Source organism: Crocodylus siamensis, chromosome 5 (assembly GCF_052110815.1).
Source record: "Crocodylus siamensis isolate JL-2025a chromosome 5, ASM5211081v1, whole genome shotgun sequence".
NCBI classification, from domain to species: Eukaryota; Metazoa; Chordata; order Crocodylia; family Crocodylidae; genus Crocodylus; species Crocodylus siamensis.
In genome coordinates, this window is record NC_143399.1 from 9,341,886 (window position 1) to 9,482,678 (window position 140,793).

The 140,793-nt window shown below is 45.8% G+C and overlaps 5 protein-coding genes and 1 long non-coding RNA gene across 14 annotated transcripts in view; 4 read left to right on the forward strand and 2 right to left on the reverse strand.

The window, feature by feature from the left end:
• Positions 1-520: 520 nt before the first annotated feature.
• LOC149863452 (protein zyg-11 homolog B-like) lies at positions 521-20,585 on the forward strand. 5 transcript variants are annotated; one of them, XM_090049664.1, is made up of 15 exons: positions 521-731; positions 1,397-1,558; positions 2,175-2,340; positions 6,083-6,837; positions 9,732-9,872; positions 11,013-11,189; positions 13,264-13,328; positions 14,247-14,346; positions 14,441-14,494; positions 14,666-14,827; positions 14,908-14,955; positions 15,530-15,727; positions 15,820-15,881; positions 16,793-16,890; positions 19,198-20,585. In XM_090049664.1, the coding sequence occupies exons 3-15, from the start codon at positions 2,328-2,330 to the stop codon at positions 19,377-19,379; spliced, it is 2,055 nt and encodes a 684-aa protein (XP_089905790.1). In that variant the 5' UTR covers positions 521-731; positions 1,397-1,558; positions 2,175-2,327; the 3' UTR covers positions 19,380-20,585. The 5 variants fall into 5 exon arrangements, with proteins under 5 accessions (XP_089905790.1, XP_089905789.1, XP_089905791.1 ...); XM_090049663.1 differs by lacking the exon at positions 1,397-1,558; XM_090049665.1 differs by lacking the exons at positions 521-731; positions 1,397-1,558 and adding an exon at positions 778-1,192 and having other exon boundaries at positions 6,083-6,258.
• A 1,703-nt stretch (positions 20,586-22,288) lies between these two features.
• Positions 22,289-37,114, reverse strand: ECHDC2 (enoyl-CoA hydratase domain containing 2). Of its 5 annotated transcripts, XM_090049670.1 has the most exons (11): positions 36,554-36,684; positions 35,732-36,137; positions 35,491-35,558; positions 33,981-34,068; positions 32,194-32,280; positions 30,536-30,628; positions 27,213-27,269; positions 26,529-26,716; positions 25,414-25,464; positions 25,009-25,056; positions 22,289-22,961 (listed from the first exon to the last, which is right to left on the reverse strand). In XM_090049670.1, exons 2-11 carry the CDS (start codon positions 35,757-35,759, stop codon positions 22,884-22,886), a joined length of 786 nt encoding a protein of 261 aa, XP_089905796.1. In that variant the 5' UTR covers positions 35,760-36,137; positions 36,554-36,684; the 3' UTR covers positions 22,289-22,883. The 5 variants fall into 5 exon arrangements, with proteins under 5 accessions (XP_089905796.1, XP_089905793.1, XP_089905795.1 ...); XM_090049667.1 differs by lacking the exon at positions 35,732-36,137 and having other exon boundaries at positions 36,554-37,114; XM_090049669.1 differs by lacking the exon at positions 36,554-36,684 and having other exon boundaries at positions 35,732-36,547.
• Positions 37,077-37,726, forward strand: LOC149863454 (uncharacterized). The gene is made up of 2 exons (XR_016442673.1): positions 37,077-37,208; positions 37,337-37,726. It is a non-coding gene; the product is annotated as an uncharacterized LOC149863454 (long non-coding RNA).
• Positions 37,727-40,943: 3,217 nt separating this feature from the next.
• SCP2 (sterol carrier protein 2) lies at positions 40,944-89,510 on the forward strand. Its single transcript, XM_090047650.1, has 16 exons — positions 40,944-41,102; positions 42,162-42,219; positions 45,616-45,687; positions 46,645-46,776; positions 47,424-47,488; positions 55,016-55,142; positions 56,258-56,321; positions 56,590-56,676; positions 57,420-57,570; positions 58,401-58,548; positions 63,884-63,991; positions 73,941-74,094; positions 79,356-79,449; positions 81,507-81,636; positions 86,794-86,873; positions 88,509-89,510. The coding sequence occupies exons 1-16, from the start codon at positions 40,959-40,961 to the stop codon at positions 88,602-88,604; spliced, it is 1,710 nt and encodes a 569-aa protein (XP_089903776.1). The 5' UTR covers positions 40,944-40,958; the 3' UTR covers positions 88,605-89,510.
• A 6,421-nt stretch (positions 89,511-95,931) lies between these two features.
• PODN (podocan) lies at positions 95,932-129,960 on the forward strand. The gene is made up of 11 exons (XM_090048841.1): positions 95,932-96,557; positions 100,134-100,396; positions 103,382-103,475; positions 106,677-106,741; positions 113,008-113,117; positions 115,234-115,390; positions 117,290-117,405; positions 119,283-119,940; positions 124,102-124,250; positions 127,528-127,717; positions 129,229-129,960. The coding sequence occupies exons 1-10, from the start codon at positions 96,521-96,523 to the stop codon at positions 127,679-127,681; spliced, it is 1,803 nt and encodes a 600-aa protein (XP_089904967.1). The 5' UTR covers positions 95,932-96,520; the 3' UTR covers positions 127,682-127,717; positions 129,229-129,960.
• Positions 129,961-140,400: 10,440 nt separating this feature from the next.
• Positions 140,401-140,793, reverse strand: part of SLC1A7 (solute carrier family 1 member 7) — a 102,122-nt gene continuing 101,729 nt past the window's right edge. Inside the window, exon 11 of the mRNA XM_090050291.1 lies at positions 140,401-140,793. This exon is cut by the window's right edge and continues 1,489 nt beyond it. The gene's annotated coding sequence lies outside the window, so the exon portion shown is untranslated.

Here is a 140,793-nt window from a genome sequence, read left to right on the forward strand (position 1 = left end):
CTTGGCCGTCTACTGGAGATTTATATTTAACTAGCCAATTGCCTGTCAAGAATGATGGGGGGGAGTGAGCAGGGATGGAGCCCCACGTCCCCCATCTCCCACCCTGTCCAGGCCCATTCCCCACTTCCCTCCTGCTGCTTGGGGTCCAGGCCCCCTCCCTGCTGCAGTGGGGGAGGGGAGGAGTGAGCCTGAAGATGGGGAGAAGCAGGGCCAGCGTGCGGGGTGGGGGGAGCATCGGGCCCAGGCCGGCCTGGTGGCTGCCGGGGGATGGGAGTAGCGGGCTCCGGGCTGACAAAGGGGAGGAGGAGTGGTTTTGGACTCCGGACCTTGCTTCCCCCCTCCGCGTGGCTGCCATCATCACCAGGGAGGAAGATGGGGGGGAGGGGAAGGCTACCCGCGTCCCCCTCCTCACGGCAGCACGCTGCCACTTGCCTGAATGCTTCTCCGCACGCTGATTGGCTGTTTGCCAGCCAATCGGAACGCAACTAAAGCAGTACGTAGAGACAGACAGAAAGGCTGGTCCAATATTCGAATTCCTGGAGCGTTGGCAGCCCCAGGCTTAGGCGAAGGTCTTGCCAAACCCTCCTCTGTTCTTGCATCGCATCCCCGCGGCGAGCAGGCACCGTCCGCTGGACTGAGGGTCATGCCAGCGTCGCCCCCTTGCCTGCGGCGGAGGGAACGTCTCCCGAAACGCTGTCGCACGCATTCCCCTCCCGTTGGCCCGGGGGCAGGCGCGTAACTATGGGGGCAGCTAGCACCATGAGGGGGAAGGAAGAGCGGCGGGGGGGGAGTGCTTGGCGTGCACACGGAGGGGTTGCGGGTAGAGATGAGGCTCGTGTGGCTGGCGGCTGGTTGACTCTAGAGGCGAACCTGCTCCTCCCCCAGTCCCGGCCGCTAACGGCCGTTGGGGGCTGCCCCTGCGCCTGCGCGTCGGGCTCAGTGACTCACTTCCCCGGGGGGGGGGGGGTGCGTGGAATTGAGGCCCATCCATGGCTTCAGTCTCGCCCCTGCGGCCTACTGACGTCACGCACAGCCGGAAGTGGCCTGGGGGCGCCTGCGCAGTGGGCGCGCTGCGCCGGGGCCGCGGGCGGGAGGGAGGCGCAGTGCCGGACCCGCCATGGTTCGCTTCCTGCACGTCCAGAGCCGACAGCGCGCGCCGCCGCCCATCTGCAGCGACTGTCCCGCCGTCCAGGTGTGCGGGGTGCGGGCCGGGCAGCTGCCGCCTACCGTAATATCTCTCATAGACGCGCGTCCCGCCCGGAGGGATCCTCCCTCCTTTTGGAGGCTCTTGATGTTCTTCCCAGCGCTCCTTAGAGTCATTTGGCTGCCTGCCAGCTGCTCCTGGCCTCTCCCCGCCAATTTCACAGGAGTTTTTAATGATTTTTTTAAATCCTAGCTCTGCCCATGGAGCCCCATTGCCAGCAGCGTTTAGGGTTTCAGCTTTTGTTAAGCAGGAAGGGGCAGCGGGTGTGTCAGCTGAGGGTTTGGTTCGCTCCACGCTGTACGCAAGCATAGCTGGAAGAGAGAGATTGCTCCACGTCTGCCTTCCCCAAACAAGGCATGTGGTATATTTGGGGATGTACAGGAGAAAATGTGGTGACGTCTGCTTTTCATCAGGCATCCTGATGTTTTTCTCATAAAATGTTGGGCAAGTTTGTTGGGAATGTGGCTACCTTCAGTCAGCCTCTTTCTTTCGCCTTTCTCTTTCTTGTGCGATTTCGCATGCTGATGTTAAACTGAGCTAACTAACTTTAACTGTGGTGTTTAGAGCTGGAGCTTGGTGCTGTACACCTGAGATTTAAAATGGGCACAGTGAGGAGAATCATTGACCTGTATTAATACAAATGGGCACCTCCATAATCATAAGCTGTCTTCGGAAGAGGCTTTTGGCCATGCAGCAAAATAATTTTCAATCTGTTTCTTAAAATAGTTGTTGATTTTACTTGCCATGAACATCTTGCAGGTTTAGTTGCCTGTAACCGGAGGCCTGCCTGGGTAGGGTTCTGTCTCAGAAACATCTATATTGCTGTCTGGTGGCTGTTTTTCCCCCTATGTCAAGGTATTGGTGAGGCTGGGATGAATTGTTTTAATCTCATTGAATTATCCTGCGTTCTGGTTCACTGTAGCTCTCTAATATCTTGCTAATACATGAATGTTTTATTTCCTAATAACAGGCTGAAGCATCTCCATACTCTTTACTTGACATCTGTCTGAGTGCTCTGACTGCTGACTTGGAGAAGTTTTGTACAGAAAGACGAGATGGGACACTCTGCTTGAAAGAGTCTGAAAGGCTCCCTCAAGAAGTAGCTGATCGATTATTGCAGACCATGGCATGTCATGGTAAGATGGTTGTTTAGGCCCAGCAGTTGTAGATCTGGTGGCAAATCTGATGTTGGTATTTAAGTTGTTGCACTGTCACAACTAAGACTCCCTGGTATTAATTTAGAGGTGCACTGATATGTCAGTCCTATTTTGGATTGGCACCAATATAAGGAATCGGCAGTTGGCTTTTTTTGGTTGATATGGCTGATAATGCCACCGAAAAATGCTGCATGTATGAGCGCAGCCACAGCGCAGCACACAGGTGGCCAGGAGCGCAGCCTGGCATTGTGGAGAGCAGCCAGGTCCAGCTGGTAAGTCTGTTGTTGGGGGGCAGACTGAGGTCCCTGTGGTGAGTGGGACGCGGCAGAGGCAAGGGCAGGCACTGCCCAGTGCAGGCTGGGGACAGGGCAGTGCCCGGCTCTTTCCCCTGGCGGTGTTGGGCCAGGCTGTGGTGTGCACGGGGTGGGTGGCAGCGGTGCTGAGAGGGGATTTGGGGGGTTACGGTGAATTTTGGAATAGCTACAGCCTCTTCCGTAGTCCCCCTCCCAGTGCTGCCACTGCCCGCCGAGAGTACAGCCTGGCCCAACCCGACCGGGAAGAGTCCAGTCTGCCCCCCATGCCACTTCCACCCCCACCTCCTTCCACCCCTCCCCTCCCCTCCCCCCAACAGATTTACCAGCTGGATGCTGCTCTCCAAGCTGCTCGGCTGCATATTGGCAATCAGATTGACTGAATGGCTCATTAAGAATCAGGTATTGGTATCGGCCCAAAAAATCTATTGGTGCACCCTTAGTATTAATGCCCTGCAAGAAGTTCTTTGTCTAGATACTAAGTCTTTTGCTCTGTATTTCAGCACCTGTTCTAACTCTTAAGTTTAGATGTAAACTTTCTTTCAAGCCCCAAAATGTATGATTAATCCCAATTCAGTGCTCCTTTTCCATCCCAGATCTATTACCATCACCTTCAGAAAGTAGTTCTTGTTTATATCTTAAAAGTTGGGGCTTTTTTCCTTTCAATTACTTTCTGTTTTTACCATAACATTTCTAGTCTGTTTTTCTTAACCCTGTTTTCCAAACTTAAAGGAAACCAAAATGTTGTTTTATTGGTTTGGGTTGTTTTCCTCCCAAATTTTAATTGACTTATGTCAGCGTTGTCCTCTGTCACCCAAAGAGGTGGGGAAAAGTTGGAAACTTTATTTAAATTGATAGCTTACGAAGTTTGTTTTAATAGTATCTTGGACTTTGGTTTTGTTTTGGGCAAGGAAAGGAGTGGAGGACACTAAAAGAAAACGCTTGTCACTGCTACTACAATTTAGTTATCTCTAATCCAGGAATCGCCTCTTAGACAGCCTTGAAGGCTGCAAGATGCAGTAGAGACAGGGAGGGCCCAACCCTCATGGCTTGGGTTCATTAAGGGTGACCTCAGGTGACTCTAAATATTGGTGTAGACCTATCCTAGTGCCTTGCTAACTTGATGTGTTCTTAAAACTGTATTGTGGTATGTTGTGGGATAGTTTGTCTGTACTATCTTATGCTGTACAGCAGTGCTGGCAGCCCACCAACATACTTAACTGATGCACTTTTGGTTTTCTTCTGCTCCAGCTGGCACCAAGGCATGGAAAAAAAATCTATGGTGCATCCTGTACAAAATGCTCAAGCTTGGCAGCTGGGAGTTGAGGGGATGGAGAAAATTCAAGTGGATAAGCAAGATGTTGAACAAAGATTCAGAGGCTGATTCCTACCAGAACTAGCCCCTGCTTCCAACAGCAAACTGGGAACAGAGAACACCAGGAGGCAAAGTATTGCTGTCAATTAATGCAGCTACTGGGATTTATAATTCAGGCAGCCTGGAACAATTCTAGTAGTAATGATAGACTTGTGTCAGTCTGTTGATGTGACAGTTACAAGGAGAGCAGTCTGGGGCTTTATTCCTTCTCCTGATTCTTTTCTGGTAATTGGTTCAAACTGAATGAGAATAAATTGTTAGCTGCATGTTTAAACTGCCACAGCCCTGTTTCCCGCCTTGCCCCACTTGAATCTATCACAGTGCTGGATAACGAGTGGGGGCAGTGGAAATGGTATAGTTTTCATTCTCAGCAAAAACGGTAGTCATTCCATTGTATGTAATAATTACATTGGTAATAGTACAGAAATCCCTGGGATTTCAGTTTTACTGGTGACAAAGATGATGGAGATCACTTACCTGGCTTCTGCTCTGGCTCTGATCTTACTACACTTCATCTCTGGGCTTTACCCCAGGCCTGGTCCTGAACAGGTCCTTTGGAACTTGCCTTAGGTATCCATTAACGCATCCAGCAGTGGGGTCTGTGTTTGACTGAATAGGAACAGTTTGGTGCTGGAACATGTGGACCCCTTTGTACTGCTGAGGTCCCCTCTCTCTGCCTGTGTCTAAATGTCTGTCTCCAAATCCTGTTTGACATGGCTGCTGGCTCCATTCAGTGCAGTGGAGGCACCTAGTCAGACTGCTCATAGGGAGAGAGGTTGCTGGACTCACAAACTTCAGTAGATGTTGTTTGGCTCCACTGTTAGGCTGGTAATATTTCAGTCAAGATGAGGGTTTATACAGCAAACTCATGCCTTAAAAAATAAACTCTTTTTCCCAAATTAATCGACAGAATTCAGTCTACCTCATCTTTGATTTTTCTCAGGGTGGACAGTTGTTTTTTCTTCTTGCTGTTATGCAGTACTTCCCAATTTAGGGAAGAATTACTTTATTAAAACTGACTCGCTTAGCCTCCTACATATAACCAAGGCAGTTTTATTTTAAAACAGGCTGCTTTCAATTTAGCGTATTTAAAAATATGCAGCATGTGCCATAATTCTGAATTTTTCTCATGTAGTACTGAGTCTGTATTCATCATCTGAAAAACTTCAGTTATAGCTTTCCCTGACTTTCTTTACAGAAGCACAGTTGAAAAGCTAGCCACCAATGGTTGCTTGAATTTAGGAGCAATCGAGGAGCACTTGTTTAATTTATTTTTGTGTATTCTCTCTTAGGTTATGACCTTTCATATGGAATTCTTGTGGATGTGTTAAGTCTAACTAGATAAAATATCATTATGTAGGAATATAGAAAGTCTGGGAGATTGTATCTGTAGTTATGCTGTGGATTTTCAGTCATAAATATTTACAGTGTATCATGATCAGTACAAATCAAAATTGGGAGCTGCTTTTACAGAATAGAGAATTTGTCCAAATATTATTTTTAACAATGGTGCTGCTCCTCAGTAAATAAAGATGAAATGTTCCTCATCGAGCTGAAAAGAATATTTTCTTAGGCTATATCCTAGATGTATGGGGCATTCTCATGATAAATATCTTGTAACATTTGACCTCTTATAAGTTATCACACCTTATTTGAAGATTATCCAAAACGTGGGAGAGGAAAGGTTCTTTCTGTGTTAGGGTTTTGAAATTAGTTCGCTAACAGGAAATATTAGTGGCAGCCCACAGATTTACATTCATGAAGAAATGGTTTGTTTTCAGTGGTGTCCTGGGAGGGGGAAAAAGGAAATTGCTCTCTAATTTTAAATAGAGATTTGTACATATGTGGTAACACCAGAATTCTTTTATGACCTCCGTTTTTGTTTTTTTTTTGGTTTATCCTTCTATTTGTAATTTGCCTATGGTCACACCCCACGGTTGAGATGCACTGAGCTTGAGGAGTGAAATAATTTGCCTTTTCTTTGTACTGTTAAGTGTGTGCCTGCTCTGACAAACTCACTGCTGTTTCCCAACAGAGCTGTTGAATGACGGAACTGTCGGGATTTTCCGAGGGAACCAAATGCGCTTGAAACAAGCCTGCATCAGGAAAGCAAAAATTTCTGCCTTGTCTTTCCGGAAAGCATTCTGCCATCACAAGCTAGTGGAACTTGATGCTGCAGGGATGAACGCGAATGTTACTATTGCAGATATTGTAAGTGGACTTGGGAGTAATAAGTGGATCCGGCAAAACCTTCAGTGCCTTGTTTTGGACTCGTTGACGCTTTCTCTGACAAATCCCTGTAAAGGGTGCTTCAAGCAGTTGTCTGGTCTTCGTGTTTTGAGCATTACCAATGTTCTTTTCCACAATGAGGACTTGATAGAGGTTGCTTCTCTTCCGAGGCTGGAAAGTTTGGATATATCCAATACCTCGGTTACTGACATAACTGCACTTCTTGCCTGCAAGGATCGACTTAAGTCTCTTTCCATGCACTACTTGAAGTACTTATCAATGTCTACGCAACAAGTCTTAGATATCCTACGAGAACTCAAGTACTTGAACCACTTGGACATTTCAGATGATCAGCAGTTTACATCTGATATACCTGTTAGTTTGCTAGAGCAAAAAGACATCCTACCTCACCTTGAGTCATTGGACATTTCTGGCAGTAAATTCATTACTGATGAAGCTGTAGAAGCATTTGTCAAACAGCGACCTACAATGCAGTTTATGGGACTGCTGGCAACTGATGCTGGCTACTCTGAATTCCTTTCAGGAGAAAGAAGTTTGAAGGTTTGAATTTAAAAATAACCTGTTATAGCTACACTGGGATTGCAAACAAGGATGTAGTGTGATCAGCTGGATTGAGTATGTGGCTTAGGGCTAGGAACAAAGTCTGAATCCCAGTTCATCCATTGGCTTGCCTTACAGTTTTTGTCAAATCACTGAACTACTCTGAGTTTTTCATCATAGGCCAAGTGAAAACTCCTGCTTACCTCATTGTGCTGAAGACTAATTCACGTCTTCATAGTTTTTTTTATATAGGCATTAAGTTTTATGTGAAGTGCTGTTTGATAGCAGCATGTTTCCCTGAATCTGGTATCCAGATGCAATATGACTATGAAAGCAGATAACTTGGCATTAATTTAACGTCATTTTTTGAATGAGCAGTAATTTAAACAATAGATGATTGTTGCCTGAGAGCCCTTTGGGTCCTGCCTGGCGTGTTTCATCCTCTGCATAAGTGAGAGTGTTCTGCTTTGTTTTGTCTGGTGTACTTGCCTAGACAACTTTGTTAGACACATTCAGATAATCTTGGAGAATTTTCCCAGGTTTATTCTCCTGGTAAAGAAACCTGCCCAGAGCCGTCTGTACAGATATTTGAATGATGAAATGTCTCTACTCTGAATAGTAGCTTGCAATGCCAACACTGTGCAGCGGGGGTACTATGCACTTCTCAGTGTGCTCTGCAAGCTCCCTTAATCTGCCTGGTGACACATGGTAGCAGTGCCTAGGGCAGCCTTGACTGGCTACCCATGATCAGCCTGTGTTTCCCTGCAGCACATGTAGGGTTACAAAGTGGATGTGTTTTGCTCCCTGTTGGAATAGCAGAGTCCAGCAAGTGATACGCTGTCTCTGAATGGGAGGTGTGGGGAGGAGGGGATACTGGAGGACCTTGTTCTCTTCTGAGAGAATCCATAGCATGTTAGGCATTTGCTTACTCTGGAGAAACTCTGCTGGGAGGGATTTAACCTTGGCTGTTCCCAGGTTATTTTTCTATTTGCCCCCATGGCACTGCGCTTCAGGCTGAGCCCCACCTGCTCCCATTGGGGCAGCCCGCATTGTGCTCCAGCCTTGGCCCACTGGCCCAGGCCCTGACTAGTGTGCGCAGCTTCTAGTGGGGCTGTTCCAGGTGCTGCTCTGCTCTCCTCGCTTCTAGTGGGAGCTGCCTAATGGAAGCTCCCCACCATCTGCGCACCCAGAGCAGCACAGCAGGGGCAGGACTTGGGAGGAGGAGCCACTGCTGGAAGTGTGGGGAGCAGAGCAGCAGCCGGACCATGAACACCCATGCTGGACGCTGTACATGCTGGCCGGGGGAGCTGTTCTGCTCCCCTTGCCTCCAACTCCATCTCTTCCTCCTGTTCCTGGTGCATCACTTCAGCTGGGCAGCTCTTGCCCCTGTATGCAGGGCTTTGGCTTCAGCTCCTGGTTGTCTTCCACCTGTTCCCTTTGCCCACTGCCATGAGCAGCCACCTGTGGGCGGGCGGAGCAGGTGGAAAGTGCAACCGGGAGCTGGAGACGGAGCCCTGTGTGCTGGGGCAGGAGCTGCCTGGGTGAAGTCCGTGTCGTGTCCCGTTCCCCCCCCCCCCCCGAGCATTGCAGCAGGAGGAGGAGCCACTGCTAGAGGTGAGGGGAGCAGAACAGCCCTGCTGTCCCGGCCCTGGCCGGCTCTCGTGGCTTCCAGCGGGGCTGTGCCCAGTTTGGCTGCAGCTGATCTCCCCTCGCCTCCAGCAGCAGCTCCTCCTCCTGCTTCTCCTCCTCTTGCACCACTCTGGGCGGAGTGGGGGGAAGCTTCAGCTGGGTGGCTCCCGCTGGAGGCAAGAGCAGCTGTGCTGGGAACAACCCCATAAGAAGCTGTGAGCTGGCCAGTGGGCATGGGTGGGCTGGCCTGGGCAGGGCTCTGCCCCATGTGGAACTCTGTGGGGCCAGCTGTGGACTTCACTGACTGAGCAAGCTCTGCCGCATGTACCCCCCGCCTCCTCCCTCCCCATAGCCCCAGCTGGCCCCCTGGACCTAATGCCCAGGCCCCCCCTGCACCCTCCCCCCACAGGGCAGGGCATGCAGGCTGTGGATTGACCTTGTCCACCCACCGTGCTCCTGAATGCTCTTCCCCACCTGTCTAAAACTCCACAGTGTTTTGGTGAGTAGTGGGGGATGTGGGGAGGGTGCTTACCCGGCTTGCAATAATAGCTCATCAAAACTCCCTATGTGGTTTTTGGGCCCAAATAATTGCCCACCCCTACCTTGCACAGTGTCTCTGCTGTCTTGTGGGAGTAATGAATATGAAGCTTAATTACAGTTAAAGAAATTATTTTCCTGGGCTGTATTTTGCCAAATAAAGTCTGTCTGGTTCTTATTTTAGTGCTCTTCTTTGCCCCACTTCTGTCTAAGTCTGTCCTCACAAAGTACCTTCTGGCACAAAAATTAAAGGCTGTGTCCGGTTCTCGTACTCTTGTCCTGAATCCATCTGTTGAACTTGCTGAATATAGAGGACAAGCAGAATCACGAAATAAAATAGTCACTGACAAATTATAACCGTTGTAGCATGGCTAACAATGTAATGCCCAGCTCTTGGTTGAATTGAGGTAGTCCTGGTTCCAGTTGGAGTACAATAGAACTAGTTCTTGAGTCTGAACTACTACTTGTGGGTCTAGGCCTGGATAGAGCTTGGGTTTCAAATACTAGAATGGAAGACACCAACAGTTCAAAGTGCTGGGAGAACTTCTAGCATACAAGTATTTTGGGGTTTTATACTAGTTTGATGAGATTGCTTGTAATTCCATATTTTGTGGGGTTTGGGTTCTCACTTTGCCTCTGACAAATTGGGGTGTTCTACAAGTGTATTGTGCAGAGAAGCCAAACTTTTAAAGAACTAAACTAAATATGAACTAAATGTGTTTTCCAAGGTATCGGGAGGAGCGAATGAGATCCAGATTTCTGAAGCTTTGAAGCGTTACAGCGAACGATCGTACTTTGTGAAGGAAGCATTCTTCCGGCTCTTCACCCAAACTTGTTTTATGAAAGTAACAAAGCCTGAAATCTTAAAGGTAAAGATGGTTGAGAGATTTTTCAAAGACAGCCTTTAATATGAAGGCTTTAACAAGGTCACTTGAACTGACATTTAAGTGTCTGTTCTTGTAATATTTAAAGATATCTAAATCAGGCCCTTGGGTTTTTGCACTTACGAAATAGATATAGACTTTCCCCTTCTCTTCCCTCTTCTCTACTGCCTAAGGGTAATATCAGCAGTGCAGTTGCAGAAGTACCCCTAACAGAGAGAGCAGCATGGGCAAGTCCAGTGTGGGGAGGAGAGGCTCTAGTCCATGTTCAAAACGTAATTAGGTGCTAAGGCTAACTTCTGGAGGTGCAGAATTCAACAGCAGGGGCCAGGGGTGTTGCTGAATGTACCTCCTTCTAAGAGGAGGGCTAGTAAGCTCTTCTGAGGGCTAGTTAGTCTCTGTTTCTGTTGACTGTAGCTTGCAGTAGGTAATGAAGGGAGGGGTGAATCTATACAGACTTGGGCGTATCCCTTCCCAATCTCTAGAGATTCTGACCGGTACCCTTTGAAAGTAACTTAGATGTAGATGGAGAACAAGTTCAGTGTGTCGAACAGAGAGGGAAATGTACTTTCTTGGTATCTTCCAATTGCAAGTCTGACTACAGCATGATGGACTGGCTGCAGCCTTTGCAGCTGGTTCTGAGAAGAATGTATTCAGTGGTCCTGCCTATTTTGGGAAGCATGGGAGGCTCTGATTTGTTCCCATTGGCTGAAAACATTAGTAATTAAAACAGGAAATAATCATTAAAGGATGAAGAGTTCTCAGATATTGGCCAATGAGCAAGTGTTGGAAAGAGATGGCCATGATGAAATAGGCTAGGCTTATTTCTGAGCACTTGATCACATCATTGGAACACTTTGTGTGGATGACCTTTTTTGTGCAACTGAATGGGAGATGCTATAAACCCTTTTCAAGACAGGAGGGCTACAAAGTAAAATCACTGGTTGTTGCACTGATTCTTCTGTGCCAGTAAGAGGCAAAGTTATCTTTTGATGATTTCTGTTTAAAAAGTGTTTCAAGGATTCAGTAGTGACAAGGTCAGTTTAACTCATAGAAAGCAGCATTGCAACTAAATTGCAAAATAATAAATGTAAAACTGTTCATGCAATACATTCTCTTATATTTCAGCTTGTGATTATTGGAATGAGAAATCACCCCTTGGACTTGGCAGTGCAGCTAACTGCCAGCGCATGCTGTCTCAACTTAACTAGACAGGGCCTCGCAACTGGCATGCCTGTTCGTCTGCTCTCTGATGTGATCCATTTACTACTCAAAGCTGTGGAAAACTTTCCTGAGCAGCAACAGGTAAAGATGGCCAAGGGCATAATTCTGATTCACTTTTCCTGACAGGGAGGGCCTTGACAGAAACAGGGATAGAGAGGTAGATAGGAACAGTCATTTAATGGGCACTTTGGTAACAGAGGGATTGGACAAATTCTTGGACAGATCTCTTAAAAAAGAGATGGGAAACATTCTTGGAGGAAAGGGGCAACAGTAGCTGTTGAGCAGGGGAATTAGAGGCATGGTCTCTGAATTGGAGCTTCTTAGATCTTAAATACTGGAGTCTGCAAATGAAAGAGGAACAGTGGAAAAATCTCTGGTCAGACCCAGTTCACTCTGCCTTTTCAGCATCTGCTCTCTGCCCCTGTGACCCACAAGACTGGGCAAGATGGGCCTACAGTTTGATCCAGTAAATGGGAGTTCTAGAGCAGGGAATGCTCAGCCTTTGACCAGCTGGCCAAACGTAGTCCTAGCTGTGGGGCTCCCTTTGTGTTGGTAATTTGGCAGTAGGGGAGCAGTGGCCATAAATATGGCCATCCTCCCCCCTGCCATGTTCACAAGCCCCACATGGCTGGTTGGAGCTAAGCTATATCCCTTTTCCCCCACAGGACTGCCCATGCCCCCTCTCTGCATCTGCATTGGGGTGGGGCCACGCTCCTCCCCCTCTTGCAGGCTGGGTCATCTCTCCCCCCCTCCCCCCCCCCGGGCCAAGCCACGTCTCTTTCCCCTACAAGGCCATGTTGGGGCTGTGCTGCCCCTTACTCCCCTCCCCATGACTGGTTGGTTCCCACTGTGCCTGCCCTGGGTGCTGTATCAGGACCACTGGCCAGATTCAGCCTTCACATGGATGGGGCACTGCCCGTCTGGCCTATTGTGGGGAAAAGGTTTAGCACCACTGTTCTAGAGAGCTTCAACAGCCTTAATCATAGAAAATTAGCACTGGAGTGAACCTCAAGAGGTCACATCTAGTTCAACCTCTGGCTTGAAGTAGGACTATTCCCAACTATATCATCCCAACCTAGGCTTTGTCTAGCGTGGTCTAAAAACCTCCAAGGATGCAGATTCCACAACCGCTCTGGGTAACCTGTTCTAGTGTTTTACTACCTACCCCCTTAGTGAGAAGATTTTTTTCTAATATGTAACCTCAACTTCCCTTGCTGCAACTGGAGCCCATTGCTCCTTGTTCTGTCATCTGCCACCACTAAGAACAGTCCAGCTCCAGTGTCTTTGGAACCACCCTTAATGTACTGATGAAAAGATCAACTATTATCTCAGCCAGCAGAAGTCAATTAGATTACAACTGAAATTAACAATTCTCTACCACTCTCTCCTCCCCAGCTTTTCTTAGTTGAGGATGGTAGCAATAGCAATTCTGACCTCAGTCAGATGAACTGTTTTGTAAAAACACAAATTGCTGGGTGCTGCCTATTCTGATTGCACATTGAGTAGTTTAGTGCTGTCTCTGTAGGTAGTACGTATGGTCCCAGCTGGCTGAAGATGTTGGACTTGCTCTTTTGTCTTCCCCTTCATGTGAGCTGTCTCTGTTGCAGAACTGTTTTGTGGTGGCAGTAGACATGTGCCTTCCTTTTAATCTAATCCTTATTTATAGCAAAGGCTGGGAAATATGTCCTTTCACTCTGAAGCTGAGAAAGAGAAACTGTTTCCTTGTAAGAGGGTCATAGTGCCCAAGATGAGCCTCGAAGAGAGCACAGTGCTAGTATCAGCTCTCACTTGAACTCAGAGAGCCCAGCTCTCTTGGCTTACTTGGAATGTGAATTACAAAATTAGATTCAATTTGACAGTTTCCTGATTTGAAAGACTCCTTTAAGTTATGAAATCAAGTATAAAGACCTCATTTCATAAATAAAGTGTGTTCTGTAAGGTCATTGCTTTATCTCCTACTGAAGCTTTATAGTGAGAGGAATTGTTCGTGGTATCTTAGACCAACCATTCTTTACTTGCATGAGTTGCATGTCATGGTCATACTTCCCAGATGTTGAGTGAACTGCAAAATTCTTGTATTTTTCTCTCTTGTAAGAGAAGGCTTCTGGAACTTTATGCAAATGCTTTTTTTTTTTTTCTCTTTCTCTACCCACAGCTGCAGAAGAACTGCCTCCTTTTATTATCAAGTGTCAGGATCCTTCAAGATGTTCCATTTAACAGGCAGGTTGAAATGAGGTTTTGAGTAGCAGGGCAAAATGTAATACTTATCGTGTTGGTCATAAAACTTTGCCTTTAATTAGTTGACCCCAAAAGACTGTTTAGACTTCTGTGCTGTCATAGAGAAACCTTACATGTGCTTTCGAGGGCCTGATTCTGATCTCATGGCTTCAGCATTGGGCAGCTGAATCCGTTAATACTACAGTTGTTCTGCTCTCATACCAGTTTTTGACCTAGGAATAAATCCTGGCCCTTTGAAGTAATTGGTAATTGCACTGGGTTCAACAGGGACTGGATCTCATGCTGGGGATTGAGTTGCTAGCTTCCTAGTCGTGCTCAGCTCCTGCATGAAGGGCACCCATTTACCTTATTTTATTCCAGTGATCCTTTTTTATCTAAGCTTGGTGTTGATGGATGATCCTTTTTTATCTAAGCTTGGTGTTGATGGACAGCAGTGGCAGTTGGCTGCCTGGTGGGAGGCGGTGATGAAGGAAGAAACAGCAGAACCAAGGGATGGATTCCTCGGGCTCTAATAGGAACAAGGGGAAACACTATCAACCCCAGTCTCACCCTGTTTCTGTGGTGAGAGTAGGGTTGATTGTGGTTCTCCTGTTAAATTAAAGGCATTGCTCATACTTGCTAGAGAGTTATTTACTATTGCTCATTTTGTCAGTTGCAAGATTGATCCGAGTGTGTTGTAAAAGGTACTTTTTTAGTATCTTCCTTCTGGCCTGAACTAAGGGTTCCATTAATTATAATTCAAATGACCATGTTGCATACATGCTGAAAAAAAGGCGTGTCCTTTTCTACCCTCTAGAAACCATAAGCCCATTTCCTTTGGTTTCCAGGAATAGTTGGAATCTGAGGTGTGAAGTGTAATTTAAGCCTTGTGTAATTTATTATCGTGTTGTCACACTTTAGGTTTGAAGCTGCCAAACTTGTTATGCAGTGGCTGTGTAACCATGAAAATCAAAATATGCAAAGAATGGCAGTCAATATAAGTTCAATTTTAGCCCTGAAGGTATGTGCCGTGACTTTGGAAGTGTTGAAACTTTTTGTTTTTTGATTTCAAACAGACTTTTTTCCAGGTACTTATGTAATATGTTTCCTTGCAGCTTTCATCTGAGCAAACAGCCCAACTTAGTGCGGAACTTTACATTGTTGTTGGGGTGAGTTGCCTACCTTGACTATAGATTAATCTGCGATGTTAAGTGAGATAGAAACCAGTGCACATAGCAGCATGGGGCCTCAGGTGTTTGGGTGCTATTATAATACAGGTATTATTAATTTGGGTAGCTAATGTCAAAGCCAGAATTAAAACTTTTCTTTTTCTTCGACAGGAGCTTCTTGAAATAGTTGAACAAAAAACAAATCTGAACGAAGTGGATACGACTTTCATGTTTACGCTGAGTGCACTGTGGAATCTGACTGATGAATCCCCTACCACGTGTCGGCATTTCATTGACAATCAAGGGCTAGAACTCTTCATGAGGGTTTTAGAGGTGAGGATAACTATGTTTGTGCCAGGTTGTTAGTGTACACTGAAACCATATCTAACTGGTCTCTTTGTTTCTCTTAACAGTTTTTTCCCTCTGATTCCTCAATACAACATAAAGTTCTTGGCCTTCTGGTAAGATCAGAATTGGGTTCTACTTTAAAAAGAAAAAAATTTTTCTTGGCTTTTTCTGTTAAATTTTCTGGATAATGTGTGGACTGTAAAAGAGCTATTCCTTCTTAATTCTTACAAATATATACATGTGATGCACAAAGCTTGTCAGCATTTTTCTCTGAAAACAAATTAATGGTGTGTGGTATCAAATAGAACTGGGCCTTCACGGGTGGGGAGGGATTTCCCTCATTACTTCAACAGAGGATAGAGCTGCAAGTTAAATGAGCAGAAATCTCCAAAAGAAGTTGATGGGTACAAGTTTGCTACTGCTCAACTCCGTGGTAAATCTGTCAGTGAAGTCTGATAAGAATTTCAAACTATGTAATAAAACATGGCACAGCTCCAGCTCTTGGTTTCAGTTAGGGTTTTGGTTCTTGTAATGGGCTATAGGAAAGTTTCAGAGATTTGATTTGCATGTGAGAACATGGGACCCATTTATTCTCTATGAAAATGTATTAGCTTTTATTAACATCTGTAAGTTGTGTTTATATGTGTTGTTAGTCTTAAGCAATAAACTTTGTGCATGTTTTTACAGAACAACGTAGCAGAAGTGAGAGAGCTGCATTCTAAGCTAATGTGGAAGGACTTCATAGACACCATTGGTGAATTGTTGTGCAGCACTGAAATAGAAGTCAGCTATTTTTCAGCTGGAATTATTGCTCATTTAATATCTAGAGGGGAGCAGGCCTGGACACTAAGTCCAGCCCAGAGAAAATCTCTTATGGAACAGCTGGTATGCTAACTTAAATGGATATCCTTGTTTTACTGTAGTATAATTATGCTGTTTACTGTAAGTACTACAGTATTTGATTCTATATTTTGCAGCACTCAGCCATTTTGAAGTGGCCGACTCCAAGATGCAAGATGGTGGCTTTGGTAGCCTACAGGTAATGAATTCTGAATACCAGCATAAAAGCGTTAACATTAGCATATTGTTTCTAGAGTTGTGTTCCTACTGCTTTTCTGCTGCCATCAGCCTCTTCATGCTAAATATCCTCCCTGATGAAAGGATATGCTTTTATAGCATATGTATTTCCTTAACTGGGTTTGAGAATGGAGAAAAACCATTTCCAAGCCAGTTGAAATGTTATTCTAAATGATAATAAAAGATTAAATCAGAAAATGATGTCCTCTGGAACCAGAATTTGGCTCTGTGCTTATGACTATTTAAGTTTCCTGCTAACCACAACAGAATTTGAATTTCTTAAAGAGTAACACAGAACCCCACTGTGGGGTACAAATGTTCCTGTTAAGCTTTGAGAGATCTAAAACTTTTTTGTAATATTGTTCAGCTTTAATTGGTGAGTTCAGTTGGTTAATTGGTGTTGGTGGTGTTAAAGAAAGAAAAGAAAAGGATCACTATGAAACTTGCCACTCTTCTGTGTGCTCAAAATAGTCCCAGCATTTTCAGTCTGTCTTCCTATGGAAGACTTCCCAGGCCTCTAATCATTCATCATCACCTATTCATCAAACCCCATCTTTCTTCTGTTCTCAGAGTTACTAGAACTGGCCATGGTGTCCCAGAGGAGGAAGCACACTGCATATAATGGCATTGTGATTGTGTTCAGCGTTACTTATTTGATATGTAGCCTGGATTTTTGCACTGCTAGCACACAGTGAATAATAAGTATTTACTGATCTGGTCACAGTTGTGCCTGTGGAGTTTCCTTACTGTTTACACTTATAATACAGCAATGTTGTATGAGAATGCCTAAAGCTTAATGTGTAGGGACTGCTTAGCTAATGATGGGATCCTATATCGGTACAACTTTACTGAACTTCTTTCTCTAACCCATAGATCCTTCAGTCCTTTTTATCCATTACTTGATTGCTTCACGATACCTGGTGTTCAGCTCTGGGCAGTATGGGCTATTCAACATGTCTGCTGCAAAACACGTATGTATTGGACTAGTGCAGCTCAGCTTTGTAGAGTGGCAGGTCAGATGCTTGTGACGTGGCTGCACTGTGAGCCACCAGCCCCCTCCAGTAGGGGAAGGGAGCAGGGAGAGAGGGAGGTGGCTGCCAGTGTGGAGTGCAGAGGAAAAGAGTTTACCTCTGGGTGTGGAAGGGATCAGCAGCGTGGTGCAGGGCAGGGAAGGGGATACACCAGGACAAGCTGCTTGCTGTTAATTCCCCATGCTGCAAGCCAGATCCAGTCATTTCAGGAGCCAGATCCAGCCTCTGGGCCTTAGGTGCAGCACCACTGTATTAGATTGTAGAGCTTAACCTTTTTATATGAAATTAGATGGTTCTTATGGTTGGTCATAAGCCTTCTGGAGAAGTATACCAAAGTTTAATTCTTTAGTCTCTGCTGTAGTGGTTTATTTAGGCCTTAATTTGAACATTAATCCCTAGTTTTATTGCAGGTACTGTGAGATGTTCCAAGTGACAGGCAGGGCTATGCCATGTCTTGATGACTTCTTTTAAATGCTTGTTCTTGTATGTACTTTGCTGAGTCTGAGTGTGCCCCATGTATCTGAAAGCAGGCACTTGGTTAGGAGTGCCCCTTGTGTCTGTTCATGTGCATTAGCTAATCTTATGTGCACAAACAAATATGTAGGGTGGTGTAGGACCAGGTGCTGTTCCAGTTCCTTTTTGCTGCTTGCGCTTTGGGATGGAGCCTGAATGTCTCAGTCTAGTCTGGCCTACTTATTTATCCTTTTAGTGTCTGTAGTTAGAGTATAGACACAACGATCCATTATCTGGAGGACCTGGGGAGACTTACTTTAGTTCCTCTCATACCCTTTTTACGCCCATCCTCAGCTACTAGACCAAAAAACTCCAGGATGCAAGAACTATGTGATTTGTCTATGAACTTTCCTCCCCCAACAATATCTGCCATTTGTTTAGAGAAGACTTATGTTCTTCTGAAATGCAGTATCTGCAGATCCTTCTCTTGAAGAAATCAAGTCAGTTTGCCTCAAAATGTTCCTTACAGACATACTTGTGAGGCCCAAATCTGATCAGAGACGCCCAGACCCTTAATTCCAGAGTCTAGGAGCTTTCCCTTGGCTTCAGTTCTGGGACCTTCCAGAAATAGTTCCCTGAAAATGATCTCATAGGAAGAATGAGGAGGAAGGGGAAAAGGAGCATAAATTATCCCCCAAATTCTTCAAGAGGCTGGTTTCATCTTCTTGTTATGAAAGCTAGGAGTTCTCATGTCTCTGGCTTACGGCTAGGGCGCCTATGGACCATCTGGATACTATATTGATCTTTTGTTCCTGCTCTGAACCATTATGTAGCCTAGTTGTGTGCTACACCTCAGAGGCAGCTCTAACAGTAAAGTGTTCTCTCCTCATCTATAGTAGTCTCTAAATTTGCAAAAGTTTTATGAAATAAAAAAAACAGGCTTTGTGTATATTATTCATTAGGATAATCAAGTAGCGTTAGATGGTAGAGCATGTAATCTTAATAACCTGCATAAACATGTGCCCTGAAGTCAATGTATGAGTGTAGCAAGCTTACAGTGTGGTTCTTAACAAGTTTGATTCAGATATACATTTCATGGACTGCAATTGCAATCTGAGAAATGCTTTCCTCTTTGCTATGTAAACTTTTGACATCAGGGTGAAGTTTACAGCAGCACTCGGTGTTTGCCTTATTTTGCCGTCATCAATGTTGTTGCATTGAAGTTGCTGAAGGAACAAAATAGAGAGCATCTGAATGTCTTGCCATAGAATAATAGGGGTCAGAGGCCAAAGAGTTAACTACGGAATAGAGAGAGGCCAGAAATGACCTTAATCTCCATTGAAATTTCAACAGAATTTGAAAATCTCCACACTGGGACGAGCATGCAGCCTTCGGGAGCTTTGTGGAAAAACAGAACAGTTCTCTGTAAAATAATCACTTGCTTGATGTTGACCGGAAACACAGGGTCAGGTCCTTGGCCTAAATCGGATAGACTGGGTCTTTCAGACTCTGGTCTCTGACCTTCCAGCTGAATTTATGACTGCCAGCCTAATGTCTGTTCTGGATGGGAATTTTGGGGCTTTAACCCAAGTGCCACGATTACCTGGGAACATCAAGACCTTAAAGTTTTCACAAAGAACATGTTGGGAAAGTTTTCTTGGGATTTTGCCAAATTGACATTTTCCAGCAAGACTTTTTTTTAATTTTCCATGTGTTCTTCTCCAGTACTTTACTCCATCTAGGATCTCATGTAGTGAGGTTCCTGACGATGAACTTTCTTCTCTTTGGTTTCAGCTGCCAGGTACTGCAGCATGCTAATTGAAGAAAGTGGACTGCAGCATTTACATGACATCAAGGAAAATGAGCAGACTGATCCGGACGTCCTACAAATCACTGTTGAGATACTAGATAGTGTAGATACACACACAAGGTACTATGGGAGACCTAAATCTTTACAGAAACCGGAAGCCAAATGAAATGGATAGCTGCAGGTATAGCTTAACTATCCTTTGCATCTCTTCACAGACTAATGGGAATGAAAATCGCATATTGTGCTCTTTTAGGGGGTGTAGGATCACTTCTTAAGAGGGTCATTCCTGTAAGGTTACTGCTGACTGCGTTGAGGGCCTGTAAAGTGTGCACAGCCTGAGTCCCTTAGGAATCCTCATGTCCTAAGGGAGGAAATGAAGCTTTGAACCAGATTTTTAGATGCATTAGATGCCTAGCGCCTACATACCTCTAAAAATCTGTCCCATTACCTCTTCCATTACTGTCTGGAAACGGCTTCTATTGCTTAGGCAAGCAGGGCTGGAAACAGAGCTTTACATGCTTGCAGACCAGCATTTTTGCACTCGTATATGTGCACTTACTTACCACTGTGACCGAAGTGTCAGTTGCAAGGCCATCCCCAGCCAAACCTGTAAAATCACTCAAGTTCCCTGTAAGCCATGCTCCTGGTCTAATTTTTCTAATATTGGGCCATTATCACATGCCACTTGCTAACTTTTCTCCTTCCTGTGCTGAATCAACCATGTTGGAATTAGGCTTGTGTAAAAAGGAGTGATTGGATTGGTTCTACTGGAGTTGCAATAGGACAAGTCAGGAGAAATTTGTGAGGGCAAGAATCCAAAGGTGAGCATAGAATTGTACCTAGAAACTTGGTGAACAACAGAACACCTGAGACTGTACCCACGTAGTACATGGAACATAAGTCGTCACCATATGTGGAAGCTACCTGTTGCTTTAGTGTTTCCAAGTTCTCCCTTAGCAGTGCGCACATGTTCCCCATTTGACACTAGTGGGCGTGAAATACATGTCCGTGGAAATGCGTGATACATGTTGTGCAGTGAATTATATTTCCAAAGACTTCTAGTGCAAAGTATCACCATCATTGTGTAAATCCCTGTGTAAATCTCATTGCTATGGAACTGTAAATTTTAAAAGTTTATTTTTAACAAGTGAGTTTTTTCCAAAGGCTTTTTTTAGTTTTCATATAATAAGATAAAACAGCAAATCAAGGACTAGTACTCAGATATGTATCATGTATGGACATCTTCATTCTTAGACTTGGTTGGTTGTGACATTACTTGAATTATGCAGAAAGAAATGGATTGCATCAACATACCAGTGTGTTGGTTAAAGTGTAACTGTTGATGGAATAAAGTGGGTGCCATGAAACCAGATTGCTCGTTTCGAAGTGTTCCATTTCTGTAAACATGCTGGGCTGACTTCGTAGGCAAAGGGGTTGCTAGCACGTTGTTCTGCACTGTTGGCAGGCTGGGAAAAAGCCAGTATTTGCCCTTCCTTTACTGAGATTTAAACAAATTAAAGAGGTTAAAGACATGGGGTAACAAACATCTTGAATATTTACCTATTTTACTCAAGGTAGTAACAACATGCTTTTTTGTCTCCTGATCTGCTTGACACTCTTTGTGGCTGCTGCTTGCATCGTTCAGACTGGCCAGTTACTTCTGTTAGTTTTATTTTCAGAGTCCTAGAAACCCAAATATGCACTGCTAGTAGGGCAGGAAATGGGTGGGTGTGTGTTTGGTAAAATCAGTTTGGGGCCAGACTTCTCTTCAGATTCTACAAGTTCCTTATGGCAGATTCAGCCACCTATTTAGGAAGCTGGTAGCCATCTAGTTGCAGACTCTTTTTACCTGTTCTCTAAACCTTCCTGTTTGGCCAGTTGCTTGCTATAAACTCTGCATTCCAGTTTGTAATGCTAGAATTAACATGGATTAGCTCTCTAGTTGACACCTTGCTGCTGCCATGTGTGTGTTTGGTTTTTTTCCTCAGCACTTGCAAAGTCAAGAAGTTTCTCCTTCGTCTTATGAAAAAACCCCAGAAAGTGTGAAGTGCAGACATAGCAATTAGCTTAGTTCAGTGATATATTTTTTTTTTTTGTTAGGGTTTACCTGGAAAGGTTGAGGAAATCCAAGTGGAGAATGTATTAAAAATGTCTAAAGGACACAAACACAGTATGTGGCAAATCTAGTTGCAATAGCTTGGAAAGTTCCCTTTATAAAAATGATACTTTGGGGAACAGTAGCAAAATTGAGTGTAAAAAAATCCAGCTACATGCATACAGGGTGTGGAGGGTGAATTAATATTAATGCATGTGACTTATGAACATGATCAAAAACAAGTATGTAGTAGTTCCAGGCTCTAGACTTGCACAGCAGCCTTACCAGAGGATGACTCTAGACAGGACTGGGCTGCAGAAATTTCCTATTTTGGCAGCCTCATGCCTTGTTTGCTCATAGACTAAGTGTATATTCATGGTGCCTTAAAGGCTGGTGCAGTGCAATTGGCTCTCTGGAAGTCTCGATGATGGCTGCTATAAAATGGCTGAAGATGATGTATTTTCAGTAGCTTACAGTGAGAAGGCAGAAAGAACAAAAGAGCTGCCCTTAAGAGCTTCAGCATCCTCACTCAGCCTCTTACAGTGCATCTGACTTGACCCCGGTACCCTTAAATACTCCTCATCTTCTTAAATATCAGTCTTCTTCCTCCCCCACTCCCCTTTTTTTGGTTTGTGTACTGATTTTGCGATTAAGGATGTTTAACTGCTTCAGCTTTCAGGATAACACAGGCTAGGTTCATAAAAGCAACTTGCAAAGCCTTTAAATTTCAGGTAGGAAGAAGTAGCTAAACCAGTGCCCTCCTCTAGAACCCCATAATCCAGCTTGGGCCAGCTGTAGAGAAGCAGCATAATTTGGTTGCCTTGTTACAGTGCAGAAGCTAAGAAAAACTGGCTGTGGTCAAGCAAGCAGCAGCTGTTCTAGTCGCCAGGACTGAATATGCCAAAGAACTAGTGGCCTGCTTACAGGGCAGCAAGGCACGTTTCCTTCTGAGATGTTCTTAATGAGCACATCACAACCAGTTCTGCAAAGAATAAGGCACTGACCTTTATTGGGAGTCTGTACAGTACAAAAAGCAAGCATGGAAAACTAGTTAAAAACTGGTATCAAAGAGTTCTGGTCCAGCATTGCCACTAGTTACCTTAAGCCAGCAGGCACAAAGAGAAGTGAATGCTTTCCCTGTTGTGCCTGAAGACAAAACTCTTCTAGTCCCAGAAGGCCAGTTCTGGGCATGGGTTTGTTTTTGGTTAAATTTGCCACCAGTTTGAAATGCTCACTTGATAGAAGGAGTTGGGCTCCATTTTTTTTTATCTGATGTTCACTGCGAGCCCGTTTCAGAGTCAGATTACTAGGGAAATGCTCAATCAATATCTTGTAGTCATTCATCATTTTACATATCTAAGCCTTTTAACGTATTCAGCTAATTACAGTGAACACATTAGAATTATCCTTTAAAAAAGCTGGCTCTTCTGGACTGTCCAGGAATGTCACCTGTGCTAGAGTTTATGAACTTAGTCATAGCAATTTAACCATTCCAATACACTTCAGGTTCTGCATCTTGGCCCTTTTATTTCCTAAGGAATCCTGCCACCAAGGAAGGGGGAAAGCTTTGAATCATCATTCCCCAGTGAAGTGAGGTGGACGTTTCTCCTTGAAAGCAGCCATTCCTTCCTGCCGGTCTCTTGTAGGAATGTTCTGCATTTAAAAGAAAGGAAGCTGTTTGTTTCCCTTGTGAAATAAGACACAAGTTTCAAGTGATCCTAAGTGAGTCATACATTAGCCCTACAACTCCTACAGATATTCAGGGGATACCACTGCTGGTAGGCAAGTCTTGGCCTGTACATGACAAGCAGGAAAATGGAAAGGTGATAGGTAACATGTCTTATAAGTAGAAACCTACCAAAATCATGGTTGTGCTATTTTCCCTGAAACTATGACTTTGGGCAGGCTCTGCAAAAAAAAAAAAAAAAAAAAAAAAGCATGGGCTCTGTGCTTTTGGCAGGTTCATTGCCAAAACCACCCCTGACTTTCCAGCAAGCAGAGAAGCCCTGCAGTCTTGGTGCAGGGAAGACCACAGACAAAGTATAGAGCATTTGCTATGATGATCCCAGTAAAGTTATGAGGGGTTGGCAATTCACAGGTTGTACTTGACTTGCTGCCCTCCTCTTTCTTCCCTTCTCAGGTGGTGATGGCCTTTTGCCCTGTGACAGGTTTTATTCAACAATGTGCTGCAGGTTCATTATAGCGAATGCTCTGTACATGGTTGGTGGCTCCAGTGTGGGGTTGCTCATCCTGCTTCAGCCCTGCCATACCTCCCTTCCCAACCCCCTGTGCTCCAAGACTGCAGGGCTTCTCTGCTTCATAGGTTTCATAGACATTAGGGCTGGAAGGGACCTCGGGAGATCATCGAGTCCAGCTTGCTAGTAAGTTTGCTTTTTTTGTTGGGTTTTTGTTTTGTTTTGTTTTTTTTTGATAGTGAGCTGCTACTTGGGGATGACCAGAAACTGTGACTTAATTACAGGCAGTCCTCCACTTAAGATGTTTTGAGTTGCAGTGAATGGCACTTACAACATTTATAAATTGAACACCCAGTTTTGACTTTCTGATGTCAGTTTCGACTTTATGACACTTGATCCGACGCCATGCCAGCAAACAAGTTCACTGCGTCGCCCATCTCCCAGGAGAACGTCTGTCCAAACTTCCTTGGACACTTTCTTTAAGAAACCAGAGAAGACTCCAGAAAAACCTGCAGCTAAGACTCCTGAGAGACTCCTTCAAAAAGTCCAACCAGGAGCCCTTCAAAAAGTCCAGCAAAGTCACCTCCAAGAAGTCCTTCTAAATCAATATATTGCTATTTACAATATACATACGTTAATATAGCTGTATCACTCATCTATAATTAATCGAGTAGAAAATTCTGGGGTATTTTTGGTGAAAATAGGGAACCAATCCCCCATTTATAACATTGTTCCTATGGGAAAATCGGTTCCGAGTAACAACGTTTCGACTCAAGATGTGGTTTTCAGGAATCGACTGTAGTGTAAGTCCGAGGACTGCCTGTACCCTGAGTAAGCCCAAGGAAGCTATTCATCCATGCTTAATAACACATGGATTAATGGCTTCACCAGGTTTAATCAGGGTAATTAAGCCACAGTTTTGGGCCATCTGGCAACCTGTGGGGAGAGGCAGGACTGCCAGGCCCCCTCACTCAATCAGAGGCATAGGGGGGGCCCTATTGCACCCCACTTATGAAAATGGCAGCTGGCCCCAGGGTATGCCCACGAAGTCGGCCAGCCACCACTTCGAGTTCAGTAGACACCCTACTTATAAGACATAGAACTTGACTGCCTGGAATTAAGTTACATGACCCACACTACATCTAAAATAAATAAATCCCACAATCAATTAAAGTTTTAAAGGCCATCACCAGCTGAGAAGGGTGCATGTTTGTAACATGAATGGTGCACCAGAACTTGACTGACACCCAAACCAAAGTGAGATCCCATTGCTCAATCTGGTAAAATGCCCTTTGTTGAAAAGATGGTCAGGGTTAGGGCCTTCAGAAAGCCAGTCTGGTCTGAGTAACATACAGGAATGCTAGTCTGCAGGAGCCTTGTTTGTTTGGCGGGTGAAACTTGGAAACATGTTTGTGACTTGAGTCAAGTTTTCAAAACTTTGGCCATGAAACCTCATGGTTATTGCAGGGCCATGGTGTCACTTTGTAAAATAATAGATACTATACCTGAGCATAGCACATTCCCTCAATAGCCATCCCTGAAGCAATATCCACCTGAAAGAAGGGAGACTTGTCTGAAATACACAGCACTCAAAGCAGTGAACATTTTAATAAGTAACTTCCATTAAGTTTCAGTGACTATTGTTCTAGCTCTTCATGTAGGATTGCAATGTGAACTTGGAGTTAAAATTCTGCCCTGACAAGTTAACTTCATCTTTCAAGAGATCTTGCCACAATCTTACAAGGGATCTAAATGCCTAGTTTAAGGCAAGAATCAGAATCTGGCTCTGAAGAAGCTTTATAGTAGTTCTAATAAATGACCTGCAAGAAGTCATTTTTTGCCCCTCAGAATACTTCAAAACCTTTTTTCCTCTTTCAAAAAAAATAAAAGCCCTTAATTAAAACAATTACCTCTATTCCTCTGTTTATTGCCAGTTTCCCCATTTTCACAGCAATTGGAGCCTTTATTAAAATGAAAGAGATGTGTAAGTAACTGAAGTTATCAGAATGTGCAGTAGTGCAGTAATTTCATTATGTCTTGTTTCCAAATGAGCTTCCTGTCTTTAGGACTTTACAGGTAAGTCAGTGCTATGTTATATTTTACAAAGCAAAGATCACCTAGAATTCATACAAGTGCTTGATGTGGCAGAATCTGCAGATTTGGGCGCTTAAAGCTTTGATTCTCAATTGGGGTGCTGTAACACTTTTGGGTGCCATGTAATATTAGCACTGTTATGTGTAGATATTTGTACCCCTGATTCACAAGATAAACCTAGAGATTTCAAATAGGAATCCATAGTGTCAAAAGCATTCTGCCCTGCTGTGGTTTTTCTTGAGTTCTTTGCAACAACAATATTGCTCTATTTTTCCATAATCAAGAAATGAGTGAATGCTAAGGAGTTGGCATTTTCTTGAGTTTCAAAAGGTTCAGAACCACTGGCTTAAATCCAAAGCCTGATTCTCAGAGGTGCTATCTGCCTGCAACTCCCAGTAAAAAAAAAAACAGCTGCCTGTGCTCAGTGCCTTTACAAGTCAGGTTACAGCAAACTTAGGTCAGGGTAGACTGGGACTGTCAGCGTTGGATGTGCAGAATGCCAATACCCACTAGCGTGACTTGAAATGTCTTGTGATGCTTGTGCTGACCTGCTGACCACAGAGCATTGTCCTGACCTTTTAACTCTCTAAGGGGCTGGTTAAGTGTCTCAGCATTACTGACAGTTAGACACAAGAGGAAATGCAGTGGAGGAAGGGGAAGATTGTTCTGAGTCATCCAGACTCGCTCAGGAATCTGAACCCAAAGTAAGTTCTCTTTCTCCTGCTGAATCTCAAGGGTCTGGGTTTCAAAATTTGCCTCCTTTTGGAATAATGGAAGCTCAGCGTGCCCACAAATCAGATAGCTACTTTGCATCTTCAACTACTTGAATTTACCAAGATTTTACTGTTTCCTGGAGGAAGTGGGGAGCTATTTAAGTCTCATCAAGCACACAAGCCCCCTCTTCATGAAGTGAGCCAAACTATATACTGACCCGAGGAACGATTTCTTTAGCCAGAGCTAATGCTTTCTGGTAAGCGGCGTCCTCCTGCTCATTCTGTGGTACTGCATGGTTTACCAGTCCGATTGAGAAGGCCTGCTGTCCATCAATCTGTCTGCCAGTGAAAATGAGCTCCTTTGCAAGACCTATTCCAATGCAGCGGGGCAGGCGCTGGGTTCCCCCTTAAGATAACAATCACAACACCATGTTAGGTCTCTGTGACTCAAATGCTAAAAAGGTTTTGGTCCCCTGCCATGTAAAATACACCACTGAAGACTAGCAGCAGGTACCTCTATTGCATCTGCCACCTTGGTTTTCTACCAAAAAACATTCAGTAATGGCAGTGCCCTCTGGGGTATTGGTGTAAATCCACTATAAATGTGGAAGGCTAGGGCAGAGGTGACTTGTCCTAGATTACAGCAATCAATAGCTTTGCACAAAATCCTGGATGCCAACTCCTGCCTCTGTTCTGAGTGCTCAATACCTTTCCCTTGTAAAGCTCTTCCTCAAATGCCAATGAAAGGTTTTTGAACCCGAAAGCTTGCTTAAAAATTGTTCTCCAACTATTTAAGTTGGTCTAATAAAATATATCAGATTCACCCAAAGAACCTTGTCTGCCACAGTAAAATCTACTTCCCCAGCTGTAGTATGTAACACAACTGAATGAAGCAAGGTTACCTGCACCAGGAAGAAGCCCTCTGGTGGTCTCAATCAGACCCATTTTGGCTGAAGAAGCTATTAAAAAAATAAAAGGTGGGGAAGGGTGATGCATTATTTTCATACAGGAGGAATCTGTTAACATAAATAGGAATTTTCACCCAGAGAAAGCAACTCTTATTAAACCCCAAAGGAGCACTGACAACACAGCAGTCATTCTGGTAGTTGATTTCTGCTAACAACTCAGCTACGGTCTGCTGTTTTTACAGACTTGTGTATGACTAGAACATATTTGCTAAGCCGACTAGAGCTGTGAGTCTTGATAGAGCCTTACCGGACAAACTTAGCGTGTTGCACAAAAAGAGGGTAAATTTCCTGATGTCAGCTTAAGCTGACAGTTTTGCTGCTTAAACTCACTGCTCTAACCCTCGTCCACCTTGAACTTCCTGCAGCATGTATTTGTACAGACTCCATTCTGGACCATCCTCAAATACTGGTGCTTGCTACGTTGATTAAGACTGGCTGTAGACAGAGCTGCCTGTTGTATTTGAATTTTTCTCTTAAGCCAACATTAAGTCATGCAAACTGTTGTCTCAACCAGATGTGTGAGGTTACTACTGTTTGTTTAAGTAGCCAGAAAGAGGATGCGATGATTAGAGTCCTAATCAACCTCAGCTACAGATGAGGCAGAAGTGACTGAAATATCCTTCCTGGCTGCTTGCAAGTAGTTTAGCAAGCTTACTGGGGGAAAAAATTAGGGATACATGTACAAGAGATGAGACTAAAGGGCTGTGTGCAGGGGAACTGGAATCAAAAGTGTACTCTGCTAGCATTTTTTAAAACTTCCACCACTCATTCACATGGCACGCTCACTAAAGGTAAATCCTCTTCATGCTGAGGTCCGGCAGTCTGATGAGAGCATGCACGCACTAGAGGTAGGGTTGTTGCAAGACTTCATGGGACTGGGAAATGTGCTGAAAGACTCTGCTATCCCTGAAATGAATGCCGGGGGGAAGAGACTGTTTGGTTAGTCTTAGCACTATCCTGAATTCCAGCTAGGACAAACCAGACAGTTTGACTCTACTGCGTAACATGGCTTTGGTGCAAAACTGATTGATGCTCAAATAGAATATATCTGTTTTGAAAGCAGCTCGCTGGTGTTATGCAAGTTAGGTGGCCAGGTCCCGTTGCTGACTGACTTTCCACAGGTCTCTTCTCTCCCACCAACCTGCAGGGCCCTCACTTCTAACATAAGCAGCTAGATCATGCTACGGTTGTTTCACAGAATTAATTTTCTGGTGGATGTTCCCATATCACCTCAGCATACAGGAGATTAGCCCCTGAAAATTACATTGCTACCCCAAATGAATACTATGTTTTACCTTTTAAAAAAAAATGAAAGGTGTTTCCTGATAATCAGGGATCCTGGTTTTCTCTAATTAAAAAAACACACACACCACCCTCCTCCCCTCACAATTTTCGGATTTAAAAAAGTAACTCGAAATCCATACTTATATATAGGTATCCAGGCTGTAGCTGTATTGGTCTAGAGAGAAAGGCGATCAGGATTTGTAGTAGAGATGGTATCTTTTATTAGACCAACAAGAGTTTTGCAAAAAATAAGTTTGCAGATTTTTTTGCAAAAAATTTTTTCTGGACTTCAGCAAGGCCTTTGACAGCATCTCCCACCCCATCCTCATTAAAAAACTAGGCGACTGTGGCATTGGTGCCTACAGTCAGATGGATTGCAGATTGGCTGAAGGGTCGTATGCAGAGGGTGGTGGTGGACGGGTCATATTCGACCTGGGGGAAGTGGGCAGCGGAGTCCCCCAGGGCTCGGTCTTTGGGCCCGCGCTGTTCAATCTCTTTATCAGCGATTTGGATGACGGGGTGAAAAACACCCTCTTTAAATTTGCTGGTGATACCAAAATTTGGGGTGAGATGAGCATGCTAGTAGGGAGGGAAAGACTGCAGCAAGACCTGGATAGGTTACATGGGTGGGCTAGCAAATAGAGGATGCGCTTCAATACTGACAAGTGCAGGGTGCTGTACTTGGGCAGTAGTAACCAGCAGCACATTTATAAGATGGGAAACTCCCTTCTTGAGAGCACGGAGGTAGAAAGGGATCTTGGAGTCATTATTGACTCCAAGATGAACATGGGCCGACAATGCGAGGTCACGGTTGGCAGGGCTAACCGGACCTTGTCATGCATCCACAGGTGCATCTCACGCAGGTCCAAGGTGATCCTCCCCCTCTATGCAACACTGGTCAGGGCACAGCTGGAGTACTGCGTCCAGTTCTGTGTGCCCCATTTCAGGAGGGATGTGGACAGCATGGAGAGGGTCCAGAGGAGGGCCACCCGCATGATACGGGGACAAGAGGGCAGACCCTACAATGTAAGACTGTGGAACCTGAACCTGTTCAGCCTTCACAAAAGAAGGCTAAGCAGGGACCTGGTGACCATCTATAAACTCACTGGGGGGACCAGAAGTGTTTGGGAGAGACCTTGTTTCCCTGAGTGCCGCCCCGCATAACAAGGAATAACGGCCATAAGTTGTTGGAGAGGAGGTTTAGATTAGACATCCGTAAGAACTACTTCACAGTCAGGGCTGCTAGGATCCGGAACCAACTTCCAAGGGACGTGGTGCTGGCTCCTACCCTGGGGGTCTTTAAGAAGAGGCTTGATGCCTACCTGGCTGGAGTCATCTGAGTCCAGTTTTTCTCCTGCCCAGGCAGGGGGTCAGACTTGAAGATCTACAAGGTCCCTTCTGACCTGACTTCTATGATTCTATGATATTATATATATATATATATTAGTGGTGTTCATTTTAATCACAGAAAAATGTAGATTTTTGTTTTTTTATATATATATATATATACACACACACACACACAAAATCAGGACTTGTAGTAGACATGATATCTTTTATTAGACCAACAAGATTTTTGCAAAAATCACATTTTTCTGTGATTAAAGTGAAATGCCACTTATATATAAAATTATATAATATATATATTATATCATATAATACCAATATAGCCACTAATATATATATAAAACACCACTTATATATTAGTGGTGTTTCATTTTAAGCACAGAAAAACGTAGATTTTTGGGTTTTTTAATCTGAAAAATTGCAGATTTTTTTTATCAGAGAAAACCAGGATCCCTGCTGATAATAGGTAAGTGTCACCCAAATTCTGTCTAGATTGATGCCTTTTCATTTCCTCCATGACTGAAGTCTAGGTTCAGAGAATGCAGAAGTCCCTTTCACTTCCCTGTTCACTTATCTGTAGCAAGAGAAAGGTGACATGAGGGTGTCCGTGCTTGCTGCACACATACCTGCTACTCGAAGATCACAAGCTAAGGCCAGCTCCAGTCCCCCGCCTAGTGCATAACCTTCGATTGCAGCTATAGTGGGCACAGGCAGTGCAGCTGGGGAAGGTCAAAGTCATTTGAAGTTTACATTCCAGAATCAGGTTTCTCAGCGAACATTTTAGATTTCTTCATTTCAAATGTACAAGGTTTCTATGGCTATGGCATAATGCCTAGCAAGTTACCAGAGGTAGAGGAAAACCATCATCAGATAGTGAAAATCTGCAAGTTTTTATTTCCTTCTTTAAAAACAATCCCAGAAAAGCCTGACAGAAACACTGTGATACTGGAAGAAAGAACAAATTGTGTTAACTTCATACTGGGATTGGCTTCCTCGAAAATGTGAAATGTGAACACTTGGGACAGCAATGCTACCAAAGAACAGCTCCCACCATGAGGCATCTCCCCATTCAGCATTATGTGACCACCGCAGTCCTGGACAGGCTTTCCTCCAAGTGCCTTGATGAACATGTGTATCCCAGCACTGAGGGGAGCTAGGCAAGGCACTTTCCCATTTTAAATTTCAGAGAACCCACCCTGTCTCCGTACTTGTAGTTTTCAATCTTTTCAGACTCTAGGCACCCTGCAGAAAATCTCAGCTCTTAATTTTTTGCTCATTTTTGATTATGCACAAATAATGGAGCAATTTTCCTGGTCAAAAACCAGTCAACAACTTCTGGGTTTATCTTCTGAATCATGTTTGCACACCTGACAGGCCTAATATTGCATGGTACCTCACGACACCATTGAAAGTATCTCAGGCCACCCCGGGTGTCACAGCCCCCTGGTTGATAGTTGCTGCTCTATACAGTAAATCTGGTGTCCCTTGGTGAAACCTCATGCGTGCTGTGCTGCTCTGAGCAGGCTGTCTTCTAAACTGGACTCAGGGTGGCCACCCCTGCATGGCGCTAGCATTGTTGGGCAACGGGACCAAGTAGCTTGTTCCCAAGTTCATAAGGCTACCCCAAAGACTGCTTTAGGAGGCAGCTAGCCTAGCACTGTGCAGCGTGCTTGACGGTGGCACTATCAGGAATGGCAGGTTTCCTGTGTAGACATGGTCTAGGGCATAGCAGGTAAATCACTTACAACAAGGTGCAGTGAGACAGCAGCAAAACTGGGAACAGAATCCAAAGTGCAGTCTCAGGGGCTCTCTGCCTGCAAGGCAGCCTTCCCCAGCCATGCCATAGTGCTTTACTGTATCGCTGGTTGGATGTACACGTTAGATACTGCTTGAATTTTTTTAATTAAAATTTTAATCAACTTTGGTCGTGTTTCAAACATCTTGTGCATCTCCCTCCAGGGACAGGCACAGTCAATATGGGAACAGCATTGTTTGTACAAGTCCACATTCCTTTCCTAAAAAGGGTGTTAAATATTGATTTAGCAAGTTCAGCTTGTGAATGCGCCAATGTGCCAAGATCCTTTTCTGTTCTACCGAGCTGCTTGTGCTACTCTCAAATGAGCCCCTTGCAGCCATGTGCCAAGGATGAAAGGAATAACATCTGTCACAGGTGATTCATTCTTTTGCATCCTCCCCCCAGGATAAGGACACTAAGAAGCAGGGACCTTTGTCTGCCCCCCCTGTATGCACAAGTATGCAAACAATGTAACAAGAAACCATTTACCAATTTCATCCATTAGACTTCTCAGCCTATGAACAAAATGTCCCACTTCAGCATCACTCATTTGTGCACGCTCCTTTAAGTCAGCACCTAAAGTAGGGAGAAGATAGGAGTTGTGACAGCGGACAGGCAGCAGAGCTAGGTAGACAGCAGCGCTGCATTGCCGGGGCACGAAGAGTTATGTTCCAGAGCAGTGTAGGGATGCCAGCTCTCTGGTCTGGTTGCATTCAGATGCTTTAAGGATGGTCGTAGAGCATCCTGCCCCATTGCTGCCTATGGCAGCCAATTTCAGAGAGCAACCTAAGCACTGTTTTACATGAACTGCCTTCTACTAGGTTAGACCAGAGGTCCATTTTGACCTGTTACAAAGTGGCAAAGACCAAATGGTGAAAGGACCATGGATGACCAGGGTTTTTCCACTGGTCCTCTCCCCACTTTCAGTCTCTAGCACTTCAGGTTTAGGAAGTTCTGGTTCACTGCCATGCTCAATAGCTACTAACGTGATTTTCCTCGATTTGTCCAGTCTCTTTTTGAATCTGGCTAAACTGTCAGCTTCCACAAAATATTGTGGCAATGAGTTACACACTTTAATCACACACCGCGTAAAAACCTTCCTTTTTCTAGCTTTAAACTTACTACCAGTTTCATTTTGTGACCCCTGGTTCTTGTATTGTGAGAGGTGGTAAATCATAAATCCCTATTTACTTTCTCTTCACCGTTTAGTATTTTGTAAACCCTTATCATGTCTGCCCCAAAGTATTTTTTTAAACTTGAACAGGCCTACCCTTTTTAGTGTCTCTTCATGCAGAAGCCCCTCCATACTACTTACTATCGTTATTGACCGTCTCTGGACCTTCTCTTGAGGTATGGGGACCAAAATTGGGCACAGTATTCAAGTTGTGGACACACCATGGATTTATAAAGAGCATAATGATACTTTCTGTTTTGCTTACAAGTCCCTTAATAATTCCTAACATTTTACTTGCCTTTTGAGAGCCGCTGACCACTGAGCTAGTGTTTTTAGCAAACTGTCCACAATGACTCCTAGTGTGGTAACAGCTCATGTTGAGCCAAATGTTTTTGTCCATATGCATCACTTTACACTTTATCTACGTGTCACCTGCCATTTATTGTCCCACCCTCTCAGTAGTGCAAGATCTTTCTTTCTGTAGTCTCTCGCAGTCTGCCTTGGACTTCATCACTCTGAGTAATGTTGTGTCATTCACAAATTTAGCCATTTCACTACTCACTCCTTTTTCCAGATCATAATTTATGCATATGTTAAACAGCACCGGTCCCAATATAGATCCCTGGAAGACCCTGTGGTTTGATTTTTTCCATCCCAAAAACTGTGTGTACTCATTCTTTGTTTTTTATCCTTAAACCAATTTCTAATCAACAAGTGAGCCTCCTCTATAATCCCATGACTACCTAACTTCATGAAGAGCCTTTGATTAATTCTCAGAATCAGAGGCAAGGGGGCAGCAGTACTGTGCTCTAAGGATGGAGCTTGGAAAGCAAGAGAGCATATAAATGAAAGAGCTAGTCTTTAGGTTGTAGCCACTGAAGCTGGGTGCAGCTGCTGAGGTCACTGTTGCTAAGGCAGAGGTTGATATGCCGAGATGGGACCACATGCCAAGGTTTGTTCCTTATTATTGCACAACACTAAGCTGGCTATTTAATTAAGTGTATGTTTCCAGCTGCTACTCAGCACTGCCTGCCCTGTGCAACAGCACATGGACCCATCAGCTTTTAACATCAAGTCAAGTCACAGAGAATTGGTTACCTACCTGCACAAAACACGCCTTTTACTTCACTTTTAAACACTACTACACGGATCTTGTCATCGTAACGGAGACTTTCTAATGCACGAAACAACTGAGGGGAGAGAGTTTACGTGAGAGAAGTTAAGCATGGCTTTGAGCCTGTCTTCCTTGTGAACCCCTATGCCTAGATCACTGACAGGAGGCTCCTACACTGCAGTAAGCTTCTTGACTGTCTTTGCTGCGCGGGGAGGGAACCTTGCAGAAAGCCAGTGTCAGGGATCCTGCTGCTCTGCATGTGGTCTCTGGCCAGATTGCTCTTGCTTTTCTTCCCATCTTTTCAATATCCCAAATGGACCCTGCTGTTCAGGGCAGAGCCTGGTTCTCTGGACCCCTTGTGCCCACAATAACTAGTGATTTTTTTTTCAATTAACTTGTATCCAAGGCCAAATGAGCAAGACTAATTCCAAATCCAAGAGTCTAGAACCATGAGTGGCCCTACTGCCACCTGCATCTGGGGCTTCAGATGTTTCCAAATCCTTTGGCGGGCATCCTACCTGCAGGCCCAAGCCTGGAGGCTTGGGGTTCGGATGCCAGCGAGTTTTGCTTGCCCTTATCCATAGGAGCTAAGGAGGAGACTCCCATTTCCATAAACTGGGCTTAAAGCTGCTACACCTCGGCAGGTACTGAACCACGCCAGAAGAGCAGTTCTCCCACCGTGCGGTTCAGGAAAACTGCCTTCACGGACACAGATGCCTGGTATTTCCCCTGCCAGGTTAAGAAGCCACCACGCTTGATCTGAGCCCACAAGAGGCCCAGAAGCGGGATGTAATTAGTGATCAACATCTTCTGGTACATCTACACTGCAGTCCCAGAAATGAAGCAGGGTCAATTAGCCCATGCTGAGCTGGGCTCCATCCCGCCACAGTTAGACTGGTACTGGTATTCAAGCTACCTAGCGTAAAGCAGGCTAGTGTATCTGTAGGCTGTACTGCAGCGTGGGCATTCCCAAAGCCTCCCCGCCCCCTTGAGTTAGCCTATCTTGCTTTTATTCACAAGCTCTACTGGCCTGGTAGCAAATGACTAAGCTTTACTCTTAGTTTCGGACCACACAGATCTCATGCTCTACTAGGCCTAGACCCTAGACCATCAAGCTGCAGGTTGTCCAGCCACAAGCAACAGGCCCACAGTAAGAGACACTGAAAGCCTTATACTTTTCCTCCAGTAACTTTTGAACCCCAGTGCTTCTGCAATGCAAGCGCTGAATAAACCCAAGAGGTAACTTGTTAGTTGACCAATGGATTTACACAGGCCCATTCACTAACAGGAACTTACTTCATGGAGCTTGTGAGGATTAGGAGATCCGAAGTGTTGTGCATATTATAAAAAATTGGCTTATATATTGATAGACACAAAGGGACCGGACGCTCACTGGTTTCCTCTCCTGTCATTGCTATGGCAAGTCTTTCTCTAAATCCCAATCTTTGCAGTCACAAACATGTTTACTGTCAACAGTCACAGACAGCGCAATACTCACTTCATTAACAAATACCTTCCCCAGTGAATTTTTAGCATGGGGTCTGTTCATCTGGATTTCAGCAATTCCTTCAGTAAAAAAAAAAAGACACTGTTAATTATAAGTTGTTGAAACAAAATCCTGCTGAGAAGCCCTATATATTGTCGCTTCTTGCTTGGAAATCTGTATAAAGGCTGTAAAAACCTGGCACAGAGCCTGCTTGAACAAATGAGCTGAAAAGCCAACCTGCCCATGCACGTGCCATGAATTGCAGAACCACTACATATCATTGCCAAATGGAAACAGAGACTCTCGAGTTTAAAAGGGGCGTCTCGTTCTATCTGGTGTTTTCAGGGAACCGCGTCACAAAGCCCAAGGAACAGCGTGAAGTTCGGTTTCCCACGCTCGTGAGCTCGCACTGTGCCGTCATCCTGCCTTCATCGAGCCTTCAGCTGCGTATTCCCTAAGGGAGAAACCCTCTTCTTCCAGTTGTGCCGTGCCCGTGAGGACAGCACGAACGACCAGCGTCTCGAAAGGCCCGCGTGCCACGGCTGTCTGGAAAACGAAGACCCACTTCTCGTTCACAGCTCTGCCAGCTCATCTCAGGGACTTGACGCAATGTTTTTAGGGCCAGCGGACTGGAAACATCTGCTTCCTCCTCCCTCCCCCTGCAAAATATGAACACGCAGGTTCTGCCTGTCTGGGAGCGATACGTGCCCAAAGCAACCGGCTGCCGCGTGAGGGAGAGGAGCGGCCTGCTCTGTCTCGGGTCCTTCCTTCTGCGGCCGCCGCGCTCCCCGGGGCCTCCCTCATCAGATTCACGGGGACAGGGAGACGGGGAGGTGAGGCGCCCTTGCCAAGGTTATGCAGGACGCGTCCCCGAGCAACCCATTTCCTGCCTCCCAGGGACCAGGCCAGCCCTTCATGGGACGCAACCGCCAGCCTCGGGGCTGCCAAGGGGCTCGTCCTCCCGCGCAGCAGAGCCTCTTGTTCCTCCAGGGACAACTGTAGCGGCGGGGCAGGCCCCGGCCCGGGGGAGCTGTCGCAGTCCTGCCCGCAGGCGGGCCCCCGGCCCGGGACTCACCGCTGCGCTCCCCGCCGGGCCGGGCCAGCGCCACCTCCGCCCGGCCGCACAGCCCGCGCCGCAGCGCCGCGCAGCCCGCGGCCGCCCGGCCCAGCCGCTGCATGGCCGCCGCGCCCGCCTCTCCCGGGCCGCCCGCGCGGGGCGGGGCAAGGCGCCGCGGGAAGAGGGAGGACGAGGGGCGGAGTCTGACGGGGCTGTAGCCTGGATACATTGACCCGAGCCCAAGACCTTGACCTGAGGTAAATGAGACCTGAATCGCCGCGAGAGCGGGAGAGACCAGCGTGACGCTAACCGCGCCGTGTGGTGCAGCAGCAGGTCCGCGGAGGTGATGCTCCCCTCTGTGCGGCGTTGGGCAGTAGTGCGTCCAGTTCGCGAAGGATGTTGACAGACCCGAGAGGGTCCAGAGGAGGCCACTCATATGGGTAGGGGCCTACAGGGCAGGCCCTCCAGGGAGAGGCTGAGGGACCTGGACCGCTTCAGCCGCCACAAGAGAAGGCTGAGGGGGGATCTCGTGGCCGTCTACAAATTCATTAGGGGGATGCAGCGAGGGATCGGAGATGCTCTGGTCACCGGGGCGCCTCTTGGGGTAACAAGGAACAATGGTCACAAACTGACAGAGCAAATTTAGGCTGGATATCAGGAAAACGTCTTCACGGTAGGGGTGGCCAAAATTTGGACTGGGCTCCCAAGGGAAGTGGTGTCCCCTCCCTTGGGGGTCTTGAAGAGAAGGCTGGATGGACATCTGGCTGGGATCATCTGACCCCAGCGCTCTTTCCTGCCCAGGCAAGGGGTCAGACTCGATGATCTGCTGAGGTCCCTTCCGACCCATCATCTATGACTCTATGAATCTCTACCATGAGTCCTGATGCCTTTCCTCCAGACCAATATGGCTGCAACCTGAATACCTTGAAGCATCCGGGCTTGAGTTCCCCATCTGCAAAGCCCAAAGAATGAGTTTCCTGCCAGGCAGTGTTGGTTTTGGAGATGTTTTCATTGGCATTTGTGCGGTGCTCAGATGGGCAGCGATGGAGGCCATGTGGGAGCACAGGTGGGGTTGCCAGCCCTCCAGGCTTGCCCTGGAGTCGAGAGACAAATCTCCAGGAGATGCTGAGAGTCACCCGGGAGATTAATGCTAGGGCATTCATTAAAATAAATATTAAATGTTGACTCTGATTGATACAGTGGTCCAGTGGGTTTTTTAAAACACCATAGTCATGTTGCATTTGCTGTCCTGACATAGTCGTGAATGTCATTACATCATGCGATGAATCTTCCCCAGATAGATTCAAGCAGAGTTGGCGATCCCAAGCACAGGGCTGGGAGGAGGAACTTCTGTCGCAGGGCAGGACGAGGCCAGCAATTCTGACTCCTCCTGTGGCTTTGGATAATTCAAGTCTCTGCCTGTTCACTCATAAAATAGAGGCGATATTTAGCTACCCAACCAGGATTTTGTGAGGATCAGTAAAGTAATGGTGGCTAAGTGCTAGTTATGATGCTCCTATTATTAAGCTGTACCCACACATCCAAACAATGTAATTAACCTAAGGGGGGTTTTTTTGGAGCAGCAGAGTGTATACTGATAGCTCGATATGCTGCCAAAAGATATTTCTAGATCCACTTGCTGGTTGAATTTCACAACAGCTGCCATTTGCAACAGCTGACTTTTAATTTCCTTGTTTGTGGTTAGAGGCATTTAGCAGACCTCCAGAGGGAAGCAGGCCCCTGAGCAGGAATTTAAAGTTGACTAGTAAGAACAAGTCATATAAATGACACAGGTGAAAAGCTGCCTGAAAGTCAACCTTGTGACTCTTTATCCAGCTGAAAGTCCAGTAGTTTTCTTCTCTGTGGCAAGGAGATGTTTGTCATGCACTTAAGGAAACACTCAGCCCACGTGGGGTAAGTTGCATTTAAGTGACTGTTGCAACAGCTAAATGTACAGAGAGGTTCATGTAACACGTTTCTGATTAAAATTGAGGGCATGTCTGTACTTTTTATGGTGCCAGGTAGGCGCCATGCCATTCTGCTCTGCTCCCTCCCACCTGGACTCGTGTAGCTGCCTTTGTTGCATGCTGCAAGCTGACTAATTGGTTGTACCTCCCAACAGAGGTAATTAAATAGTTCAGGCACCCTTAAAACATAGCAGTGCTGCTTCTGGGCCAGGAGCAGCACACCCAGAGTAGCGTGGCATTTTCCACGGTGCTGCTTGGCTATGAGAGGTGCAGACAGACCTCGGGATGCTGAGTGAAGCAGACATCTGCCAGACTCCTTGGTCTGAGTGTTTTTTGAACAACACACAATACTGAAAATAAAATGAACTAAGAAACTACCTGGAGTGGGAAAATGGAGCAGTGAAAAGCCTCGCTGAAATTGAAGCTCTCTGGAAATGTGTAGGACAAATGAACAAGGTTTAAACATCACTTCACATTGTATGTGCAAATGCTCAGGGACCAGTGGCAGACCCAGAACTAGCCCTGGATGAAGCAAGTGGAATTTGCCAAGCAAATGAGCACCTGGGGAATTTGCATAGGGCCCGACTTCTAGGGGAGAAGCAGCACCGAATGAATAGCCCCACCACATTGCCACCAAGCCCTCCAGTCAGATGCAGTTTAGGGTCAGACCCAGGACCTAAGCAAAGATTCAGATGGAATATAATACGCAATTTGTTTTGATCCCGGTATAAAAAGAGGGTTGGAAAGTATGGGAACTTTGTAGAGCCCTAAGGGAGCTCTCATGGTGCTGTGCCAACTTCCTTGTCACAAGTACAAATACCTTAACTCCTGGCCTGATGTATTTGTTGGGCCAAAATGTGGTAGGGCTGTGCTTATAGATGAGAAACCTGCCAAAGCTTTGCCACTGAACTGAGCCTGTAGTCATTCTTTACAACAGGATTAGTGTTGGGATCTCCTGGCTGTGACTTTTGCAACAGTTCCAGAGACTTCAGTACTTACAACACATCTAAAACACCCAACAAGGATGATGCAATTCTTTTAACTGTTAGAATAAATTAATAACCCCAGACCAAAGTCTCCTCTCAATGCTGCCTTGTTTGCTCAATCTTTGGCCAGTTTTCTGTAGCATAAAACGTTCTCCTTTGACCCAGGGAACCTTCAGGAATAAATAAACCCAAATTGAAATTAGCTATCCTACTAGCTTGGTCGTTATTTAAAAAATTAAATGGAACTCTTAGGAACAATCCTGCAGGATCAGGTGGATGTTCTGGTTGACAGAATAGACCTTTCCACTCAAACGAATTTGTTATGTATTAAGCGCAAACAGTGAGCTCTGTGCTGTACAAGCCATGCATTTAAGGTAGTCCCTTCCCCAGAGTTTACTGCTAAAGCAGGGGTGGGCAATTATTTCCGCTGGTGGGCCACTTAATGAGTTTTGCTGCACTGTCAAGGCCACACACACAAAATCTGTCAGAAGATATCATTTGAACAAATTATAGGTAAAAAACAAATCATACACTAAAATTGAACTTCTACTATATTTTAATTTTATTTCAAAGAATAATTTTTGTCCTGATTTATGTTTTCATGAGTAGTGTCTATAGAGGTGACGGCATAATAGCTCAAAATAAAAGTTTTACTCTTGTATATTGTGTGTGCGGGGGGGAGTATTTATGGGGATGTGTATGGGCGGGGAGGAGGGGGCTGCCCACTCACTAGGTCGGGGAGCTGGCTGGGGATGCAGGGAGGGAGGGGATGGCCAGGGGACACGTACAGCAGAGTTCACCCAGGCAGTGCGGTGCAAGTGAGGTCTGTCCCCTGCCGCACATGGACACTGCAGCAGGAGCTGCTCTGCATGTTGGCTGGGACCGGGCTGGGGCCTGGGCCATGATGGTGGCAGGCATGGGGCAGGTGTGGGCAGAAGTGTGGGGTGGGCTGCCCCAGGAGCAGTGGGCAGGGCTCAGCTCTATGCAAGCCTGAGGACTTGGAGCTCAGATGCCCCTGAGTCTCCCTTGCCCTTAGCCCATGGCCCAAAGGAGCAAGCAGGGGAGAAATCCCGGCAGGCATGGACACCCCAGCAGTGGGTCTGCATGCCCTGACCCTGGTGATGGAAAGACCCGGGTGGGTTTGGCGCTGTAATCCCAGGGTAACGCTGCTCCTTATTTGGTGCCGGGCACCTGGGGGCAGCCAGAGGGTGCTTGGGGAGGAAGGCGGGGGGCTTTGCACTTGATACGTGACGTCATACTATACATCTATTAGCCAATGCCCATGCCTGGTGACGTGTGAGGAAGGAGAAAAAAAAAAGACCCCTCAACTCCCACGACCCCGCACGGGGTGTCCCCGCAGGGACCATACTGGCTCCGCCGCGCTTGGCCCCGCCCCCGGCCTCCCTTTAAAGGGGCAGCTCCCACTTAGATTGCCTTCCAACGGGGGGGGGGGGGCAGCGCGGCGTGCACATGCGCAGGAGGCTGCTTGAATCCTTCACCTTGAGGGCGCCGCCAGTCGCGCGGGGACCGTTCGAGCTGGCAGAGCGCGCACTCGCCGCCGCAGCTGCTATCATGTCGCGGCGGGTCTTCGTGGTGGGCGTCGGCATGACCAAGGTACGGGCCGGCGGCGGTGCGGCCCCCTCAGGCGGAAGCCCGCGGCCTGTCCGAAGGAGCTGCCGTTAGGGCCGGGACCAGCGGGGTGCTGCATCCTGGTGGCTCAACCCCGGGGCCTCCCCACGTCAGCCCCTCTGAGTGGCTTAAAGCACTCGTTAGGCAGCTTAAAGTTGTGTGATAATTACAGCTGTGTGTCTGGAGCACCCTGGTGAGCAGTCTGGTTCCTGTGCTGTGTTGCCAGCCCAAGTTTGTGGCAGACTATATAGGTCCAGACTATAGGAGGAGGCACTGGGGAGAAGTCACAGGATGCTGCGCTTAGCAGCAAAGGGACCATTGCTGGCTCCTGCTGCTGCCGCCATGGCAATGCTGTGGTGCCGCATGGGCCTGAGTGCCGGGGCTGCTGCGGAGATGTTGGACTGTGCGTAGGTAGGGTAAGATGCCATGTGAGGGGCGTTCCACACTGCCAGGTGCCCTTGAAAAAGCAGCTTCTCCCTAGCAGCCACAGGAGCTCAGCTGCCTGGGGCCCACTGGTGCTGAAGCAGTGGCATGCTCTGGGGCTTCAAATATATGTGGTGCCACTGTCCATACAAGGGTCCACCCCACCTACCTGGGACAGCAGCACAGGCTGAGCAGGGAGTGGAGCTGCAGGTAGGAGCTGTGGGCAAGGGGGGCAATGTGTATGGGAATAAGGTGGTTACCACCTTCCTCATCAATGGCCAGAGTGGGCAGGCAGTGCGCGTGTGCATGCAAAACAAACAAAGTTCATTTATGTCAGTAGTTTAAAGTACCCTGCACTATTACTAAATATTGGCTATGGGATCGGCATCAGCTGATATGGCTGGTTAATCAGTGGCTATTGGTATCAGCCAAGAACATCTTTATTGGTGCACCCCTAGAGCTTAGCTTCCCTCTTTGGTCTACGCTTTACTTATGCCATATTGTCTTTTTGGAGCAGAGACTTGTGTTGAACTTCTGCCCTGAGTGCTCATATGTTGCTTAAGGATACCATCTTCAATAAGTATATTTATAGTAATTTCAAATCTTATTTTTGTTTGCTAGTTTGAAAAACCTGGGGTGCAGGCCAACTTTGACTACCCTGACATGGCTGAGGAGGCAGGTAATTTAACAACTAAGAAGGGTTTTTGTTTTGTTTTTTTTTTTAAAACATCTTAAACTTATTTTGAGTTGTGTAGATTATCTCTCTCATCATACAAGGACAAAGAGAAAACCAGTGCATGTAAAATGCAGCAAAACTTAAAACTGATGGAAGGAAATACAGTTGTATATAGTACATAACTGACTCATGGAAATAATTGATTTGTTTTGTAGTAAAGGTATAGGATTAAAAATGTATTATAAATTTATATGAATAATATGTAGGTGCATTAGGTAAAATGAGTGAGTATCAAACTTCATAGAAAAATATATAAAGTTTCCTCCTGATAATTCAATCATGTTTTATAACAGTTAATGCAAAATTGTCTCTTCTCTATGGTATTTGGCACTACCTATTATCAGCCAAAGTACTTGAATCATTCATGTGATACAATTATGAAATTCCTATGGCCTATTTTTTTTTTTCCCCCCTGTATGGAGGTAATATGTATTATTTACCTAGCTATTTCAACACAATGTTACTGGGAAACTGTTTGGGATACATTACAGATCTTAAGTATTTGTCATATTCCAGCACTATCGTCTCATCTCTAAACCTTACACCAGCAATTTAACACTTCTACAGAAGTATTTATTTATTAGAAAAGATTTATTTTACTGTAACAGGGTCCTACTCCAGGGGTGGCTGTAATACCCTCTTAGCCAATTGCCCAAAGGAAGCAAGAGGACATCTCTTTCTTTTGACCTGCCACACTTTGAAAAGATATTTTTAGAAAAAGCAGCTTGCTGCAATGCTCCCCAAGCAAGATCTCACTTGTGAACACCAGTGTCACTACTTATCACCTTAAGGGGTAATTACAGCTTCTGAACCTCCCCTACAGCCATGGTATTTCCAATCATCACTTAAGTGGGAGCCTTGGTCTACACCGGGGTAGGTAACGTTCTTTGGCCGGAGTGTCAAAAAACGCCACAATGCCTACCTTGGAAGGTGCCAGAGTGCTTGCATGGCAGAAAAACAAAGTGAGGACAAGGGGTACATGGCAGGATGCCCTGCTTGTGCCCCCTGCCCCCCAGCCCTACTGCCTCTGCCCCATAGCCCAGGCTCTGTGGCTCCCAGCAGCTACCTCAGCTCTAGGTAGCTGCTGGAGCCCAAGCTGCTCCCAGCAGGGCTTCTAGTGTCTCAGCTGCCTGCTGGGAGCAGCTCCCCAGATCTGGGGCCACCTGCAGCCAGGAGGCTCCAAACATCTGTGTCGGGCTCTGGCATCAGCTCCATACCAGCACGTGCAGGTGCGTCTTGGAGGGAGGGGCCTGAGGCAGCACAGCCCCAGTCTCTCCCCGGCTCCCGGCATGGAGGCGATGAGCCCAGCACAGCTGTTTATAGCCAGCCTGGGCTCTGGGCAGTGGTAGCAAGCATCAGGCAGGCTGCAAATAGCTGCACCAGGCTCCACAGCTAACTCTGGCATCAGCTCTGTGCTGGCAGCAACTGCATGGGCATTTTGGGGTGGGATGCGCTGCCCTGCTGTCCACCCCAAGGTAAGCACGCAATTGCTGCCAGTATGGAACTGATGCCGGAGCTGTGCAGCCCGGTGCAGCTATTTGCAGCCTGCCCTCTGTTTGCTGCTGTTGCCCAAAGCCCGGGCTGGCTACAAACAGCTGGCCAGGCTCATCACCTCTGTGCTGGGGAGCGACTGGGGTTACACTACCTCAAGCCCCTCATGGCACGCCTGCACACGCCGGTGTGGAGCTGATGCCGGAGCCTCCTGGCTGCAGCCAGCCCTGGCTCTGGGGAGCTGCTGCCAGCCGGGATCCTGGGCTGCTCCCAGTGGGCAGCTGGGAGGCTGCAAGCCCTGCTGGGAGCAGCCTGGGCTCCATCGCTGGCAGCAGCTACCTGGAGCCAGGGCTGGCCATGGCATGCCAAGCAAAATGGCTTCACGCGGCATGCTTGGCATGCGTGCCAGGGGTTGCCAACCCCTGCTGTACATTATCAGGCTGCCTTAGGCCTCCACCCCCTTGTCAGGGCCTTGGCCATCCTGGCCTCTGCCCGCACTACTCTGGCTGGTTCCCTTGGCCTAGAGCCATTATACCGGATCTGTCTCTTCAGGCTCCTGCCTTTTCTTTGCCCTTTTGGGGACTGTTATCTCAGCCATGCCCAGGCTGTGAGCCCTCTGGCTTTAGACTCTACCCTTTTTTGAGCTGTGGGCTCTCTAGTCCTGTTGCCAACCCTCTGGGGCTTGTGGGCCTCTGACCCCAAGCTCTGCCCCTCTTTGGGCTCGCTAGCCTTGTTCCAGCCCCTCTTGGGCTATGGGCTTTTGGCCCCAATCTCTGCCTCTCTAGGGCTGTGGGTTTGCTAGCCCTTTTCCTGCCCCTTCTTAGGCTTATGGGCCTTCTGGCCCCAATTGTTACCTTCCTGGGCTGTGGGCCACTTATCCCCAACTTGTACCTTGAGCTTTACCCCTGTCAGGGCTCACGGCAGTCACGTGCCTCTCAGGGACTAACGAGGCCTCCAAACAATCCCTTTCTAGTCCCACCCAAACCACTGGTTAAACTCAAACCAACACCATAAGCTCTCTGGCTATAACTAAACATTTAACCCCCTTGGCTGTATACCAAAACCTTCTATCCAGCTTTGGGCCTTAGTCCGCTGCTAGCTCCCCAGCTCCTTTACTTGCTGTCTCTCAGCAAAGCATATTCACAGTCCATCATTAGCAGGTAACTCTCTTCAGAGCTTCTTTCCCTTCAGCTTTCAGGGCCAGACTGTCTGCTCTGGCCTGAGCTTTATATGCCCCAGAGCCCAGCCCTTCCTGGACAGTATGCAGGTGTCTCTGACATGCTTTGCTGATCAGCCTGCAGGATGGCCTACAGCAGCAGAGCTGTGCAGTTGTTCTCTTGCTGCTTGCCTTGGTTACTTGCTTGTTAAGTTATTGCTGTCAGCTTGTTTTAAAGAGCTCTGGCTGCCTATTGCTCTGTAGCTAGCTCCCCTCTTGGCTGCCTGAGCTCATTTTGCTCCCCTTTTCCTTTCAGTAACAGGAACCATAGGGTCCCTGTTACATTACTTATAATAAAATCATCTGTAGATTTCTGGTATAGTAATGAGTTGCCAAGGTTTAATTTTATGACCTGACTCTTTCTTTTGAATCCTATAACTTATTTTTGGGGGTTGCATCTAAGCTTTTTTTTCCAAGAAATAAGAGCTACAGCCAATAGCAATACCATAGAACTTCTTTAGCCTTGTGTAATGAATGCCCTAATATAAGAAGTCCTGGTCCTGAAAATACATAATACACTTGCACTTGATTTAAATTCTCAAATTGTTATTCTGTAAACTTTGTTTGAGACACCTTTATCACATTCATTTTCTACTCAAGTTTTACAGCTGTTTTTATTTAAATCTTTCTAGGCAAGAAGGCTTTAGCTGATGCAGGTATTCCTTATTCAGCAGTGGAGCAAGCATGTGTGGGTTATGTTTATGGTAAGTAATGCTTTCTGGCTAGAGTTCTAGTTTGCTAGCATCTGTGTGCTTAATTTCATGTATATGAGGTGTCCCACTGACTTCAGTGGGTCTATACACATGCTTAATCTTCTGTAGAAGACTGAAGAGCTGAGAAGTTCATATTTTTTTAAATGAGCACTGATTCACCAGAGCGCCCCACGGGATGACGAGGTCGAACGGTCACAAGCTCCTGCAAGACCGTTTCAGGCTGGACATAAGGAAGAATTTCTTTACTGTCCGAGCCCCCAAGGTCTGGAACAGTCTGCTAGCGGAGGTGGTTCAAGCACCTACATTGAACACCTTCAAGAGTAAATTGGATGCTTATCTTGCTGGGATCCTATGACCCCAGCTGACTTCCTGCCCTTTGGGCAGGGGGCTGGACTCGATCTCCCGAGGTCCCTTCCAGCCCTGATGTCTATGAAATCTTAGTCAGTTGTAGGAAGTTATACTTCATGGCCTGTTGTGGTTAGGGTTTTGTGAGAATTTGTATTCTTTGTGAATCTGTCTTCCAGATATTTATGTTTGTGAAGGGTTGTTCAAAGAGCATGCACTCCTCTTCCTTTTAGTGTGTCCATCCTAATTGTATTTAACTTCTGGGCCAAGTAACATATTGCAAATTATACATCTGAGACAAACTTCTATAATGCTATGAACATAAATATCTGGAAGATAGATTCTAATACAGAATATTTTAGGAACATGTTTGCAACCTGGCAATAATGAATGGACTGACTGAGTATGGGGATAAAAGTGATTTAAAAAAAAAAAAATCCCCTCAGTTTACTTGTGGTGATAAGGTGAATTGGAGAAACCTCTACAAAGATTTTAGAAATGTTTTAAATCTACTTAAGTAGAATATCGTGTGAACATGGTAGGGAATTTTTTATCATGAAGCTCATGTGATTCTGCACCTTCTAATTGTGTCTTTCCATAAAGGTGACTCAACCTGTGGGCAACGGGCTATCTATCACAGTTTGGGATTAACTGGCATCCCTATCATTAATGTCAACAACAACTGTTCCACTGGATCCACTGCTCTGTTCATGGCCCGGCAACTGATTCAGGGAGGTGAGTATTTTTGTTTAGAATTAATTTAATTATTTTCTTGTCTAGAATTTAATTAACAATGTAATACACATGCTTAATTAATTTTGTGAATCTCTCTTGGGGTCAGTAGGGTAAAGGAGATTTAAAAATTGTATGTATTCTGTTTCTATACATTCTCTGCTTCCCTCTGACTGGGAAGGATACTTAGGCCAGGGGTTTCTTCCCCCTCCCAACACGAGTATCAGATTGATTTCCAGTTTTGCTAGAAAAACTTCCTGAAGGACTGAAGCCTAGTGAGGTTAGCTCTCTCATGATGTCCTGAACCTGCATATGGAGGGATTTCTATTGAGATTGTTTTAATGCCCTTTTTTTCAGTTTTGTATAGTGTCAGTCTAAACTCCTTCTCTTTGCTGAGGGAAAGGGAAGGGAACTCTGCATTTAAAAGTGTACACTACCTTACCCTCAGATGAGAGATGAAAGTTTCTGTTCCATTTCTCTGCTCCTTGAGGCAGGTCTCTCTCATCTCTCTTTCTTACCAAAAAAAAATAAATTCAGAAGTGAAGAAAAGAAAGAAGGAACATGATACCAATCTTTGTGTGTTTTCTTATGCAAAAATTCATATTAATAAAAATGTGGTGTTTTTTTTAAATATACTGTATTATTTTAAGGTCTGGCAAATTGTGCTCTGGCTCTTGGCTTTGAGAAGATGGAGAAGGGGCCATTGAATATTATGGTAAGTGTCTCAAGCATTTTATACAACTTGCTGTATAAAATACAATCCTGTTTTTAAAATAAATGAGAGCTTCAGGTCCCCTCACATCTATCTGTTAGCTAAAGATGTACAAATGCAAATTTAAAGACTAAGTATCAAAATATACAATATTTGCATATCTTTTTATTGTACAATGAGAAATTGAATATCCCAATAGATTCTGTTACTGGAAAACTTATGTTCAGAAATTCATACCTATTGACAGTACATGACCTAAATTTATAGTTTCTAGGGTCGGAAGGGACCTGAGTAGATCATCTAGTCCAACCCCCTGCCATGGCAGGAAAGAGTACTGGGGTCAAATGACCCCAGCAAGGTGATCATCCAGCCTCCTCTTAAAAACCCCCAGGGTAGGAGCCTGCACCACTTCTCTTGGAAGCTGGTTCCAGATCCTAGCTGCCCTGATGGTGAAGTAGCGCCTCCTGATATCCAGCCTAAATCTACCCTCTGCCAGCTTGTGACCGTTATTCCTGGTCACTCCTGGCAGTGCTTGGGGGGGGGGAACAGAGATGCATCTGTGGATGCATGACAAGGTGCAGTTGGCCTTCCTAACTGCCTCCCCACACTGCCGGATCTTGGAGTCAATGATGACTCCAAGATCCTTTTCCGCCTCTGTACTGACGAGAAGGGAGTTCCCCTAACCTGTAGGTATGGTGCCGGTTGTTCCTCCCCAGGTGCATCACTTTGCATTTGTCTGTGTTGAATCCCATCCTATTCTCGTCCGCCCACTTTTGTAACCTGTCTAGGTCCGATTGTAGTCTGTTTCCTTCTAGCATGCCCACATCCCCCCACCATCTTAGTGTCATCAGCAAATTTGAACAGGGTGCTTTTTACCCCCTCATCCAAGTCACTGATGAAGATGTTGAACAGTGCGGGCCTGAGGACCAAGCCCTGCAGAACCCTACTGCCCATGTCCTTCCAGGTTGAGAAGGACCCATCCACTACCACCCTCTGGGTGCAGCCCTCCAGCCAGTTGACAACCCATTTGACTGTGTGGGTGTTGACACCACAGTCCCCCAGTTTCTTGATGAGAACGGGGTGAGAGACAGTGTTGAAAGCCTTCCGAAAGTCCAGGAAGACTATGTCCACTGATACCCCTGCACCTAAGGATTTGGTGATCTGATCGTAAAAGGCCACCAGGTTGGTCTGACAGGACCTGCCACTGATGAACCTGTGTTGGTTGCCCCTAAGCATGCAGTCCCCAGCTGGCCCCTCGTGGATGTGTGCCAGAATAATTTTCTCAAACAGCTTGCCTAGGACTGAGGTAAGACTAACTGGCCTATAGTTTCCCGGGTCCTCCTTCTTCCCCTTTTTTGAAGATGGGAACCATATTGGCCCTCTTCCAGTCCTCCGGCACCACACCAGAGCACCACGAGTGCTCGTAAAGCCGTGCCAGGGGTCCTGCAGTGACCTCGGCCAATTCCTTTAGAACTCTAGGGTGGAGATCATCCAGACCGGCTGACTTGAATACGTCCAGTCCCTCCAGAAGTTCCCTAACTAGTTCCTCACTAACCTTTGGTTCTGATCCCTACTTAGGAAGACGGAGGCAAAGAAATCATTAAACATGTTAGCTTTGCTGTCTGGTGTAACGACCAAATTTCCCAACGTGTCCTGCAGGGGCCTCACATTACCCGGAATCTTCTTTTAACCCTCTATGTATTTAAAGAAGGACTTCTTCTTATTGTCCTTAATCTGGGAAGCTAGCCCTAATTCCATCTCTGCCTTGGCCTTCCTGACCGCCCCGCCACATCCCCGAGCGACTGCAGTATAGTTGTCCCTGGTGATGTCCCCTTCTTTCCATTGGCTGTACGCCACCCTTTTAGCAAGGAGACATTTCCAGATGCTTTTGGTGAGTCATGGAGGCTTGCTTGCCCTCCTGCTCCCTTTGATCCTCGTTGGGATTACCTTCCTTTGGGCTCGGAGGATTGTTTCCTTAAGGAGCGACCACTCTCCTTAGACACCTGGCTCCATCCCTGCTGGGACCTCAGTGCTTCCCCAACTGTCCTCCTTAGCTCGTTATGTTAAAGGAAGGATTGATGTGAGGTGCAGAAAACTTACAGCTAGTAATTTTGAAGCGCAGAGCAGTTGAAATGATTTCCCAAATGAGAATCCAGGTCTTCTGATTGTCCCTCTTGAACAGGTTGCAGTCTGGCAGCCTGGAGCAATTAGCCAGCTGGCAATAGACCACCCACTTTGAGGGCCACAGGTGGCTCAGTTAATCAGTAATGAGAAGTTGGCTGGCTGGCTCAGAAATAAAGGAGATGGGAAGAGGAAGTGGGTAGGAGGACCTGGAGGTGGACTTGTTTGCAGGGAGAGGCAGGTCTTGCCAAAGAAAAGATAAGAACTAACCTCTGCTTGTGGGTGTTCATTGTGGACTATCTGTATTTTCTTGTTGTGTTCTGTGTTATGGATTGACCCAGGGCTTGAAATTTTGAATTTGGAGTGTGTTTCTTTTGGCTGAGCCCTGAGGAGCAAAAGAGCCCAGGGCATTGCAGCCAGTGTTTCTGAGCCCAGAGAAAGACTGTTGGGACCAGATTAAAAAGCTCAAGGACTGATTTAAGCCATACCGAGCCAGGCTATCTGGCAACCTGTTACAACTCTGCATCCACTGGGCTTTCCCTTACCACTTAATGACTGACTTCCCCAGAGGTCCTGACACTTAAGTTCTGCCTCCAGAAAGTCCTCTGCCCTCCTACTGGCTTCTTCTAGAGTGGCTGTGTGGAGGCGGTACACCTGCTTGCACATCTCCACTACCCTGGTTTTAGGCCTCAAAGCCGAAGACCCAGACCATTATCTGCACTTCAGCCTAACAGCTACAAGTTAGAAAATTAGAGGTACACCAGTACATCAGTCCATATTGTATTGGCACCGATTAAAAGAAAAGTTGACATTGGTTTATGTGGCCGATTTAATGATGCCGATAAATACCATATGCAGTTGCAGCATGCACGTTGCCAGCCTGGCAGCTTGGAAAGCAATGTCCGGCTGGTAGGGCTGGGGTGGGCTGTGGTGCAGCCCTGGCCCAGCCCCCCACTGGTAAGAGTCTGCTGCCACCCTCTGGCCCAAGCCTGCAGTGGCAGCCCAGCCTTGCCCCATGCACAGATCCCGGGGGCACATGGCTCCCCTGGGGTGTGTGTAGCAGCAGGAGCTGCCCTACCCTTCCCACACACCCCCAACGAGCCACTCATCCCATGCCCAGCCCTAGCCCTAGCCCTACTCGCTCCCTCACCGCTGGGGTCTTGATCACACCCCCCACAGCAGACTTACCACCCAGGTGCTGCTCTCCAAGCTTCCGGGCTGTGTATCGGCAATTGGATTGGTATTGCCTAATATGGCTCATTAAAAATCGCCTATCGGTATCATCCCAGGAAGTCTTATTAGCGCACCACTACAGAAAACCAGCTATCACCTGAAGTCTCAGAACCCGTTCTCCACTCAGGCCAATAAGCTCATCAGATCCACAGATGGCATGTTACCCACTGCAGGGACCTCCCATCAGTGGAGCAGGCAATATGCTGCACAAGGATAGTGGTTAAAGAATTTCATCCCTGATGCCAGCTTCTGCTCCTCAGGCTGACAGCTGCCCTGCAGGGCCTGGACTGCTCTTAACCGTCTCAAACTGTCCAGTGCCTGTTCTGAGGTGGGCATGCATTCTTGGCACCTCTCCAACAATGCTGGTTGCAGTTGTGCTCAAATTCAGATGGCTGACCACATCATCTATGAATGCCCTCATGGCCCTCCTTTGGGCACCCACAGTTGTATTGACATTGACTGTTCTACCTGTCACTGGTTTTCTGGCCTTTATGCCTCTGACACATGAATGTGGTAATACTCGCTTCATCATCAGTATTAAATTTAGGTTTTCATGATGAGATGGGATGTTGTTGCAAGAAGGAGGATTAATGGGCTCCACATGACGAAGAGAGAGAAGAGCATCTTCACAGACAGGCCCGCTAACTTAGTGAGGAGGGCTTGAAACTAGGTTCACTGGTGGATGGAAAGCAAAGCCCTGGGGAAGTGGGTGACCTGGAGAAAGAGCAAGCAGGACAGGGCAAGAGAGGAGGTGCTCTTATGCTTTCTGAGAGGTCGGGGTAGTCGACTGATTACCTCAGGTTCCTGTACACAAATGCATGGAGCCTGGGAAACGAGCAGGAAGAATGGGAAGTCCTTCCACAGTCACAGAACTATGTCATGATTGGAATAACGGACTTGGTGGGAGCTTGCATAACTGGAGCACTGTCATGGATGGGTACAAACTATTCAGGAAGCATGGGTAGGGGTGAAGAGGAGGGGTTGCACTTTATGTAGAAAAGCCATCAGCGTTCCAGTATGGAACTGGAGTTGGGTCTCTAGACAGTCTGGGTTGGGGTCAGAGGGAAGATCAACAAGGTTGATGTTGTGGGGGTCTGCTATATACCACCAGACCAGGAGAAAGTGGTAGATGAGGCTTTCTTCAAACAGCTAGTGCTAGTTTCCTGGCCACAGGCCCTGGTTCTTATGGGGGGACTTCAGTCCTCCTAACATCTGCTAGGAGGGCAATACAGCAGTGCACAGGCAATCCAGGAAGTTCTTGGAAAGCATTGGGGACAACTTTCTGGTGCAGGTGCTGGAGCAGCCAGCTAGGGGCTATGCTCTTCTTGACCTGCTGCTTGTAAGTGGAAGAATTGGTGGGGAATGTAGTAGTGGATGGGAACTTGGGTAGCAGCAACCATGAGATGATTAAGCTCAGGATCCTGAGGAAAGGAAGGATGGGGAGCAGCAGAGTAAGGACCCTGGACTTCAGACTTAGATTTGTTCTTCTTCTGGTTGGGAAACTCCATGGGCAGGATCCCCTGGGAAGCCAAACTGAGGGGGACAGGAGTCCAGGAGAGCTGGCTGTAATTTAAGGAAGCCTTACTGAGACCTCAGGAACAAACCATCCTGATGCACAGGAAGACTCGCAAGTGTGGCAGAAGACCACGTGGCTTAGCAGGGGACTCTTCAGTAAACTAAGTCATTAAAAGGAAGCTTATAAGAAGTGGAAACTTACACAAATAACTAGAGAGGAGTATAAAAGAATTGTTCGGACATGCAGGGATGAAGTCAGGAAGGCCAAAGCACAACTGTAGTTGCAACTAGCAGTGGATGTGAAAGGTAACGAGGGTTTCTAAAAGTATGTTGGTAGCAATAGGAGGATCAGGGAAAGCGGGGGTACCTTACTGAATGGGGGAGGTAACCTTGTGGCAGAGGATGCAGAAGAGGCTGAAGTAGTCAATGCCTTTTTCACCTCAGTCTTCACAGGCATGGTCAGCTCCCAGACTATTGCACTGGGTAGCACAGTTTGGGTAGGAGGTGAGCAGCCAACAGTGGCAAAAGAACAGGTTAGGAACTGTTTAGAAAAGCCGGACGTATACGAGTCCATGGGGCTGGATAGGATGCACGCGAGAGTACCGAGGGAGTTGGCTGATGTAATTGCAGAGCCACTGGCCATCATCTATGAAAACTCATGGCAATCAGGAGAGGTCCTGCATGAAAAGGGCAAATATAGTGCTTATATTTAAGAAAGAGTAAAAGGAGGATCCAGGGAACTACACACCAGTCAGCCATGCCTTGATTCCCGGAAAAATCATGGTGCAGATCCTCAAGGAATCCATTTCTAAGCACTTGGAGGAGAAGATGATTAGGAACAGTCAGCATGGATTCTCCCAGGACAACTCATACCTGACCGTCTTGATTGCCCTGTATGATGAGGTGACTGACTATGTGGATGCGGGGAGACCGGTAGATGTGGTGTACCTTGATTTTTAGCAAGGCGTTTGATATGGTCTCCCACAATGTTCTCACAGGAAAAGCTAAGGAAGTGTGGGCTGGATGAATGGACTATAAGGTAGATAGAAAACTGGCTGGAGCCTCAGAGGGTAGCAGTCACTGGCTCAATGTCTGCTTGGCAGCTGGTATCGAGTGGAGTGCCTCAGGGGTCTGACATGGTGTTGATTTTTGTTCAATGTCTTCATCAATGACTTGGAAGATGGCATAGAGTGCAGCCTCAGCAAGTCTGCAGATGACACCAAGCTGGGGGGAGTAGTAGATGCACTGAAGGGTAGGTTTAGGATTCAGAGTGACCTAAACTAATTGGAGGATTGGGCCAACAGGAAGCTCATGAGGTTCAGCAAGGACAAGCCTGGGGGCTGACTGGCTGGGCAGCAGATCTGCAGAAAAGGATCTGGGGGTGATGGTGGACAATAAGTTGAATATGAGCCAGCAGTGTGCCCTTGTTGCCAGGAAGGCTGATGGCATCCTGGGCTGCATTGGTAGGTGTGTTGCCAGCAGGTCAAGCGAAGTGATTCTTCCCTTCAATACAGCACTGGGTAGGCAACATCGGGTTGGGGCTGGTCCTGCTTTGAGTAGGGGGTTGGACTAGATGACCTCCTCAGGTCCCTTCTAACCCTCATTTTCTGATATTCTATGGAATAAAAAGAGTGAAAGCATTTCTTCAAAATAAGGACTGAAACATTAACAAAATCTCTGTGCAACCTGTACAGCAGGGGTGGGCAGTTATTTGGCCCAAGGGCCACTTTTAAGGCGTTTTGGTGAGCTGGTAGGCTGGGTAAGCACCTTTTTGAGGGGGGAGGAACGACACCCTTCTCACCCACAATGGCACACCAAAACTCCCTAAGTGGCTCTGCTTTACACTGAGCTGCAATCCACTCCCAGCATGCCTTTGCCCTTGGAACCAGTGCCCGTTCCAGGGACAAATGGGCAGCAGGGACACGCTTTCATGTCTCCGTGATCTTGCCCCCTGATCCCAGCCCCTGTTCGCCCATCCTGCTCCCAGACACTACTCCCTGCCTGCCTGCAGCCCCATCCCATCTGCCTGGCCGTGCGTTTTTTTTCCTGCACAGGTCCTGCCCCTAGCAGTAGGTGTAGGGTGGGGCAGATGGGCCGCGGTGCCTGGACAGCAGGGCTGGATCTGGCAGTGGTCGCTGCCAGAAGGAGCTGCCAGTGCCAGGGCTGCTGGGAAGCAATTCTGACTGCCACGCCACACCACCCCAGCCCAACTGTGTGCCTGGTGGTGGTGGGACTGGCTGCATGCATCACAGCATGGGCTGCCCCCTGCACCTAGGCTGGGCAGGGCCAAGGGACCCACCATGGACTGGACAAAATCCCTTGGTGGGCTACATCCAGTAACCATATTTTGCCCACTCCTGCTGTACGCAAACACTTGCAGTAGCTGTATGTTGGGTATCATATGCCTGCTTGTCCTTCCTCATGTCGAAAGGTTATTGTATTTGATCAAGGTTCTCTAGCAATGTCAGCATAATGTATAATTAAACTGTTAAAATAAATATTGTTTTGCTTGTAGTCCATGACACTTTTATGGGAATTCTGTTGGGTTTATAAAAAAAAAAAAAAAAGACTAATCCACTTTTAATTTGCCAGCTGCTAAATATACAGCTGTTTTGGATTTTTTTTATATTATAATTATTATTTGTTTCATTTTATTTTTAGCAAAAGGACAGGACCAATCCACTAGACAAACATGTGGAAGTAATGATAAACAAATACGGCTTAGCAACAGCTCCATTAGCACCTCAGATGTTTGGAAATGCTGGAAAAGAACATATGGAGAAATACGGTATTGGTTGCGTTTATGGGGGGAAGTCGCATTAGAGAGAGAAATGTGGGTATTGGGATGCTAGTTTATAAATAGAAGTAGCATTCCATGCTTTCCTTTCACTAAGAGCAGTGTTACTGCTCCAAATATCCACAACTACTAGAGTTTGGAAGTTGTAGTTTGATAAAGGGTTATTACATAAACAAAAAATTGTTGGAGTAGACAGTTAAGGCTGTGGTGTATACTTTATGGCAGCAGTTCCCAGCCTTGGGTCACGACCCAAATGAGGGTCGTGGGGGCAATGCCAGTGGTGCTGTGCACAAACGACGAGCTGTGCCATGTGCCAGGTGCACCCCTGCCCTCGGGCTGCTGCTGCCACACTCTGCTCCCAGCAGCGGGTCACAGCAGGAAAAAAAGGTTGGGAACTACTACTTTATGACCTACAGTAGCTGTGGTAGTGGTAAGGTTTGTATTAACTAGGGTATGTACTTTAAGGTGACATAACACTTCATTTCCTTGCTTCTTTGTTTTTGCACCTGGCATAAGGCAGGAGGTTGTATATGAACTGCAACTATTTCACATGAAATGTTATGTCTTAATCTAGTTTTTAAATGTGTATTTAAGGTACCATCATTGCTGTTCCTTTGACTCTAATCAGCCAAGGGAATTTGCATCTAAAATTTAGTCTCCTGCTTGGCAGCATATATACTGTCAGCCAAACTACTGGGCATCTGGTATTTAAACTGAGAAGCTAATATTTCAAAGTCATTATTGTGCAATGGATAAATGCTACATTTTAAAGTATGAACATGTCTGTTGAAGATTGCTCATCTAATTCCCAGTAGCCTCACTTATATTTTTATTTGCTCTGTTACTGATGCAACACAGATGTTGTTTATCCAAGTAGAACTTTTTATTAGATAAACCAATTTTAAATTTTTCTTTTATCTAGTAATTGAAACAATTTACTGACCAGATTTTTGTTTGGGGGGAAGGGGAAGTATTAATGCAGAGGTGTATATACTAGAGCTATAAGAATTTGAACTGCAACATTCCCAGCTCTTGTTAATAGTTTGGTTGGGGTAAAGTTATTGTACCTCACTACAGCTTCACTTTAATTTTCCCCCCACTTTCAGGAACAACATTAGCACAATTTGCAAAAATTGCTTGGAAGAATCATAAGCATTCAGCTAATAACCCGTAAGTGCAGTCCTGTGTCTTAGTAATGATGGCGGGGCAAAAATTTTGGGGAAAGTGTTTGCATAATAGTAAAAACCAAAGCTATACAATAAACTAGATGCTTTTATATTCTGGACAGTGAAATTATCATCACTTATGTATTCAATATTCAGTGCCTTCTTTTGTTCTGCTATTGTACTGTAATTTTACAGTGCCTACATCTATGATTGATGTGGCTACTGGTGATGATTATGCAAAAATAGAGCTTGCGTGCACTTTTTTTTCCTAGGTATTCCCAGTTCCAAAAGGAGTACAGTTTGGATGAAGTGTTGAAGTCTCGCCAAGTTTATGAATTCTTGACACTTTTACAGTGTTGGTAAGAAAAGGACTTCAGTAAAGCAGGGTTTTAATATTATGTAGAAATAAATGTTGAAAAAAAAATTGCCTGTGGATTAAAAGATGTAGGCTTTTGATCTTGAGTGTAGCCAAGTAATGGTTTATAGCAAAATTCAGCTCTTTTGCTTGAACTATAATTTGATACATTGTGCTTTACTTATGCTTTTTCAGAGTGTATCTATCACTTGCTTCACTGCTAAACACGCTCCCGTTTAAATTTGTTGCCTACTGCTTACATTCTAACACCGGTTGTTTGCACGGAGGTTAAATACCTAAACCAACTGAGTGCTTTAACATCTTTGAGCTCCACTATTTACTTTGGAATCTAACTGTGCTCCCATTAGCTGTCTACAACAGTGGTGGCCAACATTTTGGGCAAAAGTTAAGTCCCATCCCATCCCTGAGTCCTGCTCTGATTTCCCCTGCCCCCCGCAAGGCATATTTGGTAGAGTTTCTGTCCTGGGGTGCAAGAATGGAAATAGGGAGGCTTGAGCCTCTGGCGATACAGAGCAGGGACAAGATGCTGAAAAGAGAGATGTCACTTTTTCATGGCCTTGCAACTGCCACAGCTGTATATGGTGACGGAGGATCCAAAACGCTGAATTTGGCTGCTGCAGGGTCAGGGAAGGGTTAACTTGGCTCTTGGTAGTGACAGCACTGCCTTTGCATGAAAAAGTGTTATTGTTGTGCAGTGATGAAAAAAATATTTTTCCTTACAATCAGCCCAACATCTGATGGAGCCGCCGCTGCAATTTTGGGCAGTGAAGACTTTGTGAGAAAGTATGGGTTGCAGTCAAAAGCAGTGGAAATTGTGGCCCAGGAGATGGTCACTGACCTTTCAAGTACATTTGAGGAAAAGAGTTGCATTACGCTGGTAAGTTTAACGTTTTTGCATTTCCTGCTGCTCCCCAGTTTTTATACCACATATCACTCCTTGGAAACTTGCAGTTCTGTTTGCTCCAGTTGAGTTTATGCTCAGTTGGCCTTTACACTAAGGAGAAGAAATAGAAAAGATCCACCATTGGGGGAAAAAAACCTTACATTTTTTCTAGTGTTGAATCTTGAGGCCATAGACAGACAGACATGTTGTTTGAAGTGCTTCAACCAGTGGGAGTGCAGAACTTCATGGCCAAAGAAGCACTTCAGAAAAAGACTGAAGCTCTTAATAAATGACCTCCACACTTTGGAACATCGTTTTAAAGGCAGGAGAGATGAAGGGAAATTCAGAATGCTTCTATTTGTCCGTGCCCTAAGTTTTTTTTGTTTTTTTTCCTTCATGCAAACTTTGTAATGAATATCCAAGTCTTGTATATTGGGCACATCTAATTCAATTAAAATAGATTGCCATTACTTCAAGCAGGAGTTGGCAAACATGTAGAAGCAGAAGTGGCAGCCTGCCTTGGACAAAGCTCTGTTATTTTGGCTGGCTACCACTTCTGATCCAGCTGCTGCCACAGCACGTTCAAACCCACCCACTGTAGAATCACAACAGATATCTGGACTTTGCAGGCTGGATATAATCACTCAGGGGGACAGAACCAGCCTGCAGGCCATAGGTTACCAACCACTGACTTAAAACGCTGCTTGTTTATACAATGTATTTAGTTCATAGTAAGAGAATGTGCATGTATCCCATTGAGCTGTAAATCATAACATGTTAGCTTTGTTCCTTCCAGTTACACTTCAACTCATATTTTCTTGTAGGTTGGCTATGATATGACTAAAGAAGCAGCACGAAAGTGTTTTTCAAAGGCAGGGGTGAAACCTACAGATGTGGATGTTATTGAACTTCATGACTGTTTTTCAGTTAATGAGCTCCTTACTTACGAAGCACTGGGTCTCTGCCCTGAAGGTAATAAAGCCAATTAATAAAAGGGAGCTTAATAAAATGGAAAACACTTAATGTTTTGTAACGTTGCATATTTCTGTAGATAGCGTTATTGCTGCTTTGTTGCATCAATCCTATATCCTAAGAGCATGATTTGCCAATTTCATAAGGGTGAACAAAAGCAAGATTCTGCATAACCAACATAAATAATTTTTTATACATATTGTAAAAATGTTGACAAATGGCTTCATGTGGTTGAAAAACACAAGGCATCACAGATCGGTCACAGACTGGTATAAAAATCATTTGCAAGTTGCAGGGACTTTCTTATTTTTTGTTTTAGATGGACAAGAGGAAAAAAATGTTATGCAACTGTTTCTCAGCTTCAGGTCTCCCCTTTTTCAGCTGCTTTTTCCTGCTCCAAGACTTCTGTTCATCCACTCTGCTTCTTTCCAGCTACTGCTGTGGCCGCTTGATTTTGCTACTTATCAACCTTCCTAACATGATTGGTGCTCCCCTGCTGCTTCCAGTGGCAATGCTAGATTGTTACACACTAATTGTCTGGTTGTTAATAGTGTGAGTAAACAGTCTTTTAATTTTTTCTTTCCCTCTTACCTGCAAGAAACACTTAAGTCAGTATTATGGTTTAAAACATTGTCTCAACTGTTACAGTGAGTCGAAAGAAAAAAAGAACTGTGGCTTCAAAACCAAAAACTTCATAAAAAGGAATTTAGTGATGCTTAACATTTTAGTCAGTAGAACTTCTTCTTTTTTGCATGTTTTTATAATATTTATCATTTAAGGTATGAATTCAATATGTATTTTCTAGAAACCTTTTATTTCAATGGTTTTGAAGAGAGAGCATGGATTAGAGACAGTGCCATAAATAATAATATGGCTAATCAGTGCAGCAGATGTATGGAGCTGTTTTTGAAATTCTGAAGATAGTTTTGCTGAGCACTTCTGTTTCAGAAGTGCCTATAGGGACTTTGGAGATGCTTAGTTCTGGATACTTTTTTTTTTTTTTTTTTGCTTGATTCTTCTAAATATCAAATCTGGTGCATTGTTACAATTTAGACATCATAGACTTCAGGGCTGGAAGGGACCTCAGGAGATCGAGTCCAGCCCCCTGTCCAAAGGGCAGGAAGTCAGCTGGTTTCATAGGATCCCAGCAAGATAAGCACCCATTTAATATGTTCTTGTTTCGGACTTTATAATTCCTTTTTTATAAACAGCAAACAGTCTTTTCATAAAACTTCATTAAATTCACTTATTTATTTTTATGAAGGATGGCATGATTTTACATACCACTAGGTGGAGTTTAGTCATAATTATGAACCATCAAACTGAGATTCCAAGATCCATAGAAAAAATTGAAGCACTTAATCTTACGACTTTTCTTCTACCTCCCTTGCTTCTTATGCTTGCAGTATACCACATTACTACTTGTTGGGCCCCAGTGGCACTCCTAGCTAAACTATTTGATTGCCACCCTCCCTTAAAAAAGCTTAAAAATAAAATGAGTCATAAAAACGGATAAAATGACAATAAAATTAGTAAATGATGATAAAACAGGACCCCCAAACTTATCCCTGCCTCTTTAAAAGCTTGCCCAAACAATGCTTTCAGAAAGTGTCCAGGCATGGACTCTGGGCCTCAGGGGGAAGGGAGTTCTGAATACTGAAGGGTGACTACAGGAACATCCTCCCGTGCATTTTTGCCAAACAAACTTGGCATATAGATTGGACTTGCAGGCGGTCCCCTCGGCTCAGCTCACCTCAGATCTTGATGGGATGTTAAGGAAGCGCTGGTCTTCTAGCATTTAGGGCTCCTGGGTAGATCCAGCACAGACCAGGGGAGTGTGAACACCCACTTTGGCTGTGTAGTGTATGTGCTGTGAGGTTTGAGTTCACCAGCTGATTTAATACCAGTTCTGGCCAGGGCCCCTGCCTTCATGTAGCTGTGGAGCCCAAGGGTAAGCACCACCCCCAATTGCTTTTCCCCTTACTCCTCCTCCCCACACATGCTGAATTTGGCAGCTGGGGAAGAATGGGGATGAGCAGTGGTTGTACTCACCCCTAGGTTGTGGGTCTGTGTGAAAGCAGGGACTGGCCAGAGGCCACACCGATGAGGTCAGAGAGCTCATAACATCTGTAGGACTCTAGCAGCAGCCTGCACTGACATGCCAGTGAACTCGGAAAGCTCACTGCATAAGGGCCTGCACCATTGAAATGGGGATGCAAGCGCACTGCCACCCAGCCTCCCCCCCCCCTTCTGGATCCACCCCAGGCCATTTAGGAAATGGATTGCAGCCTTTATTTATTTTGGGAATTAACACATATTCAGTGAACCGAAATGCCTGCTCTTTGTTCTCATAGTTTCATAGTTGGTAGGGTTGGAAGAGATCTGAGCAGATCATCAAGTCCGACCCCCTGCCATGGCAGGAAAGAGTATTGGGGTCAAACAACCCTGGCAAGATGTTCATCCAGCCTCCTGTTAAAGACCCCCAGGGTAGGAGCCAGCACCACTTCTCCTGGAAGTTGGTTCCAGATCCTAACTACCCTGACAGTGAAGTAGCACCTGCTGATATCTAGCCTCAGTGCATCTTAACCTACGCAGAAAATAAAATTCAGTCTACCATTTATTCCCATTTGGCCATTAATTAGCATCTGCACAATAATACAGAATCATGTATAATATGGAGATTTTCTTTCCTTATGTGTAAGAATTTCTGTATCATATAGAAATGACAGAGGATGAGAGAGACCAGGGTGCATCAGTGGATAACTGATCTTTCAAGGTGATGCGACTGTAACAAGGGCCTGGGATGTATCGGTTTCATCTAAAAGAGATGAGGGCCACTAATTCTTTCATACAGGTGAGGTCTGTCTTACATGTGCAACTTCATCTGTAGGGAATTCCTGAATTCTCAGCGGAAGTGGGCTGTACAGCAACTCCTTTAATCTTTCAGGTTCCCCACATGCCTCCCCCTGCTGACTTTTTGTGGAGGAGCCCTGCCACTTGCTCCTGATTGGCAGGGAGGCAAAAACCACAGTTTTAAATGTGGCACTGTTTCTTGCTTCCCGGTTGGAAAGCAGCAGGGCCACTGGGGCCCCTCAGCTAGTCAGCAATGAGGGAGGTGTGTGGGGGAACCTGCAAGATTAAAGGAGCTGCTGTGCAGCATGCTTCTGCCATGAATTCGGTAGGTCCCTATTCATCTGTAATGCTGTGTAAAATTTTGGTCATGCACGTTGAAGAAAGATGTACCCATTCCATCCAGAATACTTCTAAGGGCTAGTGTGAGGGTTGCCGGCTCTGTTCGGGTCTATTCCGGGATGTTTCATTACATGATGTAATGATATTAATTATAGTGCGTAGACTTTACATCAAAGGCAAATGCACATGACTTACATTTTAAAAACCCACTGGACTACTGTATACATCAGATTCAACATTTTAATATTCATTTTAATAAATGCCCTATCACTTATCTCCCAGGTGACTCTCAGCAGTCTCTTGGAGATATGTATCTAATTCCTGGAGACTCCCAGGGCAACCCTGGAGTGTTGGCAACTCTAGCTACAATGATGATCAGGGGAGTGGCAGGTCTCTCTTGAGAGGGAGAGAACCAAAAGGGCTTGGCTTGGCTAGTCTAGCAGAATAAAAGCTGAGAAGGGATGTGATTTTTCCCTTTACAAATTTACAGTGCAATGAGGGAATAAAGTGGGGAGAGAAATGCTTAAGTTACTGAAGCTAAAGGGCAGTGTTGGGGATGTAGCATTGTCCCCCCCCCCCTAGCTTTACCTATGGCAAGTTAGGATATTACGTCTTGTAGTTGTGTGTCAGGGTTGACGGTATAGTGTTGGTAAAAGGTTAGACATGTATTTGTATGGGATGGCTTGGATAGAGACGATTCTGCCACAGGAGCGACTAGATAACCTCCAGAGGTCCCTTCCAGCCCTACTTTTCTTGGGTGTAAGCTATTCGTGGATAAACTTAGCCTGGAAATGTATAAAGAGTGTGAAGACGAAGTCTAACTACTCTTAGAATGCAGCTTGATTCAGCTGTCAAAAGAGCATTATGACATCCTTATCTGTCATAGCAAGGGCCTACAGTTGATAACCTAGGCCACTGGTTTTCAAACTGTGTTCTGGGATAGGTCATCAAGGATTCTGCAAAGGGTAATAGTGGAGCAGGCTGGGAGGCGGTGCACTGCCACTGCTGGGTCAGGTTGCTTGACAGAGCCAGGGTTAGGGGTTCCACAGCAGAATAAGTGATAAGAAAGTGTTCTGTGACTTGAAAATCACTGACCTAGGACAGTGATGCTCAACTTTCTCGTCCTATGGACTGGGTGAGTGGTATGAGGCTGGATCCCATGCACAGGATCAGTCCACAGGTGCAATGCAGTATGCTGGCACTGGCCATGGAGTGACCTCATGCACTGGTACAGTCTAGGGTGCAGGGCCCCCATCATTTGGCCCACAGGGATCCCCATGGGTCTGGAAGTTTGGCAGCAGGGGGCAGCAGTTAAAAACTAGCACCGTTCCACCAAATTTCTGGACCTGTGGGGAGACGCACAGGCCAGCTGTTCAGACACTAGGGCTGGGCGGGACCTCAGAAGATTGAGTCCAGCCCCTTGGAAGTCAGCTAGGATCAAAGGATCCCAGAAGTTTGTGGCCTGCAGGCCAGAGGTTGAGCATCATTGATCTAAAATGTTCCCCCTGTTGTTTTTGCCTGCTCTGGTTTAGTTTTTCAATCAGTACCATGAAAATAGTTGGCCCTAGTATGTTGGTTTTACTCTAATGACTTGGTCATGCTTCCTCAGTGAGCAAATAACTTAATCCACATGTGTATTGTAAGATTTTGTTCACCCCTGTGGATCAAAATCTGGCATTTAATAAGATTTGTGTTAGAGTGTTAAGCTTCATTTAAAAAAAAAAGAAAAAAAAAAGTAAAAATTAAAGCACTACTTTCTCATTATGCTAATTTTGTTGTAGATGTTACGACTGCAAGTTGTCATATCCAGAGCAGAACATAGCAGTATTCAATGATGACTAACTTGGCATTTTCAGAAACGTGATGTTCTTGCTGTACTTCCACCCTTCATTAAATTAGCGATTCAATAAACTGAAACGCTTTTATATATTTGGCATCGCCTGCCCTCAATATAAGACTCATTCTCAAAACACTGGAAGCAGTTAATGTTTATATCATTCAGTTAAGTCTTATTTGTTCCAAAAATGTTATATTTAGTTTCCTAGTTTTGGCTGACTTAAAATGTATAAAGCAATAGTGAAAGATATAAAAGTGTATTGTGATGTCTTTTCACATTTTTCCCTTATCATATCCTGTATTATAGGACAAGCTGGTGAACTGGTTGACAGAGGAGACAATACTTATGGTGGAAAATGGGTCGTAAATCCGAGTGGTGGCTTGATTTCAAAAGGTCACCCATTGGGTGCCACAGGTAATACAAGTGTATATTTCCTTTTTTGCAGTGATTTTTGAGGTCTGATGATTGAACTTGATGTGACAATCTTATCTTGACTTGACTGACAGTCTTATCAAAGTTTTTGAAGATTGTAAAATCACTGTGTAGAGGGAGTACTGGGATCCACAAATGTAATATATCTGGTTTTCTAAGAAAACATCTTACATTCTGAGATGCTGTTTTGCTGTCAGTTTATTGCATGAACAGAGGTTCATGTACTCTTGACTTTTGTCATGTCTTATGTAATATATAGATTGCCTTTTAATTTCTCTTCACCTTTGAGCTCAAAAGAGGCAGTTATTTTCCTCATTTCACTTGATTAACTAAACAAGCAGTTCAGCACCACCAGGATAACAGAAGATTTTAGATGATATCACTTCTGCTTACATCAAAAACAATTCTTCATAAGGAAAGATATGAAATTCAGGGGGTTTTTTTAAACTTAATTCAAGCACAAGATATTTTCACATTGTATAGAATACTTAGGTAGCTAGAATGACAGCAGATTTGTTTGCATAGCTTGGGCTAATGTGTTTTAGGTTATATAAATATTTTCAAGAGACAAGTTACACTGTTAATTAAAAAAAAATAGCATTAAAATTCAAAACAACTATCTGTCCTTTCTTTGATTTCTCAATAAACTATATTCAAAATGTATGTTTGTACTCTGCAGGGAGGACTTAAACATAGTTTACATTGTGGTATAAGCACTTACTTTTTTCTTACTAGATACTTCCTCAATTGCAATCAAACTATTAATTTTAAAAATATTGTTTTATATGAAATATTCTTTTTGTCTACCTTCTCAGTGAATACAGGTTCAGAGTATTTCAGTTGAATGTTATCTTTTTGCCTTCTGAAATGCTTGTTTTAAAAAACCTTTTATGGTTATGCTGAAATATGAATTTGTTCCTTCAGCCAGCTTCCCATGCATTCCTTTGAAACTTCTAGTTTAGCATTTCACGGGACTTTTTTGGATGTTAAATGCTTGTGGTTTATAAGTGCAATTTTTAGCAAGACCTAGCCCAGCTTTGTTTTTAAGATGGTCTATCATGGGGTTTTTAGTCTGCTTTTAAAAATTTTCATTGGGTTTTCTTTTTCCAGTATAGGTGTGGAAAACATACTTTAACAGGATGTGGTTATTTCATACTCATGTGTATTTCATAGTATACCTTTCTGGATGAGTCTAATATTTCTGTAAAGACTTATTCAGTTATAGTCTAAATGAAAGAAGCTCAATATGTTGTTCTTAAATTAGTCCTTCTGTGTCAGTTGATGACAGTATAGGAGTTTGTTCTAGTGCGTGAATTTTGTTTATTTAATTTTTCTTAACCTTCATATGTTTGGATACATGTGTCAGAGTTCTGACCTTAAACAGATGGTCGCACTTCAGGGCATCTGGAAGTAGTGTTTCAGTTCCAATGTAAAAATAATCCTGCACCTTTTTTGATACTCGCCCTCAATTCCATCCTCTATGCTCTGTTGTCCCGTCCCCCCCCCCACTTGATAATTGTAGTCTTAAAATCCCATTCTTACAGTAACTTTGGGTGCCTGTACACAAGCAGCAAGGCTGCTCTGATGTGTTGTAATTTATAATGCAGCAGTGTGTTATAACTACCGTGTTAGTGTGACAATTACCACGCTCCAGCTGCTTTTCTTGTGTATCAGCATCCCTGTGCTTAAAAATGGTGGTGGGGGCAGTTTAACTAAAGCTCATTCAAGCTTTAGATAAAGTGCTCTGGCCACCATTTTGAAACATGGGGACCCTGATATACGAGACGCTCCAGGTGCTTTCATTAGAGAGCCGCTCTAATTAAAGTGTCTTCCCACTTCTGGAGCGTGTGTATGGATGCCCTTTTCTCCCAACATCTGTTTGGTCACTTGAAAAGTTTCTAAAGGCTTTTAAAAATGTTTGTGTATCCTTTGCCAATTTACTGTTTAATTTGTCATCTTTTAACTTTTAGCACTACTGTTAACTGAGAGGGGAACTATTTTGTTTATGCTTGCCCCAGGTGATAAAAGATGTTTTAGTCCATGGTTCCCTTATCAGTTCATGTTTAACATATTTACATAATTTCTAATAGAAGAATAACATTGAAATATTCTGGAAAATAATGGTCAGGATTTTCAAAGGTGACTGCTGTTGTGCATGCCCTATTCAAGATACCTTCAAGAGTCCTAATTCTGAGCAGGAAATTTCTCCTTGGTTGTCATCCTGCCTCTCTAGTGATGCCACAGGCACCAATAAGTAGCCTTGTGCAGTGTGCTGGCATTGCCATTAGTTCAGTGTGCCTTGTAAGGAGTTCTATTTTACTACTAAAAATGCTTTTAAATTTAGCAAAGTTGCCCTCCTTTTTTTAATCTTTATCAGCTAAGCACATTACTTTACAAAGTTACTGGCACTAAAACATATTGTACCTGCTCTGAACATGTCCGTGTTGTTAGGACTGATTGTAGATGAACGCACAGACTCCTTTTTTGGAGATAAAACTTGTATGATCTAACAACAGAAAGTAGTTTTACTACTGAGGAATAGTATGTAAAGTAAAATAAACTTGCTCATTTTTATTGCTGAAAAATGCAAGTTAGTATTTGGCATAAGGAGAGTGACCACTACTAATCTTGTGACAATTGAATACCATATATATGGAACCCCTTTGTAAAATCTGAAACAACTGTCACCTTCTTAAGTAACTGCAGGGCCATAATGTAGTGACTTCTACCTTCCCCTATATTCTTATCAATTATTTGGCTGGGCTGGGGGTGTTTTTGTTATTGCTGTACATTCATTTGTACATCATGCCAACATAACCAGAGCTTTTCATGTGTCATTGAACTTTGAGTTCCATGATGCCCAGTTTAAAACACCCCTTTCTATTCTTAAGAAAATGTCATAGGTTATTAATTCCTCTCTTCTTAATTCTTTTCTGCCAATCTTTTCTCCCTCTTCTGTTGCCCTATAAACACCTTGGTGTTGCTTGATGGATTATGATGGCTTACGAAAAATGAGAGATGTACATTAAATCTGTAAACTGGGTTTCTTTCAGGTTCATATATTACCACTGACAGGCATATTTCCAGTTGGGGACTTTCTTTAAAAGAATATTCTCATCTTGGAGTACCGTAGAACCTCTTGCAGTATTTATATGTAACTTCCTGAAATAACATTGGTTTTGCAGGTATTTTAAACATCAGCTTGCAAACTTGAATGCTTAAATATAGATTGGTATCTAATTTTTAGGTCTGTAAGAATGTAGTTCATATTTTTTTTTCTCAGGTTTAAATGTATGCCATATGTCTGCAAACTGCTGATTTTAGATTTTTAGTCTAGAAGCCAGCTGCTGGTAGGATTTCAAACAAACCAACAAATCCTAGGCCAAAAGTGAAACGCACTTGCTTTAGTTATGGTCTGAGAAGAGTGTAAATACCTCCGCATTTAATTCTTAGTGTCTTAAAACAGAAATGACAACTACTTATAAAGTTTTTAAAAAAAAAAAAAGGACAGCAGAAAAGAGATGTTGAATAGTTGAGTCGGTGTAACTTGGTAAATAGCCATTTGAGGTTTAAAGATCACTTGCATTTGTTTTTTCCTTAGTGATTGTTTAGGAAGCTAAGCAGTGTTTTGCATCAGCCATGTAAACACCAGATAAAGTTATAACAAAGTTTAGTTTCATATTTTAGACAAATATTCTGTAGTAACCATTACATCTCTTTATCGGGCAGACATATTTAGTGTATTCCATATTAGTGAAATTTCTAGGTACCACCTAGGACATGTTTAGTGGGAGTTTTAGAGAAATGAGCGATCATACCAGCTACTTAGTAATCCAGCTTTGCATGCCAATCAAACATATCCCAAAATATCTGGACACGTGATTTATGGGGGGTTTTTGAGGGTAAGCACTGAGTGTAATTTTAATATTCAGTATATTATAATCCGATACCCAGGTATCTTCTGCTCTGCTGCCTACATACCTAATGTGTTTTGTTTGTTTTTCATTAAGTCTCATACATCTTTTTGGAAATGTTCTGCTAGTTGTAGGCATCTTTCTTTTTTCCAGTGAGGCTATCAGTAGTTGGGAAGCAAGTAACAGAAGGGATTCATTCTTCATTTCTTTGAGTGCGACTCTTCCTGTTAGGAGGCCCAAGAAGGATTGTTATTGAATCACTTGATTTTAAAAAAAAATCAAAAAAATCTGTAATGTCTGTTTACAACTGGCATCCCAGTGTCTTTGACTGGATCAATCCCCATAAATGCATAGATCTCCTCTTTTTTGCTGCAATTTTGCCAACGGTTGATTCTACACTTGCCTGTAATGTAATAAATGGTTTTATTGAAACACCTTAAGTAATCATAATGCAGACTCAGAGTGCTGGTTTTTTTTCCCAAGTCAAAGCACATTCCACTGAGGGAACTTTTTCCTTTTGGTTTATTTTCACATCACTCTTCATTTCTGCAGTTGCCAAAGTGTTCCCTAGTATCTGCCATAACTTTCTGAGCTACTAATTTAGGCATTTCAGGTGCTGAAGTATCTTTTTCTGTGTCCGAGATGTCTGCTCAGTTGTAAATCTTCCTTCTGTATAATGTGGAGGGTTTTTTTGTTTTGTTGTTGCTGGTTTTTTAAGTTGAGAGTTTTGAATGGGAATCCCAGGTTAGAGAGACTTTCTGTCTAGGATCTGCTGTAGTTTTCCCTAGTGTTCTCTTGTGATTAAGCTGAGGCAGAGACCTCTTGGGAAAACTTCAGCTTGTGACCTTTGGGGGAGGTTTTTGTTTGCTCTCAGGCTTTTTTTATATTTAAAGTCTTCTATTGATGATGAAATTTCACAACTGGCTCTCGTGTTCTGTTAAGGGGCCCAGGAGGAACAAATAACACAGCCTGTATTCTCTCTTCTCTCAGTTCTTTGAGAGAGCTCAGATTTAAAAATGAGTCAGTCGTCTTCCTTTTGGGAGAGGGGTTTTATCCTTTTAGCATTTCAGGCAGCCCCTTAAGTCTAATGTTGTATGTCATGTCTTTTTCTGTGTCATTTAAATTAAGTTGGGTCTCTTTCTCCCTCTGGTGTAATAATGCCATGTAGCCCTGCAGTCCTGGCTCTCACTTGTTTCTCTTGCACAAGCATGGGAATTTGATCTCCCAAGTCCACGTCTCCCTTTACTGCCAGAATGCTGAACCCTACAGATCATTCCTCAGGGCCTTAAACTTGAATCGACTCCCTGATACCTGTCTTGATAGCTAATGAGTTGTCTTTGTCTCTGCTGCCCCTGCTTTTCCAGCAGCCATTTCTGTGCTTGCAAAGAGGCCTGTCACATTGTGGGCCCATGGCTCTTAATGGGATTTCTTTTTCTTTGAACTTTTGGGGGTTTGGGGGTTTTTTTTCCTTTGAAGGTCTGTGCTCTACAACCCCATACTCTATTTTCTAGGGAGAAGCAGTAGGGAGTGGATGAAAGCAGATTAGTTTTGTCCCTTCAGATAGTCTGGATTGCTACTGTTTACCCCAATCCCATATTTAACAGAACTGTGATTTTGACTAGCCACAGAAATTAGCATTTCTATTGAAATTCATAGGAAATTGGGGGAGGGGGGGTTGTCCATATCAATGCACTCCTGTGGGAACATAAATGAGTCTTGCCTTGGAGGGTTCTCTAGCATCTGTGACTAATTCAGCACCCTGGCTCATACAGTTGGTCATCTTTCCTCATCTATCAGGGCAGTAGTGTCCCTCCATCAAGTCCAAATTGGGTCTAAAAGCAGGGTTTGACTTATTTAAATGCAACCAGTGGTAGATTCCTTGGACATTTCTTAAATTCTGTAACAAGTTAGATTCAGCTGTTCCCTGTTGGAGGACCCCAGTCTCCAGTTCTCGACTTGAGAGTTCATAGATGTTAGAGTCGGAAGGGATTTTAGTAGGTCATCGAGTCCGACCCCCTGCCCTGGGCAAGAAAGAGCGCTAGGGTCAGACGACCCCAGCTAGGTGCTTGTCCAGTCTCCTCTTGAAGACCCCCAGGGTAGGGGAGAGCACCACCTCCCTTGGGAGCCCATTCCAGATTCTGGCAACCTTTACTGTGAAGAAGTTGTTTCTAATGTCCAACCTAAACCTGCCTGCCGTCAATTTGTGGCCATTGTTCCTGGTTATTCCAGGGGGTGCCCTAGTAAATAGAGCATCTCCTATTCCCTGCTGCCCTCCCCTGATGAATTCATAGGCAGCCACAAAGTCCCCTCTCAGCCTTCTCTTGCTGAGGCTGAAGAGATCCAGGCCCCTCAGTCTCTCCTGGTAGGACCTTGCCTGCAGGCCTCTGACCATACGAGTGGCCTCCTCTGAGCCCTCTCAAGGTTCTCCGCATCCCTCTCGAAGTGCGGCGCCCAGAACTGGATGCGGTACTGCAACTGCGGCCTGACCAGTGCCGCATAGAGGGGAAGCATCACCTCCCCAGACCTGTTCATCATGCATCTGCTAATACATGATAAAGTGCAGTTAACCTTGTTGCTCACTTTGGCACACTGACGACCCGTGTTCATCTTGGAGTCAACGATGACTCCAAGATCCCTTTCTGCTGCTGAGAAGGTCGCCCCCACACCTGTAAGTGTGCTGTTGGTTCTTTTTGCCCAGGTGCAGCACTTTGCACTTGTCTTTGTTGAACTGCATCCTATTTCGTTTGGCCCATTTTTCCAACCTGTCCAGATCCACCTGTCCATTCCCTGCCCTCTGGTGTGTTAACTTTGCTCTATAATTTGGTATCATCTGTGACCTTGGACAGGGTGTTCTCCACGCCCTTGTCCAAGTCGCTGATGAAGATACTGAATAGCACTGGTCCAAGGACCGAGCCTTGCAGGACTGCACTGCCCACATCTTTCCTGGCCGATATCGACCCATCCACCACCGCTCTCTGGGTGTGACCCCTAAGCCAATTTGCCACCCACCTGACCATGTAATCACCTACATCACAGCTGGTCAGTTTGTTTATGAGAACAGAATGAGATACCCTATCGTTAAAACTTTCATTTTCTGTGCCTGAAGTACCAAGCCTCATCACTCTGACAGTCCTCCTCCTGACAGCTTCTCCCACCGTCCTCACCCCAGGGATTTTGTAAGACAGCTTCTTGTAGTGATCTGCTTCCTAGATACCTTTTTGCTTGCAAGGTCTTACCCCTGCCAAGCTTTTTTTTTTTTTTTTTTTTCTCTCCAGAGCTTCTTGTTCTTGGATTTGGTGTGTTGAACTAGTTCTTCCTTTTTTTATCTCGGGGCATTGCATGAGCCTTCTTCATGACAGGTCTCCTTGGCTGTACCAGCAGTTCTTTTGAACAGTTCCCACCTGCAGCACTGTCCCACAGGTGTAGTCGCTGCTCTCAGGATTAGCTCTCCATGTCTGAGCAACTCCTCCTGTACAGTTCCCTAGTCTCATGTAGCTCTCGTGAACTGTAGCCCTTGGTCTGATAGTGGACAGTGCCCTTTTCAGGTCTTTGCAGGGCTCCCCTTTAACCCCTGCTGGCAGGCTGCACTCTGAGGACTCTGGCCTTAAAGGGTCCGCCCTGCTTTCTAGTAACAGGGCTAGTGTTCCTTGTTACACTCCTGCGTAGCTGTAGTTGGTGCTCCATGCCATGCGCCTGTGCCTGTGCCTGTGCCTTGAATGGGAGGGAAACAAAGTAGTGATTGTAGTCTGCTTTGCTGGAGTAGAGTAGAATGAGCAGAATAACAGGCTGGGATGTAGGTTTCAAAAAGCTAAGTCGGGACACCAGGGTCATATCACTTAATCATGTCATATTCTTTAAGATCTAAGATAATTGCATTTTTAGCCACATTGAAAATCCACTGCATTTCTTTTTCATACTTAGTGTTACAGAGTATGCCCAATCTGTGTATACTGATTTGGTATTGAATTCCTCTCCAAAGTTGTGCATTTCACTTTTGCTAAGTTACTTGGATGCAATAACTTTTCTTGGGTTTGAAAGACCGGGACCAAGCAGATTTGAGGATTTACTTGAGTGGCTAGTGTTCTAAGCAAATAGGATTTCTAGGCTTTGCTTAGGATCCCCTGAAAAATACAACCAATCATTTATTTTGTCGGATAAGAGACTTTGAGATCTCAAATAGGTAATTCAGTGTATGGAAACTTTATTCTCTTGAAAGAAAATAATATTGGTTATTAAAGCCAGTTATTTCTAAATCGGTGAAATAAATTGCAAAGCCCCAGATTCACCCTCAGCTCCCCATGCTGCTGCACTGCCGTGGTTCCTGAGAGGAGTTAAGCCACAGGAAAGCATACAAGCATTCATTCTCCTAGATTGGAGTGGAGTTGATTTTCTTTTTCTTTTTCTTTTCCTTTTTTTTTTTTTCCCCCCCTCCTTTCAGAACCACCATTTTTGGTCCAAGACAAGCAGTATAAACAAAAGCTTTTACGCTTTGGCCACTGTGTCTAGACACTACTGCAGGCAGTCATGGTAGCTCCACATCACAGGTTTAGCCAGGACTAAAGCTGCCTATAGACATGCTTTCGCATTCTAATTACAGTAGTCCCATGTCACCTCACCATCGCATGTATTAATCCCTTGCGTGTTTTAAAAGGGCTGCAGGGGCGCTTTATTTAAACCTTGTTGAATGAGCTTTAGATAAAGCATCCCATGGCCACTTTAAAATGTGAGGAGGCTTAATACATGTGACAGCGAGCCGTTTTAATTAGAGTGGCTGTCCAGAACCTGCTGTAATCAGAACAGCCCCCTCGCCCCTGAGCATGTGTGTAGACAGCCTAAATGACTTGTGACCTGGTTCTGTTCTCCATCTCTGCTTTAACGCTGGTGCTGTTTCTTAATTTTGGTAATTCCTTTAGGCCAATATAACAGCAGCATTTTTCCTTTTAAATGATTATTTGCACAGTTTAATTCCATATTGGGTGGAGCTTGGATAAATATTTCCCTTACTCTTCCCCGTTAAGACTAATATGTGAGATTTTAATTTTAACTGCTGTGTTTTAGTAAACTGATGTTTAGCTGCACTTTAAATTCTGTCTAGATTGGAAATGTTCAGTTTCCCACCAATAGATCATGTTTTGTGAGCCACTTCATTTGTTTCCAAACAAGATACTTATATCCAAATAAAATATATATTTAATTATTCCCAGAAGGGCTTTGTTTGGAAACAACTTGAGTAGTTGGCAGTATCGCTGGAGAAGAAGGAAGCTTCTGATGCAACCAACCTTGATCTAAATAACCTAAAAATTTGAATATCCTACTGAAACGAATTCAAGAAAGTTGATAATTGATCATGGCCAACTCCTATGCCAGGAGTTGGAAAGCAGGGGGAGTTCAGATATGTTGGGAAGAAACATTCCAAGTAAATGGAAACATGGGTATTTATAACATGATATGACTCTTTAGAAGTGCAAGGCTAGCAGTTGTTGGATGCATTGTAAATCTTTCTTTTTCTTTTTCCTTTCATGTTTTAGTTACGTCTATGGAGTGTTTGCTTCTGTCTTGATTTTTCTTTTTCTCCCTGTTAGGAAAAAAGACAAAACAATAAAAACACTGGGGGGATGCATCTTATCTACAGACCACAGTTAGTGCTCCCTTTTAAAATATTCTTTAATAATAACAAAGTATATCCTCATCTGGGATAGTATCTTTGTTTGAAACGAATTTCCCTAAGCCCAGCCTTTACACACACTCCTACGAAGAGGGGGAGAGAACAGATGTATGACAGTCAAAACCACAGTCTAATACTGCAATACTTTCTGCAGTACCCAAGGTCTGATGTGTGATCTCTCCCTCCATCTTGGGAAAAGATCAAAAACAACTCGTTAGGTTTGTTTCTTAATATGTTGATCGCTTGGGTCCTTAGTTTACTGAAGTCCTGCCTTGTAATAGGTTCCTGTCCTTCTGCTGTTCCAGCCGTCCGAGGTGATTCAAGATCTGCTTTTCTGTGTTCGATTTTGTAGGTCTGGCTCAGTGTGCTGAACTGTGCTGGCAGCTGAGAAGGGAAGCCGGGAAGAGGCAAGTTCCTGGTGCAAAGGTTGCTCTGCAGCATAACATAGGCCTTGGTGGGGCTGTAGTTGTGACCCTGTACAGAATGGGGTTCCCTGAAGCAGCAGGGTAAGCTTGTCTTATTTGTACATATAAATCTGTGCCTCCCGATGGATGAGCATGTAGCGTTGCACTGTAATGCAGGCGACATTTTGCTCGAGTACTTTGTATTGTAGCTTGTCAGATCCTGATCGTGATGTGGTTTGAGGTTCTGCACTCTGAAACCAGAACATGCACTGGATGATGTTTTAACTAATTAATTTTATTTTTGCACATTTTAGCGTCATTTCATTACCTTAAATAGTCCGCTTAAACTCTTTTATGCTCTCTAGCTATGCAAGGAAATACAGTTCTGAAGGAAACCCCTTGCTCGGCCTTTAGGTGCAGCTGTTCACTTTGCATTCAGTGAAAAGTTTTCATTTAGTTTCTGCATTAGTTTAGAAGGCTACTTGTATTTTCTGAATTGTGTTCTTGCGTGAGCCTCCATGTCCACAGATCCCAAATCAATTGGTCAGAAGAGGGATCTGCAAAGCTGGCACTGATATCCTATAACTAAAATAAATCCAGATATTTTAAGACTGCAATTTACATTGCCATAAAGCAGCACAAAAGCTATAAATTTAATACATCTGCACTCCAAAATCCTCTAGACTGCATGGACAAGAAATTCATTTTAAACTGTTGAAGTAACAAGTGCTAGTTCCTTGGTACAAAAGTCAGTAACCAGAGATTTCTGTCAGATTTGTATTTTAATGTTTTTTTAGGCTTACATGGATGTAAAATATAGAATAAAACAAAAATAACTGCTGACACTTTCTGGACAAGTAATAGACTAAGATTATTTTCACCGAGTACACCCAAGTGTCATACTTTAACCAGAAAGACCCTGCAGTTCTTAGTTAAGGGACTTTTGTCATTGACTTCACTGAGGCCAGGATTTCATCCCTCGCTGCAGAGACGTGCTTGAATTTCAAAGTCCAGGAAGTGTAAGGTTCATTAGTGCTTTCTGAAATCTTGATAAATGAGAAAGGATTAATAATATTCAGTAGAGCTCTTGTATACTTTTGTGGATAGGAAGTTATCCCGTGGCTTTAGTAACTAATGTATGTAGAATATTTGCTCTTGGTGTTTCTTCTCATTTGCAAGAACCTTCCCCTTTGAAAAAAGTATTGTAGATACCAAATAGATTTATTAAAGAACCATGACTTTCAACGGAGAGAGAATTTGAATTATTGGCTTGTGAGAGTCTTTATACAAGGGAGATAAGCTACAGAATTTTTTAAAATTAAGTAAACAAGAATTAAGAGCAAGATACATTTACATACATTAATAAAACTACCCATAAATCCATTTGCATTTGTATATTTTTCCTGTCCCATGATCTATGGACAAAGGCATGGTGAAAAAAAGGCAACTGCGGGGGCGGGGGAATGGCGGTAGACAACTTGAGGAACTCCTGACACAGGTGATCGTGGCCAAGAATTTAGAAAGATTTAAAAATAGGAAATCAAATGATCAGAATGAGCAGCCTTTATTATTGTGTGCCTACTGGTTAGGGTCATGAAGAAATTCCCCCATTTTGTAATATACATGGCTGTACTCATTGTGGCAGTCTTAAACCTTCCTGTGTTTTATGCAGTCTTGGCTAGTGGTATGCCATACTCTTGTACTGTAACACTGCAGCTGTGGTATTATAGTAACAGGCCAAAATGTTTTTGTTTCAGAATCTTTTGTGGTCATATAATATAGTTTTAAAATGCTGATCTTCATGGAGGCTGTGATTTAAAATAGATTAGTCTGTTAAGTACACCAGCGCAAAGAGGGAGACAAGGAATGCTTTCTTCTCTTGGTTCTTAGTATGTTTTTGCAATGTAGTTAAAATTCAAACTAATTACACTAGGTCACTTCAAACTTTGTTTCAGTCACCACTCCCCTCCCTGATTTTCATTAATGTAGAGGCTTGAAAAGCTGAAAATAAAAACAAAAACATTATACAAGGCAACTGGTGGCCTGGTGTTCTTGGCAGTGTTTGATCCTTTTTATCAATCTGCCAGAATTCAGTCACCTTTAGGCTACTTTGCACGAGACATCTATTTGTGTTTGCCCAGGGTGCTGGTTAACCTTTGCAGTACTAAACAAGGATTTTTTTTGGTTAAAGCAGACAGAGTTGCTATCTTAATATTTATGTTTACATTTGATTTTAATTTATAGACTCCCAGAAGATCTGGCAGCGGGCATCAATAAAGCAACACAAGAAATGGTTTACATAGTGTCCTTTTTCTGACATCCTTTTATCCATTTTGTCTTCTTAAATGTCAGGCTCTTTGAAGGCAGGCATGTCTTTCAAGATATGTTAGTATGGGAATGCTCTCCTTGTGTGTAGATATGGCATCTCGGGGTGACCATATGTCCTCTTGCCTTGTTCCCGCACGGTGGTGGTGGTGCCTGCCCTCCCGCCTGCCTGGCACACTGCACCACGCCACCTCCTTGCCAGACTGCGGCCTGGGACTTTTGCCCAGTTGGCCAGGACCGGCCTATAGAATCCAGGACTGTCCCAATTAAACTGGGATGTACGATCACCCTATTCTTAAAGCAAAGTATAGCAAACGAAGTGTGGACAGCTGCTCTCTGCCTTTTATGTAACTTCCTTCCACAGACTTGGCATGCCAAAGATTAGCCTAGTGAAGAACTGCACTTCTTTGATGTTTGCGTTGTTTCGTTATGCAACTGTGGTGCAACTGGTTGCATAACTGGGGAAAAGGTAGCTGCACTTCATGGTTAAAAACAGCCTAATCGGAATTTTTATTTCACAATGGTGTAAAAAGCACTGATTTTTATTTATTTATTTTTTTTGAAAAAGGCATTTTAAAATATGTTATGATTAGTGGCTTTATTAATGCGTTTCTCTGGAAATACAGCCAGATAATAAGAGCACAACTTTAGGTAGGCTTGAAGTGACTTGATAAATGGAAATATGGGCTTTAAGGCTTGTTTGTTTCATCTCCCCCCTGCTATACAGTTGGCTTAATAAGATATCACCAAAAAATCCCTGCCTCTAGGAAAACGCAATGCATTTATTTTAATCCTAATAATGCAGCATCTTGTAATAAGCTATACATGTGGCTTCATCCACCCTACAAAGCCTTCCAAGTAAAAGATGCCTTTTTGGCACAGCTTTACACTTGTCCACATCCAATTTGAACTTGCCTGTAAAATCTTGACTTTTTGTCAGTAAGAGAGAACAATTCTCCCTGAAGGGCATATCATCTCTAGCAACAATCTCATAATAGCACTACCTTTTAACAGTTGCAATGTCTGGTAGTTTTGAACTCTATTGCTAGAGGTTCCCAGTGCCTGTCCTTTCCCATTTTTAAAATCTGTCATGTTTTCAGCATGCCTGTCTCCTTTCTTGCCCAGCTTTTCAGAGCTCTGTGCAGCGATTAGAGCTCCAGCTAAACCTCCTGCTGTTTTCTGAACCAGGAAAAAGTTCTGGAAGTCCTTGGCCTTTGGGGAGAAGGGGCTGCACACTCCCAGCTGCAGTGTAACAGTAGAAACAAAGGCAGTCTATGCTGACGTTGCAGAAAGGATGGGAAAGCTTGCAGATGAGCAGAGAGGAGGAGCTTAAAATGGGGAGCAGCTTGCAAGGCTGCAGTACAGGCAGTCCTCAACTTGCAGCGTTTCGAGTTACGTTTATAAATGACACCCTGTTTCAACTTTCTGACCTCAGTTTCGACTTTACAGTGCTTGATCCAATGTTTGCTGTGTTGCTCATCTCCCTGGAGAACGTCTGTCCAAACTTCCTTGGACACTTTCTTTAAGAAAGCAGACAAGACTCCAGAAGAACCTGCAGCCAGGCCTCCTGAGAAGACTCTAGCCAAGAACCCTTCAAAAAGTCTTGGGGCTTATAGCGTGCCACAAGCTGAATGTCAGTAGTAGTTTAATTGCTCTGTGGGGGAAAAGGCTGAGGCATACTGGGGTGTACTAACAGGCAGGCCATATGCAAGTGACAGGAAACAGTCCTTTTTCTTTATTTAGCATTGATGAGACTGACACCCAGATTACAGGTTACCTTGTTGGTAGGTTACTGATAAGAGGTGGAAACAAGTCTACAGCCCAAACTTCTTTTTGCTTGCACCTGAAAATGTAAAAATAAACATTTATCCCAAAATCCTACATTGTGCTGTTGTGGGGAGCCAGATGCATGTGTAGAAATGCTCTAAGCGTCAGGCGCTTTGAAAAGAGCCTGGCGCTACAACGCATGCAAAATAAGTGGCAAAATGTGTGTCAGCGCTGAGAAAATGGCGGCGGTGCACTTTTGAACTAAAACGCATCAGAGGTGCTTTAGTTCGAAAGCTCCCCACTGCCATTCTCTGTGTGCTGATGTGCATTTTGCCACTTATACAACTCCATGTGGCACAGCGCAGTTTGCCTTCACTTGTATGCAGAGCAGACTCGATTAATCGAGTCTGTTCCGAAGTGGCAGATCTCCAGAGCGGCGCGGGACAGAAAAGTATGTGTATAAATGCCCATAGATTTTCACCTATACTAGCTGGGGGATTTGAGAGACGGGAGGTGGGTGGCACGCAGATTGGCAGCATGCCTTTTTGAATTTGCTGAGTTTTTCCAAATTGCCTTCTAGCCTATGCCCAATATTTGTAGATGGCTGGTTTTAATATTTCAATAAATGATCTCTGGTTTTATTTAATTTTTTTTTTTTTTTTTTGTTGAACTGAAACTTTGGGAACAGGACTGAACCAGATCCCTCATGGACTTGGAAGTTGTCAGTCAGTTGGGATTTATATCCTTGGGAAAGTGGGTGGGTTTCTTATTGTGATCCAGTCTTTCAAGCATTGTGGAATGCTGTTCCTGTCTCTTCCCTACCTGACTTTATGGCCTTCTCTGACGAGGCTGCTTTTGTTTTTACAAACTATGTAAGCATTTTAACAAAAAATATATGTATTGTAGTAAAATAACATCTAGTATATATGGTTATATCAATCACTGCTACTGCTGTTTTAAGATAAAGCTATGATATTGTGTGTATATGGATTATTTTTAACGTATGGTCTTTCCTTCCTTGAGTTCTTTTCTTGCCCCTGTGAGATGAGGGCTTTTAACGTGGGTTACTTGCTCCAGGAGGTACAAGCTGGCATTAGCACACCGTGTTCATTTGCTAACATGGCTGCTCTTTTACCGGGGTGTTTTCCAGTGCTACTCTAGCTCAAGCTACGATAGCTCAAGAGGAGTTGACTCCAGTCTAGATCGGCTCGTTCTTCATTGTCTAAAAGTTAAGTGAGTCAAATGGGGGGGTTTCTCTTCTCTCATTTCAGCAACCACCGCATCCAGGCTATTCCCACCAGTGCGCTTGTTGATGGATTTAAAGCACATCTCGTCTTCAAAGAGATTGAAAAGAAACTTGAAGAGGTATGTAACCTCACTTCATTTCTGTAAAAAGCATCTTAAAGGACAATTTAACTTTATTTCAGTTGTACTTTGGGCTCAGAGGCTGGAATTCTGCCCTTAATTCACTCCTTAAATCCTTGTCAAGCTTATTGCGTTTTCATATCGATTTAACAATTTAAGTAAGTGATAAGTTAAAAATAAAATGTAGATTTCCTCTGAATTAATGTTCCAGCTACCATTAAAGCCATATTTTATTGAGATTTAGATGAATTTGCTATATATTTATTAAAACAGGGACTTCAGTAGGAAGGCATCCTTTCCAGGCAACAGTTACCAATTTTTGCTGAACTTCAGCATATTTTAAAATGGAAAGTAGGTTTCCTTTGTATGTCTACCAAAAGGATAAGTTATATGGGGCATGAAAGAAGCTGGTTGCCATTAGTTGGGTGGGGGAGGTAGGGAGGCTGCCTCGGTGTAGGGGCAGGGATTTGCCTCCTTTCTTTTTTTTGGACCTGGATAAAAGAGTTCTGTCTGTCTCGAGGCTGGGAGCTGGTTCCACTCCCCCTCTTCTTTTTCATTCTCTGTTAATCTGCTGCCCCAGCAAGTGTTGGTGGCACTCTGGAAAGCTCCTGACACCTCAACTGAAGTGATGACAGTAGTGGCAGCAACCCTTGCAGACTTTTTAAAATCATCATCTCTTCAGCCCTGATGACGTGTTTTATTACCTGCTCAGTCCTGTAGGCTGATGCGCAACCCTTCATCAAAGCACTGAAATATCTTAAAGATGTATGTCTTACTGTTCATTACTGCTATGAAGTTTGTAATGGATTCAGTTGCCCAGAATTGCATTCACCAGAGAAGCTTTCTTACTTTCTCCTGGCTGGGTGAGGAGGTAGGGAGAGAAGTAGTCTTCCCCCAGCATGGCTTCTGGTATATTTAAGGCAAAGAATTAAGTATCTCATTACAGAAGAACAAAGTAGTAAAATAAAGTTTTTCCAGTTGCTTGTGGAAATGGCTTTGGTGTTTCTTGGATTGGTTGTGCCTAAATAGATTTTCTGGCCTTTGGCAAACTCTTGAATCTGTGTTCTGAATCCTGTAATTACACCAAACACCTGGTGTTAATCTCTTCCTGGAACGGCTGGTGCATGTGTGGGGTAAACCACTCCTCTGAAATAATAGGAATACAGATTTGTATGCATGTACAAATCAAAGTGGTCTAACTTTAGTATTAATATTTAAATCATAATTAAATTGGTATGAAATTATTAAGTCATTATTAAATTGTGATTATTATTAGATCATTATTTATAGGAAAGTGTTTTTTTTCTTCCATTTAAAATTAAGTTTTAATTTGCAGAAATGGCAAAAAATCTCTTTATACATGAAACTCACAGAGGGTAAAATGAGTTAGAGAAATGCTGAGTTCAAAACTTTCAAGTTGATTTTTTTTTTTTGTCTTTTTAAAACTGTACCTCATTATGGCTGATGAATGTACATAGCTACCTAGTTACTGTTAGTAATTCTCAGCATTTTTCTTGTTTGCTGCTTGCTTCTTGCTATGACAGTAGGGAGGGATCATATGGCCTGCAAATTGAAAGCAAGAAGTACAGAACAAGCTGTTTGTTGTTTTTAAAAAAACAATTGTTGTTTATAAAGAGTTAATATTTTCCTGTCCAATAATATAATATCCTCTCGTTGGCATCCCATGTGTTCCATTGGCTTTGCTTCTTGAAATGCAGAGGGCTTGTAAGTGGTTATCTGAGACTGGATTTACTTATCCTTTTTTCATAATAAACTTTTCTATATGCTGGGAGATCTTAAGCCCTAAAAAATAGGGAATGACTACATTAAGTATAGCAATTGTTTCCACTGATATTAAAATTAATGGATTTTTCACTTTTCAAAAAGTACCATATGCATTATATTATTTTGTATGAACCTTAGCGGAATAATAGAAAGGTTTGTTTACTGTACCTTAATATATCAGTATAAATAAAATTATTTAGAAATTGTGCCAGCACAGATTAACTGAAAGGAATGATTTGTCTTGTAAATGTTCTTGTCCATAATTGTTACAGGAGGGAGAAAAATTTGTTAAGAAAATTGGTGGTGTTTTTGCCTTCAAAGTAAAAGATGGTCCTGGTGGTAAAGAAGCAACTTGGATCGTAGATGTGAAAAATGGGAAAGGCTCTGTGGACGTTAATTCAGGTCAGCCCTCATACTTTTCTGTTGTGATGCATGTCTTTTTTCATTTTGATTTGCTATGTTGTATCAAAAGAGGCTATCAAGCCCCTGAAGGTTTAGTACAAAATATGAACTTGCCTAGTTAAAAAGGAATGAACGCCGTTGTTATTATTATAGTCACCAGTCATCTCTTATAAAGTTGTTTTTAAATTTCCATTGTAGGACAAAGATTGTTCTTTTGTTCTTTGTCAAGTTTGTTTTTCCTATTTCCCATTACTTTAAAATGCTGGCTTTTTTCAAAGGCTTTGCGGTTTAAATATGCAATAATTGAAGAGCCTGAATAGTGCCATATAACTTGGGGAGGAACTAACTGCCACAAAATCCTTGCAAGCAAGCTAAAGAAGTATGAGTTGGATGGATGGACTGTATGGTGGATAGAAAACTGGCTGGATTGTCAGGCTCAAAGGCTTGATGTCTAGTTGGCAGCCAGTACCAAGTGGAGTGCCCCAAGGGTCAGTCATGGAGCCAGTTTTTTTCAACATGGAAGATGGGATGGAGTGCACCCTCAGGAAGTTGGCAGATGACACCAAGGTAGCTTGGAGGGTAGGGCAAGGATTTGGAGAGTCCTTGACAGATTGGACCAAAAGAAATCTCATGAGGTTTAACAATGAGAAGTTTAAAGTCCTGCAATTAGGACAGAAGAATCCCATGCATTGGTATAGGCTTGGGACCAAATGGCTAAGCAGCAGCTCTTCAGAAAAGGACCTGGGGGTTATAGTGGACAATAAGCTGAACATGAGCCAACAGTGTGCCTTTGTTGTGAAGAAGGCTAACAGCATACTGGGCTGCATGTTGCCAGCAGATCAAAGGAAATGATTGTTCCCCGCTGTTTGGCACTGGTGAGGCCACATCTGGAGTACTGTGTCCAGTGTTGTCCACATCTTCTTTTCTGTAGTGGGTGGTCCACATGGGAAAGAGTCCAGCAGAGGGCAATGAAAATGGTTAGGGGCAGGACACATGGCTTATGAGGAGAAGCTGAGGGAACTGGGCTTACTTGGTCTCAAGAAAAGACTCATGGGGGGCATTTAATAGCCACCTTCAACTCCCTGAAGAGGGGTTCAAAAGAGGATGGAGCTGGACTATTCTTAGTGGTGGGCCAGTATGTATACACTGCCTTTATTTCCCAAATCCAGTGAAACAGGATAAAATTTGGCCATCTAGGTACTTTCCTAGCTATCAACTAAAGTAGGCATTGATTTCAAGTTCCGTGTAAAAGTACATGGATTAGGGAAAGAATACACATGAACATTGGCTAGATTGGTGAATTTTGAATGTTACAAAAGGCATCCAAAGCATTGGAAAAAGAGAGAGGTAAGCATCTGACAAGTGTCTTTTTTGCACTGAAGTGGAGAAAAGAAAGCAGCCTAAAGTAAACCTAGAATTTGTTTACTTAATATACCTTAGAGAGTTGGGTAATTTGACTTTTATAATGTTGTTATTGGAAACAGTACAACTATATAACTGAAGTTGATATCACTAAGATAATGTTACTTCAAAGGAGATTTTTATGCTGCTCTTGCTTTCAAAGAGCAATTACATGTACTGTACTGTACTGTACTATACTATACTATGGTTTTGTTACGCTGACAGCCACACAAGTGCTAATCAACTTAGTGTCGATTGGTTTAGTGGAGCAGTTGAACCTTAAGACAAAAAACCTATTCTGACTGCTTGTCACCTGCACATCAGTGATTTGCCACTAGAGGCTTGGTGGGCTGGGGAGGACTGGGAGTTGGGGACAAGATCAGCTCTGCTTCTGCCAGGCAGAATGAGCCAGTCAGCAGTAGGGCGAGCACTGCCCCCTCCCCCTGGGACCGCCTCTGCTACTGCTAGGCAAAACAAGTCAGTCTGGGGGCAGTGCCCTCTGGTGCTGGGACCAGCTCTGCTCCCACTGGGCAGAGCAAGCCCATCCCAGCAGCAATGGGTGGCGGTGCTCCGTGCCGCTGTGCTTGGGCCAGTGGGAACAGAGCTGGTCTCAGTGGCAGTGGGGGCTGTCAGGAGGCTGTCAGCCATCAGGAGCTCCACAACTGTGGTACTCATTCTGTCCAACATGCCCGAGAGACAGGGCATCATGTCTGGCCCTGTTGCACCTTTGTGTCTCCATTTGCCTGAGGTGCCACTGCATTCTGGGATGCTGGAGGACTTCAGTTTGGGCGGAATAGTTACCTGGAGTGGCCACAGCTTAATAAAACAACTAGGAGCAAAACTAGGCATATTCGAGAGAAACCTGCCCTCTGGAGTGGCATAATTTAAACCAAATAATGAGTGCTTTACACCACTTAAAAGGTGCTAATGTACAGCCAGTCCAGGCGTTAAGAATTCTAGAAGCTGCCTAAAATTACTGTGTAATATGTTTGTCTTTCCAATTGTAATCAAAATCCATCCACAAAACTAATAATGGAATAACAGGCATTTTCAGATGGTCTCGGAGTTCCTTAAACCTTGTGGCCTTCCAGTTCAGCAGCTGCAGCTCTGAGAACTTTTGGAACAAACACTCCCACCCCGCTCCTTTTGAGAAGTGCTGGGCAGGAAATGCCTGAAATTGAAGTTTTAGTGATTTGTATCTCCAGGAAGTGCCTTAGAGAAAATAAAAAGTGACTGTTACTTTTACTTAAAAATTAACTTTGATTAATAACAATCAAAAATGTTTTAAAGAAGGAAAAAAGGCCTTTCAATTGAGATGTTAACTTTTCACATTCTAACTCATCCTATATGGATCTGTTCTGATATCAGTGAATGTCTTCAGCACCTTTCACAATTTTTAAATTTTACTCCATATAATCCAGGATAAAGAACAGCCAGTGCCATGTTGGAATCTGCTTTTTCTCAAGTATGCATCAGGCTAGTTCTAGAGGGACTATCCAAACTAGTTAAGTGATGAACGTTCAGGGTAATTTTATTTGAACTAAAACACATGTAGCACTTAAGTAGCACAGTACTTGTAAGCCAGGAGGAGAAGAGGCTATGACGAGGCTAAGTCACCTGAACTAGGGCAACTTAGGGACTAGTTGTGTTACTTCCAAACTGTAATGGTGCATGCTAAGCTCAGCCCAGGAATATGTTCATCCCTGTGCTGGCATATCTCCTCTATCAGGATTTGTAAAGATGTGCTCAGAAATCTGACATGGGGCCACCATGAGGCCTGTTGAATCTTTGGCCCACCCACATTCTAGGGCAGTCCACCCACTTTCCTGCCATGCCTTTGATGTAACTTTGGAAGTACTTTATAGGTGGGAGGCTGCCCATTTTAATGCCCAAGGCCAAAAATATAATACACAGCTCTGTGCTACTCCTACACTGTGTCCCACGCCTCGCAGATGGCATCACTATATGGATCTGGCCCCACACTGAGCCCCATTACATTCCATTCTGATAAGTTGAACCCCAACCTGGATCCCACCTAGTCAGGAGGCCTAACCTCCACCATCATGCGAGGCTGCAAACTCCCTAGACACCTTTCCCTCTCGGCACTGCCCCCCTCTGGGACCTTTGGCCTTGCAGGCCCTGGCCTTGCCTCTAGACCAGTCAGAACTCCAGACCCCTGGCTCTGGCTATCCCTTGTGGTGGGCGTCCTTGCCTTTTGACCATTCTGGTCCTGGCCCCAGCATTGATCACTTGAGGGTTTCCTGGCTTGGTTCTTGAGCAGCTAGCCCTCTCCCTCTCATGGGTCCACCTTCTTGGGCTCTTCCAGACACAGCACACTTGATCTCTAGGCCAGTCTGTACAAAGTCCTTCAGGCCCCCCCAATGCAGACCCTACTTTATACAGCCTACTTACACATGCCCTCTCATTGGGGCCACTGCACCACCCCCTCACCAGGGATATTAGGCCTGATGCCCCTTGGGCCTCTGACATGCCTAGACCCAACACCTGTCTCCTCTACAGGGTAACCCACCAGGTCGTGGGGGCTGAGGCTTTATGGTGCCCCATACCCTTCCCTAGGGATGCACTGGTGTTGCACTTCCTGGGGACCATCCTGCCATGGACAGCCCCACTACACCATCTCAGCAGGGTGTAGTTTTAGGTCATTCCCCAGACCAGGAACCTCATTCATCCCCATAATGCCTACCCTGTCCTCCAGGTGTTCTGGGAGCAGCAGCTCCAGCTGGCTAGTGTTGTCACTCTCCCTCTCTAGATGCCACTGCCAGCTCAACTGAGGGCCTGGGTTTGTGGGGAGGCTGCCCAGCTCCATCCTCCAATCCAGAGGCCCTCTTGCAGTCACGTGACCTCCTTGTTAGGCTTCCTGCACCTGTTGGCTGCTCCACAGCCTGTTCAAGCCTCTTAAAGGTACCAAAGGTATCCTCCCACATAAGATATTTTTATGGCTTTTTTCTGGACTGCCTGTACCAAGTTAGAACCTTCCCAATTAGAGCCATGGGGCATTTATACACATACCTTTTTTCCACTGGAGGTCCACTGCTTCGGAGTAGACTCAGTTAATTGAAAGGCCCTGGCATGTGCACGTGTAGAAATATCCAGGGATTTCAGTGGGCAGTTTAATGTCACTGAAGTCCTTTGACCAGCATTAAGAGGAGTGTGTATTCAATCGCTCTGTTTCTGTTCCTCCTGCCTCCTTGCTATTAGGACTCCTAATCCTTGGAATTGGTCTGTGACTGCAAGCTTATTTTACAGGGTGCCAGCAGTCATCAGATGTTGACTCCCCATTGCATGGCCTAGCTCTAATTATGCCCTAGTAGTCCCAGGAGACTAAAGAAAAAAGACTTTAGGTTTCAATGCCATCCAATCCCTCTGTTCCTTATTAATGAATTTACAATGTTTATACTTGAATATTGCTTGATTCCATAGGTTATTTGGTAGAAGTCCTGCTTGGGGCTCTAGTAGATCCTTGTGCAACAGAGCATCTTTGATCAAAATTTTTGCTGACACAACTCTTCACATATATTGATCAGTTATGATGCCATTACCTGTTGACAATTCATCCCCCTTCTTTCCATCATCTCCTGAGTTGTTAAGTAGCATGTGATCCTGCAGACTATGACTTCTTTGTTCCCATAACTCACCTGCGTCCTCAAGAGCTTTGAAATGGCTCTTGCTTAAAACTAACAAACTTCATCTCTTTCTCCACTTGATGTTAAACAGTCTAACTTTGCTGTGTTACAGATAAGAAGGCTGATTGTACAATTACAATGGCTGATGCTGACTTGCTGGCTCTAATGACGGGGAAAATGAATCCTCAGACAGTAAGTACAGAAAAGATAAAATGATGATCTCTTGGATACAATTGTCCTAGCCTTTCATTTTACAAACAGTGTCCAATGGAGAAAACTTTAAATTTATTCTAGTTTCTTTTGACTAAATGATCAATATTTTTATGCCAGACCTGCTTTTGAACACCTTTCAGATGTAAAAGATAGCAAATTTTAAACTCCTATACTAAGCTGTTTCTATTGTTCTTGATAAAATACTTAGCTGGAAAATACATGCAAGGAAACTTCCTCTTTTGGGATTACTTCAGTATTCAATTTTATGATAAGAGCTACAGGCTGAAGAAGTGAAGAGTAGAAAGTACATTAATCATGGAATGCCTAAGTACTGAACAGTCGAAAACAAAGCAGTTATTGTGCCACAAGTGTCCTAGGGTTCTATAAATATTTCAGCTGCATTGTTTCTTTAAAAAATTATTTCCTGTTTTCCTTGTGGCTCTTGAATTCGATCATATAAGAAGGCTAAAAGATACTTTTCTTTCTCATTTTGCAGTACTGGACTTCCTGATCATACAGAAATTTTACTGAAGCACTTTATGATTCAGTAGTTATGGTTGAATTGCGTGTTCTACAGTTAAAGCAGGATTCAACTACTTTGTGTGTATGAAGAATACAGTGACTTCCCACAAAAAAATCCTTTGCTTACCCCTTTGAGTAAGCTTGGGATGGACAGACATATGCACACAATCTCCCCTCCCCCCCCCGACTTAAAACTAAGACAGCTAACTACATCTCTGCTCCTTTGAGTATAGCCTTTTGAGTATTTAAAGGAAGCTCTGTCAAGCAGCATACAAATGAAAGGTCCCTGTAAATAAATTGAATACTTGGGGTGGCATTCAGTTCCCTTCCCAGTTGTCTTAAGTGGCCAGATTTTAGTCATAAGTGCCAAAAATAACTCTCATACACAGGTAGGAGGCCTGTTCCTGGATACATAAGTCTGCATGTGAGGGTGACTACATTTGTGTGCAGACCAGGCATGTACCCTGGCAACAAAACAAGAGAAGAAGAGCTGTTTCTCCCCCCCCACCCCATAGCTGAGTGGTTAGGGCATTCGGTTGGGAAACAAGGGTACTTTTACATGTCCTCTAAGGGTGGTGGGGGAGCAGCATTTTTTAATTAGAGCAGCTCTAATTAAAGCATTGCCATGTCTCCTGTATCAGTGTCCCTGCACTTAAGAATAGCGGTAGGGTGCTTGAACTAAAGCTTGTTGGACAGACTTTAGTTCAAACACCCTGCTGCCATTTTTAGGAACTGATGCACAAGATGCAGGAGGCCACTGGAGTGCTGAAATAGCAGTAATTAATTGAGTCTGCTCCAACACTGGACTTCCAGCACATCATAGCAGCCTCTGTGGTCATGTATGGGTGCCCCACGAGACCAAAGCTCTAGGTTTCACCCTCGTTCAGGTGGAGGTTCAAACCTTTGAACGTGAGTTTCTAACTTCTGAGCATAGTGCTTCAACCATCATGCCAAAGGCCAGGTGTTACCTCCTTTGGAAACTCAGCCATTGCCCTTTGTATTTGCTAGGACGTGAAATATCAACCTGAATGATTGACTGAAGTAATCAAAAATAAAGGAGAGTGTAACAACCTTTCTCTCATCTTTTTGCAGGCTTTCTTTCAAGGTAAATTGAAGGTGGCTGGGAACATGGGTTTGGCAATGAAACTTCAGAACCTACAGCTTCAGCCAGGCAAAGCTAAACTTTGAACTCATTAAATTAAACACTTGGCTACATTTCACAGTCAACATTTGGTGTGTACATGTATTTGTCAAAGCTAGAATGGAATTAGACATTGGAAATTACATGACACAGGTTGTGGATGGCCAGGTCCATCTTTCTTAAATCTTGTGTTAATAGAGATCTCAGTGCTATCTCGCTGAATTCCATAACTCTGTCTATGGAAAGTTAATATACTAATTATGATTTTTAGGCTGAGCTAGGGCACCAGTGGTTATGAACAATATACTAGCAGGTATTATGCAAGTGAAATCAGTTTTGACTAATGAAATTATTTAAATAATGTTTGGGACATGTTTAATAAAGTCCCTTTTGACTATCAGTTTTAGTCAGATACATGGACTAGTTGGAAGGACAATGGAAAGATGAAGACAAATAATTTGGTAATAACTTGTTTAGTTTCTTTTATCTTGTTCATTTTTGTTAACAATGTTTAAAAACCTGTAATGGGATTTTAGGGGACACTTTCTATCAGACTTCCTTTACTTAACAGAAAAGTGTTTCTTTATAAACGCCTTCTGGGCAGGATCTAGACATTTGACAGAATTTTTTTAAAACAAACATTGGGAATCTGCTTTTAAAGAACATTCCATTTTGGAAGTGAACAAATATGTAACTAAATAAAGGCATCCAAAAATAGTGGTCAGGACAAAGAATTTGATCTGAGATTCACAGCATTTGCTTGTAATGTCTCATTGCCCTGAAATAAAATTATGGGGGGGGAGATCATCTAACATTTTAAAATCTGTTTTGTTTAAATGATTATCTCTTAAGCAGTTCTGGAGTTGATAATTAATTATCTTGGCATTCTGTTTTGCAGATACAATGTATTCTGGTTGAATGTTTAATAGAAAATTAAACATACTTTTCCTGTTTTTTCTGTGTGGCTTTTTTTAAATCAGATTTCATTGTTGTAAAAAATTATTTTTTTTGCGTGTGCATGCAAAGTACTCGAACCCTACATTTAAAGGAAGGCAGTTTTAGCCAAGATCTAACAGGATATAATCAATCTCAGTGCCAATCAATGCATTTATTATAGCAGAATGGCTGAAACAGCCAAGTCAAAGGGTGAGCCTAATGTTGAGATCAACTCACTGTTGCTATATGAAGGACTTGCCCCAGTGGGTTAGGCAGAAATAACCTGCCTCCCAGCCCCAAGATTAGGGTTAAGGTGAAACCGTCTAATGCAGTGCAAGACACGGCTTTTATTACATTCTAAACTAAAAGTCTCTGGTTGAAAACAAGATGAAAAGTTTCAGGTTTTCAGTATACGCTCCTCAGCCCTGAAATATATCTGAACATTTAGGCAGCAGGCTTCATGCAGGGGCTATTTTAGGTCTTTTGACTAACTGTTGTGCATTCTACGGGGCCAAATTCTGCATTTTTCAGGTTGGCTAATTAACATTGAAGGTCTTGCCGCTTAGCTGTAGCAAGAACTTGGTGTTAAATGTCAATCCTTGTGTGTGTTGTTTTCCCATTGGGCAGTTGGAAAGGCGAAGTCCAGGCCCCCGATGGGTGTGGTGGCATTGCCAGAGGCCAGTAGCTGCAGACAGAGGCAAGGGTGTCATAATTGAACATTGTGGCAGTGCTTGATTTCTCACCTTTTGGAGTTGCTCCTGGGAGGTATTGTGGTAAATCCAAATGAGCATCTGAAATCATTGGCATCTCCCAGTGGGGTTTGAAGAGGTTACCTTTAGGCAAATGAAGAATCTCCCAATTCCAATAATTTTGAGCATGGAAAATCCTTTTTTTTTTTTTGATGGCTTTTCAATCATGGGTCAGTCTGCAAACAATATCTCAACCATTCTGTGAACACCCTCACACAGCCACCCCCGCGCACTCTCTCGCACCTGCTTCAAATTCAAAGCAAGCAAACAAGTTGGAAGAGCAGTCAAAGAAATCCTCTAATGGGTGAGTAACAAACAGTTCTTGTTTTACAGGCAGATGTTAAATGTACCTTTTTATGTTTTAGCCCTCAGCGCATTTTTGAAAAACAAAGCTGGGGTCAAAGTTGACTTGAACTTTCTCAGAACAAGAAGCTAGAAAGCAAAAAAAAAAAAAAAAATCACCATATAATGCTTCAGTTCTTTGGACTTCTTGCAGCTTCATAATACTTACTCTGGAAGTACAGCAAGTCCAGGCCTGTATGCTCATTGTCCTATATTACTCTGAAGAGAATATAGAGTGTGTTCTCATACACCTCTTACTATAACGATAAATGCTGTATCTAGCTGAACAGAGGGCGTGGGCAAACATTCAGTTGGATTACTTTCAGAAGGGGAAGAGGAGCTGCTGTTTGGGCACCTGTTATGTTGTAACTGCTCTGTGTGCAGAAGCACGTGGTGATGTAAGTAAGCTCAATTGCCCCTTTAACCCTGCTTCATTCGGGGTTAAAGTTGGAGGGATTTTGTACAGTGGTATTGTTACAGGTTCCTACAAGTAACTTACAGCTCCCTCTTTTCCTTCTGAAACCTCTCCAAATCTGTTTGTCCATAGCCTGAAGTAATACAAACCCTAACATTCAGTGCATTTGAGCAGAATTGCTTTGGGAGTCTTCTGCAGAAAGTTGGTTTTGTGATGCAGCCCAGTAAAAGAAAACTGTTGCCTAATTGGGGATCTTGTAATGTGTGATGCTGATAGCTTCTTTTAATATGCTTGGTTCTACAAACATTTTCCTTTTGATGCATTTCCAAAAACACTTAGATAAATTCCATTATGTTAAATACAGTGCAGTAGCTTATTGAATCAGTGATTTAAAATGGTTAGGTCTTGGCAATGCTTGCAGTTTAACCTTTTTCTGAATCTGTTCAGGTACAGCTGTCCCCTATGGGGAAACTTCCCATTTAAACCAGGTAGGTTCTGAATTTGTGGATCACAGCTAGGTTTTGTTAACAGTAAGAGACAGAGTAGGGGTAGACAGAGACAGACACTTGCAAATGGAAATGGTGTAACGCGCCTAAAAAGGATATCAAAGGACATGAAAGCAATTTGAAGAGAATTTAGCTCATTTATGGCTAGTTTATTCAGGGAACATGAGGGGCTGGAATGTATGTCCTCAAGATGAAGTGCATCACATCTGCGATCTGAATGTGAAGAAAAATCTCTGGTTTTACACAAGGCCCAGGCCTTTGAGAGTGCACCTACACTGCATTCAGAAAGTGGCAGTCGTGTAGTGTAGACACCCCCAAGCTGGCTTCAGAAGTAGCTCGCTTGCCAGGACAACACAAAGGTCAGTGTAGATTAATTTTCTCTCCAAGAAGCAGGGTAGATCTACCCTGTCAGTGGGATTATGTGCTTTAATGCATCAAACAGAATAGCAAAGTATGGGGCAGAAGGCAAATGTGTCTGTAGTTACACCAGTTTCTGAAGTCTCTCCTGTTAGTTCTTCTGTCCTTTTCTCTGTTCCTTTCTGTAAAACTTGCACTTAAGAAGGAAAACCTTAATTCCTTCAAGAGAATGTGACTGTTGGGGTGTGGGTGCTTAGTGCTTTCTGAATATCTGGTCACTAGTTCTGGTTCTTCTATTCTAACTTGCTCAGAGCAGAATGAGACCTGTCTGACCTGAAGACAGCTTATAAAAAGTCCCAAATCAGGGATCTTTGCTAGAGCACTCACATGGGTGAATGTGCGCTCACAGCAGACACACATTGTTCTTTTCAGTATGCTATAATTATATTAACTGGCCCTGTGTGTTTGTGACCTTATGGGCTGCAAGAACTGAGGCCTAGGGCAGATGTTCACAGCTGCACAACATAATTTTGTGGGGTGAGGAGGTAAGGATTAGACAGATGGGTGGACTGTGGTTTTCTTATATTTTAACAGCAGCAGGTGCTTGTGCTTAAGGAAGATTACAGACTTGGTGAGCAGAGAGCTACCAGGTGCTTGTCATTGGTAGGAAGGGTGGTAAGGGCTTGGAGCCCCTGGTAGAGGGTTGGGGCCTCATCCCTGTTCTTCCAGGGTGTGGAAGGACGTTGCAGGTTGTTGGGAAGGAAAGAGCTTCACAAATGTGCTCCTCCTCCCATCAGTACAAAACCAAACAAACGCGAGGCTGGATCCGACTTTCCCCTGCCACATTTTGCACTTCATAAAGAGCCACTTCGGGTCTCCAGCTCCTTGGGGCAGAAACTGTTCTTCCTTTTGTCTTACAGGGTGCTGAGCTAAATGTCTAGTCTCATCTCACAGAGAACATTAAGAAGGCTCTGGCTTAGCCTGCCAGAAAAAAGACAGGAAAAAGTCTCTCCACTGAAAATCAACACTGGAGGAAGCCCAATTGGATGTGGCAGACAAATGGGGAAGAAAGATTTGAGGCTGCATGGAAGCAGTCCCTCCCGTACTTCAAAAAAGAACTCCATCGTTGGCAGAAGTGACAGTGCATTATACTGTGCCATGGTTTTAAGCGGAGGAAGTTCTTCCGGAAAACAAAAGGTGTCCTATGGGCTGAGATGAGAGGTGCAGTGTTGTAGTTCAGGAGATGGTAATCACTTGTTGTGATGTAGGTTCAGAAATATGTTGATAAGGCTACTGCAAGCTAGTTTGGATGTGTAAAATCTGCAGCGCAGCAAGGACTAGGTTAGCTTTGTCAGCTATACCAGGTCAGGTAGAAGTCTTTAAGGCTTATGTAAGGAAATTAATGGCCTGAGCAAAGGTTTTGCTAAAATCAGTGGGAAGATACTAATGGATATTGGGTAGGGCTTTCAGGTATGTGCTGGGAATTGAAGAATGCTTGCCATGGGTCACTGAGCATTAAAAGGTTTTACATGTGTGTATCCCTCCTGTTAAATAAGGCTTGCCCTTAGCTAGTTCTAATGGACTCTTCAGATGCATCAATGTTTCTGTAACAAGCCAAGTTAGACTAGAATAGAGGCAATGGGTAAGATGAAATGAGAAAGGCAACTTTTCAATGTTTTACCGTATATTAAAATTATTTTTAATCTAGTATATTCCTCCTTGACTTGCTCCTTCTGGGCTGACCATAAGCAAGGCAGCGATCACATATACAACTGCTTTTTAAATGAACTACCCCCATGGTTCCTGGGAAGATGCTTATACTCTGCTCCCTCCAGCCATCTCTTGTGCCTGCTCTTGTTGCTCCAGCTAATCGCATCACATTGCATCTGAATGTAGATGGTAATCTCTTTAGGGCAGGACAATGGTGAGAGTCTGTTCTGAGCCTGGAAGGTGCAGGCCAGACCATGCAATCTAAGGGAGGGAGATTGTTGTGACCTTTAGCCACTTTTTGTGTTCTCCTGACTCTGGACTTCTCTGGAGCCTGGACAGCCCCTGTTGGGCCTATCTCAGTTTTGGCAATACTGGGGGTGCCTCGTGAGCCTCTCCAAGGATAGGATTTCCATAGCACCGTGCTGCAAGTGACATACCCCTTACAGATTTATGCCTGCTTTCCCCAGTGTTTGGGCTGAAGAACAGAGCCCTTCTGTGACGAGCAGTGGAGATTTGGGGCCCCTTTTACCACTTGAATGCTTTTGCTAGCAATCGGGGACCAGGGATGAGGGAGGATCCATCCCAGGTCTTTCTCCAGTCCATGCGCTTCTCAAAAACACTGACTTGCTGGAAAAATGCAAGCTACAGTAGCTGTTGTTTGTCTTCTGATGTTTCCTATCAAAAATCAACTGCCTAAACACCCCCTTCTGCTGCCCCCCTGCTGTCTGAAGAAGGGATTGGAGCAACATCTCAATGTCATCTCAAAGCTTTCCAAGTCAAAGATGCTGTTTTTGATCCACTCTGACTCTCACGTGGGAGGAGGCTATGCTAGCATTAGTCTGGCTGGGAACGTCTTGTGCCAGTACTCCTTAGCTCTAGGCGTGAGCTGTTGGAAGAGGTGTCCTTTAATTGAGGCAGCTGTACAGTGCCCAGCACCACGGCCTCCAGTAACCAAGGTAGAGAAGGTCATTTGAACCTTGCCCATCCATTTAGCTTGCACCTGCCTTATCGTGTTGACTTAAGTCTGCTTAAAACCCTTTTTTTAGAGGGGTATGTTTAGTACAGGGGTGACCAGCTTGTGGCATGGGCAGCCTCTGTGTGGAACATTGTACAGTGGCAGATAGTGCAGAAAGCAGAGCAGCAGACCAGGCAGGAAAAGGGGATCAAAGTGACACCTCGGGAGGGCGTGGGGTTTAAAAAGGTTGGCCCCTGCTGGTCTAGTAGATGCTGGTGTTAAAAGTGAAAAGAAACTAGGACTGGGTCTAGGGAGGGCGTGTGGTGGAGTGTTCCTCTATTTAGACAGTAAGAAACTTAAAGCAATTGCCCTCGTTCAGAGGTAGCATTTCCTAGTGGATATAGCACTAGGCTAGACAGCTGGAGGCCTGCAGCCTATTCCTGGATCTGCACTGGCCAGTGTAGGGATCTGAGAATTGCTTCTCCTCTCTGTGCCTTGGTTTCTTCCTCTGTGCAGTGGGCACAATCATGATGTCTTCTGTTGAGCACTTGGGAAGGATAGGTGGAAATGCTGTTGAAGAATAAAGGATGACTGTTTATTAAAAGGCGTACAAAGCTCAGAAAAAAAAAAGTCTCCCAAAGCAGGCGAGTCCTGCCTCTTTCCCTTGTGTCCTTTTCTGGACTGGTGAATGCACTGCACTAGTCACTGCCACCTTCACCACTCTCCCAAGCTGGGGCAGCCTGCGCCTCTGACATCCAGCACCACACCCCACTGCTATCATCTTCCGCTGCCTGTTGCCTTTGTGTGTGGTCTGAGCGCCATGTCGTATCTCAGGGGGATGAGGAGGAGGGTGGGGAGCGCGGAATTAATCCTGGATCTCTGAATCATTTCACACAAAGCAGCCAATTTTTCTTTTAAACAAAACCATACACTTCCCATGTTGACTTTTGGGAACCTGCGCGTGGTCCAGAGGTGGCTGCACTCCAGCCGATGAGGAAGAGGGCGAGAAAGCAACCAAATTGCTTTGCTGGTGCTGGGACGTGACAGCTGGTGTCTCTTCTTTTGGAGCACGGCAGGGACCCAGGAAGTGCTTTCTCACAGGTACGGTGTGGGGTACAGCAGGGTGTTTGCACAACAGGTGGTTTCCCATTTGAGGCTCTTGGTAATGCAACCCCTTCCAACTGCAAACGGAAGAAAAAGCCCTTGTGCTGCTTAGAAATGCGGCTGCACTTGGGACTCAACCCCGTTAGATGCAGCAAGCCCATCTCCCTCCTGCCCCGGGAGCACGCACGGGAAATGTAGTGTTCCTGACTCTGAGGAGTGGTGCAGTACTGGGCTGCGGGGTGGAGGGCGAGATGAACTAGGGTGACTTGGCTCCGATTCTAGACGGCCCCAAGGCATTTGGGATTTTGCGGGTTATTTCTGGTCCCTGAAGGTCAGTTGAAGAGGGGAGAGGGAAATGGGAAGAACTGACAAGCTGTCTGCTCCTCGGTAACGTCTGCCAGCCCCAACGGGGGGAGAGGAGGGGAGGGGGCCAGAATCCAGAATCTGGCAAGCTGCTAAAAAGAAAGCGAGAAGAAGAAGGACGTTGCAGCGCAAATGTAAATATCGTACGGAGAAGGCTGGAGCAGGCAGTCTGCACTTCCCTTCCGCCGGCTCCAGCACGCTCCCCTTTCTGGCATCTCTCATGGGTCTTGCAAAGTGTGTTGACAAAAGAGAGTGGAGGTTGTTTTTTGCCCAAGTCTTTATGTTCGGGCTATAGCTGCCTTACTCCTCTCCGCTCACATTTTCCCATATGGTGACTTTGGAAAATTCCTCTCCGATTTCACTGAAAAGCACAGGAAATTCTCTTTGGTAGAGGGTTGCCTATTTCTGTCTCTAGTTTTGCTGCTCACATCTGGAAAGGATCGGACTTGGGAAAGGGGGAAATCATTCTGCACTCAGAGCGTGTAGCTGACATGGCATGAGTTGAGGGAGCCTTTCTGGGCAAGAGATGCTTTTCTCCATCCATTTGAGCTCTGTCAACAAAGGTGAGTGTTTGGTTTTTTTTCAGTGCTTTTATTTTGTAACACCCTGATTCTGGGAGACTGTGAGCAGCCTTTTGGCTCCAGTCCTTAGTGTATGTAACATGAATTCAGTGCAAGTAATAAATTCCAACAACCCGCTGATTTTGAAAATAAATGATTACTGATGTGGTTGGCTTTTTCTAAACAGAGTCCTCTGGATAGCGAGCAGGTTGAGTTGTGGGTAGAATACAGCGAGCAGGTTTGTGCAGTTCAGATCAGTCTCATCTTTGTAGGGTACAGAGCAACTCTTGAAATGTCCCTGTGCTTGCGACTTGTGCTTCTGGTGCTGCAGTGTCAGAGTCGCTGCGGCGCGGTGGAGTGAATGCTGGTCCTGAGAGGGGTCTCGTACAGTGAAATGGGAAAGCTGCAGCTGGGAGAAATGCTGCATCAGCTCCCAGCATAACTGGAAGTTTATTCTTTGCTGTAGGGCCCGGTCCCAAGTCTATTGAAGATCATTAAGATCTTTTAAATGATTTCTGTGCACGTTGGATCAGACTCATAGGAAACTATGGGGTTGGATCGGGCTCTTTGTGAACGGACTGAGCTTGAGCTTAAATGGAGTTCGTTTCTTCAAGCTTTCTTTGAACTCGGAGAAGTCAAAATCATTCCAGGATTTATTGCCTGTGCTCCAGCTGCAAGCAGATGTTTCCTTACCCAGAGTGTCTCTGTGGCACCACAGCAACTCTCACTTCAAAGGCCCAGCTGCAGAAGAGCACATATTGATGGCAGCAGTGTGAGATTTCCTCTCGCATGTTAGAATAGGATACCAAATTTCATGCTAACAGCTCTTTTTAGTCTTTATTCAACTGTCTCCCTACAATGTTAGCCAGCCAAAATTTCTAGTCCCAGAACTAGAGCCCAGACTAGCTCTAGGATCAGTGGGTGCTGCTGCAGTGCCATCAGTATACCTAGGCCAGGGCTGCCTTTGGTCCATGTTTGAAACTTTCAACTTCTTGTCATTGGCTAAAAAAAAAAAAAAAGAGTGCATATGTATGCACATGCAGAAACGTGTGTGTATATCTATCTGGCTATCGTAAAAACACCTAATGATTGGAAGTCAATCAGCAGGTGCCGCACTTCAGCTTTTGCATGTTTGAAGAGAAATTGGTAACAATTCAGTGAGTGAGGGCAACGGCATAACTGATTTCAGAGGTTGTCTGACCCCACGCACTGTAGGAGCCGCTCCTTTCCAGCAGTGGGGCTCGAAGTGCTTATAAAGGAGACCGCTATCATTTAACATGGACTTCTACTGAGAGGGAAGCAGAGATGCACGGAGGCAAAATCACTTGCTTGGAGCCAGCCAGCAGGTCATCTGCGAAGTCAGGGATTGAAGTTAAATCTCCTGAGTCACAGTCCAGGGCTCTACCCACTAGGCCACTCCATCTTCTGCTTTTAACAAGAGGAAATCAAGAGCAACTTCAAGCAATTCAGTGAACTTGTACTGAGAACAGGATCCGGCTGCTTGGGCGCTCAGAGTATGTAGGAGATAGGGAGCCAGGTTCCAAGTTGGTGCAAGGCAGCACGCTTCCACTGATTTATCCCCAGGGCTCTGCAGTTCACATCAGTGGAGAGGTTTTTGTTTCTAAATGCAAAGGAGAAGCAGTATTTGTCAGAGATGAATGGGGTATTTGTGCCATTTTAAGATCAAGAGTCCATCTTGCAAGACTGGTCTAAATATGAACCATCCCAGAAAAGCTGTTCCATGATTTCTCCTACTTGGAGCTGCTTCGAGTTGCATGGTAGAGTCTAGATCACACTGATGGGTCACAATGCTGATTATTTTTTTTTCTGCAGCACTACGAGACAGGGAAGGGATAAAACACAAGCCACTAGCAGCTGTATTACTGCAAATCCCCCTCTGTGAAACCTGAGAAGCACTGAGTGAGGCAGGGGAGCTGGGCCTGGGCCACTTGGCCCGTTCGAGAGAGATTTAACTTCTGTTTGCATTATTCCAACCTGCAGCCAGAAAGATCAAAGTTGAACATTAGCCAAGGCATTCGGGTTCAGCTCAGCACTGCTTTCCAAAAGCAACGTAAGGTCCAGGCGTATCGTTTTTTCAGGAGGTCAAGATTTATTGCAACTCGGGACACTTTAAACAGCCCCCAAGTGAGGCCCATCTCGGTGCTGAGTTATCCTTTTCCAGTACACCGCATTTACATTAAGCGAGGTGCATGTAATGAAGGGCAGTGACTTCCCCATGCAAAACTGGGTGGAACATTATGATCGATGGTTGCATAAGACTGATGTTACATAAGCTGTATATAAATCTCCCTGGTCATCTGGTGTTCCTCTGTTTGTGAAAGGGAGTAAGCTAGTTCAGTAGCCAGGCCTAGTTCAGCCGATGCTACCAAGGACCTGTAGATCCATGCTAGGGACACTGGAGCACTAACGAGGGGTTCTCACATTAGTACAGTGGTAGTGTCCTGGTGCCTTGGCTTCCCATGTGGATTAGCAGCATTTCCCTACCTTGGGGGGTGGGGGGGGGGGGGTGTGATGAGGGTAATACATCAGACTGAGGTCCTCAGACACTATGGCGAATGGGTCAGTTAGAGGAAACTTAAATTAAATGCTACCCCAACAGTGAGTGGGAGGGGGCCTAGGGTCAGTGTCAACGAAGAGTATTCAGCGTCTGGCAGAGAGGGCTGCGCTAGGTGTCACTAGGGAATACAGTGCCGGCAGATGATATTCAAGGTGTAGCATCGTTCTGGATTTGGTAGGACCGGTGATTCACAAAGGGCTTTCTCTTGGTGGCACTCTTAACAGTTGCTTCCTGCAGCACTTGGGTATCTGTGCTTATGCTCTCCACGCATTTCTGCACAGTGGAACACGGGTCTGGCAGGCTCTGCTGTAAACCATTATGAGTAGGGACCTACTGCACTCGTGGCAAAACAAAGCCATTGTTACAGCTTGCCCATAGCATGCTTGGCCAATTTCTCAGGCATTTCCCGGTGGCCCTGCCCCTTGCCACCGATTGCTACTTGGCGGAGGGGCCCTGCCGTCACCACAGGCAGTCAGTAGGCCTCAAGCACGTGAGGGTGGCTGCGGGGATTGCCACACTATCAAAGTATTGTGGTAAGGATTGGGAGACTCTAAAACAGCAAAATGTATATGAATAATGTGCTGGAGTTTTTCCTTTTTTGGGTTGACGTCATGGGAAATGGCAGCCGATGGAATATTTCCCGGCTGTCGCAGATATTGCCAGTTTTCATGGTTTCCATGAAACCGCGAATTAAGTAGGTCTCTAATTATGAGACAAATAAAATGGCCATGATGCCCTTTGGCAGTAACACTAGAGAGGTGTGGAGTTTCTAAAGCTGGGGCTGGCGCCTGGAGCGCGCGGAGAAGTTTGCTCTGCCGGCTGGACGGCACGTGAGGCCAAGGTGCTAGCTGGGAGGATCGCCCCTCGGCAGTCATCCCAGCATAATGAGGTTGTTTTGCTTGTCTCCTACAAACGGCCCGTCGTGCCTGTGACTCCAAGCAGTCTGAGCTGTGTTGTGTTGGGCTGACACCCAGCTCCCTATGCTTTCTGTTTGGTTTCAGGGGAAATGCTCCCAGGCAGCAGCTTTCTGCTGGTGCTATGGCTGTTGGTCTCTAGCTCCCACGTGATCCACAGTCAGAATGACGAAGACAACGAATTTCTGGAAAATTCATCCAGATTGCTGAATCCAGATCCTAATTTCCCAGCTCTTGACTGCCCTAAAGACTGCCGCTGCACTCAGGAAGGAGTTGTGGACTGTGGAGGGATTGATCTCAAAGAATTCCCCATGAACGTACCAGAGTTAACGAACCACCTTTCGCTGCAGGTAAGAGAGTACCCAGCAGGTTGGGTTACAAACCTGCCAGGGGCTGTTTTTCAGCATCATCCTTTTTGCTGCTTTGCATCCCAGCTGCAGGGCGCTCGGATGCTCTGGGCCTGGCTGAGAGCAGGGAGGATGGGTGGCCAGAGCAACCCTATGTTCTTGCTCTTGCTCGGTGTCAAAAGGCCCATCTGTGCTGTGGCTGAGGGCAGCACAATCTTGAGGGTTGCGCCTTGGCAGTCCACTGAATGCCAGTGTCAGCCCACTCCACTATCCAGGTGCTGCTTTTGCCCTGTCCCTAGCTGTCCTTCCTGTTTCTTCTTCTGCCCTCTTGGCTCAGGGATCTTAGCAGCAGAGAGAAGCTGTGCCTGACTAATCTTAATCACATTAACTTCACGTGAATTTATTTTTAAAATGGCTGCTTCTCTTGGACAGGTAAAGGAGAACATTGAGCTCTGCTATGACCTTAGCTCTCCCCAGGGATCGGATTGTATGCAGGGAGCAAGTGGTTAGAGCTGAGACTTTCCTTATGGCTCTGAGAGGAGAGTTTTATTCCAAATAAGAAGTATTGTTTACTGAAGGCTCTTAGTGTTGACCTTCCTTTGGAGGATGTTTGCAGGATTCATCCCTAATATAAATCGTCCCCAGTAGCTGTCAAGCAATTTTATCATGTGTTAACTGAAATACCAGAAATGGGGGCAGCTGGTCACCTACAGGTTCCAAGCTGCAGCCCCAAACTTCCCTCCAGCCCCTGTCTGTGTGCAAAAGGGTGGCTGGAAGCAAAGGAAAGTCATGAACCAGATGATGCACTTAGAAAAAACTTGCAGGAGTTCAAACACCAGTTCCTCTGGCAAGGCACTCGCAACTCAGACAGCTAGATGCTGGCCTCTATCCCAGCCCGGTGCAACCAGGAGGTAATTTTGTCAGGTCACTTTATTTGCAAGGCTGTACATGTAGTGAACTCGCCTTTCTACTGAATAGCCTGTTCGTCCAGGCAAGGGTGGGTGGGGGGGTGTGTGTGTGTGTGTGTGTGTGGGCAGAGAGCCCAAACTTCACTTAGAGGACTCAAGCGACGGTGTCCTGTCAGTTGATTCATCTTTCCCAGCTGAGGCTGTACTGCAGTTTGCCATGCTGCTGCTACTAAATGCATCTTTTATCTACTACATGAGGATTCTGGCAGAACAAGGCATCTGTGCACGAGACAAAGTGATTAAAGCCAGTGTAAATCACTCCTGACTAAGGTCCATATCACTAAGACCGTTCCTTTCTTCTCTCAACCCCAGGATGAAGCTGTTGCTCCCCATAAGGCTATAGTTGGATTGTTGGTCATTCGTCAGCTTTAAAGTGTTGTGCAGTGCCAGCCCTGGGGAATATATCCATAATTATTACACTCTTCTATTGGAGGAAGAGAGCCAGGTTCAGTTCTCTAGTACAGCAGTGTGCATCTAAAACAGGGGTGTCAAAGATGCAGCCTGCGGGATGGACTGGATCCATGCAGCCATGTCACCTGGCCCCCACTGCTGTCCCTGTGTGTGCCAGTCTGGGCCCTCCTCCATATGCAGGATTCAGCACTTTCAGTGCCTGCTCTGGCCGGCCTGAGACTGCTGCACATGGAGATGGCTACAGCTGGTTCAGGACAGGTACTGCTTGGGTCCTGGAGCAGGCACTGCATGCAACACAGTCCTGCATCAACCAGAGCAGGCATCGGGTCTGGCCTGCAGGGGATGGGGCTCTGTGGGTCCCCCACATGCCAGATCCGGCACCTGTGCCATAGGTGATGCCAGCTGCAGCCAGTCTAGGACCTGCACTGCATATGGCATCCACCCTGAACCAGCTGGAGCAGGCACTACATACACCTCACTTCCCAATTTAGGCCAGAGCAGGCAGCATGTGGTGCAATCCTAGACCTGGCCCAGGTCTGTGAGCCCAGTCCGGCCTGCGGGTCAGCCCCCTACCACTTGTCTAGCCCATGGAGTGGGCCCACAGGGCCAGAGAAGTTTGATGCCCCTGATCTAAAGCGGTTCCACGTTTTACCCTCATTTAGAACGTGTCCCAAAGCCTTTCATGAGCTATTCTTTGGTAAGTGCCACTGATGGTACGTAGGTGGAGCAGGTAGTTTGCAACAGGTAATTCAGAGCTGTCATTCAAAGTGCAGCCACAGTCAGAAAACCTGTAATACAAATTGGTACCTTCTTGCTTAACAGGCCTGTTCCTGCTGTGCTCCAGTCGCAGCCACTTACCCTCCTGTCAAAAGCAGACCTTTCACTCGTTTCGCCCGCTAGATGGGAGGCTGGTTCCACGCTGCGTGCTCTTTGAAGCGGAGACGGTCACTTCTATATATGTCTATTTGTACAGCTCCTAGCACAGAGGGTCCCCCATGCTGACCAGGCCTCTAAGCTCCTCTATAGTATACATGGTGGCTAATGATATGGATGATTTTCAGCCTTGTGCAGTTTCAGGGAATTGTTATAATGAAAGCCTGATGACAGGCTGGCTGTCAGGGGGAGGGTGGCACGGATCAGAACCTGCTTGATGTGCAGATCCCACTGAGTTTGCACTTAGCAAATCCTGTGTTTGCTTATAAAGCTATCGTGTCTTATCGGGAGAAAATTCATTGCGAGGCAATTCTGAGGCTCCACAAGGCCAGCCTTACAGGGGTCCTTCTGCTTTTCCACAAGGTCTGTTGCTTATGGTGGCCAAAGCTTTACTATAACCTGCTCCTTATGAGTAACCAGAACAGACTTGGCTATTATTAGAGAAGAGCCCAAGCTGTAAAAATTCATCCAGGTTTTCAAACCCCGCTGTGCACAGGAACACTGTATGTTCACGTGCTTTGGATTCAGGGTATGAGCCTGGCCCGTTGTAGAGAAAGGGCCTTTCCTGACATTTGGATCCAGATCCAGACTTTCCCAAGGTTCAAAGCCTGGGGTTTGGTTGGGAGATTTCTTGGATTACTTAGCTGATGATCAATACTGTTCTCCCTTTTCCTAGAATAACCAACTGGAAGAAATCTCTCCAGAAGAGCTTGCTCGTCTTTACAGGCTAGAAACACTCAATTTGCAGAACAACAGGCTCACGTCGAAAGGTAAGCGTGAAACCCTGAGAGCAGAGGGGAGAGGAGCCATTGACCTTGTTGCTTCCAGGCACTGCAGCATGAGCTTATATAATAACCCTGCTGGCGCTCGCAAGCAGGAGGTGCGAGGACTGGTGGGTGTACTTGAGTGTTTAGAAATGCCTGGAATGACTGGTGAGCTGCATCTGTCCTTTGGCCATTGCACAAAATGTGGAGGCACTTCATCATCTGAAACAATACTCAGGACACAAAAATGCAGCCCCGCTGAAGCAGGGGAGGAGACCTGGCAGCCACGCTGCATACTGTCATGGCAGCCACGAGTCCAGGCAGCTCTCCTCAATCCCTCAGGTTCCCCTCTGCAATGTGATGGAAAGCCAGGGATGTCTGCGTGCTGAGCAAGTTTCCTGCCACCAGGCCAGCCTCTTAACTTGCCCCTTCGCTTCTGTTCAGTTTGGTTCATTTGATCCTAGGTCTAGTTTGCTCAAAGCCACTGGAGCCATATCATTTACCTTAAAAGTAACATGGGTCCCAACCTCTCTCAACCCGCTTTAATTGCTGTGAGTTTTGCTGCATAACTCGCGCATTTATTATAGAAACATGTCATTTAATTAACATGGAAAAGGCCAAATTCTCCAAGGACGAGGGAAAGTATCTGGGGAAAATTCTTGTGACAGAGGGGTGGGGTGTGTGTGTGTGTGAGACACAACCCTGGGGTGCCAGTGTGTTCCCAAAGCTATACTCTGGGTTTGTGTAAATGTATTGGTCCCCCTCTCTGCTGAATGGGTATGCCCAGCTTATTAATTTGCTCAGGAATCATGATTTACTACAGGTACTTCAGTAAAGTAACAGGAAACCAGAAGGGTTTATTACAAAGAAGAACAAATAGAATAAAAAAAGAAGCGATCAAATGCTTTGCCAATGGTATGTGGTAAAACAAAACTGACAAAATCATTTCCTTGTGTGCTAACCCTCATAAATATTCCTGTGAACATCTCTTGGGGTCACCCTCCCCCCTGTCTCGGCCAAACCCTCCACCAGGGACCGCGCCACAGAATCGGAGAGAAGTGGGGCTGGAAGGGACCTCCAGAGGTCATCTAGTTCAACCCTATCCCAACCATCCTATAAACCCATAATCTAAAACTCACATGAAATGACTGTTAACCCTGGTGCAACACAGACCTAACACCCTACCCTGCCACAGGTAAAGCAGAGGAATCGCAGCAGCCAGTGTCCTGCTTCTATGAAATGTTGTCAGTAGACACTCAAGAAGGCCCAAGTAGCGGGCCATGCCCTGCTAAAGAGGAAGGCAACAAGCCCCACAGTCCACCCCAATCTGACCATGGGGTAAAATTCCTTCCTGACCTCAACTATGGTGATTTGGTCTGACTGTGAGTGGAGGAAAGGTAAGACACCCTGCCCCCCCGCCCCCAGCCAGGAACTTCTGGCTTTGGTCCTAGCAGGAGTATTGGGACACCCCAGTCGCAATCCCCAGCCTGGGCTGCAGCCAGCATACAATGCCTTTGCAGGAGGCTTAAAAACATCCTGCTGCATGTAGCGGACAGAGCAGTGTGGGGGCAATCGGCAAAGCCCAGAAGCATGGGAACAGCCCATAGAAGAACACAGGCGTAGCTACGCCTAGATCATCCCTGACCGGTGGTTGTCCAACCTCTTCTTGAACACCTCCGGTGATGGAGAGTCCGCAGCTTCCCTAGGCATTTATTTCCGCTTGGTCTCTGGCCCCCAGACCATTTCATGTGGCCTTCCCCCACCTCCCACCTGCCTACAGAGGAGCCGGAGACTCCTCCAGAGCGTTTCTGCCCGTGGGCCTGTGACGGCGTGCAGTTCAGGAGCTGTTCTTGTTGCTGGCCGGTGTGTTCCCCTGCCTATGACATGCATCCTGACGTTCAAAGGAGGTTGCTTTTCAGCAGGTTGAACTGACGTGATTGAAAACATGGCTCCATTATACTCTGATAACACACAGCAAATGAAATAATACTGTATATACTCAAGTCTAAGATGAAAACCCTCTCTCCACGCCCACTTAACATGGGGAGAAAATCCCCTTGTCTTAAGATCAAGTATAAAGGTGGTTGGGGAGGGAGTGGGGAGCAGGCAGGTGCTGTGGCTCAGGCTGCAGTCCCTACCTGGGATTGGGGCTGCAGCTTCCCACCCCCACCTCTGCATGCTGCCAGCTGCCCTCTGCCACCTCTTTTCCCACCCTACTACCTTCCCGCATGCAGCTTCTGCTCCCCTGCCTGCCCCTGTCCCTCCCACCGGCAGGCTTTCTGCACTCTGCAGCCTGGGGTATGGCCCCAGCCCTGCCCTGGAGCAGCTCCTACTGTCTGGTCTGGGTGGTGCTCAGTGCCCCAGGCTGCAGTGGGGGTGAAGCCTCCCAGCACAGAGCAAGGCTAAAGAGGGGGGTGGAACAGCTGTGTCACGATGTGCATTTTTCTTTGTGGAAAGAATTATTCTAAGGAATAATTTACCCATGTACTCCATAAAACAGGTGCTCAACCTCTGGCCAGTGGGCCACATGCAGCCCACAAAGCCATTGCATCTGGCTCATGGGGCTCACCACAGGTCGGGATACGTGGCGGTGGGGAAGTGGTGACAATTAATACAGCCACCCTCCCCTGCCAAATTCCCAAACCCCAAGCTCCATGCGGTGGGTCAGAACCGAGGTGTCCCCTGGCCCCCTCTGCATGACTGGATGGGGCTCTGCTATATCTGCTCCGGGTATCGGATCAGGATTACCGGCCCAATTTTGCCTGCAGACGGTCTGGGCACTGCTCATCTGTCCTGCTGGGCAAAAAGGTTATAAGCACCAGTGTTGTAAAAGATTTCTGGGAAGGGGAAAGAGAGTTCATATATGACTCCTGTCCATTCTTCCCAGGCAGTGTGGATGCTCTGTGTAGCTGCAATATATTTTGTGCAACAACTAATCTAACACCTGATTATACACTGTGTCTCTCAGCATCATCACTCCTGTTACCAAAGGCCAAACATGCTCGTTGTTTTTCTAGTTCTTTGACAGAACTTTCTTGACCTTTATAAAAATAATAATAATAAAAATGCATGAGTTGGGTCGTTTCAGTTGCACTGAGCAATACTTACAACTTACATTATAGATATCTTTTGGGAAACACCCAGCCCCTGTAATATTCTCACTCAGAAAGGGTGTTGTTGACTGTAAATCATTCCTGTTGTTTGAAGGGCTTCCAGAGGAGTCATTTGAACATCTGGAGAACCTGAATTACTTGTACCTTGCGAACAATAAGGTAAGAGGGGTTTCGAAGCTGCTCTCCGGTGTAATTTAAGAATGTGACGACTGTAAAAAAGATTTGAGTATTTTATATGACTTTAGTATTGTGCTGAACACACATGGGTCCTCCTGGGTGTGCGATTTCAACGTGGGTAATGGCGGTGAGAAACAGCGGTGTGTGACGAACAGCGAGAAGTGGAAACTGCCACAGCTTTCTCCATTTGCACTTCACTGAAAACTGTCCCCTCCCCACTGGGCCAGTGGGTCTGGAGGACTATGGAGCGAATGTAAATGTGTCTTAGAAATAAGCTGGTTCTACTGAGATTTTGGGACCGTGCTGGTGTACCCCACTGCTTCCCTGTCTCTTTGTATCACACTCCTTTAGTGGGTTGGCATCAGAAGTTACTGGTAAGTGTCTACTCTTGCTAGCAGCTAATTCAGTTACTTTTTCAGCTAAAGGGACGTCTTTCTTTTAGCAGCAAAGATCCCAAGTCCTTGCCCAGCTGATGACCCATGGTAGAGGGCAGTGAAGAAGTACGACTTTTCTAACAGGGATGGAAATGCCTTCAAGTCACCCAGCTCTTAAGGGGGTTGTGTTTTGTTGCAGGGTTTGGAGAGAGGAAGAATACTTTGTCCCTGAAAGATCATCTAATCTCTTTCCCAGCTATACAATTACTCCAATAAAACATGTCACCAGAAACCCTTGCTTGTGCTCGTTAAGGTGGGGTTTTTTGTTTTTTTTAGTGAATCCCCCAAATTACTTGCTATGGGAGGACCTGTCATGCCTGAGAAAAGTCAGTGGAGAAAAAGGAAAGCTCAGTTGTGAAGGTGGAGACCAAGTTGCATTTTTAATTCATTTAATTTCTCTGTATGAATACCTGTGACCCTTTGGCCTTTAACTTGCATGCGGATGGCCAGATTCGTGGTCTCAGGTGCGCCAGGACAAATCCAGAATGACTCCTGTGACTTTCCATCTGGAATTACCCTGGTATGACCGAGACCTGGACCTGCTCCTTAGTACAGTAACTTCATGTTCTCTCCTTCCCTTCCTAACATCATTTCCATGTAACAGTCTTGGCAGTGAGCAGCGCCATGAAAAAGATCAAGCCAGACTGTGATTAATATTCCAAAACTTTGTACTCCAGTTTTTCCCTGTGTGACAAACCAGCGCTTGGTTTTTCCTGACACTACTGCAGGGAGAGACGTATCCAAGAGAAAAATGCAGATTTCAGCGAATGTCAGAAGCAGTTATAGTGAGAAGTTATTGACCTAAAAAATCACACATTTCTTCATAAGACTTGAGCCAGGACAAACCGGATTGGCTTTGAGCTGAATCCCTGCTGCACTGGGACACATTGCAATCAACCAACTGTGGTGTCTGGAGGAGAGCAGGGATTTGCTGGTAGTTTACTTTTCACTTTGTGGATTACCTTGATGCTACCTTGCTTTGACTCTGATAGCTTCAGATATAGCTAGATCAGCAAGGTGCATTTTTTTTTTTTTAAATTGCCAAAGTCGGGGAGACAGAAGATCTCATAGGTTCAGTCTTGCTGTCCTGAAGGTAAATAGCTCGTACGGATTTCCTTTAAGTGCCTCAAGAACCTCCACGCCAGGTTTCGGCCACGGGCGTCTAGCGCAAGCCACGTTTATAATTAAAACCTCGTCTGCTAAAACACGGGGCAGGTACTAAGCTACTGTATTGACTGCTCTAAGCTCATCATCAGCCTCTTATTGCTGAGAAGTTCTAACTATCCTAATATTGGCACTGGTATTATGGGCTTTGCTGGACCCAGCTCATTGCTGCTTTTGCCCAGGGCTGTAGCAGACAAATAGGAAACTGATTCCAAACCCTGGAAACAGGTTTGTATGGTGGCGTGTGGGGTTTATTGGTTAATCTGGCAGTTAACCATGGAGAAAAGAAATCTGCAGCATAGACGGGAGTCCAGCAACAAGGCTTCAAAAAAAAAAAAAAAAAAAAACTTTTGGAAGTCAGTCTATTGTTGTTTAGACGAGTAAAATACGGGTCGTCTTAGGACTGAATCTGCTTAACTTTATGAAAACCCCAGCATTAGTCCTCCAAAGATCAAACCTGTTGAAATCATCATTCATTGCTATAGCATCCGCCCCAAAACAGTACATCCAGTACACCATCCATCCTCTGAACTCCCCTGGAAGCGGCAAAGGGTTTGGCAAGTTCAGCACTCTCCGCAGAAGCAGATATAGCAAACGTGTCTCGAGCCAAACCCTCTGATGTCACTCCACAGCAGCTTCTGCACTGAGAGCAATTTTTTTTCCCTCCCCCCCTCTAATGGGCAACATCTGGGAGATGAGCACATGGCTGGAAGGAGGATTTGTGGATAAGCGATGGTGATAGCAGGTGAAAAGCAGAACAGCAATGTACCCTCTACTGAACGTATTTCCCGTTTCTAGTAAGAACATGGGATTTCTCTTCAGAGGTCTGTCCTTTTTCTGGCCAGGCTCCTAATGTGCTCGAGGCAGATGAGTGGAACATGCTAAGCATCAGAATAATTTGTTTTATAGGCTTTTGGGAGCAGCCGTATTTTTCTGATGTCAGCTGATATCAAGAGGATAAGAGGCAGTGGGTGATGGGAAGGTACAGTATCGACGTTCCTGACCTAATGAATCACTGGCAACATGCACAGAGATCCTGGGACCCCTCATCTGTCGTCAGATATCTGACTCGTGTGTGTTCCCACCATTTACTCTAAAAGTTCGTGGGTGAAAGGTCTCATGATGGGACAGTTTTTGCTATGTCACTTCTGTCTGCATTGGCCTTCCTGCTGCAGCTGACATCCAGTGATGCAATGGATTGGGAGAAGGCCTCCTGTTTCTCTCTGACGTACCAGGCCATGCCTTCTGAGACCCCTGATCTTCCCAGCCATCACCGACAGTACGATCCCCAATAATTGAGGCGAGCTGTACTTGGGACACAGACTGTTACCAGCCCTGGGAGACGAGGAGATTGGTGGATAGCCAGGCATCAAGAAGCCAAGAGCAGCTAGAAACTGTTTTCTTAAACGAAGAAAACCTCCTGTCCAGTTCCTCCCTGTGCCACTTTCAGCAGGTGTAATGTCTCTGTGTCCCACCTGAGTAAGCAATACCCTTGTGTTTTATATAAGAGAGCTGACCCAACTGACTGCACTCAGAGGAAGGCTTGAGCCTACCATTGTCCATAAAACAAATGTTCTGCCTATTTGATTTCTGCGAATTATGCCATGGTAGAAACAGTTTTCCTGATGCTTTGCATCTACTCATCCCAATGATCACCCTATCTGATCAGCAAGGGAGAGGACACGTATAGAGCTAAAGGCCATGTGCCGTCAGTTTTGGTTGCTAGCAAATTGTCTCTGCTTGTCACCCATTCTTGGTGATATTGGGGAAAGGCTCAGAGGAGGCAACATCCCTAGGACGTGTCTTCCGGCTTGCGTGGGTGCCCGTTGAACAATTTCAGGCAAGGTAAGCCCGGCAACTCTATCACAGGAGGCAGCTACAGAAAAATGAATCTGATTTGTTTTCAGTTTAAAAAAAAAAGTCTGAATTCCAAGTCTGGGATGTTACAAAGTGACAGAAACCCGCCTCTGACCCGCCTGTGCTTGATGCCACCAAGGAGAGAAGCTCAAATATTCTCTTTGCTTATGTAAAGTGTAAGGGCAGGCCACTCTCTGGTGAAATAACCGTTCTCCCCCAAAACCTGCATGACGTCTTCATCTTTAATAGTAATTTGTAAAACATTTAAGTCCTTGCCATCCCTTACTTTGGGCTCTCATGTGTCTTGTCTACCCTGTGGCCTGGCTCTCCTGATAATTATACCAGTGGAAATCAAAAGTTGATGGAAAGTACTGGTGTGATCATGGTGTATGAGGAGCTTTCACAGATTCAAGGCACTGAAGACCAGAAGGGGCCATTGGGGATCAAGAAGGATGATTTCTTGTGTGACCCAGACTGCAGAATTGCAGCACGTGACTTCTGTTTCAGGCCACAGCTTCTAGCTGAGCTACAGCATCTCTTAGCAAGATAACCACTCTTGATTTTAGGGCTTCCAGTAACAAAGGAATTCATCCATCCTAGCAAGTCGTTCCAGCTTCACCTAAACATTGCACCTTTTATTATTCATTTGAATTCGTCTAACTTCAGCTTCGGGTGGCTGGCGTCTAATCTGCCTTTTGCGTCCTGCTTACGGAGCCCTCTGCTCTCAGTTCCTCGTAGTGGTGATTAGACAGTGATCAAGTTATGGCTTAGCCTGCTCTTGGATAACCTAATATAGGCTGAACTTCTGTAGTCTGTCTGTGCAGGGCAGGCTTAATTCTTGTACCTCTTTTTTGAACATCCTTTTTTTTAAAAGCATGGGGTTGTTGTGCCGGTAGCGGTGTCAATAGTGCCGTGTACCTGGGTGATAACACCTCCCTCTTCTGTTCAGCTTTCCAGCCAAAGACTGCAGCGATTTTCTTAACCAAAGCATCACAGGAGAGGCTTGGTTCAGTTGTGGTTTCACTTTGATCCTTTAAATCTTTTTCTGAAGTGCAGCTTCTTCTGAAATACAGTCCCCCATCCCATGAACGTGAATTGCACTCTTGGCTTCTAGATCGATGACCCTGTCTGTAGCTGTAAATTGGTGATCCCAGGTTATCGTATAAACCAGATTACTCTCTAGAACTTACCTGTCTTAATAGTTAACTACCTTTCTACCACTCGCCGTCTGCAGGCTTTACCCAGAATCACTTTTATATATTTTCCCGGTAATTGATGATGATAGTGAAGAGCATTTGGGTCAAAAGAATGAAACCCTCCAGTAATCTCTGTTTGGAGTGTAACCTCTTTTTGCTACACAAACACCGGCACGTTATTTGACTCGAATAAATAAGAGCTAACAATAATATTCATGAGATCCTTGCTCCTGTGGCTACTTGAAAGTCTCCCATCTCTTTGTGACTTCTTCTTAAACAAAAGCCTATGTGGTTTTGGGATGCATCAGTTGAAGCATTAGGTGCAAGTCACAGCAGGTGATAGTGCCTCTCTAGCTAGTCCTGGCGAGGCCTCATCAGGAGTATTGAGTGCAGTTCTGGGCTTCACATTTTAAAAAAGACATGGAGAAGTTAGAGAGGGTCCAGGCAGGCAACAAAGACGATAAAGGGCTTGGAAAGCAAGTCATATGAGGAGAGTCCTGAAGGAACTAGGCATGTTCATCTTGCAGAAAAGGTGCTTAAGAGGGGACATGATAGCAGCCTTCAAGGACTTGAAAGGCTTCCATAAAGAAGAGGGAAAGCACCTTTTTCTCTATTGCTGCAGAGAGGAGGATGTGGGCCAATGGCTTGAAGTTGCAGCAGAGTAGGTTCAGATTGGGCATCCTTCAAAACGTCTCCGTGGTTAGAATAGCGAGGCCGTGGAATAGAGGCCTAGGGAAGTTGCGGGCTCCATCACCGGAGCTGTTCAAGAAGAGGTTGGACAGCCGCTGGGCAGGGCTGATTTAGGTGCAGCGATGCCCGTGTTCTCCTCGGGGTAGTTCCCATGCTTTTGGGCTTCTCTGGTTGCCCCCACCCCCTACTTTTTGCTACGTGCCAGGGTGAGTTTGAACCTTCCCGGGCATTGGGTGTTAGCTATCGCCAGGGCTGGGGATTGTGACTGCGGTGTGCCTCTGCTCCTGCTGGGACCAAAACCAGAAGTCCCTGGGTGGGGGGGGGTCTTGTCCCTCTACTCAGCATCAAATCAGTCGCAATATTTGGGCTGAGAAAGGACTTTGACGCCATGGTCAGATTCGTACAAACTGTGGGGTTTTTTACCTTCCTCTGTAGCAGGCAGCGTGCGTGACTCTGCATGGGATCTTTTGAGTGTATATTGACAGCATTTCGTAGAAGCAGGATATTGAGTGCCGTGGGTCCCCTTGCTGTACCCGCGGCAGGGTATGGTGCTAGGGCTGTGTTGTGTCAGGGCTGATGGTAGTCTTAGACCGGTTTTTAGATTATGGTTTGTGTGCAATAGCTTGGATGGGGCTGATCCTGCCTCAGGTAGGGGGCTCGATTAGATGACCCCTGGAAGTCCCTTCCAGCCCTCCTCTGATCCAATCCAAGCACCGGGGAGGGGCGTGGGAATCTACCTTTTCCCTATAGAGATTATTTAGTGAAGACAGGTAAACGTTGCTGTTTTTATTTAGACACTTTGTGCTAGGCTATCTGTCTTTTTTCAAAGAAACTGGCTTGGAAGTAGCTTGGGTTAGTACCACACTTGCTGCATGTAAATAGTCTCTTTCTAATATTTGTTTTCCAGTTAACTGTGGCTCCAAAATTTCTACCAAATACCTTGATCAGTGCAGATTTTGCAGCCAACTATCTCACTAAGATTTATGGGCTCACATTTGGACAGAAGCCAAACCTGAGGTAAGGTGAAACGATAACGTTTTGTCATTGCTGGGAGCCAACGTGTGAGTGGGGGAAAAATTGCCGTATTTACTTGCATACAATACCCATCCCTTTCCCAAAAATTAACCAGTCAGACTTGGAGTGTGTGTTTTAAGCAAGGAACTTGATTTTTGCACCAGATTGAAACACGGGGCTGCTAAATGGCTGCTGGGGCCTGTGCTGCCTTCCCCAGCACATGCAGGAGGGGAGGAGTCCGGTTCTTGGCACCGCTCAGCCTCTCAGCTGCAAAGCTAAAGGTTTAGCAGCAGCTATGACAGCGTTAAATTGGCAGCAGCTTTTGGCTGCTATTTGGAAGCTGGTTTTGAGTTATTTCCACCCCTTGTGGAAACAGAAAGGAGGGAGATGATTCTTCCTCAAGATATTTACAGCCCTGCTTTGCAATCTTGAGACGCTTAGGTTTGCAACCAGACCTTGGGGCTTGTCTCCTTGACCACGTACCAGGAGTTTTGAGGCTTGGCTACAACTCCAGTAGATTCCTTTCGCCTTCTAGCCAAACACAGAGCTGAGCTCAAACCGCTAAATCCAGACAGAGATTTTGAACGGATACAGGTCGTAGGCTTTTGTTCAGCCTGTTGCTGAGGTGAGAGTGTTTGTGAAATTCAGGTTCAAGTCTTGACTTTGAACAGCTCAACATTTCAGAGGGTATTACAGCCCAGAGCTTCAGTTGGGCAGCCTTTCTCTTGTTGCATGTGGCATAGCCAGGAAGTGTATGGCTTGACAACTAAAAAACCATGAATTGGATTCTGCCATTTGTTTGTATTTCAGTGTAATCCCACTTGACATTTATGCACTTGAGCCAGTGCAGCCGCAGCTTGACTGCGCATCTTGTGGAAGGCCTTGCCCTGTTTGTCCAGCGACTCTTCATCTGCTGCAGTCATCTCATTACTATTAAAAAAACAAACCTTCCCATAAAGATCTTCTGCATGTCCCCCATATTAAAGGAAGTCTGGTGAACAGGCTGGAAGGGGAATAGTTCAAAGCCTCATGTGCTCATTATGGTCTCCGTGACTGGGATCGTGTATGGGGGGATACACCGTCCAGGGGAAACGAAATTCCTTGATTCTACTTTTCAGTGACCTCCTTTGATGGGTTGGAAAGCATAGCAGATTGCTAGCATAGTAGTCTCCATTTTCTGATCTTGCCTTTTGAAAGGTAGGTCAGTTATCCTTTCCTTGACCTAACTAATGGGCATCATCTTCTTGAATTCCCTGGGAGACCACGACTGTGCACATGCTATACTGCTGAATCTCAGGATTAAAGCCGTGAATCATGCATCATCCTGATGATGATTCGTAATCCTGCTCGTGAGTTTTTCTGGGTTGGCTTGAAACTGTGCCAGAGGCTCTCTGCAACTGTTGTGTTTTCATCTGATCAGTGCACAAAATCCTAGCTAGCGCCTCACCTTGCTGACCCTTTTTTCAGGGCCAAGTCTTCACTGAGGACGGCAGGAACTGAAGCTGTGGTGTGACATGTCTCAGCTTGTGTCCAGCTTATCAAAGGGGTCACCTGTTACCCTCTAGTGGACTGCATCTGCTTATTTTGGTGATCTCTCAGGGACATCCTGACCTTAGCTAATCCTCATTGCTGATCTCTTGCTTGAAGTCAGCTGCTTAGTGTTTTAGTGTGGTTTATGAAGGGATATCATCTGTCAGTGTTGCCACCTGTCCTCATGGATTTCTTTTGGGTCGAACTCCTTCTTATGGAGGTGCTTCCTCAGCATGGATTTCATGTTTCTCCATTTTTCAACTTTTATAATGACGGACTCCCATGGACATGTCCTGGCACGAGTTCTTTATGTACAGATGCCCACAAAAACACAAGTCTGCTAGCAAATAAACGCACCTAATGGCAACTTCAGTCGATGAAATCTGCTGGACCCCAGCATTTCAGTAAATAAGTCAGTCTAGATGTTTTCTGAACACCCTGGGTAAATTTAAATTATAGATACGTGTATCCCCTAAAATGGGGGTGAAGGGGGGCATGAGATTGAGATGTAGTTTCCAGAGGGATGCCCTGGGTAAGTCTAGGAAAGCAGACCCCACTGCCTGACTCGAGCTTGCTTTCTTTCTGGCAGATCCGTGTATCTTCATAACAACAAACTTTCGGATGCTGGGTTACCCGATAACATGTTCAATGGCTCTAACAATGTGGAGATACTGATCATGTCCAGCAACTTCCTCAAGTACGTTCCCAAGAATCTTCCCCCCGCTCTGTACAAACTACATTTAAAGGTAATGGAGCCAACGGCGTGTGTTTTCTTCCGTGTGTGTCCAAAATTCATGCTGCTGAGCCAGCCCCTTCCAGTTCACTTGGAAAAGCTCCCAGGCCCATTGTTATAATTTACTTGCTAAATTTGGGCTGTGTGAAAAGCAAGGCTGAGGACAGCTGAGCTCTCCTGTACTTACCAGTTTCTTTGCATAGGAAGTGATGGTACTTTTGCAGTGCTGTTTGCAGGGAACAAAATGTCTTTTCTCTGTTTCCAAGGGAATTTATTGCAGATGCTGGCTGGCAGGCTTGCTGGTCTCACTCCTGCCTGTAACCAAACACCAGGGAAACCTTGGATAGAGGCAGCGCAAGTGTGCTGGCACTACTCTGATCTGGAGGGATCGCACATAGGGATGAGAAAGTAAATAAATCTCTAAGGCTCCAAATCTGGCAGGCTCAGCAAGGAGACCAGTTGTGGTGGGCTTTTTCCCAACATAGCTGATTTTCCAGTAGGTACTTGGTTTTCCTGCCAACTCATTGCACATAAGACTCTTCACTTTTAATTGCTATTAACCTAGTATCTCAGCCTGCCTATAATTCTGTTTTGGACCTCTGCTGGGCTCTGGTTTTCTTACCTCCACGTGATCCGATTCTGGTAAAAACACCTGTACCACGTTTACACCGGTGCTCTCATCACTGCTAACACTCGGGTTGAGTGGCAGAAAATCCTAGGCCCAGCCATTTCTATTGCTGATGTTCCCTTAGAGTGGAAGAGGCTGATAATACATTATCAGCCCCTTGATAATAGGAGCAGAGTAATGAATCAATGAGCTCGAAGGCCAGAGGGAGAGGCCGAGTTAGTTTTGATGCAATACAGTCATGTCTGTCTCTTCCTTCTTGAATATCTTGGATGTTGAGCCCTTGTTGGTGCAGGCAAGCTGATTAAGAGGATACGTGAGATTATTTAATATAGTGTACTTGAATGTTTCTGCGTCTGCTGTATTTAGCATTAGTTCCCTTAGCAGAACATGCACATCCTAAGGTCAACTTATTATTCCTGCTTGTAAATGGAGTATACATGGGGTGACATTTTACTGTTGGCTGAGAGCAACAGCAAGGTTTCACCTGGTGCTGCCTGCTGGCTACTCAGAAGCTGCATGAAGAGAAGAGCATCTTTAGGGAATCTGGCTGTTAGATGGCATGCCCTTTGGGAGCACGTGGGTATGGGTAATGCTGCGGGACTGGCTGGTTCACCTGCAGCTGGAAGTGCTTTTATAATAAAATCTGGTTTGCAGGATCTGGAGTCTTGGGCTGGGCTTCCTTGAGGTGCCTGTTTGATACACTTACATATGGGCGGAGGGAATATGAACCTGTAGACTTAATTAGGCCCCATTAATGAGCCAAATCTTGTGGTTCCCCTCGCTCGGAAGTATGCCAGAGGAGGCAAGAGGAGTGCAACCCAGTGGGGTTTGGGTTTATTCTTCTTACAGACCCAATGACAATCTTTGTGTCATCTCAACTGTTGCCCCTGCTGATCTTTTGTTACTCCTTGGGTGTTTATACACGTGCTCTGGGGAGGTGCTTTAATAAGAGTGGCTCCAAGAGCCGCTCTAATTAAAGCACCTCGAGTGTCTCATGTATAAGCATCCCCACGCTTAAAAATGGTGGCAGAGGTGCTTTGCAGTGCCCCCACCACCATTTTAAGCACAGCAATGCTGATACACAAGGCTTTGGAGTCTGCTGGAGCGTGCAGACTCCATTAATCGGGTCTGCTCCAACGTGCTGTAATTGCAGTGCATTGGCGCAGCCTCGCTGCTTGTGTATGGGCGCCCCTTATGTCTCTGAACGTGAGGGCTACAATACAAACTGTTCATCATTGTGCCCGTGGACACTTTAGTCTAATAATGTGCTTCCTGTGGCTGCAGAACAACAAGCTGGAGAAAATTCCCAAAGGAGCCTTCAGCGAACTCTCAGGCCTTCGAGAGCTGTATTTGCAGAACAACTACCTGACTAACGAAGGGATGGACAATGAAACTTTCTGGTGAGGATGTGCTCTTTGGGGGGTGTGCTGGGGTGGGGGATAGTGGGCTCTTTTCCAGGGTGTAGTACATGTACAATGAGGTACAGCGGCTCCATTTATAACACGTGCATTCATTTCCTGGGTCAGGATGAAAAGACCTAGATGCAGATGCTGCTAACCCAAGATGAGGATTTAGGTGAGCAGTCTGAATTGGCATCACACGGTGTCCTTAAGGGATACCCTATTTCATGTCAAATTGTCATCTCCCCGGTAGCTACAAGCCTGCTAATGCAGTGTACCGAGTGCCTTAACACCATTCAGTCCTGCTGAAGTGGAGGACTGTCATGGCCCAGCTCCCAACAGGAAACTGTTTCCCTTGGCACCTTCCAGATCCAAGTGCAGTTCTCTGAACATCAAGGTCAGATGCTCAGGGCTGATAGGTGTCCTTTATGCCTCTTCTGTGTCACACAGGGGACTAGCTAGCTGCCCTTGATGTGCAGTGGAAGATTAGCTGGGTAGGGGGTCCACCCTAGTGTAGGAGCAGCGCTGGGGAGGGAGGCATGGAGCTGGGGGCAGCTGGACTTTGGTCCTTCCCACGAGCCAAATGGGCCCGCAAAAGTTGGTACAACTTAGAGTCGTCCTTTGGCTGCTCCAGGTCATGCCAGGAGAGTTTGATCCCTCGTGACCCCGGGGATCTGTGGCTCAAAATGCTTCCTTTGCCGAGCACTACACTGGCTGTGCCGAGAATCTGGCTCGCGTGATTTGTCCTGCCTGTAAGCTCCTATGGACTCTGTTAACCTCTCAGTCTCTGTCCTTCACCTTTCAACCTCCAGACCATTTGGCAGCCTCACAATTGCCTAGGAACTTGTATTTGATTTTGCTGTGTTAATTTGTTGCTTGTAACATTTCTGATGAAGGCTGGATGAGCAAGCATGGCTGCTCTGGCTAAGGCACAGATCCCCTTCTGCAGTGAGGATGGGTGGGGATTTTTGCACTTGGCTGTCAATGGTTGCTCTGAATTAACCCACAAAGCCATATCTCCCAAAGACATTGTGCCTATTGAAGACAGGCTATGCAGCACCCTCCAGCCTCTATTAACCGCGCTTGCCACTTGAACTTCTCCAGCCCTAGAAACACCTGCCCTGAGACACAGAAGTTGAGGGTCCTTGGGGCTGGTAAATGCTACCGCTGGTCTGCGCCCAGTTGGTGTAAGTGGGTGAGCTGAGGATTCATTTTGTTTCAGTTGGGACCTTGATATCCAGTGTGAATGGCTTACACAAAGCAGATCTGGCCTTAAATCACTTCCATAATCTTGGAAGGTCACAAGAAGTTCATTATTTTGGAAAAAGCCTCCAAGCTTGTGTTTCCCCTTTCTGCAAGTATAATGCAGCACCCTTTCAAAGGCAAAATTTGATTTCCAGTGTGAAAAATGCTCTTTAATTTGAAAAGGGAGACAGAAGTTGCTGTGCATTAGGCTGGACTAACTTGCAAATGACCCAGGAGCTAGTGTGTGTTGTTTGGGCTTCCCTTGCATCTCTGCCTACCTTTCTGTGCGGTCACTTTGGTGGTTCTGCCGTACCGCTTGGTTTGAGGTGTCAACGCCAAACTGCAAAGCAGACCTCAGCCCTCTGGCAGGTGACACGTTCCCAAAGCTTAATGAGCCCAGGTGGCTCCATTTACAACGCAAATGGTGTTATACACCACAAGTGGTGTGGCTCGTGGCTAATGGCACTGGCTCTCTCTGAATAGCCAGCGAGATGCCCACCTGTTCTGTGTGCCCCGGCAGGGCTTTTGCACCAGACTGGATGGGAAGTACCTGCGGGGCTGTGCTGGGGGAAGAGTCGGGTTTCACCTGACAATAAGTAAATGGAGACTGTCTGTCTCTTTTCTTTCCCAAGGAAACTGTCTAGCCTGGAATACCTGGATTTGTCGAGCAATAACCTTTCGCAAATCCCAAGTGGTTTACCTCGAAAGATTGTCCTCCTTCACCTGGAGAAGAACGCCATTAAGACGATTGCCAGGGACGTCTTGCCCCAAATTAAGAACCTCGAGTACCTTCTGCTGCACAACAACAAGCTCAAGGCCCGAGGGATCCACCCGGCCGCCTTCCAGGGGCTGAAGAAGCTGCACACGGTCCACCTGTACAACAACATGCTGGAAAGGATCCCCAGCGGGCTGCCCCGGCGCGTGAAAACCCTTATGCTGCTTCATAACCAGATCTCGGAGATCAACAGGAACGACTTCGCCAACACGTACTTCTTGGAGGAGCTCAACCTGAGCTACAATAAGCTCACGAGTCCCCAGATCCATCGCGAGGCCTTTCGTAAGCTGAGGCTACTGAAGTCACTGGATCTTTCTGGAAATAATCTCCACACGGTGCCCTTTGGCTTTCCCAAGAACTTGCAGATCCTGAAGCTGAAGGAGAATGAGATCAGCTCCATCCCGAAAGGTACCCTGGCTGGGATGACCAAGCTGCGGGAGCTCTTCTTGAGCCACAATAAACTGAAAGTCTCCTCCATTTACGTGGGAGTGTGGAGAGAACTGAGCAGTCTCCAGGTAGAAACATCACCCTTTCTCCTTGTTTGGATGTGCTATATCTGTCTGCTTGAGCCAGTTCAGGCAGCAATAATGCTAGGTTTGCATTGGTTATTATTCTCTAGACGTGCACTTAAAGGGTGGGACCTACTGGCTCGAGGGTGGAAAGGGTCTCCTACCTGGGTTTTGCAAACTCTTGTGGTAGATGTATCCATCCACCGTGGAGTAGACTTGTTCTCCATCGTTCTGTTTTTAGAGGGTGCGTAAGGCTAGCTTGTGTCCTGAGCTGATGTGGGGCTTATGGGATGTGGTTAGTTGTAATAGCAGGGGTCTAGGCTTGATAGGCAAGAAGTCCCTTTAGAGTCCTGTATGCCAGGGGTGTCAAATACGACCTGGAACTGAGCCCAGCCTGCAGAGCCCCATGATCTGTTCCCCAGTGCGGCCCCTGGGTCTGAACTGACCCTGCCCGGCTCTGAGCAGCGCCTAGGAAGTGTACTGCACGCTGGCACCTGTCCCAGCCCCTCCAGGAGCTGCACCGTACGCGGTGCTCGCCCCAGGCACTCTGGGACCTGGGCTGCACACGGTGCCTGGCCTAGCAAGTCCAGGACAAGCGCAGCACATGAAGCCCACGTGTAGCACAGGTCCCAAACCAGCTGGGGCAGACACCATGTGCCGCGCAGTACTGGGCTAGCTGCTAGGGATGCCATGTGTGACACCACGTGTAATGCAACGGCCACTCCAGGGTCCATGCCACGTGTGGTGCCTCTCCAGGACACTCACCGTGTGCAGCACAGATCCCAGAGCAGGCGCTGGATCCAGCGTGGGGGGTATGGAGGGGACCTGGGGCCTGTTGGCCTGATCCAGCCTATGGAGTGACCCTGGGTCACTCCAGCCTGTGGGACCAAAAGAGCGGACACCCGTGCTCCATGCCATTAGGTCGCTGGTGGCAAGCTCTCTTGTATCTGCATGTTCAGCTGACACTCCTAGCAATGCCCCTTGTCTCTCCAGAGGGTTTTAAATCTGCTTTTTGTTCAGACCTCAGAAGGGAGGGTCTGCAGGAGGATGGGAGTGTGCAAAAAAAAAAAACCGCACTTCATGTACAAAACATCCACAGCAGCATGTTGTCACCCGAGCCAAGCTGTAGGATTCAGCAGAGGCTGGCTGAGGCACTTCGACAACAGTTGGGGAGTCTGGATTCAATCAGCAGCCTTGTCATTTGCCTAATTGTTGGGGAAAGCTGAAAAAGAAACATAAGGCAGGCAAGAACGGTCCCATTTGTGCTGTGCAAAGTGACCTTTCTGCTCGTGTGGTAGCTGACAGATTTGTCTGCATTTCCTTTTAGGCAGCAGCCCATTCCCTGCAGTAAAAGGCATTACCCCGTCATGTGGCTGCTATCTCCTGTGCATACATTAGGGCGCTTTCGGGGGGAGATTCTGTATCTGAAAGCAGCTCAGGGATGCAGAACATGTCGTGCTGGTCTCCACTGCAAGGGCCTCAAACAGTCCCCGTGTTTAGAGGGCAGCATTTCATCTCCTGTTAGCTCTGCTCTCAAAGCCTCCCCAAGAAAACAGCGGGTTGTAGTCTTTGCTAGAGTAAAGCAGCAGTCACTGGACCTGCGGCATCGGGCACCAGCTGCAGCTCTCGCTCATACCTTTATCATACCTTTTTATATGTGCTCGTTACCTTGGTGCTTTGAATGTAGGAGGATAAACCCAGACACGGTGCAGGTCTGTCAGCGGTACAACGAGGATGCTTTGGTCGGAGGGAAGGTGCTGGTGAGCGAGGGGGATTACAGCCGATCAGACCGTTTCGCTGTAACGGTCCCGTGAGATCTCGCCTGTCCCTGCCTCTGCTTTTAGATGCAAGCGAATGCTCATCTGAACTTGGAAAGTTTAATCTGGAAGGATGCAAGCTTCTGCATCGTTCTGGCTTTACCTGACTGCCACAACATAGGATTTGATACTGGACCAGAAAACCGTAGTGCAGAATCAGACCCGAGCGTTCAGCTGTATGCAGCTGTGTTGTAAAGTCTCTGTTTGGATAAGAATGAGGTTACTGAAATAGGCCTGTTTTGTTTTGTGTTTTCAAGTAAATGCTAGGGAGGCTACTCGAGAGCACATTTGGGCAAGGCATTTTGAGTGGCTGTTATTGCTGAGTTATTTCCCTTACTCTGTATTTATATATCATTTATATACCCTTTAATTTATATATCATTAGGGGCTTGGCTATTCAGCTCTTGGATGAGTAGGTGCACTCATAACTTCAAATATACTTTACGCTAGCCCTCTTGAAGTCATGAAAAACTACCTCAATGTGTAAAGTTAGGCATTTGCAAAATTGGGTCTTGAATCCAAGCATGTCACCAGAGTGACAGGGGTTATTCCAGATGTGCAGGCCAGTAACTCGGAGCAGGGCTTAGATCTGGTGGCTGTTTGGCACCGGACAAGTTCGCCGATGACACCCAAACTTTGGGGCAAAGCATCCACGCCAGAAGATAGGCGGGTGATCTAGGCTGACCTGGACAAGCTCAGCAAATGGGCAGACGAGAACCTCATGGTGTTTAACACCAATAAATGCAAGGGTCTCCACCTTGGGAGGAAAAACCTGCAGCACCCTCATAGGCTCGGCAGTGCTACGCTGGATAGCACTATGGAAGAAAGAGACTTGGGGGTCACCGTTGACCACAAGATGAACATGAGCCTCCAATGCAATGCTGCGGCTAATAAAGCGACCAAAATGCTGGCATGCATCCATAGATGCTTCTCGAGCAAATCCTGGGACGTCATTCTCCCCTTGTACTCGGCCTTGGTGAGGCCGCAGCTGGAGTACTGCGTCCAGTTTTGGGCTCCACAATTCAAAAAGGATGTGGAGAAGCTTGAGAGAGTCCAGAGGAGAGCCACACACATGATCAGAGGTCAGGAGAACAGACCTTACGATGACAGGCTGAGAGCCATGGGGCTCTTTAGCCTGGAAAAGCACAGGCTCAGGGGTGATCTGATGGCCACCTACTAAGTTTATCAGGGGTGACCCCCAGGATCTGGGGGAACGTCTGTTCACCAGAGCGCCCCAAGGGACGACGAGGTCGAACGGTCACAAGCTCCTGCAAGACCGTTTCAGGCTGGACATAAGGAAGAATTTCTTTACTGTCCGAGCCCCCAAGGTCTGGAGCAGTCTGCCAGCGGAGGTGGTTCAAGCACCTACATTGAACACCTTCAAGAGTAGATTGGATGCTCATCTTGCTGGGATCCTATGACCCCAGCTGACTTCCTGCCCTTTGGGCAGGGGGCTGGACTCGATGATCTCCCGAGGTCCCTTCCAGCCCTGATGTCTACGAAATCTAGAGACGGCAGACAAAGAACGAGCCTGACCTGTTTCCTTCTGTGGGACTGCTCGCTCTGGTAAGCGAGGGTTGGGACATCAAGTCTGAACTAACTGAGCAGACTGGCCTGCAGAAGAACAATTTCTTGCCATGTTAGAAGTAAGTGACTGTTTCCCCGAAGTGTTTGTGAGCAACATTGCAGGAATCCCTCCTGCAGATTTGAAACCCTGGCTGCTTTTTGTTCACTTCAAACAGGGCTGGACTGAGCCTGAGGCCAGGGAGGGGAGGGCAGGGGCTCTGATGCCAGACAGCACATCTGATGTGAAGCGGCTACATCAAATACACGTGTGGGAGGGCAGATCCCTTCCGGCTTTGTTTGCTTGCCTAGAGTCCCCCGGCTCTGCTGACTGTGACGCCAGTTAGAGTTGGCTAAAACCAGTTTAGAAAACAACAAAAATCCCTTCCGTTCCTCCTGGGGAACTCGAACTGAACTTCTGTACGGGCTCGGGATAGCCGGTTACGCTTGCGCAGCATGCGCCGTTTGCCATTTTGCGGACTCGGCTGGAAGTACCCGGCGCACCAGCAGACGCCCAGCGGTCCCATGGGAGAGGCGAGAGAGCCTGTATCCTGATGATATGAAACCCCCAAAGCCTGGTTAGACTTTGCACAGACACCTCACTTCTGAAGAGTTTGCTGCGCTGATAGTTATCTGTGCTACACTTTTAAAGCTCACCCATTGCTAGCCTCGCTCCCTGATGACAGGTGAGAAATCAGGCTCCGAGCGATAAATCGTGCTTCGTGCTGCTATGGACCTGAACTCATTTCTTCAGTTAACCCCTTGCCGTCTGCCTCTTCTTTCTCAGTTATTGGACATGGCCGGCAATCAGCTGATTTATATTCCTCCAGGCCTGCCGGCATCTCTGGAGTACCTGTACCTGCAGAACAACAAGATCACAACTGTGTCAGAGCGCGCTTTTGAATCCACACCCAACATAAAGGGGATTTATCTCAGGTAAGTGAATCTGAAATCCTAGCCTCTCATGGGGAGCTTGGGGTTCAGCCAGCTCTATATGCAGTCAAAGAGTGGGTGTGCTCATCACGTGCTCTCTCTGCCCGGAGGGTGGCATCCTTTTAAACTCCAGTGCTTGTAACAACGGGTCAGGTGCACTGCAGACTAGGAAGCCAGTGCGTGTGCCTGTCGCATGTACCCACATGTAGCCATAACCTAGAAGTCAGGCTTATTTATAAGCCCTTCAGCCTTGCTAGTGTTTTTCTGTTCTGAATGTGTCCAGAGTACCAAAAGGACACGTGTTAGGGGGGCATGCATGACCCTAACTGGGAGGGGAGGGGGTTGCCCGGGCAGTTGCGTAGAAGAGGGATGGGAGCAGGCTGCTGTGATAATCATGGTGCTTAGATTGCAATTATTGCAGATTGATCTTTTTGTCCAGAAGATGTGAAATTGTTGATTTTTTTTTTTTTTTTTTTTTTAATAAACTGTGCCCTAGGGATCTTTAGGGAAAGAGAATTTTAAACCCTTTGCTAACAAATTCAATCTGATTTGCAGCCTCTTTCGTGAAACTGCAGAGCCCATGACACAGGGGACATGCATAACATGATACACTTTTTCAGCTCTAGACTCTGATCATTACAGGAAAGGTCAAAGCTGGGACTGGGGTATTTGGTGAAGGAGAGAGCCGGGGCATCAGTTATCAGTACTGCAGCAAATCACTGTCATGCGGTCACTTGTACCATATGTAAACCTGGAAGCCGACATCCTCCTCTGCGATCTTGGTTCCTCAGGCAGCGCACCGGAGCCATAACCGGCTAGCTGAGAGTGCCTGGAGCTTGTGTAAAGCCGAGGAAATTAGCTGCTGCCTCTTGCTCTCCCAGCAAGGGGGCATGCCAGGGTGATCCCTGCTCGTCTAATCTTCCATTTCCATCTGGTCATTTCAGAGTGACGTACATCATCCTGGCTGCTTCTAAAGGATATGCCCTAGCTCAGCCAGAAGTTATGACATGAACCGCTCAGTATACTCCTGTGGCCTGTGTCTATGCAGAAGGTCACACCGTGCAGTCAGGACGGTCTCTTCTGGACTCGGTCTTTGAATTCAGTGCACTAGTGGTGTAAGTCAGAGCAGCTCCTGGGCTGCTGGAACTAGCCCACTGCCAAGGCCAATGCAGGTGCCTTCCAGCCTACTTTTCTATGGTTTTTGGATGTGACTCTGACACACATCCCTGCTGTTGTTTGCACTGAAAATTCATCTGCAGCAGAGGGAGGTCCAGAGAGGCTGAATCTATTTCACAGCCTAATATTTGACTTCTTAGCTTAATTCCAGCCCGAGGCTAGAACTTGGTGGAACTGTGAAACCTCAAACTCCCCAGTTTTCACGGCGAAGCTGAAACCTGGGCTGGGGGCACTTTGTCTCTGGACACCTGCTCAAAGAACTAGTTTTATATGAGATTTGGATTGGATTATTGCAGCACCTGAGCTTTGCTCTGAGTCACACTTCAAAGTGCATGGAGCCCTGGAAACCAAAACGACTGAGGATTTGCCTTTGATGATGCAAAAGGGGGTGAAGTTTCACCGTGTATCAGCTGTTCTGTCGTAAGTGCCCAGGTGCACAGTTTTACCCGGCGCTTTACTGTGGGAGCAGAGTCTTGTGAGAGAGAAGGCTAAATTGCCATGCTTTGGCATGGTGTCCCACCTAATAAGGAGTGTGGGTTGTTTGGGTTTGTTTTGTTTTTTTTAACTACATGCTTTATACACATAAAGAATTAATAATTAACCTCAGTTATGCCTAGCGTAAATCCAGACAAATGCAAACCATTTAAATTGAGTTATGCAGGATTTGTCAGTGCAAGTAAAATCAGGATCTAGCCTAGGAAATATTCATTTTTAAGTGCTTCCAACAATACAGCTCAGATTAGATTTGTTAACGTCTCTTCCCCACAAGAGCGTGTAATATTTGGTTAGTCTCATTCCCCCCCCCCCCGTTAATGCATTCAAAATGGACAGTGTGCATAGCACAATGAAATGTGTTTGTTCTAAGCTTTTTTCCCTCCATATGCAACTACTCTGCCCTGTGTATCTAAGTAAATGCTGCACTATTTCTTTCTGGATGAAACAAGGCATACTGAGCACAGAACATTAAAAAGGCTGCTTAAGTAGAATCCAGCAGTTTCGGTCTAGAAGGACGCAGTGGGCACTTCTGATGGAGACTGGTAATTTCATACGTATGTGTCCAGGTGTGCGCGCACAATTTGCAAAACCAGATGAGCTTTATTTCGCAACAATCACCGTGCCATTACAAAAGTGACCTGTACACCTGGGGGTATTTAGAAGAATATAACAGTGATCATATTCAAGAGTGGTGAGCCAGGCAATGAAAGGATTATTAAATTCCAGATTAGTGTGCTTACACTTGGGAAGCAAAAATGACAGATAAACAACTGTTGAATTTTCCTGTTTATACAGGGAGACTTTGAGCGAATATTGAAAGGGGAGGAATCTAAAAAAAAAAATCGGAGAAGAGCAAACAATGCTTTGAAGGGCCTGGTAACATTTGCATGTGGGATGGAAAGGGCAGAGTGCCAGGATTAAGGATTTATGAAGGAGGAATTCTAATAAAGTTTTTGCCTGTTGTCTACAGCTGTTGAGGCTAAAGGCAGGGTGAGAGATGGGATTCGGATGGCAAGTCTTTCTGAGAGCCAGATCAGCTGGAATCAGTGAATTGTGTGCATCGTTCAGATTGTCGTCATCTTTTCCTGCTATAAGGTCCTTTTGTCTGCCATAGAAGTCAGCAGGATGTGTAAATTATCACTCCACGTGGCTGCTCGTAGATTCCTACCTTATTTCTCTGTTGTCTTCCTATCCAGAACCCCCCTGGGGTCGGCTGGCATCGCTCCCTGTGAAAACCAATGTGTGCTTGGGCGTAGATGCACCATTTCCCATTAGGCTGTTGAATCTGGGACACTTCTGTGCCTATGTTAAGGAGACACTTTAGAAATAGCCTGTCAGCAATAGAGCCAGGCCTGTGAGCGTTCATACTGTCAGCAGCTCAGGTCTGTAGGCCGGCCCTGTACTTCCTGGGTTGGTACTTTGTGCCTATACAAGGGTAGGATATGGTAGTACTCAGGCAGGCTTCAAACACTCCTGTGCTGGCTTTAGAAATGAAGGGTATTTAGCATCCCTGCAGATTACACGTCCTAACAAAGTTCAGAATTGGGATCTAACAAAGCTGCATCAAGGAGTTATTTTAAAACCAGTGGTGCTCTGTTTTGTATTGAAGGTTTAATAAGATTGCAGTTGGATCACTGAAGGAAAGCATCTTCCGAAGCCTAAAGCATTTGCAGGTGCTGGACATTGAGGGGAACCTTGAATTCAGCAACACTTCAAAGAACAAGGACAATTCAGAAGAGGAGGAGGAAGAGGAGGAAGAATGAAAATTAAAATGTGAACAAACAAAAGCACGTCTTGTGGTAGGTATCCATCCTACTCTGCCCACTCAGGGACCCCAGGTAAGTCAACTTTAGTTCACAAAGGCACTCCATTGAATCGGTGGGAAGACTTGGAGAAAATGAAAAGCTGGTGCACTGGGCTCAAAATCTCCTCTTAAAACCATACCAGGGTAAAGATGGCATGATCCAGCTCGGTGGAAGAATCTCACTTTAAAATAGAGTAACAGATGTGAAGCTGGTGCTTCTCAAAGGTGCCAGGCTAACCCTAAAAGCCTCTTCTGGTAGAAGCAGCAGCAATGTCTGCGGCAGCGGTGGCAGCAGGACTTGCATTTTTTGCTTCATTCCTCTTCTGTACTGCAGCTGTGGTCTGGTCCACCAGCATTCATTTCACATGGGGTCACAGTGGAGCTGCCGCGTAACTCCAGATCCCAGCATCTGAGATGAGCTGGTGACCTGGAAATGAAGAACTGTCCTTTTCCTCACCATTTGATTAGCCATCCCCTCTCCTACTGTAGAAGATAGTGGAAGACAAGCACCATCTGGAGAGCATGGATTGGGGTTTGCTTTGTAGAGTGCTCCTCTTAAAAGAATTGCACAGGTGAGGGGGAGGGTCAAAATGCTAGCTTCTCATCTCTGGAGACCCAAGCTCCAACTTAAGTTTTGATCAATTGTGACAACAAATAGATGGCCTCGCCCCCTTATGTGTGTTCAGAGGCCATTGGATCTGGCCTGCAGACCCGGGGGCCTTTGGCAGCAATCACTAGCAGGGGGTTGCAGCCATAGGGGGCTTCATATGCACTGTGGCTATGGCTGGGCAGTAGAGATTGTTGCTGGGTTCAAATTATGGAGGGGCTCAGGAGGGCTGAGCTCCCTGATGAGAGAGGAGAGCCCCCGAAACAGCTGGGCAGAAACTGCCATGTAGTGCAGGGGCAAAGTAGCCTCTGCCCCTTGTTGCTGCCAGGTGCTTTTTGCTGCAGCTGCCCGGAGCCCGTGCCTGGGCTGCCCCGCGGCTTCTCTGTTGCCACCACTGCCACCTCCGTCTCTTCTGCCTCCGACCCCTCCAAGAGTCAAAGTGTAATTCAAACCTGGTTAGTGCCATGGCAGGGAGAAGCGGTGGTATCAGCCAGGTCCTAGTACTGGCACGTCTCAGACCTGCACCAGGCCGTTCCAGCCTGCCCCGCAAAAAGCCTGCTGCCACAGCCGGTAGCATGATTCGGTGTTGGTGAGAGCTGGCGCTCAAGGGATAGTAGAGTTGGGCCATAGCAGGAGCTACTGGGAAAGCTGCGTGTGAAATTCCTGCCTGTCATACGTCTAACCTACAACCAAAACTGCAACCAGACCTGTCTTCTGGGAAACGTACCGTTTGCGTTGTAATCATCTAGAATACATTTAATCCTGTAGGCAGCACATCTTGGGTTTGGCCTGGGACATGCTTATGATTTCAGTTGGCGTACTTTTAAGCTGACTGTATGTTGAGTCATGTGTTCAGTGTTATGCAAGTCTGATTTTTGCCTTTCTGATATGTTTTGCAGGCTGACATATGGAAAGTGGCATGTATTGCTATATTTATATATCTACAGAGATATATAGAGAACACTGCAAAATGTGCAATGAATTACACACAGACTATTTATCATGGCGCTTGGCCAGGCTCGAGGAAGATGGGTCATTTCAGTGCCTTATTCAGGGAGACCCTGAATGTCATTCCAAAACTCCCAAAACATCACGTACAAGACCCTGGATGGGATCATATGGATCATATGGGATTGCTCGGGAACTCACAAAAGCTGGCTTTTGTTTTTTCTGTTTCTTTCCTCACTGTTTCCATCTGTAATAACAATACGGGGCTGTTCTGAATTTATGCCTTCAAACTCTGCTTTTGTCGCTCCATTTTAAGTGAACCATGTACATGCTCCTTCTCTTCCCCCACACTACCCAAAAAGGCTGTTGTTTGATCAGGTGGGATTGATTTTTTTTTTTTACAGTAGTTTCATGTGTGGAGCGGGACATGAGGCAGCTTGGTCATTGAGCAGCAATAATCACCACCAGACTGACCGAATCCATTCCTCTGTTTAGTATAATGTGTATATTTGGGTGAGAAAAGCAAATTAAGGCTGGATCCCATAATATTTTATCCCCACTGTGTAAAAGCCTACAGCATATGCCTATTTTAGAAAGTTTTAAGGTCAAATCACTCACTCACGTGAATATATAGATATATCTATAAAGAAGTTTATATCTGCCATTAGAGCTTTGTTAAAGCTGCTGTCTGGCTTGTTCTTTGTCTGCGCGGCACTTGCACAAATACCCTGGAGCGGGGACCGGTTGAAGGGGCCGAGCAATGCGTAGAAGTTGGACGGTAGTACTTATTCTGTTATCCGCAGTAAGAGCCTGATGCTGTAACTGCTGAAACGGGAGAGTCGTGGCCGCTCGCTGCCTCTCGGCAGCGAACCTAAGACCCAGGTAAGGAGGAGGGAGACCTGGCGCCCATCCCTGCCGTTCTGTTTAAGATGCTGCATGGTACAATAGGGTGTGTCCTTAATTTCTACGGATGTTGCAGAACATAAACCAACACAAAAGCAGAAGGGTAAGTGCTACGAGGCGTTCAAATGGTTTTCCCGTCGTTCATCTGAGCCAGGTCGAGGAAGTTGTCCGTTCTGTTGAGGCTTTCTGGTTGAGAACACGTTGTTTTGCAGACTGTTTCTAGGATTTGTTTTCAGACTGTGTTGGCTTGGTGCTTCACCAGCTGTTTTCCCTACTGGGGGAGGGCTGGTTATAAGTTCTCCCTTTCGGTTTCTCTAGCACATGACAGCTCTTCCAAAGCTTTTGCCAGTTCCCAACTGGGACAATTCAACATGGCCACAAGTCATACGAGGAAAAATTACTTCCAGAATGGAACAAAAACCCCAAACTAAATGTTAACAAAGAATATAAACATGAGCTTCCAAATGTGTGGTTGAGACCTGGGAGGGGGGAAATACGCGGCAGCTGACTTGGACTAGATTTCCATGGGTTATGACTCGGTTGGATTGTGCCCCTGCAAAATGGAGCAATGTCTTGGCACTCCTAAACAACTGAGACTTATCCCAAAGTAACATCCAGGTATTAGAGATGGCACGGGCCCCTGAACAGCAACCTGTGGGAATATAAGGGCAGAAACAATGGAAATGCTTGGTTTAAAATGTTGCTTATAGTATAAAGCTCTTTCTCATCTGTATCCCATGGTCACTGCAGGCCTGAGCAAAAACCTGTGACCTTAGGCACGAGTGCTGCACCTTCTCACAATTTTCATCCAGTCACCAGCTTTCTTTTTCACGCTGTGCTTTTGGAGAAGGGGGAGTGGGGGGGAAGGGGTCCATCTAATCCTTTCTTTCTGCTAAGCATGCATATGAAGCAGTCCCTTGCATTTTACACAGGAGTTCTCTTTGATCAAACTTATTACTCCCTTACCCTGCGGTCCTGCATGGGGTCAAGTGTGCAAAACCCCTCCCAAGGAGCAGTGTACTCGGTACATCCCAGGAGTCGCGGAGAGCCTTGCCTGCTCGGGCCTCAAGTGCAATGAAGGTGCTTGGTACTAAATGCGCCTCAGCATTTGCTAAGGAAATCCAAATCGCACGGAAGGGCCACAGTGTGCTTGCTTTTATGCCAGCGCGCAGCCAGCATCATTTCACTGACATTAAAGGAGCTGCTCTAGCATCTGTCACTAATAGAAAACACAGCAAGGAAAACACCTTTCGTCCACCGTAGGGTAATTATTTTGCTGCCTTAGGAACCATGAGCCTTGCATTTTGTGCTGTTGCTTACACTTTTCTGAAGTGGACAAAACTTTCTATCAAACCCAAGAAGAATTTGCCATTTACTTCATACAGGATTAAATAATTCCAGGTTTTAGGTCATGGGGATTTGGCTACTTTCCAGTATTAGAAAATTGACTTTGCCACCCAGCTAGGACTTCCCCAGGTGCTGTAGAGCCAGCTTCGCTGTCTCAGAAGGACTTCAGCAGTCTAAACCAGTCCATAAGGCCGGAGGGTGGGGGGGAGGGGGCAAAACGTATCTGCCCCCAAGGACCAGAGCCTCTGCTTTTATTCTCCTTTTCAAAAGTGAGGATCATTTGGAAGTTGGCCTATCTGCATAGCTCATGATCGTAGACTCGGAGAAAATGAGGGTGGGAAGGGCCAGCGGCCGGTCACATCCAGTCCGACCCCTGCTCAGGGCCAGCCCCAACTAGTTCATCTCAGCCGAGGCTTTGTCAAGCTGGACCAAAAAGCCTCCAAGGTTGGAGAGTCCACGGTCTCTCTGGGTAACCTAGTCCCTTCCTTCCCCACCTTCCTAGTGTGAGAGTTTTTTCCTCGTATCCAACCTAAAGCTCCCTCGAGCCCGTTGCTCCTTGTCCTGGCATCTGCCCCCACTGAGAACGGTCCAGCTCCATCCCCAGTCAGCCCCCCTGCACGGAGTTGAAGGTTGCTGTCAAGTGACATTTAATTGTTGGCTTCCAGGCAGCTGAGCCGCTGAGCTCAGAGTCTATAACCCACGAGGACGCCGGCGGACCCGGGCGGGTCGCTCCCCACCAATCGGCAGTGCCCCAAAGCTCCAGTACCAAAGCACGCCGGTGCCCCCCGCTCTGACCCCGGTTGTTTCCTTTCCTCACCCCTCCAACCACTGCACTCCAGCTTTGCTCTCGCCAGCCTAGTCCCCTCCACCGTCCCCTCCCACCTGACTCAGCCAGGTCCCTCCCGTAAATCCTGCCGCCTCTCCTAGTTCCTCTTTGCCGCCTCGCTTCCCCGCTGTGTGCTCCTCTAGCACCCTGACCCCTGCCTCCACTTCCTCCCAGGGTCCTAGGGCCCTCGGCCTCCTCGGACCCCATCCTGCGCTACCCCCTTCTACCCCCTAGGCCCAGCCACCGATGCACTGACTCCCCCTCCTCTGTTCGCTCTCCCAACAACGCTCCCAGCCTCCCTCGTCTTCAGCCTGCTGCCCTCCCCTCCGCTCTGGGCCCCTGTGCATGTCCGCAGCGACTTCTGGGAGCATCCAGCGCCAACGCCCTCCCCCAAAAGTTTCTGAGAGCCCCAACCCTCATCTTCCTGCTTCAGGGGACCACAGGGGGTGGCAAACCTCCTTGCCCACAATCTGCAGGCCCAGCCTGGGGCCCCGCCGGAGGCATCTGGGGACGGACCCACCCCGAAGGCAGGGGCCGTGCAAGGAAGGGCCGCGTACCTCCTCCCTGAGGCTCCCTTGGCGAGGGAAATGCACCAAATAGGACAGGACCCCTGTGGGGGCAGGCCCAGCCTGCAGGACAGGGCCAGAGACCTGTGGACTCGGGGTCTCGGGGCTTCAGGCATCCTGATGCATCCTTACGGTTTTCCACGGAAAGCTGGTGCTGCCCTTGCCAGCGGCGCGGCTGGTTTGAAAACCCCGTGAAGGGCTCGTGCTGGTTTGATAGAAGATGCTTGGCTGGCATTTCCCCTTTGCTGTGTGAGGGCCTGCAGCTGCAGGGACGTGTGTGCACACGCGTGTGTCTAGGGGGTGGGAGGGGCAGGGAGGCCCTGCTCACGCCCATTCAGAACGGCGTTTGACACCCAGCCCTCGGCTCCACACGGGATCAGTGGTCGCTGCTCAGGACCCAGCTTCTCCGTTCCCCGTGGGGCAGGCATGCCCAGGGGCCAGGAGGCTCTTTCTGAGCTCTGCCAACGCGCCCTGCTGCTGGGGAGCAGCGACAGGCCTCTGCAGCACCCCAGGTGCCTGGGGACCTGGCTGGCGCGCTCATCGGGCAGCAGGCTTGGGACATGCCTTGCAGGAGGGAGAGGGGGAGCTTGCCCCCGAAGCGCAGGAGATGCTGCAGCAGGTACAGAGCCCCCAGCTGGGAAGGACGTAGTTGCCAGCCCCCCTTTGCCTGCTGCAGAGCTGGGGTTGCGAGCAGCATCTCGGCGCGCCCTGCCGCTCGGTCTGCGCCTTGCCAGCCGGCGCCACAGCTATGAGGGTAGGGCTCTCAGCCTGAAATATAGTTAACAATAGTTTGCAGAGCTGGGCGCAAAGCCCGATAACTTCCTAATGATGGGCATTTGATGCTGGGGCTTGGTGTCTGCCAGGGGCTTAGCCCAGGGTGGATCTCCTTTGGCGAGTCCAGGTGGACCGGGTGCTGCTTGAGCACAGAAAGCTGCTCACAAGCGGAGCAGTTTGGCAGGAAACCATATCTTGGGAAAGCACGTGATCCCCAGCTTGCACCACTACTACCTCTGCCCTTTCTATGACGCAGGGCTTTTCAAGCCCATCTTCACACAAATCTGTAGTTTAGAGCATCGCGACTGTTTAAACAAATCCTGGTCTCAACTTGAATTGTTGTGGCGCCGGGGTGCCGACATAATCTGCTAGTAGCCTTCACTCTAGATTATTGCGTTGTTTCTGCATGTTTGGGGGACGGAGGGCTGCCGGCTCTCAGATTTAAGTTTAAAGATCTCTGGTTCGAAAGTGTGCAATGGCCTGCTTTGATCAAGGGGTTTCTCTTGCTAGTGAGACTCATTTACAGACATCAGCATAATTGTTTTATTAGGTTGCTATTGCAAGCAACGGTGACTGAATTCCCTAAAGACACCAAATTCCTTTATTAAAGAAAATATGGCTGTTACACTCCAGCTTTGGCTCCGTGTGGTTTTGAAAAGTCAGCCAGTTGTGAGCTATGCAGGGAGGTTGTGGATAACAAAAGTGTTGTATAGTCAGATCTACAAAATATTTCCATAAAAACTACTCGAGCCCTGGCTGAAGAACATTAAGCAGCCCATTTTCAAGTGCACAATCTTTGGTGATGTATTGTCTTCAAATGCTTTTTAAAACATAAGCCAAGGCTCTCTTAATAAATCATTGTACTTGAGGGATGAATTTTTTTTTCCTTTCCCAAAAATCCTGTGTGCATGATTATTATGGTAACGTTAAGGAGGTTTCTTTGGATCGGTAATTCAGGCTACATTTTTTCAGACTTTTCAGACCATTATGATTTACCTTTGCAAAGATGGTCTTGCTTTCCTTCATAAAACCCTGCGGGAGCTCCACTTTTACAGGATGCAGGTGGTGTATTCCTACGGCGTCAACTCTAGATAAGCTCCAGCCGAAGCAGGTCTCTGCAGTTTGAGCGTAGCTGTGTTTCCGTCAGGAAAAGCCATCGGAGAGAAGAACTATTGGCAGTATTTAAATAGAAAAGATGGGGGGGGGGCTGAAAATAGCTAGTTTGACTTGGTTGTATGTTTTTAATAGCCCAGTGGCAAAACCCAGTAAAACATCTTGAGGTCAGTATTTTTTTCTTTTGGTTTTGGTGAGCGGTTGGCCTGTAATGCTCATAGTGCTTGTGGCAGATGTAATGTGAGAGATCGCTGAACATAACACAGCTCTCATTTTGCCTCCCTGCTTTTTCCATTTTATTACATGCCAATCATTAGGCATGGGAGGCTAGGGAGGTTGGGGGGGGGGGGGGCGGTAAACGCTGCTAAAAATACTATATCCATATCAGGAAAATATATGTCCAGGGTTTAGCTACCAAAAAGTTAGCTGCCAAAAGTTTCAAGTAACGGGCCAAATTCTGGCTCTCTCAATTGTGTATGTACATGTGTGCATACAATTGTGTTGTGCATGTGCGCACACAACTCAAACATTGTATTATTCACTGAAAGGCATCCCCTTTTTTGAAATGATATGGCTCCTTTTGAATGGCTAGCGGCAGCAGTACCAGCAGCTGAAGGTGTGAAACGCAACTACTTCTCTGAGGGACTTGAAGAAGCGAATTAAGACCTGATCTCGAGCCTCCGTGGATCCATCTCATGCAGGCAGTCAGGGCTGTGTTATGAAGTCAAGAACCACGTCTTCTGCAATGCAAGGCCTGCTTGTCTCGGTGGGGTGTCCTCTCATCTCTCGCCAAAAGCATCCCCCTTGGACATCCTGTTCTCACTTTCATCAGCTCATAGCCCTGCGGGGGGACGAAGAGCAGTTCTGTTGCTGGCATTTTTCTGCCCCGGGGGTTTTCAAGGAGTCACCCCAAGTGACTTGTGTGAGATCCTATAGGAAATATATGGGGGAGCAGGGGTCTTGCGTTTTGAGCACTTTTCCGGGCCTCCAGGTTGTTCTAAGGGACAAATGTTGCTGTAAATCAGGCCAGATAAATGAGTATATTCCAGGGTTGTGCTGAGCGTATATGGGCTCTGGGAAGGGTTATGCTGAGAGTGTGTTGGCTCCTCGTATATCTGAGGTCAGTCTGAAGTGACGCATTCATAAATATGGGCACATCTCTCGAGCACAGTCCTACAAGGCGCTGGGCATCCTCTGTTCCTACTGATGACAGTCAAGGGGGGGGTCAATTCTTTCCACTTCTTCCACTGCATAAGAAGGGTACCCCTGCCCCTTCACCTGCTTGAAAACACCCATTTTGATGGAAAAGCCTACAGGAGGCAAAGCTGTGTCGTTTTTAACCCTGATGTAGCTAGTCAAGGGCAGTCCCAGCTGCAGGATATCAAGTTGGCCTTCAGCTAGCTGGTCGACTAGTTCAAAACTCCCTATCTACTTTCTCCACTTAGGAGAACGATGCAGAGTTAAAATCCTATGTAAAAACGCATGTGTTTGCAGGGAGACCACCGCAGGAGCGCAAAACACCGTGCAAGATCAAAGGCAGTGGGGGTCTTCCAGATTCATCCCAGTTGCCACGTTGCACACGCTGCTTGCACCTCAGCCATCCTCTGGTAGCAGTTTCCTTGGTTTTATGGGCAGCACAGAAAAGGCAAAGCCTACCTTAAAGCTACACATCTGGCTACAAGGCTAAGTCTCTTGCACACCATGACAGTACTGCAAACCAATTCTTCTGTGAACAAAACCCCCAAGCCGTACTCTCAGATAGATCCAGGATGAAGTGAGGGAGCCTAATCTGGATTTACTCATTCATTTTGTAAATGCAGCTCGATTGCTAATGCAGCAAGTATAGCTTCATCGTTTCATAGTTATGAGTGTGTAATCTTTTATAGGCTTTAGGGCACTGGGCCCAACCCTGGTTGGGCTGCAGCTCCCTTCCAGAGCTCACGGTGGGGTTTTGTTTGAATCATTGCATTGTTTTAGACATCTGTGGGCTAGTTTTTCACTTGGCATAACTCGGCATAGGAGTCGCTGAGTCCGTGAAGCTGTATTGTGTAACACCGTCTGTGAAGAGGGCCAAGTGTATTTCATTTCATTCGTTGGACAGGGGAAAGGTGGGAGCGGTTGCCATTCCCGCAGAGGATCGGGGGCAGACCCTTGGTGCCAGAAGGGTCGTGCTGGATGTGGGCGGATGAAAGTTGCTCCGGCAGCGCCGGTTCTGGGCTGTGTCTGCACTGGCCTCTTCACCAGAGTAAATTAAAGCAATCTCCGGGTGTCTGGAGGCTAAGCTGGTTGCCGAGAGCACTTAGGAATTGGTAGGACTTGGGTCCCCTTGTCACGTCCTTTCCTCCCGTGACACTCCCCTGGTCCAGTGGCCCCTTCAGCAGTTCTGTGCCGCTTGCAAAATCCTCCACAGGCTACTTCAGCTGCTTTAGAGTTATTCTCTGTCGCAGAGGTGATACCAATTAGGCATCATGAGACTGATGCTCCTTTTTATGGAATTTGACCCAATTTCCTATATGTCCTCCAATGAAAGCATCCTGCCCATTGCCCCCTCTCACGCGTACCTCCGCTCCCTTTTCAGATGAGGCTGGGGTCTGTTTTTCAGACTATCAGTTTCTTTTCTTTCTAGCAGAATGAGGCAACTTGAGAATGAGTGCTGCCAGTTCAGAAACATTTTTCTTCCCACATGAAGCACGGTTTATTCCCTGAAGAGACTGTTGTAATTTGTGGATGGTTTGATAATTTTTTTATGAGCGTTTTGAACATATAAAGGTCACATGCTTGTTCTCTTTGGGACCCCATATGAGACACGTACACCAGTGCAGAAGTTGTAGTTTAACTTACAGTCAGCAACTTCACTATTTTGGCTGGACTGAAATGTGATATGTCGCTGGAAAATGTGAATAGAGCCACGCATACAAAATGATATGGACTTCATTACTAGCCCAGTTGCACCCTTGTTCCAAGTTGCTCCAAACAAACTGTGAGACATGGAAAATGAATCGATAGAAATGGTTACAATGGGCATAGCTAAAACCCTAGTGTTTGCACTCCGAAGTTATGCAATGGTACATTGTGCTGCTTGCCACAGTTGCTGTTGCTTTACTGTGATATCCCTTGCAGGCCCCAGAATCCCACTGTGTTGGTCGCTACACAGCTAGCCTGAAAAGATGAGGTTGGTTTTTTTTTATAAGAAATTTTTCATGTTCCAAGCCAAATCAAGTCCAAATCCGTGAGTCAGTCCAGAACCAAAGTGGCCCTACAACCGGCAAACATCCTCCACCCCCACCCAGGGCTTCAGATATTTCCAAAGTCTTTTGGCAGACATCCTATGTGCAGGTCCAAGTCCGAAGGCTTGGCGTTCAGATGCTCCCAAGTTTTGCCTGCCCTCAGCCATATGGCCGCAGCAGCAAGCTAGGGAGGAGCCCCCTATTCCCATAAAGTGGGCTTTAAGCCCCAACACGGGAAGGGACTGCATATTTGATTTGGACATAAGACAAGAGAAAACAGGTGGATACATCAGACCAAGGTCCCAGTGAGATTTATGGTTAGGATGACGGTCAGTGATCATAGCAAAATGGGCATGAACAGATATACAGCAGGGGTGCGCGAAGTGGGCCCTATTTGATTTGGATTCAGCCCGAATCAGGGACAGTGATTCAATTCGTTGATTCGGATCGCTATCCCCAATTCAATTCGGCTGAATCCAAATCTAAAGATTTGATGCTGATTCGGAGAATCAGTGATTCGGACATAGACTCAGCTTTAAATGTCTTTTCTACATACTTCATACGTTTTTTTAGACTGGTTCTCACTCTTACAGCTCTTCTCTGGACCCTCTCCAGCTTGTACACATCTATTTTACAGTGTGGTGCCCACACCAGGACGCAGGATTGCCAGGGAGGCCTCATGACATTCCTGCTACAATATCCCACTAGGCTGTTGGCTTTCTTCAAACAATATTCCATTGTTAGCTCCTGTTCAGCTTGTGTAATTCATACATCCTTTTCTGTAGTACTGTAGTCAGCCAGTCATTCCACAGTTTGCATTTACTCATTTAATTATTCCTCCCTGTGTGTACAGTTTGCACTTATTGCATTTCCTTCCATCTCAGACCATTTTCCCAAAGTATCAGGGTCATTTTTGAATCCTAGTTCTGTTTCCAAGGAACTAGACTTGACTGCCTGGGAGGTCCCTTCCAGTCCTACCCTGGACCACCCAGGATCCTGATGCTAGGATTGACTGGCTCTCTTGAGGCTCATTACTCTGCAGACTGCCACTCCTCTAGATTCGGGGGAAGAGCCCCTGGAGGCATTTTCAAGATGAGTTCTCAGCTCTGCTGTCATTGCACCATGGAGCAAAAGAGATGAATCCCCGGCACAGGGTGACATTACACATGGTTTAAATGAAGTGCATGATGGTTTTGAAGCAGCACGCTTAAAGGTAGGAGCTGACTCCTAAGCTCTGGGATTCTAAATAAGAAAGCAATACTCAGTTTTGTGGAAAGTTGCAGCAAACATCAAAGTGTATTATGAGCAGGAGCTGTACAGGTGAGAGTAAAACAGCTGCGTGTACAGCCCAGGAACCATCCTAATGGCAACAGAACAAAATTGTGATGACCTGTGCCCTAAAAATAGTGCTAAAATAGATTAGAATAGATGAGATTAGGCCAGATCACTCGGGGCAGGCACTGGGATTTGCATTTTACTGTTTGACTCAAAGCAGCATGTAGCTTTGCTGGCTGGGAACCCAGCAGCACCTTCTGCTTGGCACACAATGGCATCCTGGGATCAGAGGATGTGGTCAGACTTGTCCAAAATGTACTTGGGGTTAGATTACCCATTACTAATGTTGGGGCTGTCTTGCGCCTTGTCTAGTCATCTGCACTCATGCAAAAGAGCTCTAAAATGCTCTAAACCAGTTCTGAATGCTAGGATTTTACAGCCTCTTGAACTGTTACAAGTTACTGTGTGAGGGACAAGACCGTGGAGGATGAGGCCCAGTCTCTGGTGCATATAATACCTCTTCTGGTTCCACGAATCTACTGCCACCTGAGCAGGCTCATCATATGTAGGCAGTTTAATCTTGGGCTTGCTCAGGAACTCACTGTTTTGAATATTTACAGCTCTTCTATTATTTATAGGGTGTCCTTGACTGAAGCCTATGCTATTGCTCTTGCTCTTCGACTAGAAGAGGAGATAATACGCTACCTATCCGAATTTTCACACGAGTAATCATTAGCATTTAAATCAGACGGCTTTGGAGATCTGTTGTCTCAAGTGGCCAGCAGCTATCCAAATAACTACTTACAAATATAAAAGCCCATTAAAATGTCCAGTGTTTTCATGGTGAGTGCAACCAAGATCTTATGATGATCAATATTATGATGGAAAAAATTACACTAAGAAATGATCGCAGCGTAAGAGTGGTGCTGTAGCCATGATGAAACAGAAATTATGCAAGAGGCAAGGATTTCTTAGGGTGATACCTTTTATTGGACTGATTATGTAATTAGGATAGAGTTAAACAAGCTTTTGCAAGCAAGACATTCTTCATCAGGTCGGACTGCTAGGAAGTGGATTGGACGTGTGCAGCGTTACAGGAAATGAAGATGTGACAGTTGTTTTCAGGCTTCGTAGTTTGAAGCCAGAAAATTTGAGCTACCCATGTTGTAGACAGAAGCGGCTACTGAACGAGTAGGTTATGAGAGAAGTAGTCCAGAATGCTTTAAAGAGCAGGTGAATACACACAGCTCACACAGACCACTAGTGGGATGCATTACAGCACTCGTATTTTTGACCAACGGTGCAGAATTTGTCCTTTCTCACCAGACTATTTTGCTTAATTTTACATTTTTTCCCATGGAAGTTGCCTTGATGGTTAGCAATATATTATAGCACCAGATATGGATTTGGGGAGCTGACAAATGCAGCAAACACACAGTACATGTCATGTGCTTGGTAGGAAATAGTTTCCGTGATTTTCTTTTT

What these genes read in the sequence shown, in the direction of transcription:
- LOC149863452 (XM_090049660.1), top strand. Translation starts at nt 1,118, where the DNA reads ATGGTTCGCTTCCTGCACGTCCAGAGCCGACAGCGCGCGCCGCCGCCC. An exon ending in AATCTCTTATGGAACAGCTG is followed by an intron (nt 15,728 to 15,819) that starts GTATGCTAACTT and finishes TATATTTTGCAG; the next exon opens with CACTCAGCCATTTTGAAGTG. An exon ending in ACATGTCTGCTGCAAAACAC is followed by an intron (nt 16,891 to 19,197) that starts GTATGTATTGGA and finishes CTTTGGTTTCAG; the next exon opens with CTGCCAGGTACTGCAGCATG.
- ECHDC2 (XM_090049667.1), bottom strand. Translation starts at nt 36,971, where the DNA reads ATGAGTGGCCTCCTCTGGACCCTCTCGGGTCTGTCAACATCCTTCGCG. An exon ending in GCCCGGCGGGGAGCGCAGCG is followed by an intron (nt 35,559 to 36,553) that starts GTGAGTCCCGGG and finishes TTTTTACTGAAG; the next exon opens with GAATTGCTGAAATCCAGATG. An exon ending in GGAAGGTATTTGTTAATGAA is followed by an intron (nt 34,069 to 35,490) that starts GTGAGTATTGCG and finishes CTCTCCCCTCAG; the next exon opens with TTGTTTCGTGCATTAGAAAG.
- SCP2 (XM_090047650.1), top strand. Translation starts at nt 40,959, where the DNA reads ATGCGCAGGAGGCTGCTTGAATCCTTCACCTTGAGGGCGCCGCCAGTC. An exon ending in TGGGCGTCGGCATGACCAAG is followed by an intron (nt 41,103 to 42,161) that starts GTACGGGCCGGC and finishes TTTGTTTGCTAG; the next exon opens with TTTGAAAAACCTGGGGTGCA. An exon ending in TTGAAAAGAAACTTGAAGAG is followed by an intron (nt 79,450 to 81,506) that starts GTATGTAACCTC and finishes TAATTGTTACAG; the next exon opens with GAGGGAGAAAAATTTGTTAA.
- PODN (XM_090048841.1), top strand. Translation starts at nt 96,521, where the DNA reads ATGCTTTTCTCCATCCATTTGAGCTCTGTCAACAAAG. An exon ending in TTTGAGCTCTGTCAACAAAG is followed by an intron (nt 96,558 to 100,133) that starts GTGAGTGTTTGG and finishes GTTTGGTTTCAG; the next exon opens with GGGAAATGCTCCCAGGCAGC. An exon ending in ATAAAGGGGATTTATCTCAG is followed by an intron (nt 124,251 to 127,527) that starts GTAAGTGAATCT and finishes TTTGTATTGAAG; the next exon opens with GTTTAATAAGATTGCAGTTG.